At 36.8% G+C, this 121,896-nt stretch overlaps 6 protein-coding genes and 1 non-coding gene across 15 annotated transcripts; 3 read left to right on the top strand and 4 right to left on the bottom strand.

Moving 5' to 3' along the window:
• The first annotated feature begins 710 nt into the window (after nucleotides 1-710).
• rfc5 (replication factor C (activator 1) 5) lies at nucleotides 711-5,760 on the top strand. 2 transcript variants are annotated; one of them, XM_044109587.1, is made up of 11 exons: nucleotides 711-888; nucleotides 1,447-1,511; nucleotides 1,610-1,746; nucleotides 1,868-1,947; nucleotides 2,062-2,135; nucleotides 2,597-2,756; nucleotides 3,237-3,318; nucleotides 3,430-3,559; nucleotides 3,784-3,861; nucleotides 5,225-5,279; nucleotides 5,370-5,760. In XM_044109587.1, the coding sequence occupies exons 1-11, from the start codon at nucleotides 842-844 to the stop codon at nucleotides 5,467-5,469; spliced, it is 1,008 nt and encodes a 335-aa protein (XP_043965522.1). In that variant the 5' UTR covers nucleotides 711-841; the 3' UTR covers nucleotides 5,470-5,760. The 2 variants fall into 2 exon arrangements, with proteins under 2 accessions (XP_043965522.1, XP_043965531.1); XM_044109596.1 differs by having other exon boundaries at nucleotides 871-905.
• wsb2 (WD repeat and SOCS box containing 2) lies at nucleotides 5,713-11,284 on the bottom strand. 2 transcript variants are annotated; one of them, XM_044109577.1, is made up of 9 exons: nucleotides 11,011-11,284; nucleotides 10,640-10,808; nucleotides 9,051-9,259; nucleotides 8,833-8,964; nucleotides 8,409-8,509; nucleotides 7,218-7,414; nucleotides 7,052-7,141; nucleotides 6,842-6,958; nucleotides 5,713-6,319 (listed from the first exon to the last, which is right to left on the bottom strand). In XM_044109577.1, exons 1-9 carry the CDS (start codon nucleotides 11,048-11,050, stop codon nucleotides 6,106-6,108), a joined length of 1,269 nt encoding a protein of 422 aa, XP_043965512.1. In that variant the 5' UTR covers nucleotides 11,051-11,284; the 3' UTR covers nucleotides 5,713-6,105. The 2 variants fall into 2 exon arrangements, with proteins under 2 accessions (XP_043965512.1, XP_043965502.1); XM_044109567.1 differs by lacking the exon at nucleotides 11,011-11,284 and having other exon boundaries at nucleotides 10,640-11,003.
• Nucleotides 11,285-14,351: 3,067 nt separating this feature from the next.
• On the bottom strand, nucleotides 14,352-25,744 carry vsig10 (V-set and immunoglobulin domain containing 10). Its single transcript, XM_044110776.1, has 9 exons — nucleotides 25,604-25,744; nucleotides 25,216-25,527; nucleotides 23,636-23,941; nucleotides 22,048-22,302; nucleotides 18,701-18,985; nucleotides 18,397-18,513; nucleotides 18,264-18,276; nucleotides 15,553-15,692; nucleotides 14,352-14,652 (listed from the first exon to the last, which is right to left on the bottom strand). The coding sequence occupies exons 1-9, from the start codon at nucleotides 25,653-25,655 to the stop codon at nucleotides 14,534-14,536; spliced, it is 1,599 nt and encodes a 532-aa protein (XP_043966711.1). The 5' UTR covers nucleotides 25,656-25,744; the 3' UTR covers nucleotides 14,352-14,533.
• A 28-nt stretch (nucleotides 25,745-25,772) lies between these two features.
• Nucleotides 25,773-28,959, top strand: pebp1 (phosphatidylethanolamine binding protein 1). 2 transcript variants are annotated; one of them, XM_044110778.1, is made up of 5 exons: nucleotides 25,773-25,886; nucleotides 27,222-27,448; nucleotides 27,933-28,058; nucleotides 28,197-28,297; nucleotides 28,533-28,959. In XM_044110778.1, exons 2-5 carry the CDS (start codon nucleotides 27,399-27,401, stop codon nucleotides 28,748-28,750), a joined length of 495 nt encoding a protein of 164 aa, XP_043966713.1. In that variant the 5' UTR covers nucleotides 25,773-25,886; nucleotides 27,222-27,398; the 3' UTR covers nucleotides 28,751-28,959. The 2 variants fall into 2 exon arrangements, with proteins under 2 accessions (XP_043966713.1, XP_043966712.1); XM_044110777.1 differs by lacking the exon at nucleotides 25,773-25,886 and having other exon boundaries at nucleotides 27,949-28,058.
• A 1,174-nt stretch (nucleotides 28,960-30,133) lies between these two features.
• On the bottom strand, nucleotides 30,134-90,154 carry taok3a (TAO kinase 3a). 5 transcript variants are annotated; one of them, XM_044110775.1, is made up of 21 exons: nucleotides 89,917-90,154; nucleotides 69,909-70,033; nucleotides 62,666-62,905; nucleotides 59,313-59,384; nucleotides 58,645-58,746; nucleotides 58,356-58,401; nucleotides 57,149-57,245; nucleotides 56,300-56,413; nucleotides 55,382-55,473; nucleotides 55,093-55,186; nucleotides 51,565-51,646; nucleotides 47,606-47,773; nucleotides 46,752-46,949; nucleotides 44,899-45,036; nucleotides 39,230-39,466; nucleotides 38,329-38,457; nucleotides 37,430-37,633; nucleotides 35,728-35,967; nucleotides 34,778-34,990; nucleotides 34,378-34,560; nucleotides 30,134-31,514 (listed from the first exon to the last, which is right to left on the bottom strand). In XM_044110775.1, the coding sequence occupies exons 3-21, from the start codon at nucleotides 62,798-62,800 to the stop codon at nucleotides 31,353-31,355; spliced, it is 2,706 nt and encodes a 901-aa protein (XP_043966710.1). In that variant the 5' UTR covers nucleotides 62,801-62,905; nucleotides 69,909-70,033; nucleotides 89,917-90,154; the 3' UTR covers nucleotides 30,134-31,352. The 5 variants fall into 5 exon arrangements, with proteins under 5 accessions (XP_043966710.1, XP_043966706.1, XP_043966707.1 ...); XM_044110771.1 differs by having other exon boundaries at nucleotides 46,752-46,952; nucleotides 89,917-90,146; XM_044110772.1 differs by having other exon boundaries at nucleotides 46,752-46,952; nucleotides 89,973-90,146.
• Nucleotides 90,155-92,353: 2,199 nt separating this feature from the next.
• Nucleotides 92,354-92,505, bottom strand: LOC122828894. Its single transcript, XR_006370278.1, has one exon. It is a non-coding gene; the product is annotated as a 5.8S ribosomal RNA (ribosomal RNA).
• A 1,445-nt stretch (nucleotides 92,506-93,950) lies between these two features.
• Nucleotides 93,951-104,689, top strand: suds3 (SDS3 homolog, SIN3A corepressor complex component). 2 transcript variants are annotated; one of them, XM_044111994.1, is made up of 12 exons: nucleotides 93,951-94,156; nucleotides 96,339-96,408; nucleotides 96,496-96,551; nucleotides 97,021-97,092; nucleotides 98,796-98,815; nucleotides 98,909-99,065; nucleotides 99,887-99,982; nucleotides 100,075-100,136; nucleotides 100,223-100,244; nucleotides 100,727-100,832; nucleotides 101,666-101,750; nucleotides 104,409-104,689. In XM_044111994.1, the coding sequence occupies exons 1-12, from the start codon at nucleotides 94,045-94,047 to the stop codon at nucleotides 104,505-104,507; spliced, it is 957 nt and encodes a 318-aa protein (XP_043967929.1). In that variant the 5' UTR covers nucleotides 93,951-94,044; the 3' UTR covers nucleotides 104,508-104,689. The 2 variants fall into 2 exon arrangements, with proteins under 2 accessions (XP_043967929.1, XP_043967930.1); XM_044111995.1 differs by lacking the exon at nucleotides 93,951-94,156 and adding an exon at nucleotides 95,489-95,615.
• Nucleotides 104,690-121,896: the final 17,207 nt, after the last annotated feature.

Here is a 121,896-nt window from a genome sequence, read left to right as displayed (position 1 = left end):
AATCAGTAGTCCGATTAAAGTTACTTTTTCAAAGTAACTATGCCATCACTGGTTTTGGCCAGAGCGGGGGCTGAAGGCGGAGTTTTTACAACTCCACCCCCCTCCGCGCAGCAGGCATTGGGCTCCTTGGAGGGGGGCTCACCCTTTCATACTTTGAAAACCCCTGGTCTATACAGTCAACAATGTTTTCCATTGCTGCTTTAGATTGTTCGTAACTAGCAGAGATTTTAGCCTGAACAGCTTCACAATTTAATATAATAACAGAGTGGAATAGAATAGAAATAATGAAAAATAAATAATCTCTTCAATAATATACCATTGCATGCTGAGAGTACAGAGAAACATTACCGACTATAACTATCACTAGTATCAACAAACTCAGTGAGTCTTTAAAACTCAGCTGTTGTTTGTAACAGACTATCTGCTTCTTGTAAATAATATACTGTTGCTTTTTATGCACATATTTTATTTATTTATTTTTTGTTAAATTTCTATAATCACCTGAACATTTATTTAAATTTTACCATTCTACTTCAGTTACTGTTCAACATTATTTTTTATATGACGTAAACTTACCCTTACTGAACGGTCCCTTATTCTAAGTTTTATTTATTATTTTTGTGTGAATATGAATTCTCCCTTACATTTTACAGCGTGCAACTGTTGTCCCGCCCATTTGAGACCAAAATGCGTCACCCGATTGGTTGTACGGCATGACGTTTTGACGCCGTTTCTTCGCTGAGCGCGGCAAACATAGCCGTCGTCAAAGTAAAACGTATCCAAAAAACTCCGAAAGAGGACACATTTGATCTAGTTTTCTTCTTAACTGTTACCAAAATACATGGCGTTAACAAGCAAAGGGCAATTACAGACCAGAAACCTGCCATGGTGAGCTTAAAATCTATGTATGTCGGCAGTTACAGCTAGGTTTATTAGCGTTAGCTAGCTGACATCAACAGTGTGTTTTCACGGTAGCTCCTTACTTCATCAGATTATGTTATGTCTTCACTGTTCAACCACTGTTGTAGGTTTTTTTTTTAAGATATTAGGGTAGTAGCTGCATGTTAAAGAACTATTCTACTAGAAAGCGGGTATAAATATGTATACGTACAAATATCGTAGCACATAAAGCTTTACCTGGGTTTTAGGCACAGGTTGACACATTGTATAAAAGTTTTGTTTAGAACTTGAGGAAAAGGAAGAAACGTCACACAGGTCTGCAGAAGTATGGAAATGAATGTATATACCTTCAAGGTCTGATTAGTTATGTTCACAGTTCTGTGTTTGGCATAAATAGACAATTTGCCTCAGCTTACTTTTACAATTTTCTAGTTTATTGTTGCAATCAGTGCCTCAAGTTTTCCAAACATTTCCAGATTGAAGTTGTCATAGAAGCTTACAATTAATAAATACTAATTGGACTTTTGTATCCGTTTTCCATTCCAGGGTTGAAAAATACAGACCTCAGACACTGGATGATTTAATTTCACACAAAGACATTCTGAGCACCAGTGAGTATTAGCGCTCCACTACAGTAAAAACCAATGAATAACTGTCTGTATTAAACTGATAACACGGTTTGTGTGGTTTGCTTCTTCCTTGTCTTTAGTCCAGAAGTTCATCAGCGAGGACAAGCTTCCCCACCTGTTGTTCTACGGCCCTCCTGGAACAGGAAAGACCTCCACCATCCTCGCCTGCGCAAGGCAGCTCTACAAGGACAAAGAGTTTAACTCCATGGTGTTGGAGGTGCCGTTAAAATCCTTATTACTAGATTTTATTTTATTGCAGTTTGAAGGTTTCTTTTATTGCAGTGAGACCTTGTTTCTCTTTAGGTTTATGTTCTAATTTGACTCATTATGTTTTGCAGCTAAATGCATCAGACGACAGAGGGATTGATGTAGTCCGAGGTCCTATTCTGAGTTTTGCCAGCACCAGGACTATTTTCAAGTAAGCAACACGCCCTACTTCAAAAAGCAAAAGCTCTGATTTGGTTCATTTCCTGAATGACTGCAAATGGAATTGCAAGCTGCTTCCCGTTTATGCATCCCTCTTCTCTTCCAGAAAGGGCTTCAAGTTGGTGATACTGGATGAGGCCGATGCCATGACCCAGGATGCCCAGAATGCATTGCGACGAGGTGAGCCATCTGTTCTCCCAGGCATCGCCTACTGTGAACTTACACGGCTCACTGAACACACACATAATTTGGCTGCTTGTGGATAAATGTATCTGCTCTGCTAACCTGGTGTTGCTTCTCAAAAGTGGCACATTGAACAGATTTAAAACATTATTTAAACATTTCTTTACTCCAAACCTTTGCAGTTGTATTTATAATTATATTTTTATGTCAGATGTTAAAGGAATTATATGCAACTTGTGTCTGATTTTGACTGATCTGCTTGTCAAAATGTGTAGAAAGAAATTTGTTATTCTTTAATCAAGTGCAGTTTCTGAATAAAAGGCTGATATTATATGACTTTGAAAATGTTGGGTTGTTAATGTTAAAAAATGTTTCCTCAGGTTTTTACATGTTCTTCTTTTATTGGTTATGTTGATATTCGCTTCCCCTTTTCTTATTGCTCTCTCCGTCTGTCTCAGTCATTGAGAAGTTCACAGAAAACACTCGATTCTGCCTGATCTGCAACTACCTGTCCAAGATCATCCCAGCCCTGCAGTCTCGCTGCACCAGGTTCCGCTTTGGCCCGCTGTCTCCGGACCAGATGATGCCTCGACTGGAGCACGTTATCCAGATGGAAAAGTAAGAAAACTTCTTGATTTTTGTATCGCTGTTTCATTAATAGCTTCTACATTTATGAGAACCTAACTGATTAAAAGATGTAAGAAGATTGACCAAGAACAACTGTTATTGAATGCTTTTGTTCTACCACTTTGATATTCTTAGTAGTCATTTAAGTAGCTTTATGACATAAAATAATTGACCAATTATTATTATTAAACACATCCTCCTGGATTTTATTCATTTTAACTGTTTATCTTTGTAGGAAATAATGAAGTTTCTCCAGTTCAATGAATGTGTAACTCAGTAGGAGGTTTTGTTTTTTTATGTACAGACTGTGTGTGTATTGAACATTAAAAAAACAACAGATTATTTACAATACGGCACATCAGTGCAGAGCAGAATCACAGACACGCAGTAATCACATTGCAGGATGAAAAATTCAGTTGCCCGATTAACCACTATTTGTTCCAACCTAAATTAAAATTTTTTGTTCATCAGCATTGACGCCACTCCAGATGGAAAGAAGGCCATAGTCACTCTATCAACAGGTGATATGAGAAGATCACTCAACATCCTGCAGGTACGACTTGAAGCTAATAACTGCTGCTGAGTCGGCTTTAAACTGAACTGTGGATTGTATCAGGTGGACAGCAACCTGAGCTGACTGCGCTCTGCCTCTCTGTGGTTTCAGAGCACCAGCATGGCGTATGGGAAGGTCACAGAGCACACTGTCTACACCTGCACCGGTCATCCTCTCCGCTCTGACATAGCCAACATTCTCGACTGGTGCCTCAACAAAGACTTCACTTCAGCTTACAAACGTATCCTTCCCTTTCACTTCCTATTGTTATGCAGATAATTCAATAGCTTTAAGTAAAGGATCACTTTGCATAAAGTTATATACATATGCCAGTTAGAATCTATAACTTTAGATTTACTTATTTTTTAACATTACTTTTAGTTTTTGGAAGATTTCTTTTTAAATCTTATAATAAGATTTTTCTCAGTAGTTTGTGCTTTACCAGTTCTTTAACACTTTTTAAAGAGGTTCTTGAGCTGAAGACTTTGAAGGGTTTGGCTCTGCATGATATTCTGTCTGAGGTGCATCTGCTTGTCCACAGAGGTAAGTTGTCTGGATCTATACATTTCCTATTGCTCCCTAAGCAAAATTAAATCCTATGATCTAATCATGACCTATTTATCAATTTGCTCAATGTTCTGTAAACAATAAAACAACAGTTTTTACAAAATACTTTAAAATACCACTTTAGAGCACAAGAAATCTGTTTTCTTCACATGTATTCTCAAAGACGGAGACAAAGACATCTTGGACACAACTTGGATATTCCAAAAGCGCAAAAAAAACATGGTTCAGAGTGGATAAAGCTGCAAGATGAGACTTGAGATTTAAAGAAAATATACCTTATTTTTTGAAAACTTCAGTAGAATCACATTTTCTGAAATGCCAACTGACATCATCAACCAAGACATATACAGCTTATTTCCCTGTTCTGATGCTCAGGTTACAGCATTTAGGCATGTATTCATGTCTACATGGTTACAGTTTATCCAAAAATTTGGCTTAGAGTTGTGTTTTATACTGTTTACACACTGCATGAAAAAATATTTGACATTTTTGGGGGAAATGATCTTTTTATCAAAGGTCTCAACCCAATCTGTTTTATCTGCAACGGAGTGCAGGCATGTGTTTTGCCAGCAGAGGTCGCTGTAGCTAAAGCTTTGAGAAATGAACCCATTTTTGAACCAATTAGCTCAAGTGGTTTGGTGATTCCCTTGAAGCTTGAAGCTTGATTTGCCCATTAATAACCTCAATCCTACAAAGTATGATTGCCTGCAAACTATTTTTATCAAACCCGCCCATAGATCCATACAACGTGTCCAGAACTGTTTATAGCTACAAAAAGTTGCTTTGTATGGCACAGTCTGGAAGTTGAGTGTCTGTAATACATCATTAAAAGCCAGAATTAAATAACATTCACAGCCATGATGAGCGTATGTAATGTGGCTGAAGGACATCATAAGTTAAGACATTATTTTATCATTGTGAGGCTTCTGAACGAGGCCTGAAACCATTAATCTGATTGATTATTGAAATAATTGTCAAATAATTTAGAAATTGATTGTTAAATTGAGTATATGGATTCAGTTAAAGGCAGTTTACTAAAACATAATCAGAGCAGTAATTAAACCAAACTGTACAAAAGATTTTAATTTTGCCATTATTATATAAAAAAACTTTAATGTGTAAATAATATGTTCTAACCAGAAGTCCTCAAATAGGAGTTTGAGCTTTACCCTTGTAGAAATTATGTAAATTGCATAAAAAGGGCTTCAATTTTTTAAACGATTAAATCAATAATTGTTTGTTGCAGCCCTAATTTAAACTACTAAATATTTTGCATGATGTCCTTTGGCATGTTTAGTCAAAGGTTTTCTAAGGTGGTTTTTTATTTTATTTATTCAAGTGGACTTTCCTCCAGCCATACGGATGGGACTTCTTATCAAATTAGCCGACATAGAGTGAGTACACTTACGTTATCTAACAACAATTGCATAAATATGTATTGATAAATGCTACTTTTGCACCCTGTAATGTGCCGTCTTCTTCAGATATCGGCTGGCGGCAGGAACCAATGAAAAGATCCAGCTGAGCTCCATGGTTGCAGCCTTCCAGGCCGTCAGAGACATGGTGGTCAGTGAAGCCTCTTAAGAGTTAATCTAGAGGAAAACTGGGCCAATCACAGCTCTAATAAAAAACTGGCAAGTAGACAACAGAGCTGCTTCCCAAGCAGATATTTTGTACCCAACTTTAAAACACAAACCTGCAACTTATTGACTTTTCTTGTTCAGAGTAACAAACTGAGAAGTGAGGCTATAATGTGCACCATGATGAAATGCTGGTCAATATTAGCAAACAATCCACCCATCCCTGTTTCAGAAAACAATTCTTGGATAAATGTAAATGTTTATTTTCACCTGTTTAATAAAACTTTATACTTTATTCCAGTTTGGGGTTACTTCATATTAACAATTAACATGTGCAAATTAAGCAGAAACACACCTGTTCTTGGATACCACAGGAATTAGAAACATATCTACAGTTCTTATTTACACAATAAATTAGCAGTATAAAATTGTTATATTCAAGTCATATGTGAACATTTAGTTTATGCGTCTTATTAAAGTGGTAGTGCAATAAAAGAAGTTCCTTAGTGCATCTAAAGTAGATTACATCGCTAGATTGTTTTCATTAATCTCAAACCTTGAACCTATTTCCTATTGGCAAACAAAAAGGCAAGCTTGTTAGTGTATAAAGTTACTAAGTTGCCAGATTTATTACTCCTATTTAGCTCTCCCAGTCCTCCTCGTCAGATGAGCAGCAGGTCTTGAGGCGTTCAGGGATGTTTCTGTAGGTGAGGTACTCCAGGATCCGCTTGGGGAGCGGTAACGCCTCTATCTGGTGCGTTGACACCGAGTGGCGCATTGTGGAGCGGCAAAGGTGGCACAAACTGGGAACCGTCCGGGGTGTCCTCCAGAACCTCACATGGCCGTCTCTGGTCCTGACAGAGGAGGAGGAGAGACTTCAAAATTGCAGTTAAACTGCAGTGAGAAAATATTTACCTCTACAAATTTTGCTTTGTTTTTTTTTTTATTGCATTATGCTGCTTGTAAATTTATGCAAGAAAAATTGACAGTCCAGATCAACCTGGCTCACTTCTAAGAACCAAGAACTTATTTTAAAGAACTGCAGACCTGTTAGGCAAACAGGACATTCAAAGGAAAGTTCAACGGTGAAAACTATTGCCAACCAAAAACAAAAAAAAATTAAAAAGCAGTTTCATATTTGCACCAAAAAAATAAGATGAAGAAGATAACATCCAATTAACTTTACCTAAACTAAAGCTTGAGGCAGTTAGATTTATAATAATAAATCCTACTTTTAATCTTTTTTTTTTTCAATTTGGCTCCAGTCAGAACTTAAGAAAGTTTAAAGCCAATATGTTATCCATTTAAGCTACATAGATGCTATTTCTACACCTGCAATCAGCAGGAACATTCGTTTAGTTTTATTTTGGTTTTACCCTGTAGCAATAACGCCCCCTTGTGGATGGTAGTTGCAGCAGAGTCCGCTGGAGTCTTGGTCTCTCTTTGTCTGCATTGTCATGTGTCTCTCTCCAGGTTCCCAGATTCTCAGAGCTCTGTGAAAACACAACACATTGGTCTGAAATCTTTTGTCCAGTTCATTATACCATGTATCATCTTATGTTCAACTTAAACTGACAAAGACTTGCCTGTCATCAGTCACAATTGCCAAATATAAACCATCTGGGGAGAACTGGATTGAAGATATTTGGTTTTGCCCATAATCTTCAAAGTAATCGCTGCAAACAAGAAACAAAAGTCAGTCCCTAAACACACCAAAATACAACAAGACCCCAGGAAAAAGTAGAAACTTACGCAAGAGTGGCCAGTTTCTCAGCCGTGTAGGGATCCCACAGGTCGATCCACCAGCTGGAGCCGCTGAAGGCGGCGGTGGCGAGAACCGCTCCGTCTGGAGAGAAGTCGCAGGAGGACAGGAGGCACAGCTTCTTATTGGTCCCTCCTGTTAGGTTCCTGATAAACGTATACGAGCGCAGACTCCACAGGCACACCATCTGGTCAAAGCAAGATCACAGAGGGTTAAGACATCTCTCAGCTTCACTGTTTTCCTACCAGTGGGAATCGCTGTGTAAATTGCAGATTTATACAAATCATGTAACTTGATACTCAATCACAGTCTAGGTTTCTCAGCGGGTGTGCTGAATCTGGAGAGAGTTAAAAATCTGGGATTACTTAAGCAACAGTTGAGAATGTGTCATGTTTGCTCTACCCTGCTGCTCCTTGGGAATAGAACAAAGACGCCGAAGTTCACAACTCCCTGTCAGACCTCCAACAACACAGGAGAAGATATTCAGAACACTGCCAGCTCAAAAGCAACAGGAAAATGTTCACAAGCAGTCTCTGTGTCCATGCATGTGAATGAAACCAAATAAATCCACTGAGATCTAATGAAGAGAGTTGTGGACTTCCACAATTTTGTCATCTCACACAATTTCCAGACGCCAGAGAGTTCAGGGGACTTCTGGTTTGTCGATATATTGAAGTGTAAATGTAATGAGACTTCACATTTTCAACAAAGGGATAAAGATTGTAACTTTTGTTCTGTTGTCTGAAAGGGAAGTTTTAAACCACAGTGACCATTTTTATAACTGAAGAGAATCCCATCCAGATTGCACAGTACAGGGTCAGCAGCATCATGTGACGTATTTTGCTGTAGGAGGGACTGGTGCGCTTCAAGAAATATGTTGCAACATACGGTAAGCAGAAACAGACATTGCTTCAATATTTCCACACAAGCAATAGCCAGGTGGTCAAATTGTTGTAACCTGAACTCACCTGAAAAAGTTTAGTCTGATTTAACAGCGTCTCTAAACATCTGGTTTCAAATGCCTGTGTGTTTCCTTAAAGCAACGTTCCAGACCGTTCTGTTACTGCGAACCTTGAAGGCATGCAGAAATACACAAATAGCCTCCTTTGGAAATTCCCATATGCAAATGTTGGGATTGACCTGAACACATCACGACAAATGTGAAGGAAGAAATGACTCACTCTGTCAAACCTGCCAACGGAGGCGATCATGCTGCAGTCAGATGAGACGCTGCAGCAGCTGATCCAGTCTTTGTGGCCAGAAAGCACCTGCACCTTTTTACCTGAAATGGAGAGAGGAAGAAAGTGAGTGAGCTCAAGGAGAGCAAACACAGAGAGTCCTAAATGTGGAACTGTACACTGAAGAGAAAGGGAACACGAGTCCCTTAAGGGAACATGATGAGGCTCTAAATTCAAACAGATTTGGTTCAGTTTGTATGGATAAAACAAAAGAGAAATGATGACAGAAGGCAGCAGTCAGTGCCAGAGTATTTGGAGCTTCAGGACAGTAAATGACAGGAAAAGCTGCAGCTTCCTTTTCCAAAATACCAAAATAATAATAATAATAATAATTTAAATGCTTTTTGATATTGAGAAAATTGTGTACCTTTGTGAGCCAGGTCCCAAATCCTCAAAGTTTTGTCCCGGGAGGATGAGATGAGCGTGAGCGATCCGTTCTGTGGAAAAACCAAATTCCTCACGACGCCCTCGTGGCCGTGGAGATCAAAAACAGCATTTCCTACAAAAGAAGAGAACGTAATTTAAAACTGACCTAGATTTTATTTTTAAGTTCAATGCAACACAGGAAACACAAACGTCACGAACCTGTTAGCACGTTCCACACCTTGATCACCCCGTTCTCCAAGCCAGTGGCCAGGAGCAGAGTGCTCTTCCCTTTAGGTCCTTTAGACAGCTTAGTCGGACAAGCCGCTGCCGCCGAACTGGGAGGTCTGGGTCCGAAGGCGAGCCCCCACACCGGGTGACCACAACTGAAGCTCTTATCTGCCCTGTCCGTCTCACCATCCTGCCCCTCTCTGTGGGCGAGAGCACAATCAAGAACACAGATACCAAATGTAGGCGGTGTGCAGCTCGAGCCAGTGATGAAGCGAGGCTGTTTTAGTTGCTTCTGTTGTTAGCGCTGTACTGGGAAAGTGTGATATTCTGCTTCTGTTGTTTTTCAGCGAATAACGCCCACTTTGATGCTTTTATATCAGTACTGATGAAGTCATTTGGTTTGTTTGCAAACTGACTTTTCAAGATGCAATACTCAAATATTGATCATATTAGGTCTGATGTACAATATTTTTAACCAACTCGACCAGGAAAGAGCAAATGCTGGAGAAAACGACAAAAAAATCGGGGGTAAAAAATTGTCACTTTCAGATGCAGAAAGGGCTTGTTTACATCAAGACAAGTGAGACAGATCTAAAGTTTTTTATATTTACTCGAGATTGTTTGGAAAAATAAAATGAAATACTTAAAATATAAAGCTAAACACTAATAAATTAAATTAATAAATTTTTCAATCAGGACATTGGTATCCAAACTTTGCACTGTAGGGGAAAATCACCAAGTTGAAAGCACTCAGTGGACATATTTTCCAATTAACAATGCAAAGTAATTTTATTGCAGATCTTTAATTTGTGTGATTGAAACATGCAATATTTTTATGAAACAAAGTAGAAATGAATTTATTGTAAGTTCTGAAAATAGTCCCAGATGTCTTCCTTAATAAAAGAAAGGTGTACAGTCTTCTATTTATTTATTTATTTTATTTTAGTCCAATGTTTTCTATTTTGTTTGTTTAATGTTAGCAACAAAAATGAGAACTTTCTCCTGAAATCTCTGCTGTCTTTCACCAAGTTTAACAAGTCGAGCTCAAGTCTGCTTAAATTCAAAGTAAAAAAACATGGTTAATGAAAATAAAAATACTGTTTGCTGTACTGAACAATTTAACTTTAAAAAGTTCACCTGCAACATCTCCATTTGCTGGAGGCTCAAATTTATACCATTATTAATTTGCAGTTGGGGACAATATAAAACTATTCCAATGCTACAAATGACCCCCACGCCAAGCATAATCAAATTCATACAACAGTAAAGTATTTTTCAGGTTACTGTAATATAACATTATATATTATGTAAGCGGATACATTTTTTAAATGCCACTCAGCACATATTTTAAATATTAGGCTGATTTTATATTTACACTGCGCGTTTTGGTTGCAGCATCACCAATGAGCAATCATGTATCACTTCCAAGCACAACGACATTCACTTCAAATATTTAAAACCTGGGAGTCACCAGCGCGTTAAACGATACGGCTGCAGCTGACATCAGCCAAAGGTGTCCGAATGTCCTACGGGAACGTGAATGCACCCTGCTGGGATTACAGACGTGCAGGTGAACCTACTCGGAGTCCAGAGGCCAGGCGACCACCCACACGATGCCGTGTCCCATCGACCAGGCGAACCAGGCTCCGTCCGGGGAGAAGTTCACGCTCCACGTCTCGCATCCCGCCAGGTCCAGCAGCGACGGAGGCCGCCGGGTCTTCAGCTCCAGGAGGAGAGCTGGGTCCGACGCTGGAGGAAGATGGAAAATCGGAACATGATCGCTATTTGACAGACTCATATCTCGCAGTGAGGGGCAGCAGGTCGTCTGGACCGATTCCTCCCCCCTTCCTTCCCTTTTTCTCCTCCTGTTGGAGGTTTCAAGCCCTGTCTCCAGGGAGTGCTGCCTGGTAACGGAGCTCCGCTCAGAGATCATTCACAAATAAGCACTTACATGTCGGCTGCGGCTCCGTGTTGCTTTCGGTAGAGCACATCGTTTCCCTTCTTCACATTCTTCAGACTTGCGCGTCTGTCCGTTTAGCTTGAGCGCTCCTTTCCATCAAAACCAAACCAGAGAGTTTAACAACTCACGAAGAGATGAAGCTCCTTCCTCTCTGTAATCAGACGTTCGCTATGTGAAAAATGCAGCAGTCAGAAGCGAAATGTTCAGCTGATTTCCTGAAGCCTGAGTCACTTAGTACGGTTGGCTGTGAACGTCGCCCAACGTAGTCACGTTTTCTATTGTTACGTAACCCAAAGCAAGCCTTGACCACACCTCCCAGGAGGATATAAAAACATCCCAACAATCTTTTTATTTTTTTATTCCCCACTCGTTATTGTTTAATGTGGATAAGTGGTTGGAGTTTTATTCATGACACGTTTTATTGCATGTGAACTTCATGCACTTCACACAATGTGAGTAAAAAAAATAAAATAAAAAAAAGCTTAAATACACTAGAAAAAACCAAGGCAAACACAATAACACATAGGCTCCATATAAAGACTAAACCAGAAGTCAGACTAAACCTTTTCCCTTAAGGTCAGTTACAAATTCAGAATAATGAAATATCCTTTTTATTACATTATATTCTTTATATTCAGAACTTTACAGAAGTGTTCTTTAAATGACACGTGTCAAACTCAAGGCCCAGAGGCCAAATCCGGCCCGCCACGTGTGGTCCTCTAGACTCTAAAGTGCTACATAAATAGAACCTTCAGGGTAAACAGCAGAGCTTCAATGTTATTTTATCAATCAAATCAAAGCAGTTTTTATCTCTATACTGTCAGTTTACATCAATATGAAAAGGTGTTCATAATAACATTGATATCAATCATTAATAAGTTCTCGTTGAATTCAGAGTAAGCTATTTCTTTACATCTTTGCAATTTGTTAGTGTGTTTTATCAATATTTATCATCTTAAATACTGATATTTGAGATGATAAATATTTAATAAAATACCTCATCTATTAAACCGGGCCAATCAGCGAACAGAGGGAGACGTTGTAAACAGTGATGTTGATTTTCTGCGCTCTTTTAGAATTGTATTCTGCCTGTAGTTTTATCAATGGCAGCGGAGGAAATGAACGAAGGTGTTCAGTCCCTGTTGGTCTCGCTTCCAAATATTGAATTAACATTAACAGCCGCCTCGTTCAGTTCTTAACTTTTTAGATCAGCTCACATTTTTTTATGGAACTGAGATCAGTACTTCATGATGGCCTCTTCAAAACATTGACTTTGTTGTCCTTAGGTCTCTTTATAGGGTCATTAACCATTTGAAAGACGCATGTGTGCCCATATTCTGCCTGATGTCCTCATATGTTACATTAGCCTTTTCACGGACGTTTTCTTTCCTTGTGACGCATTTATTGAGTGAAGGTGAAGGAAACCAGATTTGACTCCCTGATATGACAACTTAATAACAGTTTTCAAACACTAACATGACTAAGATTAATCTGAGTCATTATTTTTGCTAAACACTCTTGATGAGCTTAACTGGATAATTTAACAGACTCGATAAAAGATAAAAGATTTAACTTTCTTGTTGGTTGTGCTTAAGGTCTGACTTTGAATTAAAAAATAATGTGTTGACTCCATGACGGCAGCCAAAGTCAAAAACAAAGCTCAGCAGCCTTTGATTTAATTCTAGGTTTAACTGAGATACCTGATCTGAGCAACTCAGACATTTATGTAAGCATTAAGAGCTTGACAGAGAAGTCGAAGGAATTCAAACGCATCCTATGTAGAGCTAAGAGCCAACAAAATGACTTTAGTACGTTGGTGTGGAAGGACCGCCGGCCGTTTGGATCAACTTCAAGTATCTCAATATGATGCAATTTGAAAATGATACCATACTGAGATATGGCAAACAGTAAATGCATAAATTATGTGAAGGGTAGTCATGAAAGCAGCATATTTGGCTAAAAAAAAAAAAGATTGGTTGGCATCCAACTCCTAACATGCATACATACCATGAATTATTCACATCTAAGCTCACACGGCTTTTCCAGTTGTTTTTTTTTAAATACTTTTTATGCTGGATCTGCTTTTAACAGCAGTTACCAGAATTAGCTAAATCCACAGACAGGTAAAAATCTGTTATGAAAAGATGGTCCCAAAGGCTCCGAAGGATGTTTTATGTATAAGGGTTTCGTTTTTATCTAGGGAATTTGTAATAAAATCAGGACTGTGACTTTTACAGTACCGTACATAAATAAATTTAAAAATATCCTTTAGGAAATGTCACCTGTCCGTTATGTCTTGTGGAGCCTAATCTTTAAGCATTGCATGATAAAGGCCAACAGTAATTCTGACACAAACCAGCTGCAATCAATTCAATCAGTGCTCGGCAAATGCATATGTCAATGTTTTATTAATAAAGTGACTTTAATAGTCAGATTTTTTTATTTATTGCATAAATTTAGTTAAAAGGATTTAGAACATTCCAGTCAAGTTTTTTTAAAAAGGGAAAATAAAGTTCCATTTATTTCTTTTGATATATCTGACTTTAAGAAATATAAACACATTTTCTACAATTTATGACAACTATCAATGTCTTAGGTGGCAGGTTTTAACATCAGTTATCTTCTTGTAGTCATGAAAGCAGCATATTTGGCTAAAAAAAAAAAAAGATTGGTTGGCATCCAACTCCTAACATGCATACATACCATGAATTATTCACATCTAAGCTCACACGGCTTTTCCAGTTGTTTTTTTTAATACTTTTTATGCTGGATCTGCTTTTAACAGTGTAATACATTATTTAACTGCTTTTGACTTGCTTTGACCTACTAAAAAGATCCCACATAAAAAATTAAATGTGCAAACTGAGGGACTTAGTAAATGTGCATAATGTGAATTAGATATGATGAGCAACAAATTAGAAATTATTTACAGATGTTAATGTTAATTTAATTTAAAGCATAAGAATCAGTTTTAGTGCATCAGAGAATGTTTGATTTGTTTTGTCTGAATTTAATTTGTTTTTTTGATATGGTCACATTTTATTGTCAAATTTTGTTCGTTTACTTTAAAATTTATTTAAGTTTTTTACATAACGTGATTAAAATTTTCCGCCAAGCAAAACAGCAGCAGCAGTGTGATTCTGGCGAACACGAGAAGATGCCTGACATAAAAAACCTTTTATTCTGATCATGTTTTGGAAGTGAGTCAGTCTGTGTGTCGCAGCTCTGAACTGATGGTGACATATTTGAAGTTTCGGTGCAGATCGATCAGATCTGTACTGATCGATCTGCAGTGTTGGCAGTGTTTGTACAGCGTGTGATGAATGTGAAAACCAAACACAAAAAGGTAGTTTCCTCACACATATTTCCTGCTTTAATGTCACTCATTCAAAATTCTGCACAAACAAACGTTTAAAATAAACATACAAAAATGTACAACACCACTAAAAAAACCTTTTAGAGTCTAATTCAGTTGTCATTAGAAATGACGCATTAATTTTCAAGCATCTCATCCCTAAAATGATACGAGTTCCTCCACCTCTTCTCTGGATTCTTCTGTTAGCTCTTCAGTTCGCTCTTCTTTCTGTTCGGGCGGCTCTGGATGTGTTTCAACGATGACCTCGTGATCCTCACCTGGACAGAGAGGGACGCATTATATTCCTAAACACCTGAGTGCTTAAACCAGGGCTCCTATATCATCTTCAAGGAAACATGTTTCAGTTTACAGACTATCTTTCATTTTATTTCACCATTCAAAAGAGAAAAATCTGAATTTCTGAGAATTAAATAAGTTGACTTGGAAGTAGAGGAAAATTTTAAATTTTTTTTGGCCATATTAAGACTTGTGTTTCAAGCCAATAGTGACTATTTTCTCCTTTTTTTATTAGTAAACAGCAAACTCATTCAAAAATTCAGATATTTGGCCTTTGAAACATTTATATAAGCGCTGTAAGATGGACCTGTGGTTTTGTCAAAGTGATTTATTTCCTGAAATGCAGCATGTCAAACCACAAGTAAAGTGTAGCAATCTTTGAACATATACTAGTTGGCTTATCTATTTCTGAAAGGTAAAATTCACAGAAAAAAGTAAATTTTTGGATGTTTACCATAAGTACAGTTGTACATCCTAATGCTATATTGTCATTTGTTTCAACTGCATTTAATAAAATTATACAAAACCACTGGCATTTATATATATATATTTTTTATAATTTTTAAAATCAGAATAAAAGGTGTATTTTGTAGAATTTGTATTTAGTGTTGCTGAGTGTTGCATAGAAAGACCAGATTTATTAAGCTTTAGAAATATAGATTTTGAAAAAGAGCCGATTTAAATAAACCCAGATGCCAAAAGAAAGCTGTGAAATAACACTTTATCAAACTCCTGAAGCAAAACGCAGCTTAAGCACTGTGTTGTTTTAGGATTTATGGAGCATGCAGATAACAAAACTTAAATAAGGAACTGCGCTGGACTCAAATTGCCTGAATATAATTAAAAACTCCCTAAAAAAAACTAACTTAAAAACATCTTACTGGAAGGGATCCGATGTATCTGGACGAGTGTCGTGTGGCGACCGTTGGTTAAAGGAGGCAGTCGGGGGACGGCGTCTTGAAAGATCTGCTCATCGTCCGATTCCACCAGGTCCACCACGTCTCCTCTGTCCTCAGCTTGCCTGCAAACAGGAAAACTGAACCTCACATTTGACCTACAACTCAGGACATTAAATCCTTTTTTTAACACCCATCATTGAAATTCAAAAGGAAGTGAAAATATAATGAATCTTGATTGCAACACAACTTTAAAAAATAAACTGTTTGGATGAAAGAAGCTTTGTTTTGGAGCGGATCCCTGAGCACAAGGATGCCTTTGAGAGGCAAACAGCTAACTGTGGTCGGTGGCAACCTACCAAGAAATGCTGGAATTCCTGAGCAAAAGTGATGAAGCACAAAACCACCACAAACAGGTTTAGATGTAAACAAACAAGGTTTCAAGTTTTCCCAAACTCTGCTGGAACACTGAAGACTAAATGTAAAATAAAAATAGTTTTTTTCAGTAAATTAACAGAACAGCTACAAAAAGATTTTAATACTCACTAAGGATGGATTTTTTTTAGTCCTTTCTTATTATCTTAAACTTTCTTTCTTACACCTTTTCTGTTTGTCAGCATATCATTTCTTTATATATGTTTTTGGTTTGAAATCGAAGAGAAAACAAATTAAAAGTGACTCAACTGTAGTAGCACCTGCAAATTATTCATATTTTACATTTTCTAAAGATGATTTATTATGCCAGATTCTGGTGTATGGGAGGTAAACTCATCAGCATCAGTATGAAGAATAAAAAAAGTCACGTGGAAATATTTGCTGAGCCAGTATGAAGGAACATGAAGCATGTAGTTATGTCTGGGAGTTTAATTTTGGAATGTTTTCGTAGTTTATCCATCTAATTTTGTTGTGCATAACTTAAAATTAAGTGAATATATATATATATATATATGTTAGAAATGGCAACATAAATTCATGCTAGTTATCAAAAATGTTCAGATATTTCTAGAATACAAAGTGTGAGTGGTTATTGGCTTTCTGAGAAGTGATTGTTGTTCTCAGAAGGGTTTGGCATCAGTTCAAATGCATATCATGGCAGTTGGTGGTGATAAGAACCACTCCCATCAGTGAAAACACACTGATGGGAGTGGTTCCCATCAGACTGCTGGTAGACCCACTGGTTTACAGTTGTATTTGAAACGTAGTCAATTACACATTTATTATTTATTTAACTTGATTTAATGTTATGTTTTGATTGTTGATTTTATGTTGCATTGTGTTTTTGTGTTTGTTATGATGTAAAGCCCTTTGAAAGGCCTTGATGCTGAAATGTGCGATACAAATAAAATTTGATTTGATTTAGACTCCAGTGACTACCCAGAAGATTCCCTAAAAAAATCTGCTGGCTTTTATTTTACAAAACTGTTTTATCATCTATCAACTTTCATTCATAAAAAAATAAATAAATAAAAAAAAACTTTGAATCTCAATCTACTGTTGTTAACAGATAAAAAGCAGAACATATAAAAATTAAAACAGAATAGAAGCTTTAAAAACTACAGATTAAAAATGCATATACTAAATTAGCTAATTTGTGAATTTGTTGTTTAATGTGATATTTTTTACTAGTACCCCTAAAATTAAAAAAACATAGCAACAAATAGTAGTTTAATTATTATTATTAGTATTTAAATGTCAAAGTAAACTATTAATAATACATCTACATTTTGTTCTATATTTTTTAAATAATTTTTTTTCTTGTTCTTTGTAGCTTTGTCTTTCAAATTAAAACTTGGTCAAATTTTTTAGTTTTTTTCCTTTTAGAAAAAGTTTCTGTAGTTGATTTTGAATCATCTTGCTGGATTTTTTTCTTCTTCGGAATCCGAGATTGCTAATCTTGCTAATCTATGTCCACACCCTTGCAACCCTACACCATAATACTCCCACCTCCGTGCTTCGAGTGTGGGCTTCAGTCATTCATCAAGCTTCTCCTCCAGTTCTATAGAAAACAATTCACTTTGCTGTTTTTAGATTTTTAGGAAGCAGAAACGTAATGTTCATGAATTTTACTTATTATTTTTAAGATATATAAAATACACAAGTTTACTTTTAACCAGGAATTGAAAATTGCCACCATTCAATTTAAACATGGTGGAACTTACTGTACCATGAACGGAGTGCATGCGCCAAATTCCTGCGACTACAAAGTATGTATTGATTTATGATGCCTAAATTATCTAACTGAAACAATGTCATTATAAATAAAAAAACTTTAATTTTTCTCTTTTGATAATTAATAATCCAGTTAGGTAGTTATTTTATACCCACTTTCATTTTATGTTTGGTTTATTAACAATCTAATTAATCTATATTTATGACTTCTGGGATGAAGTCGTAAATATATGAAGTATTTCATATGAAGTATTTCAGAAAGTTTCTACTTCTGAGTTTGTTTTGGAAGTTGTAGACTTGGGCTTTTCTTGGTGAAAGTATTTTACTTTAGTAATGAAACAAAAGAGTTCAAGAATGTCGATTTAATAATTAATAGTTTATACTGAGGTAATGCTGCATTACTTTAATGTGCCCCCTCATCCTGAGAAATGTAAAATGCAACCAAGCACAGGCAGCATTAGAAAGGATAGCTGCAAAAACATTTTTATGATTAAAACAGTAATATTCATCCAAATTGAGATACTCACATGAAACCTCCTCCTGAAAGAATAATAATAAAAAAAGAGGTTAGTATAGACCAATGTCTCAAATACCAGCACTGGTCCATTATCTAAGGTTTAAACTGAGCAAACACTGTGTATTATGAGAAACAGCAGTTACCCAGGCAGATTGTGTGTCTCCTGGAGTAAAGTATTTTAGCCACGATGAAAGCGCAGCCCGTGATCAGGGCAGCTACGAACACCCCGATCACCGCTCCAGTGTACGCCGACGATGACGCTGAGAAAATAAAAAACAATGACAGGATTTTAGGGCAGTTAAACGGTGGAGCGGCAGGTCTGCCAGCATTCCAGACGTGGAGTCAACACCTGTACTGACCGGCTTCTAGATTACATCTCTTCAACTTTACATTTACTCCAGCCACGCCCTTCACATAACTTCATACATGCTTTTATAATAAACTCACCTTTCACAGTGAGGAAGACCTCCAGCTCGCGGATCCCGAGCGCGTTCTCGCTGCGGCAGAAATAGTACACTTCATCGTACTTGCTGATGTTGACTATGGTCAGCTTGAGGTCAGGGCCTTCAACAGACAGGATGTATTTGGATCCGGGAACAATCGGCTCCTGACTTTGGCCTTTCCTCCACGTGGTGTTGGCAGCCGGTACTGAGCTGGTCTCACGGCAGGAGAGAGTCACGTTGGTTCCCTCCAGAACTGAGACCATCGGATTGCCCTGTGGGTACGGAGCGCCTGGGAATACAGAAAAAAACAAAAACAAATTAAATCTCCAAAGGTTTCTTCAAACACCAAACTATATGAGAAATAAGAGTTTCTGTCTGCAGCTGTGTTTCCAGTAACCACAGAAAACTGAAACTGAAATTATGAAAATAATAATAATAATTGTGCTAGGATGAGGTAGATTTTCCAATATTTGTGAGGAATTTTATTCAGTGGGGTTACACATTAAAACTTGCTTTAATCTGGAGCTTTAAATTTTTGCAAAAGTACAAAAAGTGTTTGAGTGACACTGTTTGACACTGAACCAAACTCATATCTAAACATTTACATTTTAGACTGAATTCTATGAGTCTCAAAAGTTTGTTAATGAGGAAAACAACACGTTTTATGTGCATTGCCACCTACCAGTCATTTTTGGTCCTCAGCTGTAACATTTCATATTGGAAAGGTTTGTAATGTGTTACACTACATATATATAGGAGATACAGGACTAATAAAGGACATTATTGTAATGTAACTATTAAATACATTTTAACCATACCAGTGCTGATAAGGTTTCATTAAGCATTTCATAAATTTTGTAATCTTATATTGTGAAATCCTTCAGATTAGATGTCCTACGAACAGCTTTTGGATTGTTTGTTTGACAAAGACACAGCTTAAGTCCGGGTTTGGACATCAGTCAGTGAAAACTGATAGGATAAAAGCAGCTTGTACATTTAAACACACTTTATTTTCACCCCTCCTGTGTTTGAAGAACTCTCCTCATGTGATACGGATGTTTATGTCACTGCATGACTCAGGAATAATCCAGCTTCATCACTGGGTGTGTTTATACTTTAAGCAAAACTCTAAATCCCACATGTCAAAGGTTACAAAAAATTAAGAAAAATCTTTAAAACAAGATTATTCTAGTACTCTGAAGGATGAGTAGTTGGAAATATTTTATTCATAAGTTTTGATTAAAATCTGCTTCCTGCAGGTTTTCACACAACAAAATAAAACATCGCTCCATGAATGATGACCTATCACCTGGGCAGGAGAGACCGCATTAGATCACCATGCAAACTATGCATTACTCACACGACGCACATTTTCTGTTAATTATTTCTGTGCTAGAAGTCCAAGAATGGGCGGAACATGTGAGCTAATCCGGCTGCTTGAAGGGATTTTAAGAGGTTTGGTTTTGCACCACAGACAGCAGAAACATCAGATCTACACAGGAGATGAAAGTAGCTCCACTGAAACCTCAGGACTCTGCAACAGGATTTATTCCAACAGAAGCTTCTACATTAAATGTACTTTTTGTCCTAATAAAATGCTACCACTCATACTACACCAAGGTCCGTGGTTGTGCTGCATCTCTGTTTCAACACCAAAATTAAATGGACAATCAGTGTGTCACCATGTTCTCCAGCGGCCTTGTAATAAGCCGTTCATCTAAATCAGGAACTAAGGTCTGGAAGACCTGAGGAGTTGGTGTCTTCTGCACTAAACCTATTATTCAATAATCATTAACTTCTAGGACTGTCAGATAATGTGTGACCTACTTTGCTATTTACTTAAATAGAGACAGAATTGCTGTTAACTTTGTTACATAATTTCCAGAGTTTTAAAAACAGAAACAGACCAAAAGCATCACAGATCCTCCAGCATATTTAACAGAGGACATGAAGTGTGTAATCACACAGTAATCACGATCATTAAACCAGCTTTGGTAACTTTGAGGGATGGACTATAAATTAATTTTATGTTGTTTTTTTACCACCAATGCACCACTTTGATTTCTACTGGTCATAGTGATGATAGTCCATCCAAGAACTATCATCATTTTTTGACACGTGTGTTTTGCAGACATTTTTAATGACGTTGAATCAAGTAGGTTTTTTTCTGTCATATGTAATTTTTTACGGAAAAAATTGTTAGAATAGTAAATCTGATTTATTTTTGAAAAAATCTGAGATTTTATATTTAAGACATTTTGCCTAGCATTAGGACCTTTGTCAGTGTGGGCAGATGACAAGTCCTGCTGGGGAATGAAATCAGCATATCCATAAAGTTTATCAGCAGGAAGCAGCATGACAATAAAGCAACATTTAAAGCAGAGAAGAATTTAAACATCTCAGCTTTGATTTCCTTGGATTTTTAATAACATTCTGGACATTTATGGACAAACATTTCTGAATAGTTTTGTGATCATATATGTTTCACAAATAATAAAAAAACATGCTGTTTAATGCAAATCAATGTGAAAACCAGTCCATTAATAAGAATTATTTGACTTTTCCAAAATGTGAAGGAAGTCTAGCGATGCACTGAGGGAGCTGAAGAATTGAGACAAGAAACAGAAACCACAGCTCTTGTCTTATTGAACTTGTTACACATTAAAGCAGGAATGACAGCCACACCTATAGAGTGAACACTCAGAAAACACAGAGTGCTGCTGTTAAATGTGGCTTGTTCTACACTCTCAGACCTACAACAGCGTAGAAGGGATAGAAAAAGATAGAAAAAATAGGAAAGTAGAAAACTTCAGCCAAAAACCAAGGAAATTTTCTAGAACAAACAAGAGTATTTCTAATCTCAAAACACTGAAAGTTTGCTAGAATTTTTTTTTTTTTTAAATTTGGGAATAATCGCAGAAAGTTGAGTTTCAAAAGTTAAACATTTTCAACTTTTCAAACAGAAAATTTTCAAAAGTCGCAATTTTTTTGACTTTTCAAACTCAGACATTTACAAGAGTTTCCAGAAAAATTCTGAGATTCATCTCAAAATTTCTGAGTTTTTTTCACTTAAATTTACTCTTCCTTTATTTTTTTCTATCAACAATAACTTTAATACGTCATCATACAAACCTTTCTACCAGTTGCTGCTACATTTACTGTTTAAACCATGATTTTTAATAATTCAACTTGAGCCTAGATTCATTATATTTTAAAAACTATAAACTGAACCTTTTAGTTATTCAGAATGGGTGAAAATACTGATCACTTCTGCAGATGGAAGTGACCAGTATCACCTGCTGTTTTACTGATAACTGAAAAGACACTGTTAAAATGACTAATTTTACTCACTGAGCGTAATGGAGCAAGATCTCTCATTTTCTCGTTTGAGCAGCTCATGCCGGGCCGTGCAGGTCAGTGTCTGCCCCTCTTGCAGCGTCGACCTGTTCAGCGACACAACGAGGCTGTCTGTCACCTGGAAGTCTCCGTCTTCGCCCCACCGAAGCTCCGGGGTCGGATACGCCCCGAACCAGAAGCAGTTCAGCTGGACACTGGAGGAGTTCTGCGCTTCCACGGACATACAGTCAGGGTGTCCGCTCGGAATATCTAACCCAAACACAGGCAGGGAGAAAAACAGGACTAGTTCAAGAAATTATTTATTCTATGATTTAATTACTAAACCATTCTTCTTCTTTTATCAATGGAGGCATATTCAGGAAGAACTTTTATTAAACCTGCTACAGTATAACTAAAACTGTGACTTTGCTAACCTTCACGCCATTTGAACGTGGTTGCATTTCATCACATTACAAGCACAAACTTTCATGAATTTTACTGAAAGTTTAGGTGAAACTCCAAAGTAAAGTAGGACTTTAGAAAAAAGGTTTTCAAAATGGTATAAAAATAAGATTCTGAGGCATACATTTATTCTCAGCCTTCTTATCTCTGATACCCCTAAAAAAATCCAGTTCCAGGAATATGGATTAAATTAAATACTTTTTTTAAGTGAACATAAGCAGTATTTAACAAGTTATCTGAAGTATTTTCTGATTTTCTTTGGACATTTGCTTTTTAATTGATAAAGCCACTGAGTTCTGATTTATTAGTCATTTAGACAAAAAGATGCTCCAAAACTCAAGGAACGGACCAGTTTTATGTCGACAAATAACAAAACACTCAGCAAAACAGCTATTTATGTCTCAAATGTACAATTTGTTCCAACTTTATAAGCTTAATCTATGATTAATATGAAGTATGGCAGTTCATAAAAGGAGAATTACATTTAGCCTCACAGTAGTTAACTCACTGATAGATGGAGCTTCTATTAGTTCAGAAAGAAATTATTTTTACGAGTATTATTACTACTCTGTACTGAGTAATTTTAATATGAAGGGTCACTACTCTTACCTCAGTAAAATTTCTGAAAACTCTACTCACTTCACTAAATAAACAACAAACATGTTTAAACCACAAATTCACCAGGTACAGATAAACACCTGAAGTTTTGGTTAATGTTTCTTGTGTTACACATTGAAATTGATTTGGAAAACTGTTTCTTTTGCCTGATTTTATTTTGAAATAAAGTTATTTATGTAAATTATTTTCATTTTGATCTTTAAAATACCATAACTTTAGATTTTGGTCTGTCTGATGATCTAATTTTTAAATATCCAATGATTGATCAGTAACTCAGCCTTTTTACCAAATACTTTTTTACTCTTGATTGATTTCTTGGATGGCTACATTTCTATTTTACTTTAGTAAAAATATGTTGAAGAAGTGCTACTCTTCCTTTAGTAAAATTTTGGGTGCTCTACTCACCTCTAATATTTGCTGAACCTTAACTTTGATTATTATTGAGTTTAGTTGAACCCTCAAATATGAAAGAAAGAAAAAACATCACAGAATTACAGCGTATTTCTTTACTCTAGCGACTTACAGTACACCAGCAGCTCAGTGCTGTTATTGACCATGCGGTTGGAGACGGTGTTGAGGGCATTGCAGGTATAAACTCCCTGATTGCTGGGCTGGATGTCCTTTATAGTGTAATTCAGAATTGTAAATGACGTGAAAGCCAGGCTTGTGTTATTGTTCGGAGCTCCACTGAAGGTCAGGTTCAGCTGCTGAGATGAGGACGACTGTGCCCTGCATTCAAAATGGAGGGTTTGTCCTCTCTTACTGACCAGTGTCCTGTTGGGTAGCATAATTGTTGGCTGAATCAATGTAGACACGTTGTTCGGTCCACCTGAAATAAAAGAGTTTAGCATGTTACAAATGTGAACAACCTGATTCTTACAAAAAGAAACAGAAAAAGATGATTTGATGATGCAAATTCAAATAATAGCTTCAAAATTAATTTTGGTGCATATGTTTAAGATAAAGAACTGTTACACCTGCAGACAGACATTTATATGTCTGTCTGGCTTTTACTTTTCCTTTCAGCTCAAACAATCTGTCACTACCATGTGGTAAAAAGAGCCCTGCATAAAACAAAAGCAGGAAAAAAAGCTAACTGGATAACTGCTTTTTTATAGGTAATGATAGACTGTTGGTAGTTTTTCTGTGCCAAAATAACATTTACTTGACAGTTTTCATTGGATTAGCCAAAAAGAAGAATAAGGGGAAAGCTCTAAGAAGAATTGCAATACCAGCAGCTCAAATAATTGCAAGCAAGTTTAGGTTACTTGAGTATGTCACCACTTTGCCAATGTCTGAAAGAAGAGACAAACTGTTTTAATATGGAAACCATTTCAACACCAGCGTTGGTGTCCACAACTGAGAGAAACCATTGATCGAGAAGAAAGTCTGCAGTCCAAATATCAACATTTTTAAATTTAAATTTAACCGTCCCACTCAGACATGCCAATAGTCTCTGGGTCTGGGCCTGTTGAGTATAGACACCTGGACACAACCAAATGCTCCAGAAGGACAATTATAACAAACACAAAAGCTTTTTTTTTTTCTTCCAGAAAGGCCAACCCAAATCCCAGAACCTGGTGAAATGACATGCAACGTTCTTAAAAGTTCGGCCCCCAAAAAATTATTCAACTAATTTCAGATGAACTACTCCAATCCTGTGACAAAGAGTGGTCAAACATCTAGTAAGAATTTTGTCAGATTATGTTGACGGCAACAAAAATGACACACATCACTATGCATTTTGTCTTAACATCTACTTCCTGCAGCTGTGGTTTGGTTTGAGGAAAATCTTGATCATACTTAATTTTTCATTTTTAAAAACCATGGCAGATAACCAGTACCAGTACCAATACATAACCAGTACATAACTACTAGGATTTTGGGGTTTTAATTTACAGAAACCAGATAGGAGAGTGTCCAAACAGATTCCAAATAGAAAGTTAAAAGTAAAAAACTCCCTTGCTGTCATGTGAACAGGCAGGTGAATATGTGGAAGAACCAGTTTGGTTGAAAAACTGCTTCAGCCACTGCAGGCAACCAACGCCCAGAAGAATCCCATTAAACTGGAGCCATACTGGTCTTCATGCCCACCCCACTTACTGGTTACTTGAAGCTGGACTTGTGCGTTGATGGTTCTGTTGTCTGGTAGACTGGAGCTGCACAGGAAGCTCCCCGTATCATCAAAAATCACTTTACTGATGCTCAGACTCCCGTTAAGCTCCAAGGTGAGCCGCGGGTCTTTGGCAGAAGAGTCCACATGTAGATCACCATTTGAGGCGATAATATGATCGTCTTTCATCCATGTTGTCCAGACAGGTGTTATATTCCCTCCGGTGTAACACTGAAGTAAAACGACGTCGCCCGGTGCGGCTGGCAGGACAGTTTCGGTGGAGAAGGTTCCCGCAACTGTCGCTTTAAGACGAGAGAGAAGAAAGGAGTTAAAACCTAATTTCAACACACCTGTTAGAACTATGTCACCACAACTCACCTGCCGCACACAGAAACAGTTGTAGAAGCGCTAGAGATGCGACAGTGTTCATGTTACCTTTTCTACATAGCCCTCAGGAATAGCCGAAGAAAACTAAGACTTCTAGTCCGGATCTGTCTTGTCTACCTGTGCGCGCTTGCATGTGACACCGAGAGTAAGATCATTATAAAGAAGAGCAAATGGACCGCAGTTCCAGCAAAGGTCACCGATCTGACATGATGAGCTACCTCTGGTGTCTCCACGAGAGATTTAGCGGACGTGCTTTGTTTCTAAGAGCGTGCAGGTACGGAAACGTTGGGAGGAATGAACCGCACCTAGGACTCACCTGCTTAAAGTGGCAGAAGCATCTTTTTTTTTTTTTTTTTTTTTTTTTTTTTTACTAATGATACTAATGGTGCGTAACACCACCATAATTTATCACATTATCATCTTTGACAAGCTGTACTGGATTCTGTAATTTTTCTCGAACATATTTTATCTGACAGAAAAGGTAATTTATTCTTCAAAATAATGAACTTTATCTGTAGGCTTTAGTTTTTTGTTATATTTTTTTTCTGGGAAAGTCATACATTATCCAAAATATTTTAATGATTGTTTCCTAATATGAAATAATAATAATAATAATAATAATAATAATAATAATAATAATAATAATAATAATAATAATAATAATAATAATAACATAACAAATCCTTATTTTTCCTACTTGTATGCTTAATTGACAGCCTGCCTAAAAACTCTCCAAGCCTGTTATTGTTATTATTAATATCATTAATATAATGATAATAGCAACAAAAAAAAGTTACTATTTTTTTAGCAAATTAACTCAAGAACTGAACTTATGCTATGAACTAAACTTACGATGTTTGGATGTTAACTGAAGAGAAAATTTATCTCTCAAATTTCAATCAAAATGATTTCCAAATAAAAAAATTTGAATTTTAATTTGTTTGTATTAACTTTCTGTCCGCGTAAGACAAACCATTTGCTAACTTTGCAAGATCAACGAATGGAACAAAACAATATGCTCCATTTACCAAAATGCGTTTAAGGGCCAGTAAAACAGTTGTGTCTTTGTCAGACCCCAGAATCAAACCGAGGGAGTCTGTCTGATTCTGAAAACAGAAAGTGTGTCAATGGAGCATGCGGTTTGAAGGAGGGACAAAGTCAGGACAGGCGATCTGATTGATGTTCATTTTAACGAATCAGATTCCCTGTAGCAAATTACGCAACTGCGCCCTCTGGTGGTCTTTTGCTTGTTTGTAGTTCAAATGCTTAGTCTTTACAAGGAAAATACAATTTCTCTTACTCCGACTTTCATAAGATGTTCTAATCGTTAATTTTAGTCAATTTTATTTATTTTACATCTATGACTGACAAAAATTCAGCAATAATCTGTTTTTACACCATGGATGGTAATGAAGAAATGAGGGGATAATTAACTGAGACTGTATTGCCATCTATTAACTCTCACAGATTTAATTACAAAATTTATTGCATTTTTAAACAGTTATCTTATAAATTATGTGAGAACTAAATAATAAAATAGTCATTTGTAATTTAAAACATTTGTTACAATTACATTAACATCAACATGTCAATGTAATCCGGATTTCAGGTTGTCCGTGAATGCAGCACTCCTGGTAGGTTCTACGCCCCTGCAGCAGCGGTCCAGTCAGCGCGGTCTGAAAACAGAATAAAACAGAGAAAATGCCCGTGGATCTGAGCCAGTGGTCCGGGTCTCTCGCCTTGCAGGAGGTGGAGGAAAAGCCAGCGAAGCCTTTGACAGTTAAATATGACTCTCTGGAGATCGACAAGCTTGGCAAAGTTGTCACTCCAACGCAGGTTAGTGAGCTAAATGATGTTAAGCTAACAGGCAGTGGAGCTGCTGGGTTATAGAAAGTCTTAGGCCAGTTCCTACAAATAGTTTTTCTTTGAACATTATTAGACATTTTTTGCATCTATGTGTGCATTTGTTTGGTCACAATAAATTGGGTTACATGATGCATACCGCATGTGTGAAGATGAAAAAGGCTCAAAAGCGACCCCCAATGGATGTCACAGTAACTTTGTTTTGAAGAGCTTTTTTAACTAAAAAGTTGGCCGTTGCCTTATTATGCAATTCTGCTCTATTCACATCTCGGCTTTCTCCCATTCACTTACATTCCTCCGATAGAATTTCTACTGGGCAAATCAGCAAACAGAAGTAGAAGTTGTGAAAGATGGCATACTTTTTCAGCAAAGATTTGTGAGAAATTAAATGAGAGATTCTTGTTCTGTGCAAGTAATTAAAAAATATTAAGTTATGGGAACTCTAACTTTACTGTAGTTTCCATTACATACAGGTGCAGAGTCGCCCCACCTCTATTGAGTGGGAAGGATGTGACCCCAGTAAACTGTACACTTTGGCCCTGACCGATCCAGACGCCCCCAGCAGGAAAGACCCCAAATTTAGGTGAGATTGAAAGGATTTTGGACCAAGTTTTTATCCTTCTTCTTTGACTCGGCGAGTCTTACAGTTGTCTAGCAGCGTGAAGTCAAAAATTAACAAAATTTCTTGAATTAACTTTGTTTTTAACCTTTTTTGTTAAAGAGAGTGGCACCACTTTCTGGTGGTCAACATGAAGGGGAATGATGTGTCCTCTGGCTGTGTCATGTCTGACTATGTGGGCTCTGGTCCTCCCAAGGGCACAGGTAAGAAAGTAAATGAGAAATGACAAATTGTGGCACAAAAGTGATTGCTGCTTCACTAATTACCACAGTTGGTTAAAAGACGTTAAGAAAATATGTTTGAAGTCTTTTCAGTATTACAATTAAATGTAAGGAAATCCCTCAACAATCTTCTTGTCTTGTTTTGACTCCAATTTCCAGCACAAAACTCTTTCCTCCATATGTAACATTTAAAAACTGCTGTAATGTTTTCCCTCAGGTCTGCACAGGTATGTGTGGCTGGTGTATGAGCAGCCGGGCAGCCTGTCCTGCTCCGAAGCCGTCCTTACCAATCGTTCTGGAAACGGCCGCGGCAAATTCAAGCTGCAGGCTTTTAGAAAGAAGTACAAGCTGGGACCCCCGGTGGCGGGTACCTGCTACCAGGCAGAGTGGGACAGTTATGTGCCTGAACTTAACAAGCAGCTGGCTGGAAAATAAGCGAGCAAAGACATCAAGCAAGTGTGTTTAGTAGTAGAAAAATCCCATGGTGTTCCTCCACTGGAAATGCTCTATTCATTTAAGAAGAGAAAGCACGGTTTTGTGCCACTGTAATGTTTTTTTTTTATTATTTGCTTATCGCTGTTACAAGAATGACTCCTCAAAATGAAATGACCTGTTCTTACCTGCAATAAACAGTTGGATCAGCATTTTCCACTTTTTCTTGACATTTAGTCAATTTCAAATTCTCTAGAAATACAAATTTAGAAAATTATCCTCTATAACTGTTTCTCAAATGTTTTAGAAAGAGGTGCCTGAGTGTTGAGTGTCAACGGATTAAAAAACAATTTGTGGTTGTATTAAAAATATGTTACGTTTGGTTTTGTTGCACACTTAATTTTTACTCAAATGTCAATCTTGTGATGGTCCAAATTAAAAAGTAAAGTTGAAAACTTCAGATAGGAAACGTTTTGGGGCTATAAACTAACCTCAACCTCAAAATCCATCTAAAATTCTTTTATAGCTGCAGCAATAAACTACATATCAACATAAGACAAGACTATTAGTTGTGTCTTCAAACTGTCCTTAGCCTGCTCACTAAACACATGATTTACCAAAGTGCAATACATTTGACTTGCAACTAAAGCAACTATCCGTTGGGTTTGAGAAAATTTCTTGACAATAGTTCTTACTCTAGAGGTTCACTTTCATGTGGGAAAAAATCTCCAATGCACTTCTGTTTTTAGTAGCTTCTGTTTTACTTGAGCAAAGTTATACTTATTACATATGTATTACTAAGCTTGCATTTGACTTTATTTAAAAAAAAAAAAAACATTTTGAGGATTGCTAAGGACAAGGTATTAGAAAATACCACATATTTTCACACTTATCTGGAACAATAAGTTTTCCACTGTCTGCTTCAGGTTGTCCTGGGAGCTTTTAAAATCTTTTTCTCTGCACATATTGAGATTTTTCTGATGAGAAGGATCAATGAGATTCAACAGATCCTCTTTGATTGCCGGAGGTTAGCAACTTCTTTGTAATTGCATTGTTAAAATAAGAGCAAAAATTCCCAAGTATCAGTCTGAGAATCATGAACCTGGAACAAAAGAAAATTCTAGAATAGAGACAAATATTTGGCAAATTTATCCAACTTAAATGTATTAGATAATTTGTAAATTATACAAAAAAATATTGATGCAGGACAAAATAGTTAAAATAAATCTAACCAATTTAAAGACTGATTGTGTGAATAATAATTTTATACTTTTAAATTGATGTTTGTTTTAACTAAAGAAATACATTTTAATATTTTGTCTAACATTTATCTCCATGGCCATTTGAAACTGGTTCCAACGCTTAGAGGAATAACGTTTACACTTATTTACTTTGTGTGATGAGCACTTTATTTACAAATATAATTAAAATTCTGACAGATTCATGCTTTCTTTAGACCTGAAAAAAAAAACATAAAGTGCATGCATTAATAAAGCATCATACTGGTCTGGTTTATAAGAAAATACACAGCTTGAGAGTTGTGTAAAGCAAAAAGGAAAATGAAAAAAAAAAAAGAAAAGAAACTTCTATTAATAAATGATGGGACTTCAAATACTATCTGTAAAAGTCGGGGCAGCAGGAAAAAAAAGAAGAAAGCGCTTTTAAAAAATTCTTTTTGGATTTGTGTGACAGTTAAAATACAATATGAAAATAAGTAAAAGCTTTCCATAAATCCATCTATACACAAGATACAAGACAGCCCTGCCCTCCCATTGAAGCCCTTTGTACTAGCTGGGAGTATACAGGTCACATGTATTTCTCTGTATTTCACATTGGCTGCCAGTGCCGTAAAATCACACGGCGAGTACCATGATCCAGCCTAACTTCAGCAATCAAATTGACCTGAAGGAATAACATGTATGATCTGTGCACCTGTTTGTACACCATGATAATCGTCTCTCAAAGTATCAAATTACTCAAAATTTGTCCTAAAAATGTCCTGATGAATAATTACCAAAAAGTGTTCAAAGAAGCAGCAAAGACGACGCGCTGCGGAAGGATCAGTTGTTTCATTTATCAATTTGAGAGATTTTTCTTTTGCACAGCTTTAGAGAAGAAAATCATTTTTGCATAAATGCGTGTTTGTGGAGCGATTTCGCTCATTGAACTACCCTCATTTTTCTCTCCCTCCTTCTCTTGACTTCCACTTTTAGGTCACACCAAAAGTGTCATCATTGCGCAAGGAACAAGAAACACTGACTATGTTATCATTATCATTACAAAAACGTGACAACTACGAGAATTTATCTATCTTTTTCTGTCATCTTGTGACACCACAAGAGGCAAGGAGGGGGAGGAAGCTTCGGTGGGACTTGGGCATCTAAAACCTGCCGTCGACTCCGTTTGACCAGCCATGAAACACACTGGCTCAAAGAATCTAGAGCGTTCTTTTGTTCCCCCCCCCATACGTCTGTGTGTTTTTGATGAGGATGTCAGCAGCAGAAAAAACCCTGCACTGTCAGGCCAGGTCAGGTAAAAGGAGAGGACGGTTGATCTGAGGCAGAAGGATGTCGAGGGCGGCACACGACAGCAACCTTCCCCCCCCTCATCTGTAGTCGTCCTTGGGAAAGTCTAAGATACCCAGGTTGCAAAAGCCCTGCCGCATGCTCTCCATGTCGAAGCTGTCGATCTCCCGCTCCTGGCGATCCAGCAGGTGCTTAATGCGGTCAGTTCGCTCCTTCTGAAGGGAACCCAGCTCCTCTTCGATCTGGAAGGTTATACAGAGGAAGAAATCTAATTCAGGCTGTCGTTCTGGGAGTTTCTTTCCTGAAAAGCTAAAACAGTTTCCATGAATTTTATAATCTGTATGATAGAACACTAAAAAGTAGTGTATAATTGTGAAGTAAAACTTATATGGTACGTGCCTTTTAAAATCTGAAAGGAGTGACGTGCGTTTATGCTCAGTTTCCCAACACTTTTGAAAAAAACACAAAACTGCAGTTACAGCTGGGGTGTCTCTACCAGCTTTACACACTTAGATGCTAAACGTTTTACTCAAACTCACTCAGACTAGATGGAAAAGATCTGACCTTCACCGCTAAAACAAAAATCTTACCAAGGATTTTTTGTATAATTTCTACTGCAAATATCTTAGTACACTTGAAATAATACTGAAATCTTGCCACAACGTCTCAATAGGATTTGACTGGGCCAGTCTGACACATTTGAACTGATCTGATGTAGCGCTGGCTTTATGATTAGGGCCATTCTGCTGCTGGAAGGAGAACCTACACACCAGTATAAAATATTTTGTAGTCTCTAAAAGCACAGTAGCATATTTATCCTCTCAACTTTAACTAGATTCATGCAAAACATAGTGCATTGCATACAAGTCAAAAAGTTACATTTTTGTCTCTTATCTCATATTACATTAAAAGGGGCTGATTACAAATGCAGGCCACAATTTTCAGAATGCATGCTTTCCACTTTTCAGTAATGAACTCTGTGGTTTTGATATTAGATCCCAATAAAGTGCACAGAATTTTGTGATTGTGAATAAGTTTGGGGGTATTAATACTTTTCCAGGCACTGCGGGTCTTTATTTAACATCATAACATTTTTATTTTGCTGGTCTCCCAACTTGCTGCAGTGCTCACTGCAGTCCTAAAATGCAGAGCCAATGCTGATCCAAAACATAAATTAAAAAGTGATTAAAATATGATGTATTTATTGTAGAAACATTGTGCTGATTACATCACAGTGTTGTGTAATCATTGTGGTGTTATCTACTGAATAGTATTCACCTGGAAAGATGATGACTGTAAATACCTGCAGACTTTTGCTCTAAAGTTCTAGAAATGCCGTAGTGGAGTACACACATCTGCTCAACACACACATCCATCCACAAGTGCACCCAAACACACTGCCTGGTGCAATACGGCAATCTGACAAACTACTGAGCATGCACAGAGAACTCCAGACTCTGACCGTGAACCGAACCGGAGCACAATAGTGCTTCAAAAATCATGACATCATCTTCGTACAGGTTTGCAAATCTGGCTGTCACCAGCAGATGGCAACAAGCAACTGCAGGCGGCGCAGCCCGAGTTGGACCAACAGAACTGGATGAGGGCGGCATTTCAAAGGTCCCTTCCTTTGTTGTCGGAGTACTGTCTACTAGACTGATGCGATGACGTAGGTCAGTTTGAAAGGACGAGTTCTCTACTGCCGTTTCATCTCATGTCACTGATTTACATGACAGTCACATTAAAGATGACCGATGTACCTGGGAGGATCTCATAACCGCTTTATGGGACAAATACTGATAAAAATGTCAAATCAGAACAAATATATAACAGCCTACAACTGTACAGCGCCTGGAGTTTCTGTAAAATAAGGTGACGAAAACAGTAAACATCGTCTGGCGTGATTTCAGGTATCTGAATTACACATTTTGAAAAAGTTGCAATTAAAAAAAGTGATAAAATGACACAATGGGGTTGATTTGAGATTCTGCACAGCAGCTAGGACTGTAGGAGAGAATGGTTGTCTGCACCCAGCAGGAAGTCATGCCACTGTCATCGCCACCTGCGGTGAAGGAAAGCTGTCTGTGTGAGAGTCTCTGCAAACATGTGAATATCTTTCTGGGTCACATTTTCAGGTTCACACCGGCTGCTGATGTGAATCCGGATGTTCACAGCTGTGATTAAACAACGGCCTTGCAAAAGTTTTCATATCCTTTTAGCCTTTTTTTCCACATTCATTACAACATCAGACATAGTGCATAATTGTGAAACAAAAGTGATATAGTTTTCAAAATGGATGGAAAATTTTAAAGTGTGGCATGCACGTGAATGCAGCCACTAACAGGTTTTCTCCTTGTATTATATTATTTTAAGCCTCATTTGTCTTTCCAACAACTATTACCAGTTAAAATTACTCACATGTGGACTCTATTTCTTAATTTGGTGACTTCCAAAGAAAAACAAGATTAAACATAAAACCCTTTTTTAATTAGCAAATAAATAAATAAATGAAGAGATAAAAAGATCGAATACCATCTTTCAACTTCAAAATTATTCCATACTTTGTTTCTTTTACATAAAATACAGTGATGTTTTTGGTTGAAATTCACAGTAGAAGAGACTTTCCTCAGATGCAATCGCCTTCAACTAACTCACTCAATAATTTAACCATTCATTTACGGGTAAACTTAACTTCTTAACTATAGAAGTTAAGTTTACACTTAAGGCCTTCTACAAAATAAAGCACACCTCTGCACATACACACCACAAAGCAAGTTTGTGCAATCACAACAAATAGTCTCCACTTGCAAGGAGCCTTATGGGCTCCGTGACGACAAAATGTGGCTCTCAAGAAAACCCAATGGACATCGAGAAATATAAAACAGATGCTGCAGTTTCAGCAGCATCTGTTTTATAACTCCAGTCAAATAGCATTTTTGCTTTAGATCTTGTGTTTAGTCTTGCATAATAAATAAGCAGTAAGTATTTCCATCTTGCAGATTTCATTTGCTTAATTTAATGTGACCACAAATAAATATGTTGAATGTTAAAATCTTGTCTCATGTAAGGCAGCTTTAAGTGACTAAAGTATTTCCTACAGCACACCTTTTGTTCCAAGTGCGCCCGGCGCAGAGACACCTTCTGCTCGAGCTTCTGCTGCTCACGCTCGTGCTGCGCTTCGGTCTGCATCTTGATCTTGCTCTGGTAGGCATTGAGCAGCTCCATCTCCTGCTGCAGCTGCTGCCTCAGGGCCTGGCACTCAGCTTCCTGGGCTTCGTCCAGACGCAGCTGACAGGGCCGACCGCGGACCGCAAGGAGAGAGGGACAAAGTGACAGAAAGAGGTGGAGAAATGGGGTGAAGAAACCAAGAAAGGGATGAATGAGTGGTGACAGGGAAAGTCAGGATATAATATGGGCAGAGAGGGGAGAAAATAAATATGGTGCCAACCAAATATTTCCTCCATCGCTTAAAGAACCAAAAGCTTTTAGAAACCTCTGGCCTTACCGCCTGCGAGGCCATCATCTCGTTGATGCTCTGCTCATACTGCTCCGCCAGGATGGCCAGCTTGCGAGTCTGCTCATCCTTCAGGGCCTTGAGCACCGTCTTGTGCTCCGCCTTGGGCGTAACCTCCATCTGGTGGTGGCGCAGGGCCTTGTACTGCTTGGTCTGGACCTTACATGTGTCCTGGAACTGCTTCTTGATCTGAAGCTCCAACACCTGGTGGACAGTTCAGAGTAAGGCAGAGAAACAAACACTATGAAAAGAGGAGTGAAAGTAGGATGACGGTCTACCCGGTACGGGTGCTTGAAATCCTTGAAAATGCTTGAATTTTAAGTAGGTGTTTTCAAAGTTTGAAAAGTGTTTGATTCTGGTATAAAGTACTTGAAATTCAAATTGCACAGTTTAGTGACAAAGTGCAACCTAATGTTTGATTCAAGGCCCATTGCAAAATGTTATCGAAACCAGATATTTTTATGTACCTTAAAATACTGACATTTTTTTCTCTCTGTCTGAAGTTGAATCTTTCATGTCAGTGAAACTACTTACAAGAACAGTCTTAGAGATATTTTTGTAACCTTATTTGTATATTGTGTTTTAAGCATCTAATTTGATTAGAATCTTGTTTGGATTTGAATTGTACTGTGGGAAAAGTCTGTGAATCCTGTCTTTAGGTTTATCCATTATGCACTGAACTGTGAGAAACACTGTTACTTTCTAAATCAAACGGAAATATAACAAACTTCTAAAGTGTTCTTGCACCATTTGCCCATTTTAATTCATTACATTTATGTTGCATCACTGCCTATTCAGAAATGAAGGAGAGAAAAAAAGATATTGCTTCTAGTTTGCGCCATCTTGGAGGTGAAACCCAGTTTCCTTAAATCCCTGTTCTCCACCAGACAATATCCAGCACACTGATGACTGCAAACACGTTTTCCCCTGTGATGACTCACTTTGAGGTTCTTGGGCTGCTGCCGAAGCTCCAACACATGTTTGCGGTGGAGCTCTCGCTCCCGTCTGTTGTTGTACTCAATCTGGTTCTCCAATTCCGTTTGGTGCTGCAGGCGGATCAGGTCCATCCGCAGCTTCTGCAGCGTCTTCAGCTGCCGCTGCTCCAGCTCCTGCGTGGACTCATCGTGGCGGATCAGCATGGCGTGCTCCATCTCCTTTTGAGTCTTCTTTTTGTTTAACTCCTGTTTTGGGAAAAAAATCAAAAAAACCAAATGACCACTTTCAACTGAACTCAATTTGGTAAAAATTAAAAAATAATTGTTGTGGCAAATCTTATCATAGTTTGTTCAAGCACTCGCTGTGGAATGAAAGGATCTCCAGTTGCAGTCTGTGTTGCAGCAGTTCTTAAAGCTCTTTTGACTTTTCAGCTAAAACTTAAATAGATGCAGAGGCACCCTTCAATCCACCTTTCTCATATTACAATAAAAGTAGGGCTGAAATAATTAATAGGACTAATCGTGGCAAATCGATTATTGAAATAATTGTCAACAAATATAGGAATTGATAAATTGTTAATGGGAGAAAAACATATAAAGAGCAGTTATCAAGCCAAAACTGTACAAAAAATATATCTACATTTTGCAAAAAAATATCTTTATCTGCAAATTTTGCCTTCTACCAAGAATGTCTCAAATTGTAAAAAGAAAATCTCCTCTTAAGCACATTTTCTTATCCAATTATTAATCAGTTAATTGAAACATAACCAGCAGATCGCTGGATTGACTTTAAGTCAACCAGAAAGGGCTAAGCTTTATGTATTAATGATATAAGTTGGGTTTTTTGTTGTTGTTGTTTTTTAACTGCAGACTCTTTCATTGCCATAAATGATTAAGCATTCACTAATGCAATGCTATACTGTTGCAATTTAGAAAATGAAATGTTTATTTTCTTGTACAAAAAATATTGAATTGTATGTTTATTTGCATCTGTTCACATATTTCCAATATTGTATAAAAATACTTAAGTGATTAAATTAAAAATCTGCAAAATGTGCAATTAATCGATTAATCGATTAATGCGTTTTGATTTTGTACGTGTGTTTTAAGGTATTTTATGGATCCTTTTGTAAAAGCATAATTTTATTGTAACATGTGTGGTGTAAGACCTAAGGATGAATAATCTCTGCTATGGTAGAGACTAATGGGGATTTTTAAATAAACAAATTGTCAGAATAATTATTTACTAACAGTTAGTTTCAGCCATGTATAAAAGCAAAATGACAACACAGTAATAAATGACCTCAAAAGCAAAACTGATGTGGGATGAAATATAGGAATTAGAGACATTGGACTTTAAAACCCATAAATTGACCTCTGAATAACAGTTACATCCACATTAAATCTGGTCCTTATTTCAATTTAAACTCTTTGTGAGTTTGTGTATTTTCCCACAGGGAGCTATTGGCTGTTAAAACTCGTCTCTGGATTTTAAGTGCCGGTCAGCTTTCTAGATTATGACATTGTTGGCAAGCTTTTCTCAGTAATAATCTACTTATTAAACAATGACTGTTTTCAGCAGAAACACGCTGTTTTACGTTAAATCTCCACCAACTACTTTAGAAAACAACAACACAAATAAAGAGGTCATGTAGATGAATGTTTTAACAGTTTTGCAGATGATATTTAAGATGCATAGCTTCCACACCTCACGGATCTGTTCCTGCTCCACGTCGTGCTTTTTAATCATGACTTTGCGCTTGAAGGCGCGGCAGTTCCTTTCATAGAAAACCCGCTGCGATGCCAGAAGATGGGCCTCCTCTTCGGCCTGGGAATGTTGCATGTTCTCTTTGTGCTTGGACAGACGCTCCTGCTTCTCCTTCTTGGGTGTACTGTGGTCCTCATTCATCTCCTGAGAAAAAGAGGAGAAACAGAGCGGCGACTGTTGACTGCTGCAAATCTGCTTTCTAATTTGGAGCTTAAAAGGATATGTGAAAAGCAAATGTAGTCTAAAGAAACTGTGCTTTACAAACGAATGCTTTGAGCTCATATTAATATTTGTTAGCAGACTGCTTATTGCAAACTCCAGCTAACTTCTTATTTAGGCAGAAAACACTTAATTTTCCTTATTTTTTGGGCTTTGAGGTAATCTACAATTCACAATAATGCACTTAACACTGAAGCCTGATCCCCTCTCTCTGGAGTGTCTAATACTGTTGTAGCCCTCAGTTTGTCGAAAATATCTTCTCCTGCCAGCGATGCTTTCCTTTAACAGTGCTGACCTAATTTTGGTCACTTATCTCCAAACCGAAAACACAGCGCGTCACACTCCCAGCCCATAGGAACACTTTCTGGACTTCATTTCGGGGTTATGGAGGGATAAAAATTCTCCGGCGTAAATATGGATTTGTACTTCTCCCATTTTGTGTGCATATAAATGTGTAGGTACAAAGCAAGTAGGCTGAGTGACTCAACAAAACTTCCACTTCAGAGGTTTTGAATGTGCATGTTTGCATGTAGGAGGATTGACTCAACAGTAAACAGTAAATAGGACGGTGTGTCACACCGGAGAGAGGCGTACAACGGAGGAGAACAAGCAGAGCGAACCTCCTTAATCTTCTCCTTGCAGAGCTTGTACTGCTTCTTCTGATTATCCAGAAAAGTGGTCAGCTCTTTTTTCTGCTGCGCTACGATCTGCTGCTGAAACTTCTTCTCATCTGCAAAGGCTGTCTTCATCTGGAAGAAAAATTAGACATTTAAATGTCTGTCTTAAATCAAAAGGTTGTAGATGTAGATCCTTGTACACAAGGAAAAATAACAATTTTGACATAACATTTCATGTTATGTCAAAAAATAAAATGACATAAAATTCAGATATTTTACTCAAATACTTGAATTTTAAGTCAACATCAACAAAAAAATTAAATGATTCTGTATTAATTTGGAAATAGAATGAAAAATAACCAATATGCTTCTATAAATAATAATAAACAAAAAGGTAAAAACTGTAAGCAAATATTCTAAAGTTGGACTTCTTGTCTACTGTTAAAGTTTGGATAAAAACACAATTTAAAAAGGTTTTTTGTCCTAAAAATCATATTGCCAAGCACAGGCATGCTTCTTCTTGTGATAAACAACGTTGGGGTAGTTTTTGCGGCTGCCATGCCTGTTTATATGAACAGATTATACTATCTCTTTGCTGCTTGGACACGCTGTGTGCTAATCATAAAGATATGCAGCTTGTTTATCAAGGAGTAAAATGGTGTGACCCATTTCTGCTCTTGCACTTCATCATATGCGTCATTAGGAGGCAGTAGTGAGATGAGATCTTACAATTTTCCTCTAAAAGATGAAATGTTGGTCCAAAGTACCAATAGTTTCTTTCAGTAGCTTTGGAACCATAATTCAAATTTTAAAAACATGTCTTTGTTGGTCATCTTTTCCCTGAAATATATAAAGAAGCATAACTGGGAGTGCAATAAGTGTGAATTAGTGTATTCCTGCCCACCTCCTTCTCAGTATGCACTACGTGGCGTTTGGCCAGCTTCTCCAGCTCGATGTAGGCATTGTTGGCCTGCGTCTCCACCTCTTTCTGCAGCTTGAGCCGGTGCTCGTCCATCTCGGCCTTCAGCTTGTTCTCCAGGGCGATCAGCTGCTTCTGGTGTTGTCTCCGCATTCGCTTGTAGCCCGACATCTGCTCCCGCAGTTCACTCTCCTGCTCATGCTCGTGGATCTGTTTGGTCACCTGTAGGTAAAGATGTTGGTGAATCTGTACTGTGATACATTTGAGAGGCACTTGGGGGAGTGTGTGTGTGTGTGTGGGGTGGGGGGCTCTACAAAAAAAACCCCACATCTTACCAAGTATTTAAATATTAGTACACTTGACATAAGACGAAGAAAAATTCCAAGTAACTTTTCAGCAAGATACAGGTCCTTGTTTTAAGTAAATAATCCCTTAATATTGACAAAAAAGTACTAGGTTCACTGGTACATCATTTAATTTATAACAAAACATTTTTCCATGTCATAAATGTAAAAAAAATGCTAGTGTAATTAGTACTAAAGTTTGTTTTATCTTATTTATAGTGTACTAAAATATTTGCACTAGAAACAAATCAAATACTCAGTAAGATTTGATGTTTTTGTAGTTTATTCAACATAAACAAAACAAGATAAAGCTATAAAAGTATTAAGACTTATATTGACAAAAACATTTGATGAAATCCAAAGTTTTTAACTTCTGCCAATTGTGTTTAATTAAATGAACAAATTAGACACAAATTCACCAGTAGAGCTTCAAAACTGCTCTTTCACACAACTAATGCATATACAAAATCTTACCAAGTATTTTTGTCTAGATTCTGGTCTTATTTTAAGCATAATACTATATTATGCTTAAAATAAGACAAAATTTGCTAACAAGAACGATTTTGCAAGACATAGCAGCTTGTTTTAAGTCGATGATTCCTTAATTTTGATGAGAAAGTACTAGCTCCAAATTTTTTCACTTATGGAAAAAATGTTTTGTTTTAAGTGAAATAATCTGCCAGTGAAACTAGTATTTTTTTAATGAATTTTCTAGAATTATTCACTTAAAACAAGGTCCTTTATCTTGTATGTTAGTGTCGTAATTCAAGAAACTAAATAAAACATACTTGGTAAGATTTGGTGATTTTGCAGTGCATTTGCAGCACAGATTAGGCAACCTCAAAAGAGTTCAAATGTCCTAAACAGCTGCTACCAAACCTACCGTCCACTGTTTTTCACATACAACCATAAACATCCTTGATTTTCAAACCAAAAACTACCTGACCCACAAACCTGAGGACAAAAAGGGTTCTCCGTATCTAGGCAGCATTCGCTCCGCATCTTCTCATAACTTCCACCCGAACTCTTCCGGCCAAACATGATGGCAATTTTAGCCAAGTGCACCAGCATCCAGGAACCTTGTGCGGCATCCTATGCCCGACACAACCTTGCCTGAGCTCCGATGCTTCCCGGAGACCCCCCCCTTTCTCACCCTTTCCCAACCTTTACAGGACGATGAAGCCCCCTCCCCTTCTTTGGTTTGTGCCCTGGGCATGCAGTGGCCAAAGCAGACGTGTGAACTGTGAATGAGGCAGACCAACTCCGTGGGCCAACAAGAGGACAGAGCGGCTTTTTAGTACGGCTAACGCTAAGCGGCGGACAGCAGGTGGGTCACATGAATACCTCATTTAGAAAGAGTGAGAGAAGTTAGAGGAGGGGGGTTCAGAAGAGAGTAGGCTGACTGATGAGGGAGGGACGTTGTCAAGAAAAAAAGCAAATAGAGAATAACTAAAACTAGAAAAGAAGAAAAGAACAAAACCAGAAAAAGAAAAAAATATATACCTTAGTAGTATAATGAGCACAAACATGGTGAGAAAACAAGAGGGAAGGGTTGGGGGAAAGGTGGACTCTGAGCTCTCCTCCTTAATCTGTGTTGAATCAATACCCCTACTGTAATAGAGCCACCCAAATCCTGGTCACTTGCTTCACTGCCACAAAGGGCCAAGTCACGGCATGTGGTGGCCTCTTTCACATAAGGCTGTGGGTCTAAAAAGAAGATCATACTCAGGGTTCGGGGCCAGCGGGTGGGAGTGATCAGTGGGAATCCAGAAGCTAACTTTGCTGATTCTGCAATGCAATGCTTTGGAACGTCGTTAATGCTAAGTGACTGACTAGTTTAAAAGACAGAGGTTGTACAGCTATAAACATTCTCAAAACATTTTCACTTGGTGCAGAAATCAAGTTTGAGCGTTGTGTTTACAGGGTGTCAAATTTGCTACAACAAAGACACTCTTTCTGGATGAGCTCTGGCAGGAAAATATCCAAAGGTTACTTCAGATGCATAGTGACATATGGTGAAGTCATCTTGTTGAATAGAGGAAGCAAAAGGCCTCTACAGACCACAGCTTAGCATCCAGTTTTCCTGCAGAAATCATTGATGTAAAAAGCTTGTAGTTTATGTATTTACATCTCCTAACACAATAAATGTGAAACAAACAAGTCTTTTAACTACTACTTTAACTATATTTTAATGGCAGAGCTTTGCCTTTACACCTTAAACAGTTTCTTTCTAAAGTGTAAAGAAAAATTATTAGGTTGTAAAAATAACATTTTAGATTTCTGACAGACAGAAATCTAAGAAGTATGACATGCATACATATTTTGTAACTTGTGAGTCCAAACTTCTTACTGAAAAGTTTTCAGAACCAGCATTGAGAACTGTGAGGGTTTTGGGTTTTCTCTACCAGCTCTTCACATTTAGAGACTGAACATTTCTCCCTTTGTTCTTTTCTCTGAACAGCAATTTTTAAATTTTGTCATAGATTCTACAGATTCTTAATTGGGTTTTATGTCTGGATTTTGGGTAGGCCATTCTAACACGAATGTGCATTAATCTAAACTATTGCATCCATTGTAGCTATATGTTTATGGTTACTTTCCTGTTCCCCTGGCTTAAGTGTCTTGCAACCTTTAACAGGTGTTCATCCAGGATTTCCACTCACCAATGGACACCAACATATTTACAACATGTGGAACATCTGAAGGCAGTTAGTTTATTCAGGGTTGGAGGGGGGCTACAAATGCACAGCACACTTTTCAGATTTCTTTTTCACAGTTATGCACAACTTACAATACATATATGTTTGTTACTGGAACATGACAGAATGCAAAAAGGAATTATTTTATAAGGTACTGCATACTACAAGATTGCTTGGTAAAGAATCCTACTCAGTCTATTGCTTCAAGTTCTAGGTTTTAACAGTTGGCATGAGGACTTAGCAGGAATGATTGATGTTACATTTTATTGTAATCAGCCAGAGGTAGCCAGGCTGTCAGGCCACAACCTGCATCTGACGGTGAGGAGTGGAATATTTTATAACAATGCTGTTTCTTAAATCATCTTCAATCTGTTAACTCAGGATAAGAGTTTGGTCTACAATCAAACTCTTATTCTGCTTTTCTGTTTGCACTAGTACGACTCTTCACTTTGCAACAATCTTTTGGCAGTTTTTTTATTCTTCACATTTCTGTATGATTGTTCTTTTCTTTCTTTTTTTCTGAAACTAATCTCTACACTGCGTATCAAAATTACCGATTAGTGTTGGTTTCCCTGTCCTTTGCTTATAATTCAATCAGTGATGCTGTTTTGTCTCGCCTGCTTATCTCCCCTCCTCACCTCGATGACAATCTCCCATCTGCGTCTTCCCTGTGTTCAGCTGCTATGGACATGATGCATTTTCATTTTACTCACCCTTTCATTTATCAAACATCTGTCACTTTTGACAAGTGGACTTAAAATATGCTAATCTGCACTTACATTTTTCTGAATGTATGTTATTATCACATTTTTTATGTTTTTACACATCTAGTTCCTTTTTGGCAATCTGTTTCCTACCATATGGACCCCTTATTAGACTCTCGCTGCTTCTCTTTGTCTACCTGCTCCCAGTCTTGGCGAGTCAAGGCCAATCCGAGAACGTCTGTGCTCGGCCGAAAAAGGATGATGTCATTTCTTTCAACGCCAGCAGGCAACACCGGCGCTGTAGCGCTACAATGGTGCTGAGCTTTTCGGGATGCAGCCTCATTTCAAAACAGGCTGCTTCAATCACACAGAGCCAGACACCGGAGGTGTAAACACCAAAACTTTAATCCACCTCACTGCTGAACGGGCCAAAATATTTTAAACTGCTTTAGCAGATTTGGATAGTTTGTGGGATTTTTTCAGTTATACAAATGCAGACATTTTTGTTTAATCTTGCATAAACAGAAATGCAACTACATAGCATGTCAATTAAGGCTGAAACAATTAATTGGATTAATCATGATTAATTGATTTAAGATAAAAATACCTATGTCTGTAAATGTGTTTTAGCCAAATCTCCCCTGTGGCATTGTTATAGCTTCACTTAGTTCTGCTTTACAAAATGAATCCAAGAAAATGTTTATTTTCTTATCTAAAAAATATGTATATATTTGCATCTTTTAATGTGTTTCTATTGTATAAAAAAGCATAGGTGGTTAAATAAAAAAAGCGTAGAATGTGACATTTTTTTAACCAATTAATCGTCTGAATAATTGATTATTAAATGTCAACACAAAAGGTCTTCCTTCAAACCGTATCTGTTCAATGTCTCCGTTTTAGGTAAAATCTTTTCCTTCTATTGTAATTACTTTGGTCTTAATTCCCAAACTTTTCATGTAAGTCTTGTAGATGAATTCCTATCGAGCTCAAAAGTATTTTGTGTCAAGTACAAAAAAAGGTGAAATGCAAAGATAACATTTGAAAAAGGTGCTTGGCAAACAACACAACCAGTGCTTGGCCCAGGTCTGTTGTTGGCTTGTGGACTTTGGTCAAGGACAATCTGAGGACAGCAAACACACGCTGCCTTATTTTTCCGTCAGATGTCTGATTTAAGACCAGACGGCAAAATTAAAACCAGTGGGTCAGGAATGAGGGAGCGCACACGCCGTCACACATTTTCACACAACTATTACTATCTAGTTACTAGAGCTGGTTTCCATGACAACAGACAGGGAGGGTGAAGGAGAGAGAATGAAAGAGGGACATAGAAGGAAAGAAAGAGCACTCCCCCCTCCACATACACCTTTATTGAGTCACATCTGAGAATGATGCATTAACAAATGAAAGAGGGCAAGAAATGAGAAAAGTGGGGAGGGAGGTGATAATTTGAGGTGTTGCACAAGCAGAAAAAACAAAGCGAGCAGATAAAGAAAGACGCTAAACGTGTGGAAGGAAAAAAGCATTCAAAGAAAAACCGATGACTGAAAACAGAGTTATGACCTGATCGGCTGCTTAAACATAAGATTGTTCAAGCATGTGTGGAGAAGTCACGCCCAGAAGCAGCTGTTCGCCCCGCACATCCACAGACAGGTCTTAACAGAGACAAACAAAAGAATGCCCCTCTGTGCCTTGCTACGCAGCTGCAGCATACGTACAACAAAATTTTGTCTTGTGGCAGAAGGAAAAAAAAAGGCCTATATATGTTTTTGTTTTCAAAGCAACCCAGCTTTCAAGGTGAACCCTCTAGAAATGATTGAGTCTTAAACCCTGAGGCAAATGGAAAACTTTTGTGGAATCTCAGGAAAGAAAAGATAGAAAACATCTAAAAGGGTGAAGATTCTTCTTACAAGTGAAGCAGACTTGATGGTGGCAAAGCCGGCTCTGTTTTTATAGTTGGAGGCTTGGCTGCTTTTGTCAGAGGAGGCATGCCTTGGCTCCGGCCGGTGATCTCTGTGGATCCCATCCTCCCAGTTATATTGATGGTCCTGTGAAAAAGCACAAAAACAAAATGAGACAGATTGCTTTCATCAGCATCAACTGCACCCAGAACTCAAAAACGGTGCTATTGCAGTATCCTGCAACATTTTCTTTCGTATTTTGACTAGATGCAGACACTAAGGAGAACCTCCACTGAAAACACATAATCTCTACCTACACAGCTGGAAACATGCAATATTTAATGTCAGCAATTAAGTTTTCATGTTTCTTGCATTTCATTTAAATTATTTTTATGTGTAAATGTAAAACATAAACATGCATAACAATCTAAATAAAAATAAACATTTCAAATTGGTCATTTCAAGATGTCATACCCCAATTGAGGAAATCTCTCCAGTTGATTTTATACTTCCAGTTGATTCCTTCGCTTAATTTAAAACCGCAGCTACAAACCTATTTGTACAGAAAGGATTTTTCTTCACTTTCATGCTGTGTTTGATATGCATTTCCTATGTATTTTATTAAGCATATTTGTGATTTTATTTGTGAAATACAAACAAAATTTTACTTATTTGTTTGTAACTTCTGTGCTCTTTATGAGTTTTCTATTGATTTTTATTCAGCAGTTATGAAAATGTTTATTAATTGTCAATATAATAGTCTAACAAAATACAACATTAAGAGTTCCACTATATTATCATGTGACTCCTCCAAGACTTATATCCATGAAAAAAACTTTCGGAACAAATAAAACAAGAGTAAAAGATAAAAATCGCCTCGATCAAGCACTGGTAATAGATTTATATTTTAAAACAAAAACAAATGCAATTGATAAATTCAAGTGTGTGATGTAAACAGATTAAATCCCTTCTGATTTCAATCAAACAACTTCTAAATTTTAAAAGGAATCTTCGCCTAAGCTAAGTTGAGTAAAGCCTTATGAAACACGGTGAAATATTAACACCCCCGCTTTTTAAACTCGGTTTCACAGGGCCTGGGGACCGTGGAACTGAGTCATGTGAGGAGCGAACTTCATCAACATCTGAAAAACAATGTGTGTCACTTTCAAGTCTTCTCTGCTCAGCCCCCTGAACTTACAACAACACGCTGGCTGTCTGCCTGTTAAGTGACAACCTTATTCATGTATCGTCTCACCACAAAAGAGAAACCGAAGGAGGAGAGTGACAGAAGTGACGGCCCTCTGCTTGGTGCTTTTTAAAAATCGGTGTGTATTCATTAAGGATTTTGTGTTGTGTTGACTTGTGTGAGCTCTGGCAGCGTGCGAAAAGACGGCTGAATGGGGGTTAAAGCAGTGGATGTGCAGCTTACTGGAATGCACAGGCTTTGTTCTCTGAGTGTTAATGATGTCAGCGATGAAGTTGAAGAAATTGTAAACAGTGACTGTGTGTCGATGGTTGCCATGGTTTTGGGGGGAGTGGATCATGCATACTTGTGAAAAAGAGTGAGAAACTAGAGGATGTAGAGCATCATTTCCTCTACAATAAAAAAGTGTGAAGTTGTCATCTCCGAAAAGAAATAATTTCATTAATAAAATTTTTTATTTCAAACATTGATAAACGTGCTCATTAATTGCACTATATTATGAGAAAAAAACTACTTGTGGTCAATTTAATGTTCTGCGTCTTTGTGGTGACACACTACTGTCATGACACACTACTGTCATGTCTTTAGCGGTTTTGAGGATTTTTCTTTTCTAGTGCCAAACACTCACAGACATCCCCTCATCAGCCTTGACCTTTACCTTTTTGGTGTGTGCAGAGGACTCCAGCGTGCTGCTGTAATCCTGGGGGTGCATCATGGTCATGTCGGAGCAGCCGTCGTCCAGCACCTCCTGGATGCTGTTGACGCTGCTGCTCTGGCTACCGGTGCTGACAGAGGTGCTGGGGATGGAGTGGTTGCTGCCCAGACTGTTCATCTTGCAGCTTGGTGCCTCACTGTCCTGCTGGGACCACAAATGTTCAGAAACACACGCATGCACACTCAGACGTTGATGAATGACATTGCTAAACCATTGACCCATTTAACTACTTTGTATGTTAAATAAATTAAGTTTCACATGTTTCTTTTCCTATTTTCTTATTCAGGTTAGAAGTCTATGAAGTATGCAAATCATAGACAAAGTTAATAAACTTCTATAGCTGCTTTGCAACAACAGGAAAAGTTCCAAAATATGTCTGAAGTTAAAAAAAGTGTTCTAATTCCATTTAATCCTCATTTAAAATGTAAACTAAGATATTTTCTGAATGCCTCAATCAGCACAATCAAAAAATGTAAACTTAAAAAAAGGACTGTAAAAACTAAAAATATTTTAGTTTGCAACCGTTTTATGCAAGTTATGAAACCCAACTACCTAATCGTTATTGATCTCTTTATCATCCACTTCTGACTTTTTCTTTGTGTAGTTTCCACAAAAAGATTTGTTAATTTAAGAGATTACAAACTCAACTGAGTAAATAATATAACTCAGACTAAATACACACACACACAAAATGTTTTGTGACTAAAAGTAAAGTTATTTTTGTATAAATATTCTTTACTCTGATTGTATTCAGTCACACTGCATTATTCCCTCAAATTTGATTCCGTTCTCCTCACCTCCTCCTCTTCTTGGCTTTCCCCCAAGGGCCCGTTGTGTTTCTCCTGGTAGAGAATCTTTTTCATCTTGCGGTACTGCAAGTTGTCCAGCTCCCGCACTGCATCCTTGGTCCTCTGGATGAGGTCAATGAGAATGCGTGGCGAGCGTTCCCGGCGCACAAACTCATGCTGCGCGAGGCGAACAAAAGTGGGAGAGCAGGAGTTAGTAAGTGAATTACTTGAACCGGACATCAACTTTGATCTTTAAATCTTCTTTCTTTAAACGTCTGAATAGTTTTGAATTGCTTGAATTAGTCCTCTAGATTTCAAACTTTGCAAGTGAGCTGGCCTGGCCAACAAACTCGCCTGTACATTTCTACATTTAGTTGATTTATAGGTCAACTAAAAAACTACAAATCCATTTAGTGGAAAATATTTAGCGAGAAATATACATATATTTATTTATAAGCAATAACAAACATCTGAAATGCATCACTATGTGAAGCTTTTCAAATGTTTCAGTATAAATATTATATTTCTAATGTATTAATGTCTACCTGTGTATACCGTAAGATCAGTTACATACAGCAGCATAACCTTAAAACTTGTAGATGAATACTTTAAAAAAAATTTAATGCAAAACCTTAGTTTTAAGGCTTTGGAAGAGCATGTCAAAATGCATGTAAGATTATAACTTGCGTCACTTTATTCTCTAGTTCAATGCGATGTACAAGTGTTTCTATCACTAGAGGGCGCCTGTAGGTTGCTTTTCTTGGGAGTCTCAGCACCCCATATTCTCTCCACTACCCTCATTAGATGAAATCCTAATGACATTTCCCTATACATTGATTTTCATAAACACTCTTAAACCTTTTTACTTCAACTAAACTCTAAAATAATTTTGCCTTGCAGACAAGTTAATGACAACTGTATCAAGTAAAACAGAAGTTGAATATCAAGCTTAGAAAGCTTTTGATTATAATTGATTTTTTTTTTAAAGAAATTATAATCCAAAAGGTAAATCATTCTGAAACATTATGAGGTCAATAGTTTTGAATTTTGCTTATAAATCGTGTGATATTTCTCACAACAGTTGTGCATGCTAATAAATATACAACTTCTCAAAATATCTTCTTAGTTAATAAAAATTTATTTTCTTTAATTTTTACATTTTTTAAATGTAGTTTTCACAAATTTGAGGTCACATAAACAAGCTGTTTATGTAAAAACTAATCGAGGTGTAATGTGCTGCAAGTTGGGATGTTTTGCATATATATGATTATTATGTGCATCTCCTGTTATTGATTAGTCATAGCAGATTAATGAATGAGAAAGAGGATTTGAGGTTTTATTTTTCTGTAGCACTATTTTTAGCACTTCACCTTACAGTAACCAAAAAACAAGAATAGAAAAAGGAAAGAATTTCTACCTCCAACACATCCTCCCACCACACCACATATTCACACACTGAGTCACTCTCATTCATAAAATATTGAAAGCTTTAATGGACGAATTGTATGGAATATACGCAACCAAAAAAAGTTAAATTTTAGATCTATTTGTAGCCTTTCCTCTCCTTCTGTACACCCTCCTCTCCATGTGACAGATGATGGTGTAATGGGTTAGCCAGGACACAAGGGAGTGACATCACACTCTGAAAATAGCGATGCGTGATTGTCCTGTTTTTTGATGGACCTACAGTAGATCAGAATGTGGGTGGTTGGCCGACCCTGCCCCACCAAACAGCTAAGACTCCGAGCGATTATCACCAAAGAGTTTATGTGAGAAAATGTGACAGCCTTCCTACAGCTCCTTCTCCAAATATAAAGGGGCTTGCTGTAAAGTGCCATCCTTAAAGATTTACCATGTTGAGCATCAGATATTTATGAGGATAAAAGCATTCCAACTCTTTAGCTTTTTGATGCATCGCACTGGTTGACCAGTAGCCATTTTAGTTTAAAAGAAATTGTTTTTGTGTAATGTGAATGAACCTTTAGTGCGAAAATACAAGTCTCAACCCAGTGCTAATGGTAATAGCTGTACAGCTTACCAGTTTACATTTTTCATCAACACAAAATGTTAAAATGTTTTAAGTTGGACTTTGTAATTGCTTTCCTTTCTCTTTGATAAAGACAGGGTTGTTATGCTAAGCTATATCAGGTAAAAAGATTCATTTAATGGTCAGCTACTATGGAGGTCAGAAATATACATACATAAAACATATGTAAAGATGTTATCTCAAAATTTAATGGATTTATTTGACTATACTTTATGGAAAAGATTGTAAATACAACCGACAATATTGTATTTCCTTCTAATAGAGGGCTAGTGAGTAATATTTCCTAATTTATATAATTAATATCACTTGTAATAAGGAACATAGGGAGAGAATGCAATTAATCTGAAGCCAGAACATGTAGACCTAAAAGGCATGAGACTTCTGACCTGATTTTTTCTTTTAAAGAGCTTGGAGGAGAATATGCCAACGCGTGAGTGTACTGTTAGAAGAACAGCTTGCACATTAATGTCTGAGAAGACAAAATATGTTATTAATAACTAAATAATACCTCACTCCTGTATGATTTTCCATGAAACCAAGCTGAAACAAAATCTATAAGATAATTCCTTAATGTTTTGATTCGCAATTAGGATTTAGTTAGGGATATAAGGAAGAGTAAAGTAGTGTCTAATAGGGTTAAGGTTTTGACAACAGTTCACAGCTCCTGATGTGACTGCTACATAACCTCACACCATTCCTTCACCATCTGCAGCGATGGAGGTGTTGTAAGTCTGGGTACGGCTCTGTGTGGCTGAGCATGATCATCAAGAACATAAAGCTCTTAGCGGCCCAATAGGATTACCTGTTGGTCGCACAAACAAGATAAACTCTGCAACACGAAAACTTAACCAACCTTCATGATTTACCCAAAGATAGGTTCTTTTAAATCTTATTTGGTGCTTACACCAAATAAATAGAATAACCTGCAGATAAACTGTATGCTTTATGAAATATTTCCTTTCATGGACAGTTTAGGTCTCTTTCTGCACTCTTTTTCTTAGTGCATAATACTCAGAGCAGTAACTTCACATTAAAACATTTGAACCAGATATGAAAATTACAACATGCTTTGTTTTGGATACAATTTCAAACTTTTGAATAAAAAAATATTATGCATCAATCTAGAAATCATTGAGATAGTGCACAATCATTAAGCTGCAACGAGGTGCTGAACATTGAGCTTATTTTGTTATACGTTAGTCCTTTAAATGTTAAGTCTATAGACACATACAGAAGTATATAAATAGGTTTTTTTCTTACACATGCTGATGAATTCAATTCAATTTATTTATATACCGCCTACTCACAGCAAATGTCATTTTGAGTTTCTTTACAAAAAATGCAAAACACACAACCGTATCTATACTTCTATCCAACTGAGGATTCAGTATTGACTTTCATTCATTTTAGTACCCGTCTAATGTCTAGAGACAATTTCCCCAATCTAAACCATTACTAGTACTAATCAAAACTTAATTCACACCACACATCTAAACCCAACTAGTAGAACACATTCCAATTGAGAAAACAGTGAGGATTTTCCACAAATGATCTCCCTATGTTGGTGAAAATGGTTGTAATGGTCCTCTATATGTTTTAGCACACATACACAGGCTTGAAATAGTATGCAATCATATCAAAGGAATGTATAGATAGCAAAGACATAAACCTGCTCTGAAAGACATGACTGCAAGGCATAAAAGAGGAAGCAAAGCTGACAAGAAAGGAAAAAGATGTAAAGAAATAACAAGCAACTCTCAGCAGGATGCCCTATTCCTGCACTTGAAGACATAGTGTGTGTGTGTGCTTGCGTATTGGGGAGCCGTGGGTGGATGGGAATGACTCATCCTCGAGGCTCAGGGACCGACTAAGGCAGGAAGTGAGGTCACAGTTGGCAGAGTAAGAGAGGAAGCCCACTCACTCGTAGCAGCTCCCCTGACGAGGGTCTGTCCTGAGGAATTTTCAGTAGGCAGAAGTCAACAAAGTTCCGGAAAGCATCCGACCTGCAAGGCAGGGATATAGGTCAATAATTGTCCTCACATCAAACATTAATAACAGGGAATATTAAACAAAAATAGCAATGACTATAAACAAATATGTTATCCACTTGGACAAGAGGAATACATGAGCCATATATATATATATATTATATAAATATGTAGAGCAATGAAAATACAGGCCACTGGAGATGTGGAACTCTGATCTAAAAATATGCTTTAAAGCGCATTACAGAATAAAAAATCATGGTAATGGGGTGTTGAGATAAAGTAGCCCCCGATGGCTGTGGGGATTTTAATGAAATTAATATGCAAATCCAGGGTCACAGGCAGGTCAGAACATGCGCAAGCACTGCACTTTCCAAACACCTTGCCTCCCTTTACCTAAACTTGTAGCGCTTTTCCCATCTGAGGCCAACACAGGTCCACCAATACACGTGTGATGTGCCAATGTGTGCACACAGTGTGGCCTTGTGTTTTGGTACAGAACACTATTGAGCTAATGTCTCTACTGGTTTTATCTGGCTGGATGTTGCTAATGCCCTAGGCAGCTGGAGTTCCTCCAAAAATACCACAAACCATGTGCAGTCCCACACAATCAGTCACTTCAGCACAGCGCTGGAAACCAAAACTAATTTTACAACAGGTGTTAACTGAGAATTCAGGAAAGAAAACACTTTTTGAATCAAAATTTCATGAAAAGTAGAGATATTTAGTTAAACCTCGTCTTCAAGACAAAGATTACTTACAGTTGCCCAAATTAGATAGTATTTGCAGAAAACATGAATTGATATTTATGTGTTGCTAAAATGCCCATTAAGCTGTGCCTTGCAAAAGTATTCAGACTCCCTTGAACTTTGCGTCATGTTTCTTCCACAAACCTCTACGTGTTTTACTCATTTGGATTCCTCTATCATGGGTCAGTAATGAGCAGAACCACATTTTACTGCAGCAACACCTTCAAGTCTCCAAAACGTTTACACATCCATGTGAGGGCATAAAGAGTGTCTTAACACCAAATTTCTAGTCTTAAAACAGATTCTCAACTAGACATAGATTTTGACTGGGCCATTCTAACAATATGCTTTGTAGTGACTTAAGAGTTTAGATCGGGCCTAAAATATACAACATGTTCTGGACCAAGCCCATAGGCATTGTGTCTGAGCCAGGACTGAGCCAGTAAACCAGACATATTTTAATTACAATTTTTACTGTTTTTGTCTTTATACCGCCATTGAAGTGAAGAGTGTAACTTCTCCCATTTTTAGCTTTTTCTTAATGTTTTCCAGCTCCATCTTGTTGCTTGTTGAATTGCAATATGAGTGAAAATCAAATATTTTGGGATGTGTGACTGATGGGAGCGGAGCAGGGTGGAGCCGCGCACATGAAGTGCACTGTGTTTGGTACAGACTGATTAACTTCAGCACCCTATGTGCGTTCTTCCTCAACAGGTAAAACTATGTATTCCTCTATTTAGACTATAATAAGTAGATAACATAAAAATATGTTGTGAATTCTTGTTTGGTTTTCTCTGTATGTAATGCAGGCTTATTAAACGCACAAGCACAACCATCAAGCAAATAATCCTGGTGTGAGGGCATAACTTAGTGTGAGGGCATAAAAAGTGTCTTAACACCAATTGCAAATCCGGCCCAGCCTGAATCTCAAGTCGGGTTCAGGTTGGCTCGGGAAGCTTCCTCTTCTTTAACATGTCCATGTGTCCTTAGGCAAGGCATTCAACCCAAAGTTTCCAACTGATATTGGTGCAGAAATGTGTGCATATTTGTAAGAGTGACTGGGTGAATTTGTTTATGGTTTATTAAACCACAAACCTCTTTTGACGACTTTATGTATAAAATGTTATTCTTCTAAAACTTTTAAATAAAAGACAGATATATTAAAAAAATGACAAATAGCTAAAGCTGAGAACATCAGACTTCAAAGGGGTAAATGGACTGACTTTATATACTATTTTTCCAGCCATACCAGCCACTCAAAGTACTTTACACAACACCAGACCCACATTCAGACATTTGCACTCACTAACACAGACACATTATGAGCCTTACCCAGGGGCACATTGATATGTGACAGAAGGAAGCTGAAATTAAGCCCACAACTTTAAGACTGCAAGATGCCTACTATTTCCACTGTGCCAGTGTCACCTAATGACAGAAACTGGGCTTAATGTAAAGCATTTTGAGTGATCAGCTTTGAAAAGAACTATATAAATGGAGTCCTTTTAGCATTTAATGCTCACTTTATCCAGCATGACACTTGGGTAGGTTTAAAGTTTTTCTATGCTATCCAGATCTCAGATTTTGACTGACAGATGCTATCAAATGCTTCATCCCTGACCACTGCTGTGGTCCTTGGTTTTCACAATGCTTTATGTTCGTTAATGTTTTCTAACAAGCCTCTGAGGACTTCATAAAATATTTTTCGTCTTGTTTTTATTTGCATTTGTCCCCCAAGTACAAATTAACATCTCTTAATTTCTTCATTAAGACACATATTTTAACATTATTCAATCACTTATATTAGGGTACACCAAATGTATTCTTAGTGACAAGAAACAATGTACAGAATGAACACACAAGGTTCCTTCATTTACGAGATGAATCAGACATAAAAATGTCAAACAGTATGATAGCATCTGGTAGCACTGCAGGCTATAGCTAAAGAAAACAGATCTTTTTCTCTCTGTGCAAGATGAGATGGGGTTGCACAGAGATAGCAAGAGGCTGTTTAAAAAATGTTGGTCTAAATTAAATCTCCAAGAAATAAATAAATAAAACAATTGATGTCTGGAAGGATTGTCCCAAGAGAATCTATTAACATTCACAGTCAGGAGCTGTGAGGTTCAAAGCTCCAGCAAAATGCACGAAGGGAGCCATTTTACTCAGTAAAACAGCAACTAATGTGTGCCTGGATGAACATTGTATTTAAACCAGACAAGAGAAAAGAAGTTAATTTAAATCACAGGAATATTTTTGAATAATCTAGACTGCTTTGTAATGATGGTGCCTTTTATTATAGCCCGGTGGTCAGGATGTAAATAAACAGAATTTTATTGGTCAGGGCCTCGTCCTTGCATTCAAAATAACTCGGAGAGTGACTTTGCACAAGGCTTGTCATAGGGCTCTAAAGCCACAGGGGAGTTTTAGTCTGACTGTGAAGTGCACAGAATGTCTTTCACTTTTGCTTTATGTTTTTGTTTCAGCTGGTAAAATGAGCTGATTGGTGGTGTTACAGACATTTGAAAATATAGTTTTTCTCCTTCATATACAAAAATCTAGATGATAAACCTTCCCTTTTTTGTCATTTTACATGAGAACTGTTCAGTTCACTATCTGACCACATGCCATGTAACAGACACAGCAAACATGGTCAGAGGAGTCCAAATAGAAAATATGTTTATGTTGGAATATGATGGAATTACTAAAACTCACCACTCATTTGACTGCAGCGTGGGAGAGTCGTTCTGTGCGATGTGATATAAGGCACTCATGGCATTCATGTTGAACAAGGGAGGTTTACGCTCCGCTAAAACAGGAACAGATGGGAGAGTAAAAGACACATGGTTTTATTCTTCTGTCAAAGTTTTAAAAAGGACCCATCAGGATCACAAAGACTGAAAAAAATAAATAAAATGCAGATTTCGACAAACTGTTTTGCACTTTAATTTATAATAATCTAGTCAAAGCTTTCATTTAAACCACTTGGAAAGTATTTGCTTACCCAGTTCAATACAGGTGATCCCCAGCGACCAGATGTCCACTTTACCTTCATATTGACCCTCATCCATGGCTAAAATCACTTCTGGGGCCATCCTGTGGACAGAGATAGGCACATGCTAACACTCCCACAGATACACACAGATACTCTATTAAGTACGAGGGGGAGAAAAATCCATGAAAATGTTATAATCTGCTAAGCTTCTCAAAGCTTTTTAAGACTCTGGTATGCTGTGATAGCAGCTCGGTTTTTGGAATGTGTTCCTATAAACGAGTGTGTGACAGTTTTTGTGCATAAGACAACTTGTCCAGCTGTTTCAAAGCTGATTTCACTTACAATCAAATATGAACAATGTGTGAATTTTTTTTTATATTAATGTGGAAAATAGATTAACATATTTTAGTTTGCAGTTATTATTACATGTAAAAAAGATTCTCTGATTAATAACTTGAAATCCCATCTAGAGATTAAAAATGACAAAAACCGATTTTGTGGTCTCAATTTACGGATTTATTTCTTTACAAGCTGGATCCATGGCGACAAGAATGTCAGACAATTTTTTATGAAAATATATCCATATATATCTATATATATAAGCAGTTTATATTAAATTTTAAATCGGTTTTTAATATTAAAAACTGTTTTTAGAAATTTAATTGTGACACTTGGCAAAAAAGAAAGATTGTATCCTTTAATCTTCATTGGAAAATAATCAAAAAAGTTATTGTTAGTCTTATAAAATTAAAGTCCTTTTTAAATAGAATCATGCTATATTCTCTATGTTGTGTTTTTCTCTTTCAAATGTTGTATTTGTGTCCATGGTTAAAATAGCTTTTTCAGAAAAACATATTCTCATAAAGTATTATTTGACTTCTTAGAAAATTAAGTTTTATTAGGTTTGATTGTGTTGTGTATACAGACCAGTAAGGTGTTCCAACAAAGGAGTTGGCAGGTGAGGCAATGGAGGCAGAGCCAAAGTCAGCCAGTTTGACTTGACCCAGCTCAGTCAGCAGGATATTACCAGCTTTCACATCTCTGGGTGAGGTCATGGCATGAGGGAAGAGAGAAAAGGTGACATTATGTGGATTAATAAAAAAAAAAAAGCAAACAAACAAAAAAAACAAGCCAGTTCCAGATACAAATTTATTGACACCTCTCAGGGAAAAAAAAATATAAAAACTTATGACAATATTGTTGAAGATTACACAATGAATTAACTTGAATATCAAAAAATATTTTATTTTGAGAATGTGAAAATATTTGTGTTATGTGATAATTATCTATTGTAAGTACAGTGAATAACAAGAACCCATATTTATACAAACATGGAAAAACTTTTCACATTATAAAGTGATACAGTTGTATTTTGTTTAGCTGGGGTGACAGCTTTATATTTCCACAAAGGTGAGTCAGTAAAGATAAACATCCTTATCGCACTGACATGCTCATTTACAGATACAATATTCATCTCAGTCTGATATCATCTGACTATCACAGTAATTAAAAGAGGCCATGTGACTCAGACATCACTCCTGTCATAGCTTTCTGGCAAAAAGATAATATTATGGACAAGTTAAAGAAAACATTTACTTTACATCCTTCCTGTACTTTTTTGAGAATGATTGCAGACATGAGTGTTTTACAATTTGACAACAAATCTTCACTTTGAGTGGAAAAATAGGAGTGTCATTACTAATCTTACATTATTGGACTTATTCATTGAAGGTTCCTAACGGAAAATGTATTAAGCAAGCAAGTTAACTGACTCACCTGTGAATCATATTATGGGAATGTAGATAAGCCAGTCCTAGCAAGGCACCGTGGGTAATGGCAGCAATTTCCATCTCTTGCAGTGGTTTCTTATGAACTTCAAAGAAAATACAGAAATTAAAGTTAAACAAATCTAATGACATCACACAGAGAAAATGTTCCTTATGGGTGGTTAATAAAAACAGCATGGTTATGTGCCAATGTAAAAAATTAATTTAATTGTGACTGAGAAGTTTTATGATGGCTAAAGACTACACTAAGGGAGACCAAATCTTTACTTGTTTGAAGATGGTTTGATTTGCAAAAGGACAAAGATCAAATAAACACCAAATAGCACAAAAAACAACAAAATCCTCCTGTTTTAACCCTCTGTTCTTGAACGCAGGTTTGGGACAGTTACCAGCATGACGTTTTTTAAAAGTTATGTCTTCAAATCCACTGAATCTTCAAATTACTCCATGTGTAGGGCCTAAAATCTTGGTAACCAGAGGTTTTTCTGGTTGCATGAAGCTTAGAGTAACACAGTGCTGCTTCCCCTATGGCTGTGCTCTACAGGCTCATAAATCTTTCAGTCTTTTACAAGACAAATTCAAGTGTTTGGAAAAAAAGACAGTTGCAACAAACACGTAGTGTCATAATGTGGAAACTAAGCGTAGCAGTTAGTGGAAACGAGCAGTGTGATCATAGTCAACAAACTATGATCAGCGTCTGTTAAAAACTAAAAACAGGCTAACTACAAGAGCACATAGCCTGATTAAAAAACTTTCATCAGCTTGTTATCATAAACATAGTTTGTGTTTAAATCTATAAATCTATAATAATGAGAGCTAATCTCAGAATCACAGTAACAAACATAAAAATTATTTTAAAGAAAAATCTTTTGCGACAGGGTTAGATGTATTTAGTATATGGAAAACAAACCCAAATGTTTTTCTTCCATAGTGGTACAATCAGACAACCCTTCATTAATTTATGAAGACTAAGAAGAAACAGCACATCAGGAGTGCTTTTTTACACACATCAGGCTTGTATCTGAAATTCAGCTGAACAGACAACAGTGTTGTTTACTCCACCAGCTTTCATTTTAGTTCTGTAACATCAATGTTGCCTTCTAAGAGACAGATCAGCAGAAGGTCCATTCAAAGCCACAATCACCTACTTCAATAAGGAAACACGCATGAAAAGGTATGCAATTTCATATGCTCACCCTCTAATAAATCTGATGCGGAGCCCAGGCAATACTCCATCACCAGCTGAAACAGAAAAATAAACAAACAGCTCATATGGTTTTGACACCTAGGATACAGAGCATTTGGTCAAATTTGTTTAAACTGGTGTTGCAAACCTATCATAGGCTGAAAATGTGTATTATTATTAACACTACATGCAGATAAAGAGTAATCTGAAGGAAAACATAATTTAAAGGATGTCTGGATAAATAAAAACAAAAACAACAGAGACACAACAAAGGAGTGCTTGAAGAAGGGCCCACTAACCCAGGCAGTGTTGTCTTTCAAGTAGCAGCCTTTATACTCAATGGTGTTTGGGTGTCGCAGCTGTCCCAAAAACTTAACTTCTTTAATGATGTCCTGCCACTTCTGCAAAAAAAAAAAAAAGAAAAAAGTTAATTCACACAAATATTAAGGTGCATTTTCTAAAAATTGATTGTGCTGCACCAGGACAAACAAAAATAAAGAATAAAGGTCTGGCTGGGTTTGAAAAGTTTCTGAAAACATCAGGCAACAGCCCTGAAACAATCCCATCATTATCATACATTTATAAAATAAGAAAGTTTCTAAAACCACTGAATAAGGGTTTAAGTTCAACTGGAGTGCAAGTTGTCATCACAAGCTGTAAATATGGGTTCCTAAACAGAACATGGAAAGAAAAAGTAGACACTTTCACTTTAGTTCTTTCAAAGTAACTAACTGATGCAGGAGGTATTTTATAACAGACAATTTATCATGCTATGTTCAATCAAAATACAGATTGGGAATCTTATGAAACTCCAAACTCTATGTCACAAAGAAAGGTTAGCTGATATTTGTCATAAAATCTCCCCTTCAAACTTCAGCTTTTTGCAATATGTTGGAAAAATAAAACCACTAAACTGCAGCAGAGCATTCGAAAGTTATATGTCTTGACTTTGTGAATATTTTCTTACTTCAGTGGTCTGTTTTCCATTATAGGACATCTTTTTGATGGCCACCACTTCATTAGAGTAGGAGTTACGGGCCTGAAAGGAAAAAACAAGCATATTACAGATTTGAGAGAAAACAAAGGAGTACAGGCAGCAAGATATCAGAGGTCCTCTTGAATTTTATTTATTTTTTGCTTATCTTGGCATTTGTGTTGAACTACTTAACTTTCTGTGAAGACCCTTGAGTTTGCCATGAACAAAGCCATTGAAAAAGCTACAGCTGTAAATTATTATATCTATTCTTTTTACAACTGGCTTAGCAAATCTCTTTCTAGCTGCATTTCTTCCTAGATGATGCCACTAACTGTGACCATAGCCTTGCTGGACTAGTTTTGTTGTGGTTTTGTGGGTCTGCTTTATTTTCTCAAAGCCCAGCAGATTGATGCTCTGACTAAGCCTGTTACTTCCTGTTAAACAGGAATTGTTCCTTTCCATTATCGCCACATGCTTTCTCAGGAAGTATTGTTGCAAAATCAGTAACTTAATACAATCAGTGGGGCTTCTTAAAATACATAATTTTGTAATGTCTAGCTTTATATTCCAAGTATGACTGGAATGTATGTACTGCAATTTGTCAAACTGACTGCTTCTTATGAGGTTGTTATGGATAATATAACAATATTTTAATTGTAAAACCATGCAATAAACCTATTATAGATGCAAATGAGTCATTTTATGATGCAAAGGAGGAAGCAATAATAGAAATAAGTTTTAATAAAGGCAGCTAAATCTAAGCAGGTAAGAATAATTTGGTTATAGTCAAGACATTTTGAAGTCTAATATTGAGAATAAGAAATGTAGGATTTTTTTAAAGACTGAAGAACACCAGTAAAAGTTTAAATCAATCATATTAATGTAAACATCAACTGTATACAGCTGTATATACACAAGCATTAGATTAAGATTAGATTAAGATTAGAGTTTTCCCTGAACATTAACTTTGTGTATTGGTGTGGGGAGTTACATTGGATGACCAGATAAATTTCTTCCATAAAAAGTATCATACAGCATACACAATATCAATTTTCTTCCACGAAATGATTCAGCAGAGCGTCTCATTTGAACGTAAACAAATTTTCACCAGGCAACAGCATCCTGCTTTTTAAATTGAAACCTGCAGGTGTGTGCCTCATGGTTTCTTTGTAGCTACTGTAAAGTGTGTGAGCTGTCAGCCCAGATCAACATCACCACCTTGACCCTGTGGTGTTAAACTTGGAAGCATCTGGCCCAAGGGAGAGCTAAGTCTGAATCCCCATCTCAGCTTCAGTACAGTAACAAATAAAATCAGTCTTTTCTTGTGATTCAAATGACAGCAGATTACAGATACTTTCAGCTGTTTTTATGTTTTTTAAATGTCATCCCGTCAGTTTATGTATGCTAAAAAAATTATGTGAAACTGAAATGAAACTTAATGGTTTCATAAAATCTGTTATCCCAGAATGTAGGGAGAAGATGTGGGGTTCAGTTAGTCATTAATAACCGTTTAATCTCCTCACTGTATAACAAAGTGTTCTGGATATAAAACCGTTTTCCTCAATAACAGAGTTTATCTTTGATTCTATGCACAGAAAATATAGACATCCGTTATCGTGGATGCCTTTTCCTAAAAACAGAGAAAATGCACGTACATATAGGAACTTGTGCTTCTCCACTGTCATTAACCTACAGAAATCCCAGCACATTATTAGTGCTCCAGGTTTTCCAGCTGCCACACGGCTCCCATATTTGCAGATGGCCTGCATTTCATTCAGCAGTGGAATTTCAGCAAGGACATTTGTTCCACAGGAGATTTATTTTAGAAAAAAACTTTGATTTTCATATTAAAATCTCTTTGTCCTATGACTATGCAGATGCTAAAATATTAATGAGAGAAGTTCTGATCTGTCCAAAATACAGATTATCATTATAATTATCTCTATTAAGGTTAATGAGTGGCTGCAAATAACTGCACATTTCTGTCTATAAATTACAGACATACCCTTTCTTTTGAAAGAAGGTTATCAGGATTTGTAGCAGGAAATACACACTGAGAAGCAAAATAATAATAAAAAAAAAATGTATAGAAGATCAGTGTTTTATTTAAAGTAAACAATCTATAGAGCTGTAAGAATGTAATGGTGCCCGACATGTTTCCTCTATTCAGGCTTAAATTCTTCAGATCATCCCACAGCTAAGCTCTCAAACAGAAAATCCCAAAGCAAAATGTCTGGCCTTCAGTTTGTGACATTAAGCACACCTGGACAAGAACCCAAAGCAGACCAGGCATAGTCAAAATTCTGGACCTAAATCCAATTGAGTTGCTATAATATAACCGCACACAAACAGTTTGTGCTTGAAAAGTGGCTTAATTAAAGCAATTCCGCAAAGAAGAATACACACAAGCATGAAAAATAAGAAATCACAGAAGAAATCTGTAGCATTGTCATTGGGTTGTACACCTCAATTTTGCTTAGTATTTGTTTCCCCATCGCTAACTGTTTCTGTTTCTTTTTACTACTGTTTACTGATCTGTGATAATTACAATTACTGATGATCATCTCAACTTTTTTTAAGCTGGAAGAAAGTTAAAATAAATACAGCACTGGACATTGGCTAACATTTGATGTATTGTGGTTATTTGTACATGTTTGCGATTGACAGTGGAAAGAAAAAGATGGCAAAGCCATAGCAGTAAAGAAAATTAAACCCCTTCATCGACTTCACTTATTCCATGTAAAGAGGACAGCTGTTTACCATACTGGGGGGCTAATCACCCCAGCTCTACATCTGAGGTTGAAGTGTGGGATGGGATGTGGAAAAAATATCCATAAGAAGAGAAGAAAGAGCGAAGATGCAACATTCTCTCATCTCGCCTCCATGCAGCTTTAAAATCAAAGGCCTGATGAGTAGTTAGTGAAGATTAAAATTAAAGGCAGCATAGAATGTGCTGAGAGGGGATGATTTTACACCTTAAGAGTCATTATAGATTAATTAAATCCATATATTAACAATAAATAATGGTTGTGTAAAGCAACTAGATATTTTAACAATATAACTGTGAATTATTGCTCCATCATGTGGTAAAGAGTTTAAACCCAGCTGTATATTACGCTAAGCTTTAAAAAGTTATATCAGCAGCCTATTATTTTAAAACTGCATTATTGCCAAAACTTTAAGCTACAAAACTCTCAAGGTTTTTTTAGACAGACAACAGGGATTAAATCAGAAATAACGTTAAGAAGCAACATTTCCATTTATACTGGCATTTGATCAGTTAAGAACTTAAACAAATGTTTAACTTCTTGTTTTCGTTGATAAACTTTTAGGACAGCACTCACAAAGTAAACAGCTCCAAAGCTGCCATGCCCGATTTCATGTAGGTCACAGAAGACCTCCTCCGGGTCATCTTTGAAGAAGAGGTCGGCCAGCTCGGGATCCTTCGGCACTCCTTTCCGTGTGGATGACGGCATCATGGGCTGGACATGGGCTAGGCACCGGTGACCGCAATCGCATACACACTGCCGCTGCTGCTACCGCCACCAGATGTCCACGATGGGCCCGGCATTGGCCAGCTAGACCTGGGAACACAGTTCAAAACAAGGTCTTCAACTTTTTATTTTTTTATTATTCCATGCAAGTTTTGGAGAAAAAATGTTAAACTCAACAAATGTCTTGGTTCTTTTAAAAATATGTCTGTATGCGTCTGTACATTAAGTGTTTTTATTAGTGACTTCAGGCTGTTGGTAGGCGATTTAAAAAAAGGAGACAGTCATGATGATGAAGCTTTGTCGTGCTGCACAGACATACACACAAACAGGCACAAGCTTGACAGCTGAAGTTGAGTCACGGATTCATCACATCCGCACATGCACAGTGTGTAACAGTTGTACATGTGCGTGCATTCACTTACAGCAACACAGAGTGTTGCATTTTACAAGGCTGCAGCCAGGCCGTCAAGCGTGTATGCGTCATGGACAAACTGCTCCAGTTAGCTCCACTGCACATTCAACACACACATGTGCGCAGTCGCATGACATCTCTGATTCCAGTCTCTCCCGTTCTTTTTCTGTCTACCATGAAATCTCTCTACACATCAGCCAGATGCAGCAAGCAAATCTGGCTCCAAAGGATGGCCCCACACAGAGGAAGCTGACAAGACACACAGGCCAAGACACTAAGCATCAGCATCATACTAATCCTCTAGCCTTAAAGGGATATAAGCCCCAGAAATATCAGTCTTAAAGGCAAGGTTTGGTGCAGTCTGCCTCAGTGGCACTAAATGCACAAAGATGACCGTCCTGAGGTCCTGAATGGGAAAAAGTTTCTTTTAATCTGATTTTGTGGCCAATTTCCCATCACCGTTTTTGTGCAGCTCTACCTGCTGATACTAATTTCAGTATCATTTCTGTAATAAACAAACATTTTTCAGATTGTTGTTGAATTATTGCCCATGGTAAAATAAAACAATGATATTCTCACAAACAGCCCAAAGTTAGGGAGCTGTCGCTTTACGTCAATGAAAATGACAAAAAAAATTAATAAAACTTTTTTATAATAATTAATTTATGGGATCTTTACAAATAAAATACATCTAAAAGAATTACAACACATATCTTTCACTTCTTTATAAGACAGGTTATGGGTAACATTAATGTCCTACTTTACTTTAAAGAAGCTTTAATTTAATGATATGTTTAGACAGGCATGTCATTCTAAATAGCTTATAGTTGCAAACTTTAAACTGTTTAGTTTAAAGTTTAACTAACTAGTTCAGCTATTTAGTTAAACTATTTAACTAAATAGTTTAATATATTTATCTTTGTAAAGATATCAAAGAATGATACCATCATTTAGTTTCAATATTTACAATCACAAAACAAGAGTTCTCAACAAATGTAATGATAATTGCTGACATTAAATTTGTGTGTGTCTCCGAAAGAGAGCAGATGGAGTTACACAGCTCTGCGGTTAAACAGGTTTATTATTTCAAAATGAACAAAATGATAGATCTGACATGTAAACTTTCTTTAACATTTTGTCTCAACATGAATTTACCACAGTTAATGATTAGCATAGCTAACATCAACCTTTAAATATTCCCTGTCGAGTTATTAAGCTCCAACTTAGATTTCTAACAAAGTAGCATCTAATAATCCAGAATGACCAAAGACAGATAGAATTCAACTGTTCCAAAATATAAGAATCGGAGCACATTTTTTGTAGTAGGTAGTATACTACCTGATGTATGCCAACATCTCACTCTTGAAATAAAATTGAAAATAGCAACCTGCAGGAATGACTGACATTAAAATGTTCTTACACTTTTTGTAATTTCCTTCGCTTCATTTTTTAACATCTCACTAATTCTGTATGTTCTTGCCCAAATAAGTGACAGATTAGAGTAAAATAGTAAAGTTGTAAAGATATTAAAAAATGATACCATCATTAAGTTTCAATATTTACAATTGAAACTTTTTAAAAATACTGTATCATTAAAAAAATAATGGGATGATTCATCTTTTTTAATTATACAAATAAACCTTATGAAAACAGAAACCATTTCATCTTTCCCATTTAGATGACATGAAAATTCCATTGACAAGTTTACAAGTTAACAACATTAAAGGCAAATACAGATTTTATTTTTGTTTCACTAGCATCAGACTAAGCCCAGGATGAAAGTTTGGTCAATAACAAAAATATTTATACCATCTAGATCCTTGATAAAAAATAAATAATAATAATGAAGGCCTATCAAGCATTTTTTAAAGTTTGTGTAATTCAGGTAATTAAGAAATCTTATTTAGCAGACAAGAACGTTGTAAACTACCAAACAGATATTTGATGTGTTCTCGGTGAATTAGTAAAAATAAAATATCCAAAAAGAGAAAAAAAAAAAATTGCTTAAAGCTGGTAAAACAGAGACTGAAAACCACAAACGGGGACCTACCTTAAAGCAAAAATAAACTACACTTTTATTTCTAATGCTTGCATGTTTTTCTGAATGGTATTTATTTCACAATGTGTACAAATGTATTGTCTATTTGCTGACCTGAGGAACAAAGCAGTGTGTTCGTTTGTGTTACTCAGTATTTGTCTGTCTTCTGGTTGCATCAGCCCCTCTTCCTCTCATCTCTCCTTTTTGAGTTCTCCAGATAGTAACTGGCTCAACATCAATTTCAACTCCCTCCTCATGAAACACACACCAACACAGGAATACACATAAATAGTAATTTTGCAAATAGTAAAATTACTATTTGTGATAAATTTTTGTTCAGATTTCTTAACACAGAATGCCAAAATGTGAGGAAGTAATAAAATTAAAGAAAAAAAGGAATGTTTGCTAAAGAATGACTTCCATCGAGGGATGGCATTTACAGTTGGTGGCGTCTATAAATCAGATCTGGAAATTAACAATGGAAAAAAAAAAAAAACTAAAAAAAGAAAAAGAAAAAGCTAAAAATAATATGCTGATTTTAATAATAGTAGCAACATAGAATGTCAACATCTGAGGAAGTAATAAAATGAAAGAAAAACTTATTGTGTGCTAAAGATAGACACACAACACAGAAGCAGCTTCATCACAATATGTGAGCATTAGAAGCTGCATTCCACCTGCTAATGCTCCATTCTACTGCCCTCTCCTTTCCTCTGATAAGTGATGCAACTTGGCAACAACAGGTTGTAACACAGGGGCCTTGGTAAAGCTCTTACCAGTCCAGTAAAGAATGTCGCTTTGTGTGTGCGCACGTGTCTGAATCTATGAAGAGTATTGTTCTAAAAGAGCTGATTAGGCAAATAGCTTAGGCAGATTAAATCTGTGCTGTGTGATTTATTTACTACATGTGTACTAATACACAATAGTATGAACTGCCCACAAAAAACCAGTGGGGATAGACACTATTGTATTATCTCTATTGTAAGGATAAAGATTTCCCATGATCATAATTGTACTATAACAATTGCAACCCCCTAAAAATTACAGTATTGTGTGGAATCCATTTTATTATTTTATTCAGTGTCAAAGGAGAAGTAACATTTTCTAACAGTTTATTATGTTGGTAACTCTAGAGCAGTGGTGTCTTTTTGTCATGCGAGTCAAAATAATCTAGTATTATAATATATGTAATACAAAAGTATTCACAAAAAAATGTAATTTAATAAAAATTAAATGATATTTTTTTTAGCTACCCAACATTAAACTAAGAATGCAATTCTTAAAACTTACAAATAAAGTAGTCAGAATCTTTGTAGGAAAGGGATGTGTAAATTATTGTGGGGTTTTGTACATTTGCCATCTATAAAAAGAAAAAAAAATTTTTGGGCTTGACTGAAATAAATATAAAGAATTTTAGCTTATTCTCAGTAATGAGAACAAGATTTGAGTCAATCATTTTAATCAAGTTATATGCAAAAATGCAAAAAGTGTGGTTATTAAAAGATGAAAGCCTTGTGTTGTACCTAAGACTTTCCAATGTAACAAGATTTTAACTTGTTGGCAATAACTGTGTCCCAACTAAAAATAAAAAGTCCCCGTCTGTGTCATCCACCATTCTTAAATTGCAGTCAGGGGCCTCACAAAATTTGTTCCTGGGCACATTTAGGACAGATGTGTAGCCAGAAACCGTGGATTTGTGGAATAAATACTAAAAAAAACCCATCAATAAAAGTTAAGTCCATATTACTCATCTTCATATGGTTTGTAGGTGCATGATTACTGCAGTTTCTGCAATGATGCATTACAGACGATGCAACATATAAACTTTAATCTGTAAAGAGGAGATTAGAGAATCTATGCCAAAATGGCCTGATATTTTGCATAGCCTATACCAAACACACATCCAAAACTAACTCAAAAATAATTCATTAACTTGATGCTCCTCCTCTCACACTTTAGATGAGTGAAAAAAAAAAACATTTTCAACTGTTATGTTAGTTGAATGCACAAAATAAAAGGGCCAAAGATTAATTTCAGCCTCATTCCAGTAATTATACATGTATGCATGTACATGAAAGCATCCATGTGTTAAATGTGGGTCAATATTATCACATGAGAAACGCATTAACATGAACTAAGATACAGATACTTCCTCCTCTCTAAGCCTCTTGTGCTTTACTAATTGATATGCCAGATTGTTATTAAAGACCAGGTTTATTGTGGGCATGGATTAATAAGCCTGATTATTTAGAGAAAATATTTCTCTGTATAAGTAAAATTATTTAAATGAAGACCTTTTTAGACAATTATGAATACAAATTTCAGGTTTATTTAAATTATTCAAAGTGGTACGGTAAGTTATCTTTATAACAGTTTGAATTTACCTTTAATTTTAGTTTATCATCTTTTCCACTGAAATTTCTGTTTTTAGTTCTGGCATCCAGATCTCGTACTTTACATTTACAGCTTTCAGTTACATTGCTTCAAATACAGTATAAAGTCAGTCTCACAAAGGTTATTAATGGGTTTAGGTCAACTGATGAAATCAAAACCTTGTAAACGTAAACTTTTTTATGATGAAGCTGATTGAAAATTACCAACAATAAGCACATACAAGTTCCAAATTTTAACACAATCGCATACCAAAACAAAAAGGAGGAAACTATCTGATAATGTGTGCATTTGAATGCATTGATAACTTGGATGCATAAAAGGCTTCTTTAAAACTCCATCTTATCCTGCTGGTTTGGAGCTTCATCAGTTCTTTCATGTCTCTTTGCTAAGATTTCCCCTTTAATCTTCCTTTTTCTTAAACAAGAAAAAGAAACTCTTTGGTAAGGAAAATGTTTTTCTTCCTTCATCATTCATTTAATTCATTCCTCCTTCTGAGGTTCTGTTTGACAGTGAGTGTATGTGATCACAGGATATTAATGCACATTGAAGCATGAACATTAATATTAACACATTTCAATGTACAGAGTGGAAAGAGAGCACAGATACAGCTGAGATATATAGAGAGAACACACAAGCATCCATATGTGTCTGTGTGTGTGGGTTTGCATGGCCAGGGGGTTTATCAGCTTAAGCCAACCCCCTCCCAGCTTTAGACACAAACAGGAATTAGACAGACTGTGGGAATTCTTACTGGGGTTCAAATTGCCAGACCTAATCAGTAATGGTGGGGGAAAAGAACTGTGCTGATGAAGTTTATGAGACTTATGTGTGTCAAAGTGAAAGCATAAGAATTACGTAATAATCCAGCTCCCTTAACTCCCACCAGGGCATTTTAAAGAGCACATTTAGGACTTTAAGGATTTTCTGTGTGTTTGTCAGTGAGTGGTTGGATCAAACATACCCTTAATAATAATAATAATGTGCATGTTAATAATTCTGTATCATGAATACAGATAAAACATACTGTGAGCAGACAGAGCCTCTCATCTCAGAAGAAATCAAAGTCCTCAGAGTGCACTGCGTGTGTGTGTGACGTATGCTTGCGTATGAATGTGTGTGGCTTCTGCGTTACAGTAAGTGGGTCAGCCTCGTTACCGTATGAATAATAAAAAAAGTTTATTTTAAGCACAATACCAGCTTGCTAACGAAGAGGAAATGTAAACGCAGTACATGAGAAACAGCTGTTTCAGTATGAATTGTGAAGTTGGTTTATTCTGAGAATTTTCACAAATACAAACTATCTGGCATGTGTGGAACGGGCACAGTCATTTTATTCAAATCTGATTGCCGTGCTACAACAGCAGAAACTCAGTTATCTTTCTCATGCTGTACAATATATCAAAATCACAGTCATTGTTACAGTTTCTGTGTGTACAAAAGGGATTTCATGAAGGTATATGAACCCTTAACAGACTTATCTTAGAGATGTATTGTATGTCACTTTTCTCTATGAAGTCAAAAGTTCAGCTCATGATAACCTTTATTTACTAACCAGCATGTGATTCAGCAGAGCAGAAACGGTTGCCAACACACACACACACACCCACACACACACACACGTGCGCACTTGATTTTGGTCAAATTATAACGACTGCTGAAGGTTCTTAGTGCAGCAAAGACAGATTTATGTTATTGCTCAAATCAAAAAGATCTTAAAAACAACAGATCAACCTCAGGCTTTCATCACTTACTATAATATGGAGTTGATTTAGAAAAACTACACCTAAAGAAAAACAAAGTATTGAATTCTGACTTTAAAGCATCACCAAAAGTCTTTTAAGATCACATAAATATATTCAATAAACTAAATAAGCTACATTTATTTGACAAATAGAAATGAGTGACGTGGTTTTGCAAAATAGAAATTTGGGACACAATTAAGAAAATGTGCTGTAAAAGTCAGAAGAAACTATTAACCCTGTTGTGTGTTTGCACATTAGAACACCAGCAGAGCATTGAGGTTTCAACACAAGGCAAACCAGGACCTAGTATAGGGGTGGCTCATAGCTGTCCTGTTTGTTTATGTAACTGTGCAAAGAAGAGCATTTCTATGTGAGCATGCACTGGTACAAAAACCTTGGTTGGTAAAATGTTTGCTTACAGTGGTGAAAAGTAAGTGACATGATGAGTATTACAAATAAAATAAGAGTAAGAGCAACAGAGTGAGGTGTGTGTGTGTGATGACTTACCGGTAAGAAACGTGTGACAGAATATGTTAGCCTATCCTCAGTCTCCCTCTCTTTTCCACTCTCCTCAGAATAAACCCAGAACTGCAGTTTTGTCAGCTTCCCTCATGACTGGAATAACACTGTTCCTGAGGTTTAATGGGGAAGAAGGAAAAAAAGAAAGGAGCTAGTTAGATGGTTCTTTATTAGGTACAGGAAAGTAAATGTTGAATGTGGACTTTAAATATTTGTCAAACCAACATTACCCAGGAAAACAAATTGGCACAAGATCCAAGACACCAGTAGAGAGTTACGCATAATCACTTTTTTCTCATAAGTATGTATCGACATTAGTAATGTTGGTGATTTTATGTAAAAATCTTTCGGGATTTTGTAAACATTTTCTTTACAGAAACATTTCCTTGGGACTTGCGACACTATATTTCTCCAGTTGAATTATATTTATTTATTTATTTATTTATTTATTTTTGTTCTCTTTAACTTAAAAAACATTGTGTTAAGTTTTTATTGGAGGAGTCACCTTTTTGTTGAGTGAAGTAAATGAGAAATATAACTAAAATTACTTGTGACTTTGTGAAGAAATTCTTTTTTGGACTACTTGATCAAAAAAATAGTTGATAGGAAAAATAGGTTGTTAGTGGCAGCCTTGCTCTGTTGTTCATCCAATGAGACTGCCAAGAGATTCTATGAGCTCATGGAAATGTTTGGCAAATACGCCACACACCAAAATGATGTTTACTTTCTATTCACTTTCATCAGGGCTGCATTTAGCTTTTTGTGTAAAACGTTCCTTATGTTGAATGGCTAATAAAACAAGAGATAAGAGTAATACAAGTGATACTCGCCCTGTGCAAACACATGTAAAGCTTTCATATAACTACAGGAGGAGCATACTATGTAATGACTCAACTGGCATTAAAAATCTCCTTGGTATTTGTCAGTGGTTATTATCCCAACAGTAACTACAGTTACTCTATCAGCTTTTAGGCAATAATAGACTTCAGGTATTATATTTTATCTGGGGTTTTTCTACTTGTTTTTGCTCTTATTTATGCTGTGAATCATAAAGATCACAGCTTCCACAAGGTGAACGACCATTTTACACAGCAGAGGGATGGAAGGGATTTGACCTCTGTGTGCTGCTGAACAAGTTCTTCATGAACCTCCTATTAATGTTCAATGACAGATCACAACAATCTGGACAAACACAACCTTTCAGTTGTTCACCCACCAGCAAGCACAAACAATATTTCTCCTTCACCCACACAGACGCACACAATGTATTCACAAAGATGCATCAAATCTGAGCGAGTTGTCCTGACAGAAGAGCGCTGTCAGCTACTGCGCCGTTTTTGTCCTGACAAGCAGGTGGTGAAGCATTCAGTTTTACCAGCGAACACGAGCTGACCTTTCCGCAACACATACTGGCCTAAAAACAGAAACAAAACTCTCTACAAGTAGCCCTACAGTCTTGAAGCTTATCCATTATTCAGATCTGTAATGACCTTGTGACTTTTCTTTGAACTCTGAATAAATTACATGTTTTTTTCCCCCCTTTTCACCTAAAAAATAAATTGTTACCCTTTTCTTTTGAGCTCTTAGTTAATCCTCCAACCTCTTGCACGCTTGTTGATTCTGATGGAGCCATGCGGCAGACTGTGTGCTCAAAGGAACTGTATTCAATAATAAAACAGAGTGATAGGATGGAGGGATGAGAGAGCAGGGATAAAAATGTATTGTGCCCCGTCTGAGAGACTGAATGATTTATAACACAAACTGACGCTTGCACGAGCCTCTGGGAAAGTTGAGGCTGCACTTCTCCTCCCCCTCACACTCTCCTCCCCGCTTGGCATTTATGACCAGTCAGTTATGGAAAGGTATATTCATGAACTATCCATTGAGAATTTTTTTTTAATTCATCTTCAAAATGTTATAGGTTTCTTACTTTAAAGCTCCAAAATTAATGATGACAATCATTTTGAACTAAAGATGATTAATTAGAATTTATCTAAAGATGATCGATTGCAGTCCATGCTACTTAAAAACAGCCAAGTGAAATGTGTTGAAAAGAAAAAGGTATCATTGTCAAGGAATTTGTAAACAGCTTAAAGTGAGTTTAATTTTAATCTGAATGACTATTAGTTTTAGTATTAGTTTTAAATTTTAAACAATAATTAGGACTCTTAAAATGTCATTGTCTAATGCGTTATATTTTTTGGGCATTTTTCTGTGATGCTTTGACACAAAAAGTTTAAAGTTTTCAGTTTTCAAATGTGAAATTAGCCAAAGTCATGCCATATACAGCTGTCTAGCAGCTTTGTAAGATACTTTCTTTATACAGGAAATATTGACATTTAGGACTTGCAACACAAGCTCCTGTTATTCATTATGACATTATTCATTATGTCCCTAATTTGTGGATTGTCAAACAGTACAGAAGAATACAATACAACATTAGTAGTAGAAATGTCTTAACTTCATTCTCAAAAACTTTACCGACTCTCATCAAGTTACTAATGTTAAGCTATTTAGGCCAATTTTTACACCCTCTAAGCAAAGTAAATTACAATCAAATGTGGATTCTGACTATAATTACAAGTGTCAAATTTTGACGTGATAACAATTACTTAGTAAGTGACATCTTTATTGAATTCTTATCCACACCCTTTATTTTCCATTCCTTTGGGTGCATAACACACTGACCACTATGAATCATAATTCATGAATCATGGGCCATAATTTCTGAGTTGCTAACTGGTCATGAAAAGCATGTCAACTGCCCTGAATTGTATTTGTGTTCAAGGGCAAAATATCTTACAGCTTTTAGGATGAGGCCAAATGAGTCGATGTTGGATGGAGTGTTGAATAGAAAACAGACTCTGGCCAAGTTTAGAGCTATTTTGGTTCCAGATTCATCTTGTTCTCTTATTAATTTTTTTTTTACAACATGGCTCCACATGATTCACACAGTATTCATGGTTGCTTGGAAAGAAACCTTGGGAATTATTTAATGAGACTGAAAAAACAGTGGTGCTAATTTTTTTTAACCTATTTTAATTAGAATTTGAGAGGTGAGGTGTCTGATTTTATTTGGTACTTCAGACTCAGTATCCAAATGTTTAACTCCCACCAGATCCTTTGTGACTGACATGGGACTCTGATGACTCATACTTGAGACAGGTGGACTTGCACATCAAAGTTAAATATTGCTTAATATAAAACTAAAGCAGAATAATGTGTTTACAATGTATAAATTCCCCCAGGATGTAAAAAAAAAAAAAGACAGAAAATAATATTTTCTGATACAATGAAGTGAAATATTATGTCCTGATTATCCTACCAGGGCGGTATGGTGTGGATTTTATAGCAGTGACTCATTTACACAGAGTGAGCTCATGAACAGTTTATATCAAACAGGATTTTTACACTCTGGGGTCTGGTGTAATCTCACAGGTTTATGAACTCTGATAAAAAGTATGCGATTCTTCCATGCATTCAAATATGCAAACAAAACACATACACTAAAAGGTTTACTGTTTAGATTAAAGCCAGATGTAAGATAACTGTGATCATTGGAGGACTGAATGGTGAAAACTATAGTACTAGGTGGCCCATACAGAAATACATATTTAATTGCTAGTGTGGTTTAACTTCAAAGTAAAGACATTAAGCTGTTAAATGCAAATAGAAACTCTTCTTAAGCTGTATTGTTTAAGAAGCAAAGTGTTGTCCCGTTTGAACTACCGTATAGCAATCTGACAAATATTTGTCCACAACAAAAAAGAATACATTAAATTCAGAATTAATGGGGCAGCCTTTAAATAAAGTAAAGTCATTCTGATCACTGAAATGCTTCATTCCTACAGACTTTAATTGTTTTCACCTGAATACATGGCATGTCCTTCAAAATAACAGATAGTAAAGCTCAGATATGAAGGATTTTCTATGATGATTTATGCAAATAAGCCAAAGTTAGCCTGACTTCAGTTGAAGCAAAAGCTTAAAGGATTGCTGAATGTTTTTTCCAAGTTGTCCTCAATTTCTATTATTCTAACAAGATTTGAAAATGTTTTGTATTGTAATGCTACTGATACGAACGAGCAGGAAAACATGCCTTCTCTGCTGCAGACATGTCCATTAAAGTAGATAAGCTCTCCGTACTGCTGAGCCTCATCTTCCTGACTTGTGACTGAGCAGAGACCCATTTTCCCCTTACAGCTAAGTTGAATATCAATCCTAATCCCCTTATTAATGTAAAAAAAAAAAAAAAAGAAGCTATTTGCAATGATACAGACTTGTGAGGTGTTATATAACATAACAGAATAAGCATGCTCTCTGCACAGAAAAGCCTTTGCACGTGAGAAGGATTTTTACACCACTGTCTTACTCTCATGTGTCCATATAAAGGATCTCAGACTACGGCAGTATTAAGCTAGCTTTGGAAGGTGTGTTTGCGAATATCCAGAAGTTATGAAAGGAAAGACTATTTAAGGGGTCAGGTCTAGATCTATCACTATGTGAACGTTTAAGAAAAAAAGCTTGCAAATTTAACTCCTAAAGAAAACATTTCTGGTTTCGTGTAGATTGTTAAGTTGCACAAAAACAACAATACCACAACTGACATCATAATTACCAGATGAATGCTACTGTCTAGTGAATTATTTCCCAAATCATTCATAATGAGCGTGAACATCTATAAACCTTACAACCTTGAAAAGAGGTGGGAAGATGCAGATATATTCACACATTCAGATAACTAGTTACATACTTTGTACTAAACAAAGCTGACACTTTATTTGGGATGAAAGTTCCCCCCCACGGAGAAATCCCTTGAATCCAGATGAGTCATTATCTATGTCCAATGCCTATCCCTCTGGAATAAAGCCTGGAGTTTTCTCTATTAAAGCCATTTATCCTCTTTGGCAACAATCAAGGTTTGTGTCTCTGAAACTTATTTCCCCATCCAATCAGGTCAATAGTATGCCTGGTCTGCTGCTTTGTTTTTACCAAGTCCTGCAGTGTTTTCGTCAAACGCGCATAATCAATTTCTATCCTTCTTTTTCACAGATACCTCCAACCCATAACACAAGCTAGACAAATAAAGCACACAGTGTGGCAGAGCAAGAGGCTCTTACATTATTCAGTAGCTCCTCTTAGAATTTTACACATCAGAGAAAGTACTGGATGAAGTGGAGGCTATTCATGGTTACCACTATGACCGTGAATAGCTACCGTTGCATCCTATTGACGTTCAATACAATTAAAGCAAGAGATAAAAATACTATTTCTTTGAAGTGAGGAAGAGATGATTTTTTTGTTTGTTTTACAGCAACTGTTAATATACATTCACTGTATTGTTTGAGTTTAATGTTAATCACAGTGTGGAATAATTAATAGTTAAGTTTCAAAGTGTTTTTGACAACAGGCTACATCCCCACATCCTTCTCAATTATACAAAATGTATAAAATATTTAGAAACATGAACTGTTCTTGAAGATGCTTTTACTCTACATTGGCTGTTTTTACTGTGTAGTTTAATCTTTTAAGTAACTTCTGCCTTCCACTATGTCAGTATATTTATTTGCATAAACACGAGAGAGGTTGTAAAAGCTTTTAACCTGCAAGTTAAACAATTTTTCTGAAAAACTGTCGTGATTAGGTTGTATGCTGATATTTACTCAGCATTTCAGAAAACAAAGCAGCTCTGAGTAAAGAATAACTTATAATGAAGATTAAAGATTAAAAGAAAAAGTACACATCATCATAAATTTTTTTTTAGCATACCTGACAAACAAGCGAAAGCACTTAAGGGCAAGTTGGCTTACTGAAGTTTGATCTGGGATCAAATACTTCCAAGTTTGACCTTCTGATGTATAAAGTGGCCTAATCTTATTGCCTTTTAAATCTGAATAGTACAGAGAACTGTGTGACTGTGCAGGGGATTGCCAACAAATGTCACCTTCACTTGGTTTGGTTCACTTTCCCACTGGACTTTTAGAAATGGACTGAATGGGCTGGTTAACATGCAACAGCTGCTTGTTTGGGGAACTATCACGACACACTGGTCATTATGAACAGCAGGAAAGGCAGTGAGCTATCCACCACATTGCCTTTCATGCAAGGGACAGACACAGTAGCAGCAAAAAAGATGGCAGAAAGTGAGAGACTGAAGTACTGCTGTGGTTAGAGAAACAGACCAAAGAACTGCTTGGAAAATCACATGTGACTTCTTCCCTGCAGTTCATTTTCTCTTTATAGTTGGCTGAAGTCTTGAACCTTAAATATTTAAGAAATAGCATTATAAAATACCAGAGCTAGCTGAGAACATTTCAGATTGTAGCTTTATTTTATCTTTATTTCCGTCACAGTCTGTAAATGCTGTAAAACATGAAAATGTGGGAGTTTGAGGTTTATGTAACATCTTCTCTCATGGGTAATCATTTTGGCCATTTTTTTCTGAAACCCATGTATCACATGGAGCATCCCAAGTCATTATTTTAAAATAACGACTCCACCAGTGCCACCTCCTCTAAGCTGACTCACTGAACAAACACCAACATGCACATGTTGGTTATGATGCAAATTGTGTTAGAAATACCCATCAAGTAATGTGAAGAGACTGGCAGAGAGCGCTCCAACAGACTCACTTTAGTTACTGACCACAGAAGACTTATGACAATTCAAGACCATAGAGATACTGTGAAACTCATCTTCCTATTGTGATTAAAACAGTTTTGTTTGGTTGACTTCTGACTGCATATCAAAACATTAATCTGCAGTAGAAGAATGTTTTACATTTTAAGAAAGAAATACATATTCTGATAGTAATAAAACCCACAAGATAGTAGCATTGGGAGAACTAATAGACAAGAAACAGAGAAAGAATTTTACAGTTGAATATATTATTATATTATAAAGTGAAATATTTTCCAGTCACAATGACTTCCTGGTAGAAAAAGGGAGAAAGAGTTTTTGACCGAGTTTAAACTCAGATTTACACTGACCAAATTTACACACCAAAATGTTTAAACAAATTGGCAATTTGGGTAGTCATGACTTCCATATCATTTGACACAACTGGAAACCCCTCTGTAGATGACCTGTAATTTTTGTTTTTCTTATATAACACCCCAAGCAGACTGGATCGTTGTGTGACATCATGGAAACATCAAATAAAATTGGCAAGATATTAGGAAGAGGATTGTGGACCTGAACAAGTCTGTTTTATGTTTCATGTGAAATTTCTAGACACCTGAAAGTGACAAGTTCATCTTTTCAGAGTATTTTGTGTTATTCCCGGATTATCAATGTCATGTGACCTGGTATACTCTCCCAGTGTTTGTACCCGAATCCTGTGAGCTGTCTTTACCTTTGGAATATTTTTCATACACAATTATAATTGATACAGTTAAGAATTGATAGTATCATAAGACAGCCCGGGGTTGTTGCCCAATCAATATGACCTCAGTTCCAGCTGAACTCGGTCATGCTACACACACTGATGGTGACACCAACACTAATCGAAGGGCCTCTGTTTTGCTTTCATACCAGTTTAGCTCCAGAAGCAGTCAGGCTTAAGAATGTGACCCCCAAAGGTCAGGACCTCGGATAGCAATCCTAATTGATATTTAACCCTGTTTGTCCACAATGCCTTTATTTTTTTCCTCTAGGGACATTTAAAAATTATAGTACAGTTTAGTTTTAATATGTATTAATCTACGTGTACAACATTAAAGATCAAGATTATGCATAAATTGAAACTTTTAGACTTATGCAGAGACTAAGAACAGTCTCAGACAGCACAGTAACCATCTACTGCATCACCCAGCTGCTCTCCTAAAAGGCCATTTAAAAGAACTAAGGTGTTGAACAATAGTAGCAAATCTTCACGCTTGGTATATGTTCTGATCAACACACCACACAGTAATTATTACACAGGAAGATATGGTCATTCATTCATCAGTTTAGATTCACACAGAAACAGCAGAACCTTTAACCTGTGTGGAAGCACCAACCAGCGGATGTAGTTTTAACTCCAAGCTTGTATGTGCGTTTGAACATGTAGGCAACAGAGAGCAAAGTGTAGTTCTCTAAAGCCCAACAGGGTTTTTCAATCCAAAGCAGCAGAAAGATTAACAGAGGCCTACTTCACAGCTACATAATGACAGCAGGGAAGAAGGAAAATGATTATGGACTACAACATGCTACTGCTTCTTGCAGAGTTTTATTCACAATAAAATATTTAAAAGACAAAAATTTAATGGAGAAGTTGAGCAACCATTAGCTAGTAGAGACAGGCGCTTCTCTGCCATAAATGGCAGAGTTGAGTAACTACTTAGCCTTACATGTGTCCATCTTTCTCTGACATGGAGGATGATCAAGGCTTTCTAACATTCATAATCCGATGCAACTGATTTAGAAAAAAAGGGACAGAATCATAGCTTTTCCTCTCACCTTTTTCCTTGCATACTAACCAAGGTTTGCAGAAGTCAGAAAATTTTTAGAACCAGTCTGCATGAAGCTAGGAGAATGAACATGAGCTTAGCCTCTCAACTCAGGGAACAGCTTACAGAGGAGACATCTATGCAGAGAAGTGAGGAAAATTAAGCTCGTCATCACAATATTCAATATTAATATCCAAATTAAAACAATTTCCTGATGTTGTAGACGTGACAGAGATCATTTTATCTGATTACTCGTAAAGTTTGGGATCTAAGCAAAAGTGCAATTGCAAAGTAGAATGTTACAAAATAAAATTTTCTTGATTTTACTATTAGCACATTTACCCAATTTAGGGATGAGTGAAGGTGTTTGAATACACCTTTAATGTAATTTGACCATAAAAATAAAAAAACAAAATGGGTCTACTGAAAGTTTCACAAAGTATGCACAGTATGCTACAACAAATGAAACCATTTAAATAGTATCTTTGTGGCCGGTTGCTAAAGTAAATGAAGTAATACAGCTGCTGATCATTTATTTACCTGGTTGACTTCAAAAGATAAAGCACAATGAGAGAAGCCAAAGCATGCTAAGCTGTGTCCTATCTTCACATTTTCTTTCTTTGTCAAATGAAAACAGAATGATCATACAAACTGAAAGATAAAAGACACAGAGAGGGGAATGTAAGACCCCCAAAAAAGAAATGCACATCTGGTCCACTGAGTCATTCCCTGTGCGTTTTCTCACTTAGTCTTTTTTTATAAAGACTCACAATATAAATTATGTATACCGTCATCATCATTACGGTTTACACAGTGTAGCAGAGGGCCCATAGGATTTCAGTTTTATGTAGTCTTCCAGCCATTAGCTTGGGAATTCATTTAGTGTTAGAACTTAGCTACCCTCTTCCCCTTTTAGATCTCAAGGATTCATCAAATCTGTTTAATTCTACGAAGGAAAAAAAAAAAAAAAACATATATATATATATATATACCCTTTCTCAAAAGGTTTGAGTGATGCTTTTTAATTTTTCTCTGGATGAGTCACATCCAAATTGTATTAAATCTACATTAGATCAGTGAGTTGTCGATTGAGAAGAATTCCAGACTGGTGAGCTGAGCTGAGAATTACTCACACCACAGTGGGAAACAAAACTTTCAAGAAATCCTGCCAGACATACCAGGTTTGGGTAAAAAGGTAAACATAAGAAAAGCAGTCAGTGGTCATGTTGGAGTGACTAATTTTAGTCCACAAAATTTAAGTTATACAGCATTGGCAAAAAAAAAATATCAGCAATCAAGTTGTTTTAGATCTTCTGATTGTATTGCTAGTAATTAAATTAGTCATGTTATTGATCAATTATTACACAAAGGCTGGAGAATACTACTTAGCAAATGTTCACATATGCACAGTAACTATGCATTAGTTTTGAAATCTGAGAGGAACATTTTAGCAATAAATCAAAGCTTAGCTAAGTCCAACAAAGTATTCCAATGTCATGTTTTAATCCTGACCATTATTTTTGCACCAGTGCTGCTCTCGTTCCAAATGTTTGCTTGAACGTTGCATTTGGTTTTAGAGATGGGGTGAAAAAGGTCATTATGTTCACAATAATAAAGCCAACTATTATAAAAATTTTGTCTTTGGGCTTTAGAGTCAAGTTAACAAGTTTTAAATGCCAATATGGTCTTGAGTATGAATAAGAAGCTCTTAGACATAATATATTACGATACTTGACTTTATAGGAGCTGCAGCTGCATGCTTCTGGATGTTACCCACACAGAATCTGGGTTGAGAAATGTTATGTAATTTAATTGTTCACATTGACACAAAGTCAGCCAAATACTATATAATTATTTGCTGTTTTATGATTCTATTCTGAATAAGCATCTAAATCTTTAAATCTAAGATAGCAGCAGCACTAACTGAATCATGTACCTTTCCTCTGCTTAGCATTTGCAAGAAACCCTATGGCCTATCTGATGGAGGCCCAGAGTACTACCAGGAAACAATAGCTGGATATGGGGCAGGAAGGTCCTTGTCTATAAAAATAAGCGATAGTGTCTGCATGCATTGGTCTCTTTGATGGCTTGATAATTTCAGTACTTCCTTATAACCCTTTCGGGATTTTTGCAGAACTGCAATTATCCTAAGGTTTGAGACCTTCTGGCTTTGCACTTCTGACATATGTGTGTTTCCGTATGATGAACGCTTTTATGTCTGTTGGTGAGAGAGGACACAAGACAGAGTGAGGGACACAGTGCAGTGGGGTTGGATGATTTGACTGGCATAGCTTCCTCCAATCACAGTTTAATTGGACAATTGCTTAGATTAACTTCAGGCTTTTTAGAATGAGAAAGCCATGCAAAACTGTTCTCCAATGTACTTCTAAGTGGGGTGGTGAAAGTCCTCACTCTGGATTGCTCTAAAGCTTAGTTCCCTCAAGAGAATCTCCTATTGTATTAGTCTCTCTATTATTCTTCAATAAATAAAACACACAGGAGAAAATGTACATTATGTGTTGCAAAATTGTACTCTCCCCTCTCCTCATGAGTAAATTAAACAAATCGTAGTGCTACCAGATCAGGGGAACAACACTTTGTGGTCAGCAAGAAAAAAATCTCTAGTTTGATATTTTAAGAGCCATTAAAGTGATTAAAAAGAAAGCAGAAAGATGTGAGATGTCACCAGAGTTTCTCTATTTTATTGATTTTGTGCTTTCAACCTTTGCCCATCATGGAACATGCTGAATTTGGAAATGTTGGCAGTCTTCTGGAAATCTCAAAGGTCAAGTAAAGCTTGGCATACAGTGCACAATATTTTCAGTTGTATTCACCTCCAGCTCTATCTTTACGATTACAATGCAAGGTTCTGTGATTTACGGAGAAGAAGAAGAAGAAGAAAACAATGAAAGTGAGGAGACACTTACCAAGACTGAAAATGCTCAACAAAAACAAACATGCTTCCTTTGCATTACTTGCTGTTCTCCATCCATCCATTTTCTAACACCCTTGTCCCTAGTGGGATCAGGAGGGGTGCTGGTGCCTATCTCCAGCTAACGTTTCAGGCGAGAGGCAGGGTACACCCTGGACAGGTCGCCAGTCCATTGCAGTAGTTGATGTTCTATGCAGAGAAACTTCAACTTCTCTACATTTAACTGCATACTTTTACTGAAGTTGTGTATTGCAGCTATGAGAGTGATAAGTGAACTTAAATCAAATATGCAGATAGAAATGTTTAAGGAAAAAATTTTCTCTTTCACATGACTTTGAAAATGCTGAAAGTTCATAAGCTCCAGTATTCAAAATTCTGCCTGTGTTTTTTCCAACACATCTACTTTCAAGCAAGCAAAATTTAATTATGATAATAATACATCATATTACTTGCTGTACTAATTATAATAAGCCAAATTACTTTTATACTTTCTTAAGAAACATTCCAGTGAGTGACTTGTGAGTGTAAGAGCTTCAGGTAAATTTGACTCTTGGCGCTGCTTAAACAGTGAGATTCCCTCAAGGAACAACCAGAATTTCAAACAAGTTTGATTTTTGTATGACCATACTATTACTGATCAGGACCTTGCCATGAGGTGTGAATCACTTTTACAAAACACTATGCATAATGCAAATATACATAAATATATATATATATACATATATATATATATATATATATATATATATATACACACACACACACAGTTGCATGACTGGAATACTGGCTGAAAATGGGCCAAAACCAGTCCACGTCCTACAGGCACAAAATGTCATTTTTAATAACGTTAACTTCCCTAATAAATTTAACATAAAACTGAACTATAAATTCTCCTCATTTTAAAAAAGTGAAATCCTCTAATACAATGTGCACTCCCTCACTTTTTGCACTATCTGCATTTGCTTCCAATGTACTAAAAAATTATTGAAGCTTTATGTCAAGAAAACGACAAGTGGACTAATATCTGTATCCGAAGGTCAAACCTTTAAAAAAATGATAGATCAACAATTGGCCACAAATCTCTGGTACATTTCCAGCAAACATCTAGTCTAAGAAATCAAAGGTATGCAGATAAGAAACTGATAAGACAAGACATGTTCCTGACATTCAACTTTTTGCCCTCAAGCTGTTGCATTTTGTTTCAAATCTGTGATCTTGTGCCAAAGACAGAATCATTTTTTCCCCAATTATTCAAACTTGTATTTATCCTGACACACTGGTGGTTGGTGAGAGCATTACAAAATCTCCCCTAGATTCCAAGGCAAATCTCCACTTGACCCAATGAAGGCTGTCCAGTTACAGCATTAGAGCCGCACAGAGCTTGGGCTGAGGCCTACATTCTCTTGGGACTGGGGGATGGGGGTGGGTTGGGCGCACACTGTAGTAGCCTGACAGAAAAGGAGTTTTCAAGCCTTTGCTTCAGCACAAGGCCAAAAAATAATAATTAAAAAAATCCTCAAAACACAGAATCATTTGTAAATGATCGACAGCCATTGGATAATGCTCCCACTGAAAAAAATAACTGCCTCAACAAACCCTAGGTCTGACCTGAAATAAAACAATAAAATAAGTTGTTTTTTTTTTTTACTTTGTAACTTCAAGGTTGCTGAGTAAAACTGACTTTTTGATAGCTATGACACAAAGAAGCATTCGAGTAAGTCAAAGGTTGCTTCCAAATTAGAGCAGTGTGGTACAGCACATTACCTCATCCCCACTCACATTAGCAGACGTGTCCATCATAAGCATGCATCCTAGGCCTTGCTGACATTCCCAGCTCTGCTAAGCTAGTGTTGCACACTGGAATTCTCCCTGAAGGATGCAACGGAAAGTTAGCAAAACAAACAATTGTAGGGCTATACATGACACTTTGAATTTTTTTAAAAAGAGCCCTATTACCACATATTTCTAAAAATACTCGTGTCTGAGCCTTTTTCTTCTCTCTGCCGAGCTAAAATAAGCCCCAGATCTGGAGGAGTGGTGGAGGGCAGATATAACACAAATCAGCAGTCGCCAATGATGATGTACGTTTGGCTGATGGGAATAGCTGCTCATAATTCCTCAGCATGTCGAGCTAGCCTAGTCATGAAGAAAAAGATAAAGGCTTAGAGATTTCACAACAGCGCTAGAGAGGAGGCAAATGCAGCCAAACATGATGAGGATTCAAAAGAGACAACATTGGAGAGGAAAGAGGTGCGGGGGGGCAACTCATGGCCACAGCTGCAACTTGGCCCAGAGGATTTGAGACATTCTTGTAATAAAGGGCTGTAATAAAGTCACTCATCCCAAGTTTCCACACCCATTGCAACCAACTTTCCAACATGCCTCTTTTATAACAAATTCTGAAGAAAGAAAAAAAACAATGGAGAATAGAATGCACAAGAGGCATAAAGCTCAGGAGGTGTGTTTACCAGGCTGATTTCCATTATTTTATATTGTATAAAATGACAATAAATTGTGTGTTTAAGTCAGTTTAAGCCAGATGCTCTAGAGAAGAGCTTGTAAAATGTGAAAAAACCCAGAGGGTCACTGCAGGTGATCATATGCCCCCAGATGGGCTTTCATGAAATATACTGCAATAAATTCCTTTTCATGTACACATTTTCATTAGAATAAACTTAAAAGGATGACAACTTGATCTTCCAGCTGACCAAAATTTAAAGCAACTGCTCAGTGTAGATGGTTTGTCATCATTACAAGGTGTTGACTGAACAGCAGAGGTGGAACAATCACTTTAAAGTTATTTGATCAGAGTGCATCTGTTGCATCACAGTTTTTTCCCTCTGAGACAACATTTAGAGAACCAAGACCGTGACTCAGGTACACATCAGCTGCTGTGTCGTGACTGAACCCATTCTACATGTTTCCGATGAGTGGGATTACATTCAGTAGTGCAAAGACACTGTTTCCATTAAATTCAGGAATACCACGCAGAAATTGGCTCTAATTATGCATTAACATGCAGTGTTATGTGTTTTCCAGATATGTTGTGCCATTTTATAGCACAGTCAAGTATGTTACCAACAGTTGTTATTAAAAATTATATATATAACTATATATAGAAATTTGACTTTGTGATATAACCCTGTGAAACTGGGCTTCTGTCTCTTTAAGAAACTCTTGCTCTTTCTGCAACTCCACCCTCAGGAAGTCATCACAACAGCTCTCCTCTATTAACCCTTTAATGCTTTTACCAGCGTTGCATGGAGAAGCTCAGCTGAGCTCAGTTGATGCGCTCGGGTGATGCACAGTTCAACCAGGAATTGGCTAATTTCTGCTGGCTAGTCTGAAGGAGCTGAGTGGGGAAACACGGGAAAGAGGTGGTCTGTAGTGCTGAAGCTCAGAAACTTGAGAATTGCAGTTCCGAAAAAGAGCTTTGTCTTCGAAGGCGATGCTCTGTCCCATCTAGGTGTTTTGCACAACTGAATGGTTGCCACAGGAAATTAAAGGACTTCTCAAACATAAATGAAAGAATAAAGGCAACAGTCCAGGTTGTTTTTGATGAAAGAATTACATTATAACAGGATGTAAAGCTCAAAAAAGTCAATTTTACATAATACTGTTCTTTTAAACTCAAGAGCATATGCAGTCATGAAACAATATATTAATTAAATAAATGCACTTATTGTAGAATAAATAAAAGACCTTAAATCTATGAGATGATCAATCAAATCAATTACAGCCATCTTTAGGATGACTTAATATTGCTCTTAAAATTTATATTACAATAAAAGATTCCATAATAGCTGTTGATCCAGTTACCAAATATATGCACTGGTTCTCCTCCTGCTGACTTCACAAGACCAACATAGTGTAGCAGTGCAGAGTTTTGCTGTCTTTTGAAATCATCATTAAAAGCAGTATGCATGAGCACATCTGCAAGTCCAAGAGAAATTGGGGGTAGGGAGAGCAACATTTTCCCTGTCATCTAAGACAGCATGTCTATGTTAAACATGCTAAATCATATCACTGCAGAACATTACACCTGAAAACATCACTTTAATATTGATAGGCTCAGGTCCTATAGCATAGTTAATCAACACTACTAACACTGACTTTGAAAAATGGAACAAATCATTGTTTTTTTTAAGGGTTTAGCCCCTAGAAATGTGGATAGAAACAAGTGCATTGTTTTCAGTTCAGGTGAAAAACATTACAGTGGCATGATGTTTTCTGATAGCTTATATTTAGAAAATTAATTAAAATTTGCATCAGATGTGTTAGGTAGGATGTTATTAGGTAGAAAAAGAAAGAAAATATTTTCTCTAAAGTTATAGATATATTTAAAATCTTCCAATATCTCCCGCTTCATTCATGGGGAAATTTGACCCATAAAAAATAAAATACCCAAAGATTGCTGATAATTGTAGTTAACAGCAAATTTCTTTCTATTTTGGCGAAATAGAAAGAAATCCATTGGAATGTCTTCTGAAGTTGAAATTTTGACCAAGAATTCAGATTTGACATGCCATCTGTTTGTATACTATTAAACTCATGGTTCATACAGAACTCTACAAGCTCTGATTTTTAGTATGTTCCGCTATGTTTTCAATGCTTAAAACAGAGAAAAACATTTCATCAGCTTATTCTGCTAATAGTATTTACCCTGGTGACCAAGCACAATAATGAGCCAATCCTATTGGTTTTCATCCATCCCAGATCCAAACTAACTTCTGAGACAAGTCAAAAATAGCATAGGACGAGCAATTTTAAGCAATCCAAGAATATCCCGTCTTTCCACATCCTTTTTTTAAGTTACATGAAACTCTGCAGTGTCCCTAAGCTTGAAGAAAGTTATAATAAAACTTACAGACTTTGAAAGCTCAAATTGTTTTTTTTTTTTTACTGAATACCACCAATGCACCAAAAATATGTTTTTTATCTTGTTACTCATCTATTTGTGGTGTCTGTCTATGCAAAGTATGAATGTCAATGCCACAGGCTGCAGAAACCTTACATGAGCAATTTTGGTTTTAGGCTTGCTCAATTTTGTGTTAGCCAGTAGGGAAACATTCCATTTTCTTTCATTAAAAGATACTGCAATATGACTGGAAAGGCAACTCAAACTCAACAGTCAACTGTCTCACAACATGAGCTTACATAAGCGACACCTGAAATAAAGAGACTGTGAGTAAGATGTTAACAATGATAGTAACAATTGGGGTTCTTTCTGTGACACCCCAGCTGTGACCCTATTCACAAAAGGGGCTCTCTGGCACCCTCCATTGATGGCTCTGAGGTGGCTCAATTTGAACCTCCTATGATGCCTCACTCCTTCCTTCACATCAACTGAGACACCTACCTCAGGATGAATTTCTGTTTTCAAAGTGTGTCATAAAAGAGTCTGTTCTTGTTGTAGCTTCCTGTCATTAGGAAGTGATAGATACAAACAAGGTATTTTTAAAGTGGGCATCAAACAGTAACAAAGTAGCAATAACACCTTATTGCTTAGTAACTGTATTCTCATCACAGCTCATTAAAGGAAATGCATTCTGGTTGCTACTTAATATCCTGGAACACAAGAGATAGTTACAATAAAAACGTAATTTTTATGTGAGTACACATCATTCGGTGAGTACACATCATTTGGTGGCTTGGTTCAAACAAGATCATGGAGTTTGTGGAATTATATATGGAAGCCCAAAATTATTCATACTTTTGACAGATAAGGAAAATCATGTGGCAAGAAAATGCTAATGAATTTAAAAGATTATCTAATCGTAAATCTGGTGACTAAAATACTGAGAAATCAATTCCAATTTAAGATGTCATAAGACCTTGTTAAGACCACTCTGAATAAAATTTAAGGCCCTTATCTTCACAGAAATGTACAAACTTTGTCCAGCCAACAAGAAACAAATTTACACTAATCCATAAAGGATGCATAAAGCTAGCTAGCTAGCAAAGGTATATTACAATGCAGTGCAGATGTTTGCGTTCAACTCAAACTTTTGACAGAGAAAAGTCTCACGAGAAAAATTAAAAAAAAAGTTCTACAAGAATAACTGTCGCACTAATACAAAATCTAAGACCTGTATTTGCATTTAAGTCCAGCTTACTTTTTATATATATAAATTCAATATATTTAATTTTGGATATATGAATTTAAGGCTTTTGAAAGGATGGACAAACACCCTGTAATGTTTCTCAGTACCACCCACTCCCTATCCCCCAAACATATTTGACCAACCTCACAAGGGTCACTGATATGCACACATTTCTTTTTTCATGGTCAGTAAATACACCAAAACATAAGCAAACAACAAGACTATTCAGTTTATAAATTATTTTTGTGTAAAGAATACGGATATTCTGAATATCATTTAGATGGTTAAAGGAAGGACAAAAGATGTTAAAAATCATTTAGAAAGGGAAGAACATTTTCAATAAATGGATGTTGGCTGTTCATTCAGACAGCTACAATGAGTAGGTCATCAGATAACAGAAAGGTGAACATATGACAACAACATTGTTCTGGTTACCCCTGTTAAGAAGCAAATTCTGTCTGGATTAAGAAATCTCAAAAGAAAGATTAAACTTTTCTACAGGAAATACACATAGCAGTTGCTTTTAGTAACACTAACTTTGCTAATATCTGGGGGCAAAGATGCTTTGAAATATCAACTCAATAATCAAGTCTTTGTCTTAAAGAAGTAATATTCTGTTTAACATTTACGCTGTGTAAATCTTCTTGCTCTCTCACACAAGCAGCGGGATGTTGCCTCTGGTCGCAATATATAAAAAATGACTGATCACAACAACACAAAGACTCATGTATACAGGCAACACATGAAATTAACAATAAAATGGATAAGACTATGAAACTTCGTTTTACATAATCTTGTAGGAAAATGTACAAAACAGTAAAATTAAAGATTGACATTTATTGTTCAAAATCTGAATCAATACCTTTATTAAATCGATGATAGAAGTATCAGGCAAAGAATCTCTATATTTGATGTTGTGCACTATATAATCTGTAGGCCAGTACACCGACAAAAATCAGAATGAGAGCAACCTATTTTTGCAAATTACACGGTCAAGTTAGGATCATAAACAGTGAATTGTCCTGCATATCACAAGGAAGTGTGTCACTTTCTGTTCCGACTATCAGGGCATATTTAAAAGGTAACTAAGAGGTATGAAAGGACCCACAAAACTGTTCTTTGAAACCTGCTAGGAAAATCAGAAACCTCAAGAGGAAGAAAAAAAACATACAATTTCCTGTATGTGCTTAGGTAGAGCAGCATCCTTTCCAGCCAACTGTGCACCAGTCTATTATGCAAAGGAAGTAAATTGAGTTTACATTTGTTTTCAACTACTGCAATCCTGTTAAGCTAAAAGCTGGAAACAAAATATCTAAAAATACCGTAAATCAATCTGAATGACATGCAGTTGCAATGTCATAGTGAAGGATTACAGTTCTTTCTGTTGATTCCTGTCTAACTCCATGGGCAGGCTTCTCAAAATAAATCTTTACAAATGACACAGTTTAGCTCTGTAACGCGGCTCCTGCTGCCTCTCGCTCACTCACTCATGAGCTCTACACACACAAGAGATGACATCATGTTGGGTCAGATTGGGTTTTAGTGCTCAGCTTGCTATCTACATCTGCCATTTCCACAGCATCGAGCATTCCTAACGTTTTCCCAAAGCTGTAAATTTAAGCAAGCATAAGTCTGTCTGCAGGTGACGACATGAGAAAATTATTTCAAGTACGAAATAACAAATGACGTGCGGTTTTTAATATTATTGTCGCAGACAACGAATGAAACATTCCCTTAAAATTAAGTGCATAGAAATACTATGCTAAACATTGATAAACGAGCGCAGACATATGAACCAAAATGAGGCTGGGAGTCATGTTGTGGCGGACGTAGCTGTCTCAATATCCATTGTGACTACGCACTGATAGTAAAATCTCACTCGCAACAAGGCAGACTACAATGGAAGGTACCACAGTTATTTCTGATGTTACACACTGAACGGCACTGCATGACAGTGCTAAAATTACACACAGGACAAGTTCCCACAACATCCAGTCGCATTGTCGTCTTACAACCCCCCTCAGCTTTACACTTCCACTACAACCTGTCACCCGTTGGCTCAGCGTACTCACCCCCTCCAAAAGGAGCAAACCAAACACCAAAGCTTATTCCCTCGTCAGTTCCAGGTGCAAAACATGCACATTTCGGCGTAGCTTTTTTCCTTATATATACATGAAAACATTTATGAGCAGGTGCAGAGAAGCGAGAATGAACACTTCGTTATGACCATTAAAAAGACAAACCTACGCACTTTAAACCCAGCGATGCTGGTGTCTGTGTGTTACCTACTCACCACCTCTGAGTGGACTGGCGTTCAGACAACAAGCCGAAGCAAAACCAAAACGACGGTGACCATCTCCAACTCCAATGTACTCAATAAAATCCACTTTTTTTTACCTTCTGACATTTAGCTACACTAGCTTAGCCGCTGACACGAGAGGAAGTGTCAGTTCAGTTTGAGAGCGCGAGGCTTTAGCGCAAGCTGTTAACTGACAAACGGTGGCAACATCAAAGGGTGGAAAGCCGCTCACCTTTTGTGAAAGTCGTCCAGGTTAAAAAAGAGAAGAAAAAAAAAGATAATGCGTACTTCAGAAAATGTTTAGTCCGACTTTGAAGATGTCGGTGCGACTTCGCGAAGTGCTGTCAGTTGGTCTAGACTTCCTGAATGACGGAGCCGCGGGAGAGCAGAACAACCCCTCGCTCGTGTTTGACAGTTACTTTGACAGGCAGGCGGAAATAAAGTTGCCTGCTGAGGGGACCGCTGGAGGATGTGCGCGCTACAGGCTTCGGGTTTCTTTAAGTTTTTTCCCCTAATATATTCATACATTATTGAGATGGTCTGTGCTCGTTTAACAAGATCAAATGCACATATTTTAGCGTTGGAGTAAAGTTGCTTTACCAAACACAAAACTATCCCTCCCATAAAAATAAACGATCAGAAATTTTGCACCTTATTTTCTTTGCAAATCATTAAAGATGCATGACCTGAGTCATACCCGATTCTGTTGCAACTTCAGGAAAGAAAAAATATATACTCGGTGCAATGCTGCCATCTGCTGTTGTAAGTTAAGTTGTTTTTTTTCTTTTGTCCTCAACGAAGAACTGTGAATATAGCATTACTTCAAGTAAATATAGTTGTTGGAGCTATTTATTCTTTATTTCTTAATCCATTTGAATTTTTTTAGTTAATTCCTAAATTTCTATTTTTTTATATTATTTACAGAATTTAATTGCAGGTGAATAATTGTTGATTCTATTTATGTTTTGTTTTATTATTTTTCTTATTTATTCTTTCTGAGTCAGACAGGAAGTAAGGTGGGTCGGTCCACTTTCTATAAATGTAGGTGCCTGGTAAAAGACCAGCAGGCATTTGGGTTTGGGGCCTATGGTTTTTACCAGCGCAAGAGAAGTAAATAGGAGAACAAAGGATGGTTTGAACATTGTAATATTTGCTGAAAAGGAAAATAAAAGCAACCAAGACAGTCAACAAGTTTGGACATTAAACTTCTTTCACCTGCGTGAAGAATCTTGACCCCAGTGCCTTATAGTGGCTGAAGGAACTTTTATTGGATGCTTGGTTTGGCAAACAATCGCCACTACAATAGTTATCCAAGAAATAACTCAAGTAAGAGTTAAAAGTATTTTGTCAAAAGGCCACTCAATTAATTTGTATTATCCACCCATCTATTTACACCTTTGTCCCTTGTGGGGTTGGCAAGGGTGCTGGTGCCTATCTCCAGCTAAGGAACAGGTGTTATGCCGAGAATTATATGCCCTGTTGCGGGAGCGCGCAATATGACCGGCGACAAAAGTTTTAAAGATACTAGTGATATTATCATGTTTCCTAACCATGTAAGCCCTAAAACTGTGTTTTTTTTATTTCGCAGATTAATTGAAATAAATAAGGTTTTTACATCTTTATTGAGACATATGAGTCGAACGTTTTTCAGTCAGTGTGTGATGAAAATGTTCTCCGCAGATTATTTGAAATTCCCCGATTTTTCTTTTAACACCATAATAGCTTAAAGCATTACTAAACAGAAGCCCGTTATGTAGAACATTTTATATCATTATTAACTGTCTAGTAATGTAAGGGGGTGCATTTTAATTTCTGAGCCTGCCAATATTTGTATCCCCTGTCTTATTTTCCTGTTAATATGAAATTTATAGCAGTAGCTCAGAAAACAATCATTAGAAAATGTGAAATCCCTCTTAACTCTTTGTTTCTTCAAGCTATGAGGGGGATGCATTTTTTGGCAATATGGATTTTGAGCCTGTTGATATATGCATGCCCTATCTATTTTCCCCAAATAGTGTCCTATTTGTATGAAGCAATACCAGTAGCTCAGAGAACAGGAATGATTATGTAGAAAGGTGAAATCCTTTCCAGCTCTCTAATTATTAAGAGTTAGATTTGAGTAAAGGTGAGGAAGGTCACCAGTGGCCTCCAAATGTCCCTTGCCAGAATATGTCCTGCAGTTTGAAGACTTTGGATAGTAATGTGTTATATGAAATGTTCTAGACAATGACACATATCCTCTGAGCTACTAGAGTGACTTTCATATCTGTACAACACTTTTGAACTGAAAAACAGGGCATGCAAATATCGGCAGCTGACGCGCATAAACGCGGACAGCATGTAGACTGGAATTCAACCGGCAGCCGGGCCCGCACTTTGCAGGGAGCCTCGACCAGAGGCCCCCCCTCCCCGGGTCCGGGGAGAGAGGAAAGGAGAAAGGAGAAGGACGGCAGACGGCGTAAGGCACGGTCCCGTTGCGGGAACCGACCGCGTCCCGCCAGGCGTCCCGGACGGTCTGCACTCAGGGGTACAAAGGCCACAGCAGGGTGGGGGGGAAGAGGCCGAGCCGTGGTCCGACTCTCCCCTCCGACCACCACCACCGCAACGGGCCTGCGACAAGCCCCAGCCGCGGAAGGAGAGCAGGGCTCCACTTCTGATTGATGGCAAAGCGACCCTCAGAAAGGAGTCGCCCCGGGAGGAGCCCGGGGCAGCAAGGTGCGTTCGAAGTGTCGATTATCAATGTGTCCTGCAAATCACATTAGTTCTCGCAGCTAGCTGCGTTCTTCATCGACACCTGAGCAGTGATCCACCGCTAAGAGTTGTCTGAGTTTTTTCGTGTGGGAAAAGCTCAGAGAGTGGGTGGTTTGACAGAGACAACCGACTGCCGTCAGCCTCCAAAGTTTCAAACGTCTCTACTGTCGGCCCCTCTAACTGTCAAACTCCAATGGGTACTTACCCTAACCCTAAATGTCCTGTGGTGCCACAGTCCTGTGGGCTTCAATCCCCATCACTGCCACCAGCCTCCAAGGTTTCAAACGTGTCTGCTGTTGGCCCCCCTAACTGTCAAACTCCCATGGGTCCTTCCCCTGACCCTAACCAAAACTCAATTCACATCTTAGTCCTAAATCTGACCCCCGACCCAAAAACAGCGTTTCCCCTTGTGGGGACCAGGCTTCGGCCCCCACAAGGAGCAGTGGCTCCCCACAACGTAGTATATGTCAGGAAAATGGTCCCCACAAAGTATTAGAAACAAACGCGCTTGCGCGCGCGCACACACACACACACACACACACACACACACACACACACACACACACACACACACACACACACACACACACACACACACACACACCTAGGGAGAATCGAACCCAGGAACTTCTTGCTGCAAGGCAACAGTGCTACCAACTGCGCCACTGTGCAGCCTTTAATTTGTATGAATTTAAAAAAAAAAAATGTGTGCAGATTAACAAAACCATTACGTTTTCTGCATATTTGTATTTTAAAGCCTGCAATTAAAAAAAGGAAGAAAAAAATCGGTATTTAAAAAATTACTATAAACTATAACACATCTTAAAATAAGGAGGTTCAAAATAACATCCAGGCACAATCTGAATCTGGTGTCTTTTTTTAACCACACCAAACTCGACATTAATCTAGCCATATTAAGTTTATTAAAAATGTGCTAATAGTAACTGAGCCATGTGAGCTTGACAACTCTTTGAATGAACGATGTGACCCAGTTTTTCACCTGAAAGCATTATTTTTCGTTAACAAATGTACGTAAATTCTGTAAATAATAGATGTGCTGCATCGGTAAGTAAAAGACAGCTGGAAATGACAAAAGACTCTCACTTAAGCTATATTTTTCCACCTATTAGCTATGGTAACACTTGTGATGTGTGCCTTGTACAATTAAATACAGAAATATGACCTTCATATTCAAAACTAGTTGCAATATCAGGTAATGAATCGTTTGAGAACCAACACAGTTAGTTTCTGTTGGTAGCTGAGCCAAACTATTTGGATCTCAAAAATGAAACGGAGTTCCCATTTTCTAATAGGCATTCTGGTCGTTCACATAGATTCCAGAGCTCTTGAAACAATTAATAAAGATATTATTTTTGTCAAGCGTACGTTGTTATGAAACACAGTTTGTATTTTCTTAAGTTGAATTATTAAATACAATCAATGTAACCCTATAATTTTATAATTTTATTTTTTTACATAAATTGTGTACAGGCATATACGTGGATAGCATGGCATACAGAGGTCCTACCAGTTGTAGGCGCAGTTTCAAGAACCCTGCAAAACACAAATCGATTGTTTATTTCATGTTTGTTTACATCCACACGGATAAATGGCTTCCACTTTGATTTCTCCTATGGTGGATTATTACAACGACGAAGAGGAACTCGATAGCGTGGATGACGACGATGACCGGAGTTTCAGGGGAAGAGACTCAGAAGAAGGTAACGTTTAAAGGAATCCTCAGCAACACATTAACTGTCGGGCTCCGTCTAGTCTTTGGAAAAGAAACGGAAATGAGCGGTTCTTGCAGAAATATAGCTATAAACATCTCAACCCAGGCGTTTCAAAAGACTACTTTTGCTAATACGTGTTTTAACTTACAATGTGTGATTTGCTTTAGGGTAAATTTTGCCTTTAGTTCCCATAGCTAGTGACATCAACAACAATTTGTTTGTACAGTAACTCGCTAGCGTGCCCTTTCAAACTATAGACTCCACCCAGATGATTATTAGCAACAAAAAGTGGGTGGTTTCCATGCTTGAAACAATTTTCCTTCAACCACATGTTTTATACTCGACAGTAAGAACGGAAAACCCATTCAGGGAATTTAGAAGATAAGCATTTAGATAGTGTGCAAGTTTATTAAGGTTATTTATAGTAAAGACAAATGTAGCGCAAATGTATTTCACTGTTAAGCGCTTGGACTGAAAATATATAATTAAACATAAAATATCAGGCAAAATATGTATTTATTTTCGTTGGAATAATGTGAGTTTTTCGTATAGTAAAGATTTAAATTCAGTAAATACTGATCAGAAAATATAATGAATGCTTACGGATCAGAAACCTGACTTTTCAATCTTGTTGCATTCTAATAAAGAGGAGAAAAAACATTTCCTGCAGTATTTGATCTGGTCAACATAGAAAGATTAACTTCAGTTAGGTTGGTATTTAATTAATAATAGGTATTTATTAGATATATAAGCTTTTTTTCCCCCGCGACTGTGTTTGAGGTCTCCGTCAGATTTTTTTCTCCCTAAAGAGCTGTAGTACATAAGAGGACAAATGAAAGAAAATGTACTGCAACGTTTTTATAGAGGCATGTGTCCTGAACCAGCAGCTGATTTTTGTTAAACTCGTAAAAGTGTGTATGGGGAATTAGATGTTGTTTTTATAAACTGAAAATGTTAGGAGTTGCTAGTTTTGTTGCATCAATCAATAACATAAAGCTATTGTGCAGGATTCATGACATATTAATGAAAAAAATACTTTCTGATCTCGTGCTGAACGATTGGTGTATCTTTAATGTATTCATAGGAAAATAAAAAAAATAATAACGTTGTAACTACTGCATCGCCCCGTATGAAACGAATCTATCAATCTATGTAATAAGAAGCAGTATTCAAGATGGGAATTTTACGGGATAACTTTTTTCATTCATTCCCATATCTATGATCATTTATTTTTTCCCCTCCCCAGTAGTTTTTGCTCATGATAAGCGCTGATAATTAGGCAGGCACTGAGCTCGGTGACGTTAGCTGTGAGCGCTGACAGGTTGGCCCTGCCTGCTGTGTCCACTGCTGTGCCCTTTTCACACTCCTCACTCAGACCAGACGGATTGCGGTGAATCTTTATTAAAGAAAGGCAAGAAACAAAACGAGGCGATGACAACACTACAAGGTTCGCTAGTCTTCTGACACTAACCTCCAGATGAACAGCTTGGTTTATTTTATGTAGTTTTGTTCCTTCTGATGTGTTTCTGATGTCCTTGTGAGCTACAGCCGGGTTACTCTTCTAACAGGAGACGGAGCTAACTTCAGCTAGCACACAAATGCTAACTGAAAATGAAACTTGCTGTATCAGCTTAACTTGGTCTTTTTTCTTTCTTTTCTTTCTGTGTTTTGAGATAAAAACTATCCGATTCTATTCGCCTCTTGACTGTAAACTTTGCTTCTGAGTTTGACACGACGTTTAGCATCGGTGAAAAACGTTAGCGTCCTTTATTTTTGAGTTGCCGGTGGACTGACAGCACCACCACTAAAATGAGCTGATAATCATCCGTTGCAGCAAATGCTAAAAGTTTTAAATAACATGAAATGTTATTGATAATGTCGGTTGATTAAACTCACTGAAATGCACTTCTGGTTTTATCCATCGTCATTGTTTAGCCGAACTTTTTCTCGTGTTGTTTCACAAATGTGAACGTGATCTCCCATTCAAACACATCCGAGGGCATCCTAAGAAAGGGTGTTCACCATTACCTCACTAGTGCCACGCACTAGTGAGGTAATGGTGCCTAAGATAATCATAGCGAGCATGCTGACAAAACTCCTGAAATGTCTGTGTTAACGTTTAATTTAGAGTTCAGTTTTTTAATTCAGTTCCTGTCATTCTTGCTTCCAGACACAGAAGATGCAAGTGAGACAGATCTTGCCAAACATGATGAGGAGGACTATGTGGAAATCAAGGAACAGTAAGAGAATTACCCTTTCTTGCTATAAATTTAGAATAAAAGTTTCTTTTTGTATGATTATGACCTGTATCCTTCATTTCTTTGCAGAATGTACCAGGATAAACTGGCCTCGTTAAAAAGACAGCTGCAGCAGCTGCAGGAAGGTAGCAAATAAAGTTTTAATTTGATTAATGTCAGAAAGCAAGTGCATTCTATCTACATTTAGTTTGATGATAATGATAATTATAATAACCGGGACACAATGTCGACCAAAAGAAAATGGTAAATAAGTGCTCCTTCTTGGTCAAATACTGAAAAAGAAACCAACAGCTAAATATGAGATATAATAATCTACTCTGCCTTTTGTTTATGAATACTTACTGTTTCTGAGCTGCTGACAGTGCTGTTTACAGTTCTGTAGCCACACCAGCTGCTCTCATAGAGTACTTCGAGTTCAGACTGAAACTATTGTTGAATGTGTTGTGCTTTTTTGTTTCTTTTTGAAATATAGAGTTTATTCTTTCAGAGCCACAAAAGTCCAAGGTTTAATCTTCCACAGAATTAATCGAAACAGCCAGTAAGATGAGGGATAATACAGAAAGACAGAGTTCAGATTTTCTTTTGTCCTTGCAGGTAGTCTACAAGAATATCAGAAAAGGATGAAGAAGTTGGACCAGCAATACAAAGAGAGACTTCGAAATGCAGGCAGGAACACAATGCTTTTTGATGTTGATGCATCCAAATTCAGAGCAGGTTACTGTAAGTTTTGGAGTAATCTGTACGTTAGTGGGTGTTTTGCCTGAATGTCCACCAGGAGATGAACCAGATCATGTTGAAGTAATGTAGCATGAGTTTTTCTCTTAAAAGGTGGGAAAATGTTTGCTAGTCACAGCATTCTACGTTTATTAATTGGTCATGTAAAATGCATACTAGTTCAGATGTGATTTAGCACTTTTATGATGTTGCTGTTGGACAAGAACATTATATTTCCTGCCTGGAGGATCTAGTTCATAGGGAAATGTTTATTGTCAGTAATAGTTCACATTTGGAGAACTTTTCATATGACAGTATAAATGCAATGTAAAAAATGTGTGAACTATCCCAGAAGAATCAAGATCAGCTGATCTACTCTATCAGAGGTGACAGGTTGATGCAATTGGCATCCTACAGCAACATAAATTCATTTTGGTTTTCAGTAGTTTTTATTTTATGAATTGCTATTGATCCAAAATATTCTATATCCTCTTTGATGGAAACATGATTAATATTTTACAACACAACAAGGAAACTAACTACCGTATTTTCCGCACTATAAAGCACACCTAAAAACCTTCAATTTTCTCAAAAGCCGACGGTGCGCCTTATAATACGGTGCGCCTTATATATGGACCAATATTGAGCCGCAACAGGTCTCGCAACTACGGTAAGCAGCCGCCAACTTCATTTTACCCCATAGAAGAAGAACTCCAGCTGCTAGATATTGGTGTCACAGAGCATTCAAAGCTAGACTGCGAACTGCGTGGGAACAGTGGATGACAGAAGGCGAACACACGTTCACCAAGACGGGGAGACAGCGCCGGACGACATACGCCACTATCTGCCAGTGGATCGTAAATGCCTGGGCTGATATATCATTCTCTACTGTGGTCCGAGCTTTCAGGAAGGCAGGAATTGTCACTGAACTGCTAGACAACAGCAGCGACACTGACTGAATTTACAATGACGACTTTGACAAGACGGAGCATGTTGGATGTCGTATTCGCCCAACTGTTTAATTCGGACAATGAAGAAGAATTCGAGGGATTCGTGGATGAAGAATAAATTAATAAAGTGAGCTTTACATGTTTATTTTGTGTGTTTACAGTTGAACAAGGTTGGTCATATTGTGAATATGGACTTTAACGTTTGAATAACGTTGAGTTATTGATATATTGTTATTGCTTTGCACTATTTAGAGTGTTACTACATTTGATAACGTTTGATTTACCGTAACAGTATCAGACTGTTTTTTTTTATGTGTTTATTGAATCTAGGAAAAGTTCCCCTCCACTATGTGATATAAATGTTGCACTACATGTTACCACGTCACTGACTTTACCTCGGGGAAAATAATAAAACAGCTGTTTATTCATTTTGGGAGTGAATGGAGTTGTCAGAACGGTGGTTTGTAATCTATTAATAAAGTTTGACTGACCTATCTGACTGTTTTGTTGACATTCCCTTTAGCGCAGCTCCATTTAATGGATGCACAACGTAACCCCAGCCTCTACTGTAGCATCTGTTCTATGCGCCTTATAATGTGGTGCGCCTTATAGTGCGGAAAATACGATATATCAATGCATAGAGTTTTGAGCCTGATCACATACTGTAGATTGAAATTAAGTATGATCTTTTTTTTTTCTTTATAGAGTTGTTTCTTCACCTTGAGGTAAGTAGATTTGATGGAAAAAAAAAGGTTCTGTATTTGTATTTTTCTCTTCAGTTAAAAGGCAGACGTGGTTACTGTCTTTAATTTCTGCAGACAGAACAGGTGGAGAGGAACTACATAAAAGAAAAGAAGGCAGCGGTGAAGGAGTTTGATGATAAAAAAGTTGAACTGAAAGAAAACCTAATCGCAGAGCTGGAGGAAAAAAAAAAGATGATTGAGAATGAGAAGTTAACAATGGAGCTAACAGGTGGTAAGGAAACATGAATACGCTTGTTAATTAAGGATTGAAATACTGGTAAATGAAATGCATATTTAGAGTGAGTTTAGACTGATATCTAGATGTCAGGCAAAAATAACAAACATGGAAAATACAGATTTCTGTTTTGCTTACAGTTTTTTCAAATACTTCTCAATGCCAAATTTTTCTTGCATTATTACTTTAATCTTCTACGCTAAATGAAAAGACAGCTAGAAGAACTGATTGTTTTTTTAACTCATTTGTTAGGACTTTTGAGTAATTGAAAGAAGAAGTGATCTTTTTAGTACATTAAAATCATTTTACTGTAAAAAAATAAGATGCTAGGTAATTGTTAACACTGCATGAAGAAAGTAATTTTCAGAAACTGACAGCAGTTTTTTTTCTTTTCTGCAACTCTGAAACACCTGCAAATCTGACTTTTGATGTTCCTTTTCCTGGTCTTGACATAGCATTTTGTAATTTGGTTTTGCAGGAGGCATATTTCTGTTTTCTGCACTTCGACCATTTTGATGGAACTTGACAGCTTGTACTTTAGAATACCACTGGTTACTTCAAAGTACAGCAGCAGAAGGATAAATGAGTTTCTGATAGCATCACATTTAGCAATTTCTATCCTGTTTCATAGCATCTTGACTTAAATGAGATGGTTCCATATAATCCAGGCTACATTACTATGATAGGAACTCAAATCTCTATAGACCATTAAGGAAGTCAGTTGAATGCAATCACAGCTGGCATAGGTTAGAGCAAGTCATGGTTGAAAATGTATAATCATAATAATATTATAGTGTCTTGTTTTGTGTCATTAACAGACTCGATGGAGGTGAAACCTATCATGACGAGGAAACTGAGGAGGCGACCCAATGATCCAGTCCCAATCCCAGACAAGCGAAGAAAACCGGCACCAGATATCCTTCCCATGAACTCTGTACAATCAGCTACATATGAATATAGGTCCATGTATTAAAATGCAAGAAGTGTCTACCTTGACTCTTCAAACCTCAGCTAAATTATTTATTAACAGATGAGCAGATAATGGAAGACCTAAGAACACTTAATAAGGTCTGTACTTCTATTCTAACATAAAATGTGTTCACAAAATTGATTTCAAATACTTTCATCACTTCTTTTTTTTTTTTTTTTTACAGCTAAAGTCACCGAAACGACCAGGTACATCAGAGGTCATCTTCAATGGCTAATATTATTTTTAAAAGCTTTATTTTAAGAGAACCGCTTGATATTCATTGTAGTACAAAACATTTTCCATCTCCCTTTCTTTTGGTTTTCCTTTCTTGTCACATATCCATATCAAACAGTTTTTAAATTCAAACAAGTTAAATCTGAATAAAGAAAAAAATCAGTTTTTAAATGTTGTTTTATTATCAATTGCAGAATTGTTTTAATTCAGCCAAATTGGAATTTCAATGATTAATATGGGTTATGTTAAAATCATGTCCCTCCATGTCAATAATAGCTTATTTTGGGTTCCAATGATACCACTCTAAAACCTTCATTATACAGCACATACTGTCAGTGTCTGGTTGGAAAAGGAGACGCTTTCGACCTGGTTGGGTTAGATATACAAACCAGCTGTTTCTATAACTGATTTTTGTGTGTGTTTGTAATATTTCTGATTGTGTCACCATGTCCAGTGTCTCCTTCGTCTCCCGAGCATGTTCCCTCCGCTCCCATGGAAAACCCCTCCCAGCGTTACGAGGCCCGCATTGAGGAAGGGAAACTTTACTACGATAAAAGATGGTGAGATTTTATCTCTTTTATCAGAGAAAGCATGACTCTGTGTTTTTGAGGATGTAATTTAAGCTGCTGGCGTGGTACATCTGCCACCACTAGATGGCCCCATTGCTACGTGTTTGGTGCACGTTTTCAAGCTGCTGAAAACTGTATCAGTTTTTACTGAATGTATACCAATGCTTGAATCAAATATAAATATCACAAACCTCCTCTTGGGTAATGTGTCTGCATAGCAACCAGTGTAGCATTCTCCTTTGATTTATATGCAAAGATAATAAGAATCCCTGACCAGACTCAGCCCTGACACACTTCTGTTTGAGAGTGGAGGTCTGAATCAGAAATGTCAGAACATCTATTCCTTTCAAAGGCGAAGAAGATAATAGAATTCCACCCTATTAGCTGCTGCCGTAGCCAGGGAAAGTTGAGAGGAGCAAGTTGTGAGGTGCGAATGTATCCCTTTGAAGCCCAAGTCTCATTTATTCACGGCTGAAGAAGACGTCAATGACAGAAAGCTGTCTCAAAGTGCCACAGGGAGATACAGGCATCATTATTGTTCAGTAAGCTCTTAATGATCAAATATTTTCAGCACCAATCTGTTCCTCTTGCTTTGCTTTGTCCGTTGAGAGTTTGGAGCCTTTTGGAAAAATATCCAGACTATTTGTTTGGATGTTTTAATCCAATTATCTACTTGGTGCTTTCTCAGGATAAATGTAGTTTGTTTAAGTTGATGAAACTATTTTTGCAACTTTTTGCTGTCTCCTTTCTTTCAAATTGATATATATATATATTATTATTAATTAACTTTTTTTTTTTTTATTTTTTTTATTTTACTGAGACAGGTACCATAAGAGTCAAGCCATTTACCTGGAATCAAAGGATAACACAAAGATTAGCTGTGTCATCAGCTCAGTTGGGACCAATGAGGTAAGTTAAATTTATTAATGTTATTAGTTTACTTAACTCTTTGATTAAGTTACATTTACTTTGTGAATAGGCCTGTCTCAATAACAAATTTTGCTGAGTGATTAATTGTCTCACAAATTATTGCGATAAACGATAACATTGTTTGAAGACCTTTTTACACTGATTTAATGGAAATGACGTAATAATACATATGATTTCTTGTCAAAGATAGATGCACTTTATTTTCAAAAGAACACTTAACACTGGAACTGATAAAATAAACAAAACAACCAAAAACAAAAATATAATGGATTCTCAGTCTCCATTAACAAAAATGTACTTGAATAAAAACTAAACAACTTAAAGCCAAAGTGGTAATAAATATTGCATCTAACCAAAAGAGTGCAGATTATGAAGTCTGTATATTATATTGCCCTTCAGTAATCATTAGATATAAATATAGAAGATGGGTACATCCGACTACCTGATGCAATAGTTCACACTACACGATTTTTTGCCCCGATTTCCCCCTCACGACAATTTTAAACGTTGGCCGTGTGTTACGGTAGATCGTTGTGGCCGCTCTCATCAAAGGTTTTACCCGACGGGGAGCTTTAACGCAGCCTTTTGAATATGACAGGTAGCCAATCAGAAAGCGCGGATTCCCCTCCGTGCTTTCTGAGGGGAAATTACGGAGGGGAATCCAGCGGACATTGGAGATGATATGTAGAAACAACATTAATGTTTATTCAACATTTCATGCAAAGAATATAGAAATGACAAGGGGAAGAGTTGGAGCAAAATTGTTACCGCATTTGAAAAACACGGTGACTTTTCAGCTGTTCTTTGTTAATGTGACATAAATTGGTTACAATGATTTTCATTCAGTCACGACTGACACTAGCATATGCATTGCAGGTAGATTGTAGTAAAGCATTGTTCAAGCATGAACTAAACATGATGTACAGATATTGTTCATAGCCTATTTGCAACAGGCCTATTTGTGATCATTGAAACCTTTTTAGCACAAGAATGACTAATTGACTTTAGTGTTGCATGTACAAGTCGGTACGATCTACTTGATTTGCCATGCTCACTCAGTGTTTTATTTGTAATTTAGGTCAAATGCTAATGCAAATTTCTAATCTTGTTATTTGGCAGCTCCTATGCCTTTAACAGGTGATGAAATGCTCTGTATTTTATGACTAATTGAAGCTGTAGGTTTTAAACGAACAAGGAAAATTTCAAATCTAGGGCAGCCTTTATAGCCGACATGTAAAGCGTTGTCGACATCGATTTGATTGTAATTTAGTTAATTTCTTGGCTGATTAGTTGAATTAGTTTCATCCTTTAAAATTGCAGGTGTAGGTAGCTAAAAAGCAACTCTGCTCCACTGTTATGTTATGTATGTGTGTGAAGACAATTTGCTCCAAAAATGTACTTTCCAATAAGTTCATAAAATTAGAAATGAGCCTAAGTTTATGCATTTTATTCATTACCACCTACATTATATTCATATCAATTTCTCTGATTTTACATAAAGTAACATAGTAAATGAATTTAGTTCATTTACTATGAAAATTATTTCAGACTAATCTCAAGTGAATACAAATACCCACCAGAAATGACACGAAGATGAATCCAAAATGGAAAGGCTTTGTCTGCTCACCATGACTCAGCTTGTTGAACCACTTTTAGCAGCATCAGTCTCTCCTATTGTTCTAGTGGTCTTTTGGCCTTTCTACTTTACTTTTCTTTAGAAGAATCTTAAATTAATGAGTTACAACAACATTTAATTTCCAATTGGGATCATTAAAGTATTTTGTAATGGAAATCATCACCTCTCCAACACAATGCTTGCTGTGTCATTCTGTGTCTTATAGTCAAGCAACTTTATTTTGTTGTCTCCTCTCTACTTGCAAATTAATGTCAGGGTATCATATCCTACTAGAAGAGAACAGGCTTTTAAAGTCAAGCTTGTCAGGTCTTTGTTATTATTATTATAAGCTTTAACATTGAAAATGCAAACCTTCTTCTTCTTTGGCAATTTCTCTGAACTGTGCACTCTGACCTTGAGAAAGATTTGTCAGATCCTCTGTTCCTGGGAGGATTGGCAACTACCTTTTCTGAGGTCTTCTTTTTTTTAAACTGTTAACTTTTAACCCACAGCTGTGTTCTACAAACAGCCAAATCAGATGCTTTTACAGTTGTGGTTGCTCTCAGTGACGACTGATAAAACAGTGGCATTTGAAGATCAGCATCCGGCCAATACTTGTCTTTTCAACTCTATGGAAGCAACAAAAGTGAACTTGGTTTTCCCATGACGTCACTAGTAATTTGTATTATAGCTTTGTGATATATTTAGGAACTAATACAATTGTGGGATCAGTTTTTGTAATCTTGAGGTTAAATTTGAATCAAGATCAGGCTATTTTTATGTAATTATATAAAACCTTACTGGAATGTGGTTTAGTCCTACTTTACCTTGACCACAAACCAGCACTGTTAAGATTGTAACACTAAAACTAGGAAATGTAACTTATTTGTAGTTGTATGCCTGAACAAAACATGATGTACAGATATTGTCCATAGTCATCCTTTCATGACATTCATGAGATACATCCTTTCATGACATTGATAAATTACAAGTCTTCCTCTTCTTCTGTGTTCTCTGTGCAGATTTGGGTGAGGAAGACGAGCGACAGTACGAAGATGAGGATCTACCTAGGACAGCTGCAGAGAGGAACATTTGTCATCCGTCGACGGTCTGCTGCGTGAAATGTTCCCCGGCTCCGCCCCACCCAACCCCATCTGTTCATTTACTTGTCCTGCCGTTTAACCCACTCAATCATCCACTCTCCCTTGTTGGTGCATTTTCAGTTTTACCATGTGGCTCTTATTTGTACCTAATATTTTTCATATACACTACCCCAATTTTCTTAATAAAACATGAATGCAGAGTTTCAGAGCTCTTTTGTTTTGTCTTTTAAAACATTTACTGGTTCCCAGTATTATTGTGACTATGTACCATGTTTTTGGAACCATATTGAGATTATTTTTGCTTTTTATGCAAAGCAGTTAAAACACATTTTCCAAAATTGGCAACTGTTTGCCAACTGAATCTGCTGTGTTAATTTTAAGAGAGAAAATTGTGAAGAATTATTGCTTGTTAGGTATGACCCGCCCACCTAAATTAGTTGTTTTCAAGAATATCCTTGTTGGAATGGTAAACAAAAACTGCTTGTTGTACAGATACAGTTTAAGTAACTTGTTACATTTACAAGTGGATGAGAAGAGGAAAATCTGGGCCTCTCTGCTTAGGCTGCTGCCTCCTCGACCCAACACTGGATAAGGAGAAGATAATTGATGGATTGCTATGTATACTGTTTGTTGTCTCTTGTAAAAGAAAAATGTATTTTGCCATTTCATGTCACCTTCTCCATATGTAAACAGTCTGGAATAACTCAGCTGTGTTGGCATGTGGATTTCAGGTGATTCACTTATTTTTTGTTTTATTAAAATGATTTAGCTTTTTAATAATTTTAAGAAGGGTCTCTGATTTAATGATGGTGTAATCCTTCAGGTCACTGAAGTATTTTATGCCAAGAGTAAATGGCACGCCTTAAGTAGTTGTAGTTACTGTTTAATGATTGGTGATGTGTTTCCATTATATAACTTAAGTAATTTGACATTTTGGAAATAAATTTGATTAAGAAACAGGCCATTTCGAAAAAAAAAAACAACCCAAAAAACTTGTTTTCATTAAAGTTTTGGTGCTAGGATGAGGTGGGTTTTTGGCCTTAAAAAATTTACAAATCTGCAACACTATCAGCGTTGCACAAATCACATGACCAGCAACCGGATGTTGCCACTGGTGCAAACCACGAAAAAGACAGCAGGAAGTTAGAGGATCATGGAGCAGCATATTTTTTAATGACATTGCAAGAACACACTTATTCCTGTGTGATTTTAATTGTTTCTTCTTCTTTTTTGGACATTTGCTGAATATTGACAAAGTTTAGCAAAGTGCAAATGTAGCTGTAGAATGACCTTATTAGAAGACAAGCTTGGTTTTGTTAAAGTAATTTATAAATTAGCCAATTGCAAACTAAAGCTACAGTCAGTCAGTGGCTGATTGAAAAATGGCTGCCTACATTTTTAGCTGCCATCATCAGATGGTAGGATCAAAATTTGGTGTGAATAACTTGAAAGTTTATCCATCCTGTATCATAAAGCTCAAATACTCTGCTGCTGGTTTCTTGAACATTTCAGTGAGTTCGTTGTACTCCCATGGCTTCCAAAGTCATCACATCTCAATCCGGTTAAACACCTTTTGGATGTTTCTGAACAGTATATTCACATCATGGATGTGTGAAATCTGCAGAAACAGTGAGATGCTATTCTGTTTATATTAACTAAAATCTCAGGAATGTGTTCAGTTGATCACTTTATCATCAATAAACTGTTCTGGATATAAGGAGGTGACAGGTGAAACACTGAAGACGTAATTCTAAATCCTCTACAGTTAGTCTTGTGATAATTGAACAGCTTAATTGACTTAAATTTGTTGCAAGTGCAAAGCATAAACTACTGTTATGTGGTGGGGTCAGAATGTAAAACGAAACTCATCACAAATGGAGGACTGTTTTTACAACTAAATAAATTTACCACAGGTGGACTCATCCTAAACTGTTGAAACTGTCAGTGAATTATCAGTAGAAACAGCTCAATTTTAAACCTTATTGCAGAGGCTGTGAATATTTATTATGTAGATGTGATTTCTTGATTTTCTATTTTGAATACTAAAAATTGATATTTGTTTTTAATTTGCAAAAATCTCAAACACATTATTTCCCCATTGCTGTATTAGGATTTTGTGTGTAGAATTTGGAGGAAAGGATTTAATTCAATACAATTTGGAATTAATAGAATAACAAAATGAGAACAAAGTGAAGCACCGTGAAACATTTTAAATAGATTCTTTGGTCTGAGGACCCTTTCCTGTCCTCAAATATTATATAGCATCTTGAAAAGCTCATTTTTTGTGTCAAGGACAAGCATTTGAATATATCCTTTCAGCTTTGTAGAGAGAGAATATTTTATTGGACATCACATGGACTTGACAGCATCTCCATATAATCAATGTGACCCAGTCAGCTCACAGCTCCTGTCCAGTCATACAGCCTCTCAGCCATCTCTCCTCTTGGTAAACAGCTAAAATGTTTGGCATTCAGCGCAGGTCTTTGCCAGCTGAACAGCCTGCCATTTCCTTCCTGTGTGTCCTATCATTTTAACCGGATGGCATGTTTCACTTTTTCTGACTTAATGACGCTGCCGCTTGGCAAGAAGGACAATTATTTTCCACACCACACAAAATGTGAGGCTCACATGAAAAGGCATGCTGTCTGGAAGCTGCGAGGGGTGATTGCTCAGTCTTTGGTGATGATATAAAATGAGCTGATATGTGATGCCTGTCTGCTTTCTTTATTGCATCACCTGCCTCACCCTTGGTTAAGGGCACAGTAAAATTCACTCATACAAATAATGTGATGTATCAGCTGTTAGCTTCTTGTTTTCTTGTTTTTAGTCATTTTAGGCAGCACATTTCAGTAGATTTAACATTAGGAGCTGTTTCATAGGGAAGACACAACGTGATCGCCTTATTTCAGACTCAATGTCTATTTCCAATTTTTGAGCAAAATATTTTGATGTTTAAATATTGAATTGTTGTTATTCTTTAAATGTTTCTAATAAAGAAATAGTTACCTTGTAAATTACAAAGTCAAATTTCTTTTAAGTCATTTGATTTGAATAATATTTTTATAACAACTGAAATTATCATAGCTATTTGATTGTACTATAACATGGCACTATATGTCTGAAAAATACATAATATGGCCACTTTAAGGTGTTGACATCAAATATATCAACAGGTGCATTTATTCTACATACAGGCCTTTGAAAATAACTTAGACAGTAATTTTAGTGGATACAAACTTCAGAATTTGAAGAAAGTAATAAAAAATGCTTTTAAACAGCAGAAGCATTTACATACTAAAAGTTACATTTTAAAACCATAAAGGAACCATGAAACTATCTAATGGTATTACTGAGGCTCAGTTGCAAAATTATCTGTGTCTTTACCATAAAGCTTATGAGCCGATGGTAAGATAAGGTTTACTTACAAGTTCTCCCACTTGACCAATTTTGCTCTCTTACTATGTTCACAGTTAATAAACTGCAGGACTGACTCTACTGTCCAAATCCACACCTTTAAAATCAGCCTTCTCTTGCTCTTTGGCAGTGTATAACACCCAAGCTTTTACTTCAGGTAGGTGTATATGCTGCTAGGATCAATATGCTGAGTAAGCAGGGGAGACAGGAGGAGCAGTTAAGCATGTAGCCAGTCTTCTGGTGATGAATCCATTTTTCTCTCGCACACTATCTGTTCACCAGAGTGTGTAAAACGCCAGCTGACACTTCCCATGTGCAAAACAAAAACAAGGATGTGGTTTTAGGTGTGTTGGTAAACCTCACAGGAGCTGTTACTCTTAGCCAGCTATTGCTTGTGTGCTGTAAAACGTCACCAGGGGCATCAATAGAAAAATCCTCCTCAAAATCTCCCACCGACTCCAGCTCCAGTAGCTAACTCTCTCTTTCATCTCTTTCCTCCTGTTTTGAGCATTCGGTGCACTGCATGTTTGCACAGTGATACATGGCTGCAGGAAGGAGAGCTGCATCTCCCCCTGTATTATCTGCTGGAAAACGAGTTGGACCCAGGCACATTTTTGATATGCCTCCGGTGAGCAGAATTAAATTGATGCCATGTTGGTCCTTGGGAGTTGTTTGAGCATTTGTGTGCATGTGCAAGTTCCTGTTCACCCAGTTTATCACCCTCCTGCAGGTCTGCAGTGGGAGAGGAATTCATTTAGAATGCAAGATCCTCATCTGAGTGTTAATATTTGACCTGAGGTTATGGAGGAGAACTAAAGCCACACTGAGTCATTTGGTAACTGTGGCCAGAATTGTTTTCACCTTGTAGTCTGGGGAATGTAGCTATTGGACTCAATCAGAAACGTCCCAAAATATATATTACGTCTTTTCATCTGGAATCCTGGAGTTTAATTGATAAAGTAAAGTAGCAGCAGTGCTGCCAATTAGCAACCACTTTAAATTCCACTTGTAACTTTTAAAGGTAGGATATCTAACTTTTATTTTAAAAATTGTTTCTTTACATATTTGTTTAAATTCTACCCATGTTGTGACAGTCCAATATGAGACAATCTGTGAAAAGATCACTCTCCTTCCAGTACTACAATTGGGGATTAACGCTAATTTGGTTTGAAACACCCAATATTGTACAGCTTCTGTTTTTAAATGTGTTCCCATTTTTTCTTTTCGAAAGTAAACTTCATCTTCTTCTAGCTGATTTAATCCCATCACAATGTTGTGATCATTTCAAACATAAAGTTGTCAAGAAGCTTCTGCTCATTTCAAATTCAGGTCAATGAATAAATTCTTCATACGCTCATAAACTATTTGTTTTTTGTCTTTTGATGTTGTGCAACAAAGTGTGCATCAGAGTTAAATAACCCATTTTGGAAACTGCCATGAGAGCCACTGATGAGAATAAGAAGTATTAATATTTGTTAGATTTGCCCCCAAAACTGCTCTGCTTAGTGTGTTCCTCCACTTATTGAAGTCAAAACAAAACAAAGAAAAAAACTTAAAAAACCTGATTTAAACTGCAATTGGAGAAGCTTTGACTATATGATGTTGTGTATTTTTTCAGTATATTTAAGATTGGTATTGTGCAAAGTAAATGTTGCATTTTATCTCCCTGCAGCCTTTTATTTACTTAAAGAGAATTGGCTAATGATGATGGTATCATATTAAGCTCCTGTTTGTTGATCAGTTTTAGCACAAAAGACCTTCTGAAAAGCCTTCTCTTCATGGTTTTAAAGATGGCTGCATTATCAAACCGAAACGTCTAATGAGAACACCGAGTCCTGATTCGGCTGATATCATCACTTACAAACAGTAGTGCAGTTACTGATCTTGGCATATGAAAAATATTGACTCCTGGTAACATTTACTCACAGCAAGCACAGTTGACAAAAAAACCTATAAATGACTGTTTAAGATCAATGAAAACTTTTTTATTGACAATATAAAAGTGAACCTTTTTCATGAAAATAAACACTATTTCAATCTGGCCACTTTAGGAGTCTCACAGTTCACCTCTGGTATACTTTGCTGATCAGTAGCTATGTCAGCACTGAAAATAATAATAAAGAAACCCAAACATAAATCCCCTGTCCATATTGAAAAACTAACCTGCATATAATTTTGAGAAGGCATACATAAAATAGGAGCAACAACAACAACAACAGTATTTGCAAAAATCATCTGGAAGCAACTGTGCAAGTTTATCACACAATTTCTGCATTCACCGGACTCCTCAAGGTGCTCTGTCTCCTAAAGAGAGGTTTCTACCTTGAAAAGACACATTTGGTCTTGCCTTGTGAGAGCCAGGCAAGCATATGGAAGACGGTGCATACAAACAATTTATCTCCCCTTCAAGCGGTCCTTTATTTTATCACTGCGACCTTTAGAGAACAGAAAACATGTCTTCTCGCTCTCCTGAGCTTCATGAATGTGGGCAGGTAAATGTTGATGTGCTCACATGTTTGACAGGTACATTGCTTAACTTGTTTGCCAAAGGCTAGATGAGTAATCTCGTGGACCACCAATAATATAATGCGGTAGTTGTAAACACCAGCAGCCTGTAGTTATCTTGTTTTAATAAGATACCTCAACAAAATCTTGACAGTTTTGAAAACTTACTTCAAATTCAGTAAGTAAAGGAAGTTTAGAAAAAAATCTTATACATACAAAATCATTAAATTTGAACTGTTTTGTTCAAAAACAGAATTTAAATGCTTTGAAACGTTTCAGAATACCATATTTTCTTGAATCATATTTTGTACAGGGCTGTTTTTTGAATGTCTCTGATCTGTCCATATTACAATTAATATAAAGTATTTTTACCCTAAAAAATAGTCATCAATTGAACATTTTTTAGGCAAATAGACGGCACCTTCTTGCCGCCAAGTAGACTTAAACTGTTGAACAACAATTGAAGGAAAGTTAAACAGCAACTTAGAACTTTCTTTTTTCTAAATTTCCTTTAGATTAGAATCGGGCATGACAGCTTTCACCTAAAAGCAATATAATTGGTGCTGTGCTCTAAAACTGATTGATTTGTTAGACATTCGACATGCAGTGCGACAAGTAAATCACCATGGAGCGGAGAGCCATATGCACTGGTCAAAGTTCAGTTTGCACTGTGACACACAATCACACATCCAACAGATACAGGATGCCTGTGAAGTTGTCCTAACTGAACAGAATGTAGCACATCAATGTGTAAAAAGAGCTTCTGCACATTGCTGTTGCGATCATGCGTCACCCCCAATGTCCCCCCTTTCTTCTCTCACTGTAGCAAGGTCTAGTTTTAACATGAAAAGGCATTACCATAGCTGTTAGACCTGCAGTTTTAACAGGTATGATTAAAACTGCGGTAAAGTAACTCCTTAGTTACTTTTGGAACTGTTTAGTTTGCTCTGTACTCAAAAATAGGTTTCAAAACTGACCTCTATAGTGCATGCTGTCCGGCATTCACTGGCTTACCTAGAGCACAGCTACTAATGACTGGTCAGCTTCTCACCATCTTCTTCTAATCATGATAGCGTAGATAGCGGTGGAACTCTGAACTTTTGACCCTTTCCTTCCACTAATGCCTTCCACCCACCCGGATGAACATCTTGCTCCATTTCAGCATTATTAGCTCTGATCGAGCTTGGAAGTTTCTTTTTCTTCTTCTTTTCTATGAAAGTGGGAAAAAAGGAGGGGAAATGGATGTGATTAAAGCCCATTGATTGTGAGATGTCTTCACAAGGCATGGAGGAGCGCTCTGAGTGCTTGCCAATGCCTCATTTGGAGTGGAGAGGAGGGGATAATGGATTCCATCTTGTCATTCCTGTCTTTTTTAGCGGTTTGTGACAGAGATGGGATGTCATCACTTTGATTGCACTGTTGTTGCTTTGTTGCGAATCTCTCCTCAGTCCTGAATTCCTACTGCAGCTTTACAAGCACATTTGCTGACAGAAAAATCTTGCGAATAGGCAACAAAAGGCATATACTGCTGCCAGAGATTTAAGCTAATAAGGAGAAAAATTTGCCAGAGCATGATATGATACCTCTCCTTCCATTAGCTTTATTAGGGCTGAGTGTAAAATGACTTCCAATTAGAGTTTCCTAGACAACATACTGGCTCTGCATAGTAATAGTCTTTGCCTCTTGAGTTTCATTTTATTTTTTTGCACTTGTCAGGAAATTGTTTTCCCTCTCCCCTGGCCTTTCAGAGGTAATTTTGTGTGCTGCAGTGTCTGTGCTATCAAGAAAGGCAATTTGTCTCTTCTGTCTGTAGCCTTGCATGTTGAGAACATAAAAAAACTCCATGAAGACTATGTGGATTTGTTTGTACCTATTGTAAGGATACCTTTTTATTCGTATTTTATTATGTCAGTGTAAGAATGATTGTCATAAATAACGCTGCCATAATGTTCCCATAAGAGATTTGGAAATATAAAGAAGCACAAGGACTTTCTGAGGCGAACACCAGGCAGTCGGCATGCCTTGCTGGAGATGCCATGTCCCATGGAATACCGCATCTGTTTCCATTAGGTCTGATTATAGCAGCATCCCATTGCAGAATACATAAACCAAGCTCAGGTCTTACAGGTGTCGCATACTGATGTCTTCACCTCCATTTGCCACAGTCTGAGTAATAGTGAAGCAAAATGTCCCATTCATTGGAGAGTGAAATGCAATCACAAAGTTTCTCTCAACAGAGGCGCAGTGCTCAAACTGAGATATTTCTGGAGATTGCAGTACAGCGGCTCCAACAACGCAGAGTTTTCTCTATAAAGAGAGTTTTTTTTCTCTACAGGAGTCTGACTGTAAATCTGAGGAAATAAAACTCCCCCAAATCCCTTTAAGCGGGAAATGTTATTGAGAGGAATTACGTTTTATAAAATCTTTCCTGGAACAGAGTTCTGCTGTCAGTTTTTGTGAAGTTGGAAAGAGCAATGCTCTCATTTTAGTCAGGGAACTTTTGGAAATTAGCAGAAATCACCACCAACAGTCAAATATTGTAGTCAACAATTTTTTAATTCAGGATAAAAAAGTATATAGAATTTTATTGCGGTACCCTCTGGATAAGTGTGGAAAAAGAAGTGTATGGGACATAATCTTTCTTTCCTTCCTTGAGCCCTTACTCTTGTTTCTGTCCTTCTTTGCTCCCTCGGGTCTCTCCATCTTTCTTTCCTTAGTTTAATAAGTTAAAGTTTTAGTGTTCAATATGTTTTAAGCCCCTGGAGATATTTGATGCTAATATCACCAGAAACACAAAAATGGAACAGGTCTATTGATGAATCTATAGTGGATCCTCAGTATTTGTGACGATTTGGGATCACTGGTGTTCTTAATCTCCTTTAGTCTAAAGTTTACAGACACCAAATGTACCATAAATTGGACCAACATGCACTAAGGCAGGAGCTAATCTATACAATTTTTACCAGACAACTCTGATCTCCATTCTTTGGGCTAAAGCCAAGGAGTGCCAAGGAAAATAAATGTTGCTTCTAAACTGGCTACTTTGCAAACCCTAACCAATTGTGTGTCACCTAGCCTTGTGCTTTTGTATTGTAGCTTACCGGGATTCATTTCCTTTCAAATATTTTTGATAAAATCTGTGAACAGGAGATTTTTTTTCTCAAATGTCTTTGCAAATTTTGCTTGATTCTTGTCTCCCTTCAATGTTCTGTCTGACATTTGTCTCATTGAGATAGATTTCTTTGGAGGCATTTCATCCGGGCCAATCAGTGAACAGAAAGAGGAGTTGTGAACGATAATTTAGAGTTTTTGTACTGTTTTTGAATTGTCTGCCTATGGTGGTAGATAGGACTACCTCCAGCTTTCTTTAACAACCATCTCATTCCACTCAACATTTCTCTTTTGGCAGAAGGGAATGATTATTTACAACGCACACAATTTATGGTAAGCTTCATAGTGTAGCTTCTTTCACAATCAAGCTGGTGCATTACATACGTCACAGCCAAACATCAGAGACTGGGTAAAATCAGAACCAATTGTTTAAATCAGAGTCCAACAAGCAATTGTTTCTCAACAGCTGAGAGTCCAGACACTCTATTCGAAGCAAAGCTTAGAACAAGGGGCTCTTTATCTAGTCCAGAGGACTCCAAAATGTTTTATACAATATATTCACTCAGAAGAAAGAAAGAATGACTATCATACAATTGGCACCACTGGTCCCTCTGACCACCACTAGCAGGCATGGCAGGTGAAGTGTTGTGTCAAAGGACTCTACAACTGAGATAGATGGCACTGAACAGAGTCAACAATGCTGCAAAACATTTATCAAAAAACAGAAAAGAAAATTTAAAAAAACGTTGTATCCTTTACTTGTCAAGGTTAAGCTGCTTTTACACTAACTTTTTTTGCAATTACGCAGCTTGTACCGAAAAGCACAAAATAAATAGCACCCAGTTGTGTTTATAACTGTATATAACTAATATCTGCATATAAAAAACACCCACCATCAGATCCCAGACAGCTGCAGGTTCGACTTTATAACCACTCTGGCATTACAAATTTTTCCCAGAGGCTCTCTCTGGAGGTCTGATTGACTGAGGCAATATTTAATGACGCTGCTGTGTAATGATGGCTGGCATGCAATACTGCTATATTTATATGCAGCAGAGACACCTACCTTGTGTTTATGTGATGAAATATCAGTGGTTCTCCCCTATTCCAAATAATGTCTGCTGCAGCTTGGGAGGACAAAACAACAAAGCAGCATAATCCAGTCTGAAACATGGTGTTTTTAATTGAAAACCTCTTTGATTGCCTTTGAAACTTACATTTTTTTCTTCTCTTGTAAAATTTTAAATTAAAATTCATACCTTATCATTTTTCAGGGGCACCACCACCTACAAATTTTCTTAGCAATCTGGACTTTTCCCATTTACCGAAGTAAAATAGCTTTCTTTTGTCAGAGAGCTCTTCTTCCTGACAAAAAAGAACCTCTAAATCCAAATAGACGCTGCACTAGGCGATGACATTTATATGGAGTTATGAGCTTCAGGGACCTTGGTCGTTTATGGTGGTATTGTATTTTTTGAAAATACAGAAAAGAGATTGCAGTGTTGACAATACAGACATTTCTAACCTGAACATGCCAACTAAGTGTGTAGTCATGGAAAACAGCTGAAAAGCAGGCATACTTTCTTCAGGAGTCCAGTTATGCAGGAAAACTGGGTGAGGTTTTTGAAAGTGAAATGGGGAACTTTTCTGTAGCTCACAAAGAAAATTTCTGTTCAGAAATGTTTCATATAAAATTATTATGGATTAAGTCTTTATGTTTAATGGAAGAAAACAGGACATTGTGACAGTGGGACATAGTACAGCTCCTAACTCAGCTCTCATGGATAACTTTCACAGAGCTGCAAGCCTGACCATCAAAATAACCAAAGGTATCTATGTAGGGAAAAAAATTTAAGGATGAAAATGTATTTTACCATCCATGAACATAAGCTATCCTGCTGCTGCAGCTGCTATCTGGTTGTATATCACTATTTTAACTTCTCTGATACACCATATGTGCAGGATTAGCTTGAGGGAATTTTTTAGAAAATCGTTCTTATGTGAAAACCGTGTAAGAGTTTATGGAATATGGTGGGACATGTTATCTTTAGAGTACAGCTTTTGACAGCTACATTACTGTGCTGCCTTTCAGTGGTCTGGAGTAAAACATGGATTGATTCTGTCATAATAACAAGGGAGTGGTTGTTTACCTGTGTGTTGTCTCGCTCCACTCTCAGCAATCCAGTCCAGAATCAATGTTCCTCAACATCAACAGTGTGATTCTTATGGTTATGGTAATAAAGTGTTTTTGTTATCTTCCCCTTATTGATATTTCAAATTATTAATATGTCATAGAAAGCCCTGGAGCTACTTTGAGTTGTCTTCTGTATGACTTAAGCAGAACAGTTGTTTGCTCAATAAATAAACAATTTTAGAAAAACATGCATCTTAACTCAGAAAGGGTTAGAATAATAGTTACTCTTAAGCCCTTTGATTGAAATAACATTTTTTGAGACACTTGAGATGTCAACCTGGAGAAATTTTGTCCCATGCCTCACTATTAACAAATCTTTGAAAGGTTTTTTGCGTCTCCAGCGCCACATGTGGCTTTTACAAAACCAAAATGAATCTTTTTAAAGTTATGGACACAATAAGAAATGGCCATTTTAGTACTTTCCTGTAAGTATCTACAGCAGGTTCTTAAAAGTAAGTAGCTTTACTCATCCTTCTTAATTTTTCATATAGAAAATGATTACCTCATTCTGCAAGAAAATTTTCTTCCTTCATGTAAAGAGGATTCATTTTGTTCAAAAATATGAAAATAGGAATATATTTTAGCTTAACTGTGTGAGCTTTCATTAACATTTGATGCAGTACATATTTAGTAAATAGTTTTTTGTGGATCAAGGCAAATTTTATTTTGCAGCAGCAGAGGCAAAAGTGGCCCTTGACTTGATCCAGGACTTTTCTTTTCTTGATTATTTAGCTAGTGCTTTATGGATTCACTGACAGTCACTAGGCGATTCCTCTTTGGTTCTATAGTCAGTGGGGACTAATATCACACAGCAAGATGCATGATAAGAACGAAAATAATGGTTGGCATTGCGCTATTAGTAAATTACTGCCTAAAAAAGGAACTATTTTTTTATCTAGTTGTATTTTTAGAGGAGGTTCATCTATTACAATGAAAACATGTGGTGGAAATCTGTACATATACTTTTCTGAGAAATGTTAACATTTTGTGTTGGGAGTCCAGAAAAGTCATGCAGACTTTGCTTAAACACTGACGTTGATTTTTCAGGAACATATAAAGGTAGAAAACACCTTCTCATTTCTAAAACTATACAATATTGTGTGTTTAATTTCTGTTTTTTCTTGTTTGATGGCTGGTCATCATGTCTACACCAGCAAAAGTCAGCAGACTTTTTGAAGTCTCTGCTTGTCACAGAAATGAAAGCATACTTTGAGATATTTAATTATGTGGGAGGAATGAATCAAGGCCTGTTTCTCTTCAATAGTTTTTCAAAGCAACCATGACAAGCAGTCAGTGCACTAGAAGCTTTTAATTATAAGGAGAGAAAAAGTTGACTTTTATATGGAGTTCATACCTGAAGGTTTTTAGATGCATATTGTTACATAAAACAGTCAAAATCAGAATGTCTCTAGACAAAAGGTATATGAAAACAAACTGTGCAAAGTTTTCTGGTTCACTTTGTTGGTAAAATATAATCTTAATCACAAAACAAAATTTGTAATGTTTTGTCTCATCATGAGAAAAGAATTCAGCCTCTTTATGGATATTACAATACAAGAACTGAAATATTTAAATACTTTAGACTAAGTAGTTTAGTATTGAAATAAATAAAATCTATTAAAAACCTGGACTTCAGGGAAACATCAGAAAGAGCTCTAACTATTTTACATTGATGATGTGTAATCACTATTAGACAGCATCTAATAATATCTTACAACAACCAATAATTAAAAGCTTTGTAATGCACAAAACAGCTTTTGCCCTCTATCTGACCCTAGGCTTAGTGATTATTTAGTTGTGGAGAACTATTGATAAACTATTACATCCTAATTGGTAACATTAGGGAACAGAGATGGACTTTAAACCGACCCATCACTGCCCATCCAGGTATTTTAGAACGCCCTAAACCTCACAGGGCCTTTATCATCAAAGTATGGTCTCGGTCTGACTGTCCTTCTCTAGATAATAATGTTCTTGTCCAGTCAATAAGAGCTGTTTATTGGATTAAGCTAATTTCCTAGGAGAAAATATTCTCACAGGCTGAATGATGGTTATTGAGCCTGAAAGCCACTCTGAACCTGCTCTTCCTCCTCAGTTTGAACATGCTGAGAGGAGGCATTTCAGACGGCGTATTAATTCAAAGCCTCGAAAGGCTGTCTGATAGGAAGGACTTCATCAGCAATGGCAGAACACAAAGTCCGGTCGAGATGCTGCTTATTTTAAAAGATCCCACCGTTCAATATCACAGCAATAAATTCAAACTTTTACCAGCACATCATGAATACTGCATGAAAAAGATAGCGAGCTATAAAACGGTGAGAGCCCCTTTCCAGACACCTTGCTAATAAGATTCACACACTAGATCGTAAACTCATCACAGGCAATGAAATTTAAATGAATGCAACAGTAAACATGCCATCCTTCACCATGAATTATTCATGAACCTGTTGAGGCCAGTCCACAACATGCATTATCTCATTGATTAGGTTTGTGTTGTGTAAATGAAAGCCTACGAATGTTTCAGAGTTTGTCCCTTCATCAGGCTCTCCACCTTGGGTGCAGTCGGAATTCTGCATGTGTGTACAAACTGTGCATTAAGTGAAAATTGTCTTGAAAATTAAGATGATTAAAGTTGCAATTACATAAAGTCACCAGTAGAGGGAGATTGTTGTAGTTTCTAAAAGAGGTATACTTTCTTTTTCTGCTTTTTCAACCTACATAAAGCTTTGCATGTAATCTGAAGAGAAGAATTTTTGAGAATTTGGTATTTTGGTAAGTAGAAAGGAGGACCAGGAAAGTAAATACTGAATACTATTAATAATTAAAGAAAAGTGGCTTACTTCCAGATGGAAGCAGAGAAAATCAATTGGTGTACTGTAGATCTGGCAGATTCAGTGTTGAGTTTGAACTGGATGATGTGAAAGTGATGAGTAGCTTCACATATGCAGAAGGATGCCAAGATTGATGAAAGGGTTAGCTCTGACATGCAAGTGAATTAAAATGAGCAGTAGAAAGTTATTTAAAGGAGGTGAGTATTCATTAGGAAGATCAAATCAGGAAGTAAGTAAAATATTGTGAGCACACTTCGGAGAAGACAAATGTTAGGCTACAGGCGAGTATTTGTTGGACACAGGGTAAAAGAATGCTCTGAGCATTAAAAAAAAACATGAAGGGTTACACTGGATGGACAGACAATCTAGAAAATGCAAACATTATTGCTGGTCTTCTTATTGTGAGATGCAGCACTGAAGTAGACAGCTCAGACTCTGGGGGGAGATCAGCAGAACAAAGGAGAACAGGTAGAGAGGGAACAGAGGGAGAGAGAAATATTCACGGACATAACGCCGAACCACCGTACAGAATCATTACAGGTTTATAGATGCAGAACTTTAGAAGCCAATAATAAACACTGCATAATAAACATAATAAACTCTATCAAACTTATTGTACTGTAAGTAACATAGAGCAAATATACCACTCACCTGCTTGACAGAAAAGAGGAAACATATTCCAGCAATACATAATGAGATAAATAAGATCAGTAATTTTGATCTTTCTGGGAGTGGAAATAAAAGTAATCTCTAAACCTGCTGTTCTACATTGACAGGCTGATATATAACATTTAAGTCATACATTTACCATACATGCTGAATTCTTTCAGAAAAAAATTGTGAATCATCCACTTTTTGATAAACTCTTCTGACCATTTCAGTGGGCTTGGATTGCTTAAAAGTGAGTAAGTTGTACATATATTTAAATTTTTTTTAACAAAAATTTGCAAAATCACAATTAAGCACTATTGTCTCAATAAACTTGCATTATCTGTGGTTATTCTTTTCTAATAAGGTTACTGAAAATAGACAGTTTAGACAGCTTGCATGAAGTTTAGTCTTAGGTTAATAATTTAGGAGATAACAGAATAAAAGATGAAACATCTGATGGAGATTTTTCAAGGCTATGTGGTAAAGTTGCTGGGTTGTACTCCTGCAATCTTTTAGTATTTACACATTTTTGGAATAAAAAACACACAACAGCAAGCCTGATTCCCTATAAAAACAAAATTCATTAATAAAAATAATATTTTTATATATTAAAAAAGTATAGTTAAAAAATAGAAAGGAGGGAGAAATATTTTTGAACTTTTACATATCTAGAGGATTCTGATGTCAAATGGGCATAGGGTACAAAAAACTGAGTGCAAAAAATGTGTGGAAAAAAATGCAGTAGTTGCTACCAGTGCTGCATTAGAATTAAGTCATTTGATGGTGATTTCTCTAAAGAAATGCAAGTAATTCCATGTAATTTATTCCACTCATATTCTGGATATATTAAAACTTCAGTCCCAACATTTCCAGCACTGATAATATCATGTGTGTAGTCTAGCTTTCTGAATGCTGGGTTAGATTCCAATGCCAATATTGTAATAAGAGCATATGCTAAGCTGGTATTTTCATTCACAAAATATTAAAATATATCAGGCAATGCATAAATGAAAGGGGTATAAAAGTCAACAATAGCTGGGAGATTAGGAATGCTGTTTTTCAGGCTTTTTGGTGGAGCCCCCAGAAGGCATGTGAAGGATTAAATGTGTGTTTGAGCAATTTATTTTTATTTAGATGTTTTGTTTGAACCTATGAGTGAAATGTTAATTTAACTAGACAGATCATCTATCTGTCCATTTTCCTTTGCTTATTCCAGCTTAGATCACTATAAAATTTACTGTTATTGAAAAGAAACTTATCATAATAGACGGCTAAAAAGCCTCTCAACTAAAAAGATGAAAATAATGGCACTTCAAAAATTGCATATCTGGAGAGATATAAAACAGTTTGTGCCAGTCTAATGTGGAACTGCCATGGAGAATTAGTGCAAATTAGTGCCACAACATCAGTTGATAGAAATTCAAATTAGACTATTTCTTATTCTTTCTTCTTGTTGCATATTTTTATGAATTTGCAGTTGTAGGCCATAATATATTTATCAGGTGTTTTCAATATGAAGGGAAATAGTTCTTGGTAGTTTAAATGTAAAATCATTAAGCTCTTTAGTTCATGTTAATGTTGCAGATCAGAGAAGATCTGTGTATTTGCAGGAACAAAAATAAAATGAAGGACTAAGTTTGTCTTTTGTTCCAAGGTTTCAAGCTGAATTCTTGGAGAAAATGTCGTGCATACTTTACAGCTTGCAAGCAAACACTTTGTGAAGTATGAGAGGTACTTAAAGCATTTCAACAAGAGGAAGAGGAGCACTTCTTCTTCCTTGAGCTGAGGCTCTCTCAGTAATTGCAGCACCTTGGACAGTGACAAGGATCTGCACTCAGAAACTATTTGTAATGTATTTCTGCTTTGTCTTTTACAACCATCCTTTCAATGCTGCACGTCATCTAAGCATAGAGATGTGTTTGCGCTTCTAATCAATAACCACAGCACATACCTTTCTTGTTGCAAAAGGCTCTTTCTGTATTGGTTGTCTTTATATAATCTTTTATTTTCCTAATTTCTTACAATTTAAGATTAAGAGTCAAAAGATAAAGTTTGAGTCTTGTATTATTGCCCTTATTACCAGATCTGGTTTTAACACTGTGTTCCAAATTTTTATGCAGATTGGATTTAAGTGTTATAAAGATTAAATTTATTTTGTGCTATTAAATTTATAGATGGTATTGTGTGTCAGGGCTCTTTGAATCACTATAATTAATTTCAGAGAGCTGGTTGATTAGTTTGTCTGGTGAACTCAATTAAAGGAAATCTACTTAACAAGGATGTTCCACATTATTAAGCAGGCCACAGGTTTCAAGCAATATGGGAAAGATAAAGGATCTTTCTACTGACGAAAATCATCAGATAGTGTAGTGCCGTATGACAAACAGCTATTTGAAGCTGCTGGAGCCTCTGGAACCTCAAGGTGGAGGATCCTCCAGAGGCTTGAGGTGCATGAATCTACAATGGATTCATTCAATGGATGCAAGAATTGTGGGTTGTGATATCAAAGAAGGGGTTCTATGTTAACATGTAACTCGGTCTGTTAAGATGTTTTTGATTGAAATAGCTTTTGATCTTAGTACATCTGACCACTTAATGCTGCAAATATCACTTGCATAATAATTTGGAACATGGTATATAAGGAAGCTGTTTGATCATGAATGATGATCAAGAATCCTTTTCTCTTGTATGTCTGTTTTGC

The sequence above is a fragment of the Gambusia affinis genome, linkage group LG03 (genome assembly GCF_019740435.1).
Source record: "Gambusia affinis linkage group LG03, SWU_Gaff_1.0, whole genome shotgun sequence".
Taxonomy (NCBI): domain Eukaryota; kingdom Metazoa; phylum Chordata; class Actinopteri; order Cyprinodontiformes; family Poeciliidae; genus Gambusia; species Gambusia affinis.
Note: the sequence above shows the minus strand (reverse complement) of the source record. Positions and strands in the feature narration are given on the sequence as shown.

Coding starts and splice junctions, on each gene's coding strand:
- rfc5 (XM_044109587.1), top strand. CDS start 842: ATGGCGTTAACAAGCAAAGGGCAATTACAGACCAGAAACCTGCCATG. Junction 889..1,446: donor CAGACCAGAAACCTGCCATG/GTGAGCTTAAAA, acceptor TTTCCATTCCAG/GGTTGAAAAATACAGACCTC. Junction 1,747..1,867: donor TTAACTCCATGGTGTTGGAG/GTGCCGTTAAAA, acceptor TATGTTTTGCAG/CTAAATGCATCAGACGACAG.
- wsb2 (XM_044109567.1), bottom strand. CDS start 10,992: ATGATCTCTGAGCGGAGCTCCGTTACCAGGCAGCACTCCCTGGAGACA. Junction 8,510..8,832: donor TTGGGACCTGGCTCACAAAG/GTACACAATTTT, acceptor TCTCCATTTCAG/GTAAAAAGGTGCAGGTGCTT. Junction 6,959..7,051: donor GCAATTGTGACTGATGACAG/GCAAGTCTTTGT, acceptor GTGTTTTCACAG/AGCTCTGAGAATCTGGGAAC.
- vsig10 (XM_044110776.1), bottom strand. CDS start 25,655: ATGAACACTGTCGCATCTCTAGCGCTTCTACAACTGTTTCTGTGTGCG. Junction 25,528..25,603: donor ACTGTTTCTGTGTGCGGCAG/GTGAGTTGTGGT, acceptor CTCGTCTTAAAG/CGACAGTTGCGGGAACCTTC. Junction 18,986..22,047: donor ATCTTGCTCCATTACGCTCA/GTGAGTAAAATT, acceptor CTGTATTCCCAG/GCGCTCCGTACCCACAGGGC.
- pebp1 (XM_044110777.1), top strand. CDS start 27,314: ATGCCCGTGGATCTGAGCCAGTGGTCCGGGTCTCTCGCCTTGCAGGAG. Junction 27,449..27,948: donor AAGTTGTCACTCCAACGCAG/GTTAGTGAGCTA, acceptor CATTACATACAG/GTGCAGAGTCGCCCCACCTC. Junction 28,298..28,532: donor TGGTCCTCCCAAGGGCACAG/GTAAGAAAGTAA, acceptor GTTTTCCCTCAG/GTCTGCACAGGTATGTGTGG.
- taok3a (XM_044110771.1), bottom strand. CDS start 62,800: ATGATGCCGTCATCCACACGGAAAGGAGTGCCGAAGGATCCCGAGCTG. Junction 51,647..55,092: donor ACGCTGCAGTCAAATGAGTG/GTGAGTTTTAGT, acceptor CCTGCCTTGCAG/GTCGGATGCTTTCCGGAACT. Junction 31,515..34,377: donor GGGCGCACTTGGAACAAAAG/GTGTGCTGTAGG, acceptor ATAACCTTCCAG/ATCGAAGAGGAGCTGGGTTC.
- suds3 (XM_044111994.1), top strand. CDS start 94,045: ATGGCTTCCACTTTGATTTCTCCTATGGTGGATTATTACAACGACGAA. Junction 98,816..98,908: donor AGTTGTTTCTTCACCTTGAG/GTAAGTAGATTT, acceptor TAATTTCTGCAG/ACAGAACAGGTGGAGAGGAA. Junction 100,245..100,726: donor AAAGTCACCGAAACGACCAG/GTACATCAGAGG, acceptor CACCATGTCCAG/TGTCTCCTTCGTCTCCCGAG.